Source organism: Astatotilapia calliptera, chromosome 1 (genome assembly GCF_900246225.1).
Source record: "Astatotilapia calliptera chromosome 1, fAstCal1.2, whole genome shotgun sequence".
Classification (NCBI taxonomy): domain Eukaryota; kingdom Metazoa; phylum Chordata; class Actinopteri; order Cichliformes; family Cichlidae; genus Astatotilapia; species Astatotilapia calliptera.
Genome location: NC_039302.1, coordinates 118015 through 262193, shown reverse-complemented (window position 1 = coordinate 262193; position 144179 = coordinate 118015). Strand labels below are relative to the sequence as shown.

Below are 144179 nucleotides of genomic sequence, written 5' to 3'. Positions count from 1 at the left end.
AACATATTAAAACACTTGAGCTAACAATACCAAATGCTATCACATAACGATTTAGCATTAGCATGCTTTGACTGAAAATCACAGAGCTAAACATACAGCATGGCATCACAGCACATAACGCGGTAAGCTGCGCTAATTAGCAAGTCGCTAGTTAGCATCACTATAACGAATAGTTACAGTACAAATGTCAAGGCACACAGTCTCATTTACCTCTTGCAGATCACAAATAAGTAATATCAGGACCACGGGTAGTCGACCTCAATGATACACTTAGATGCAAAATCCACACCACGTTTGCCTTACGACATCTCTCTCTTCGGACTTAGCTTCTGTGTCCGCTCCCACAGATTCACACAAACTGTTACCACTCGTCCCGCCCCCATAACAGAGAAGAGTGACATTGACTGGCTCGTCAGCACAACAACCAATGACAATACAATATTGAGATAACTGACATTAGATGGGTAAATAAGCTTAGGTTACACCCCAACATATTTAGTGTGCACAGAAAATGAACTCTAAATCATGAAACCCTTTTATTTATTGGACTCTTAACTGTAAATGAAATACATTTGTACTTGCATTTGATTTTTAAACCTTTTATCAACTATTTATATTTTAACCACTTTTTATAACAGTAGACTTTTTCTTTATACTGCAAGCCCGAATAATTGCAGACAGGGCTACATAAATAAGGTGAAAGAAGTCTCTTTTAAAATTCTACATAAATGTTATCCAGCCAGTCACTACATGGTCAAATTTAAAAGGGACATAAATACTAATTGTACTTTCTGTGGGGATCATCCAGAAACTGTGACACATCTTTTTTGGTACTGTTCTTTTACACAGAGATTTGTTATTGTCCATATTTTAAGGGAGTTTTCTTTACGATGGGAAAATGTTTTATTCTGTTTCTTTAAGTTTTTCTAGCAATACAAAGTCCTGTGTCACCCCTAAGGTTCAAACATGTAAAGTGAAACACACACGTTTCATAGCACATGAAAATAAAAACTAACTAACTATTAAATCATGATACATCCTAAGTGCAGAGCCAGCACTGGATAGTTCAGGTGTACTATAATCAAGCGGTAATGACAAGAACTGCTAAGATACCAAGAACATACCCACAGAAACAAACAATGCTGTTACCAATATTTTTATCTGTACGATATCAATGGAACTGATAATATGAAATATTAGTCAGATATTGCTTTTTTTTCTAGTATGAATATAAAAAGAAATAAATTAAATAATTACTGAAGTGTATGCAGTGACTTTTAAGATGACTTTATTGACCAAATCATGGTCAAATCATAGCACTGGGTTACTTAAAAAAAAAACCAGCATGAGAACAGATTTTGTTATCACGAACACTTTTCTGCCCACCGTTTCAGCAAATTATTCTTTAAAGCATGAACCCCAGGCAGAGCACTGAGTACCAAGACCCACGAACACCTTTTGAATTACTTCAAAAGTGTACCTTAAGTCCTTTAGATAGTCCAGGTTAAGTGCATAGATGAGTCCAAGAAAAAGTGCAACTGCATTAGGGAAATCACAGACGTCATTGAGGACAATCTGATCCTCAATCACCAGGGCAATGCTTGTTATTGTTGGGCTTGAGCAGATGGTCCGAAATTGTGTCAAACATTGATATTTGACATCACAACAGAGAGATGAATCTGGCAGGTCTACCAGAACGAGTAAGAGCTGACCTAGAAAAGAACCCAGACTTTGTGGTCGCAAATTCTACAAAATGGGAGAGACACGTGATACATAGACTTCAGCTTGATATTTGACATCACAACAGAGAAGCAAGTCTGGCATTGATATTTAACATCACAACAGAGAAGCAAGTCTGGCATTGATATTTGACATCACAGCAGAGAGACTGGATGTGATGTCAGAAAGATGACTGTGATGTCAGAACCCTCTAAATGTTGTAATTTACAGATGGTAAATGGCCTGTATTTGTATAGCGCTTTACTAGTCCCTAAGGACCCCAAAGCACCTTACACATCCAGTCATCCACCCATTCACACACCGGTGACGGCAAGCTACATTGTAGCCACTGCCACCCTGGGGCGCACTGACAGAGATATTTAATTCCAAATGATTTGACTGCATCATTGCGTCTTTGAGTTACAAACTCTCTATCAACTTTGTGAATAAATTCACGTCCCCCTGTGACCTCATAATTACACCACAGTTCAGATAGCATGAATGAGTCATGAGGTCACACCAACAGTGACATCAGCAGTGACATCACTAAAGTTGCCAGGTGAGTCCATAAATAGAACCCGTGACGTGGAGCAGGTACCGCCATTTTGCACCTTGTGAGCAGCCTGAAAGTGTTGGCCCAACTGGTCTTAAACTAAGAAACACTAAAGTTAAATTTGAAAACCATTTAAAACAAAACATCCCCATTCTAAAATGTCATGTGACAATCTGATTGGCTTACGGAGTGATGATGTCACAAGGACTATGTTGCCTTTGATCTGAAGTCTATAAATAGGGGTCAGAAGCAGCAATTAATCAGTTTGTTCACAGCCTTCAAACGTTCGACCAGAGATCCATTTGGAAATATTTCTAAGCCTTTTCAGAGTCACTGTGCACGGGCTCCAACATGCCTCCACGAAAAGGCCAACAAAGACAAAAAGATTATGCTGCCTGTCCTTTGTGTTCTGGCCGGCCAATCTCTCCAGGAGAAATTGTGCGGCCAATCTCTCCAGGAGAAATTGTGCGGCCAATCTCTTCAGGAGAAATTACCACGGATGGTGTCTTATCAGTCCTAAGAGCATTACAGGAAAGTCAGAAGGAAAAATCTGACCTACATTACAAAATTAAACAAATTGAAGAAGAGAAGCTTCAACTAGTGGAAAAGTGCAGACAACTGGAAGCACGAAATAAAGACCTGGAAGAAAAACAGCAACGCCAGCCTGATATAAAAATGATCAACGAGGGCTCGGGAGTGAAGTTTGGTGAAGGACGAGAGAAGATTTTTTCTCGTTTTCTTTCATCAGGAACACAGAGTGCTGAATTAAAAGAAACATCTGCCCAGCTTCAAGGAAAGAAAGCTACTATTGAGGAGATACAGTGGGATCTCCAAAACATTGAGAAACAGAATCAGGTGCTTCGAGGAAAGCTCAATGCAGCGGAGAAAACAATTGAAAAAATCCACCAACAGAAGACTGAACAGGAAATACAAATGCAGGACGAACTCAAAGCCATGCAGAAATTGTACAACGATCTGAAAGTCAAGTGTGGTGAAACAAAGCGCAAAAATAAAGAGCTTCTTGAAGAGAAAAAGCAACAGGAAGAAGAAAAACGTATTATCCAGGACTTTGAGAGAAGGAATCTAGCATTGCTAGAACTTTGTGATGAAACTCCTGAACTGCAAAGAGAAAAGGAAATACTGGAAAAACGATGTTCAGAGATGCAGTGTAGGATTGATGGAATGAAGAGAAAACACTCAAAGGTCATTAATGAGATGTTGTTGAAGTCCAATGACTTGAAGAGCCAAATAATTGAAATGCAGGCACAAAAGCAACAACAGGAGAAAATACATGAAGACCTGCAGCGTACGAGTCAAGAAATCCAGAGAAAAAACGAGCTGTTAGAAGAGATGCACAACAAAAAGCAAGAAAAGCTTAGAAAAAAACAAGCAACCTTAAAAGAAATGAAGCAAAGATGCCAGCAACTCGAGCAGCAGAATGCAGAAACAAACGATCAGCTGAGAACCCTTATCCTGGAGAACGAGCTCGTGGAAAAATACCTGAAAAAGAAGAAAAAAGGCTGGTTCTGCCGCTTATTCAGATGATTTAGCCTCGTCCTCCTCCACCTGTGCCCCATCTTACTTTGCACCTCTCCTGTCCCCCCCAACACATATTCTCCACCTTCTTCATCTTTTTTCACCCTCCCCCCCCCAACCAGTCCCAGCAGTTGACTGTCCCCTCCTGAGCCTGGTTCTGCTGGAGGTTTCTGCCCGTCAAAAGGCAGTTTTTCCTCACCACTGGCTGAAAAGGTGGCGCACGAAGAGAAACTGCACTCCACAAAAAAGCAACGGGAAAGATTTATATCCAAAGTGAATTGGCTGGAGAAGAAAGAGCGCCACTTCCAAGAGGAATTGTACCAGTGAATCCTCCTGTAGAGTCTCCATCAACACCACCTTTCCTCAATTCTGATGATGGATTACCACCAGTTGATTGTTAAAAATTAACTGCTAAAATAGGCCATTAGAAGTATACTTCATCTTGTCTCCCTATATCATGGCTGGGCATTCTCAGTCCTCGAGGGCCGGGGAGGACTGAGATTGCCCAGCCACCCCCAACCGGTCGCAGCAGATGGCCGTCCCTTCTTGAGCCTGGTTCTGCCGGAGGTTTCTTCCTAAAGGGAGTTTTTCCTCTCCACTGTCGCCCAGTGCTTGCTCAAAAGGGGATCATTGGATTGTTGGGGTTTTCTGGCTTTTACTGTAGTGTTTTCACCTTACAGTATAAAGCAGCTTGAGGAGACTGTTGTTTTGCCATGATGCAAATTGATGCACATCTATTATAGCATCAAAGTAAAACAAAAAAACTAAAGTATACTTCAATGAAACGAATCACAATGTCTAATCTGGCAAAAAGAAAAGAAAAAAAGCTTCCACCTTTAAATAAAAATCCAAATCACAAACACATTCTGATTTTTGTTGTGTTTTTTTTGTGTGTTGTCACATATAAAATCTTTGCACTCCGTCACGGTCTCGGTGTCTGCCCGGCCGGCTCCGCAAGGCTACATATGTTTATTGTGTTGCTGCTTTCTTCCACTCGTCATTCTGCCGGGGCGGAGCTCAGGCCCACGCACCTGTCTGCAATTACGCTGCAACGTGTCCTGTCTGTATGGAGACTGAGCTGCCAGAGTAATAATGTAGATACAGGCCTCTTTCTCCTTCTGCTGCTGTTCATGGTTTTATTCCATTGATGTTGCTATCATTTGTAAATATATTTATTTGCTGTTATTTTATCAATTTTCTACTACTGTCGTTCATGTATTTAATTTTTGTATTTAAATATGATTTTTTTAAGTAATGCTGCGAGATGGACAGTTAAATAAAGGTTTCATTGAATAAAAAAAGATTTAAAGATGACTGGTGGCGGAAGCAGAGCACAGACTGTGTCTATCGCTATCGTGTGGTGCAGAGATATATTGCCATTGAATTTAGACAACGAAAGCTTGGCTCACAGAGCAGCTGCAACACGAACAAAAAACATTAAATAGCAACATGATGTATTATATTATATTATAGTGCAAACAGATATCAAGTGGAAGACAGTCTGGATGGTCCCCCATAAATATTTGATTGTAAATGTAACCCAGGTCCCACGTAGCTATGGTAAAGCTAGAGTATGTAGTACAATGAGACTGGGCCTGGGTTCGTAGTGCTACTAGTAATGATACCTGATACCCTCTAATTTAACTAATAAGGACCACCACAACTGTATTTTACACAAATTTATCCCTCACCGGGTATTTGTTTAGACAAAAAGAAATGAATAAAATAAACAGTTACTTTTATAAAATGAATTGAATTCAAATGAACAAACAAAAATACTGTAAATGTGACTACATGGATTTTCAATAAAAGATTATCAACACAAAATACCTCTTTCTTTAGTGCCAACTGTTATTTCAGTTACAACAGCTCACACCTTTAAAAGGGATGAATTTCAACCTTTGATAATAACTTTGATTAAAACTACAACACTTACTCAATTTAAACTAAATTTGTAACAGTGGGCCCCCACACACAAACACACACACACTTTAACCTGTCCACACTACACCGGTAGCACAGTGCTTGTTGCAGGCCTGATTCGAAGTTCGGGTGCGGTGAGGCCTAAAACTGATGGCCGCTTCACTCAAACTGAGCAATAAACAAAATACGTGCACTTTAGTTCCAGTTAGTACTCACAAGTCCAATGAGTTTGTTAGTGGGGCAATCAGAAACGGGCAGTTAGCAGTTAGTTCACCAGTAGTGAAGACATTCAGGGGTAAGAAAACAGTCAGGGGCGAGGAAATAGCAGGGTCCATCCGGGCAGAAACCTCTCTCTCCCTCTCCTTTCAGAGCGTCCCTCGGCTTCTAAACATATTAAAACACTTGAGCTAACAATACCAAATGCTATCACATAACGATTTAGCATTAGCATGCTTTGACTGAAAATCACAGAGCTAAACATACAGCATGGCATCACAGCACATAACGCGGTAAGCTGCGCTAATTAGCAAGTCGCTAGTTAGCATCACTATAACGAATAGTTACAGTACAAATGTCAAGGCACACAGTCTCATTTACCTCTTGCAGATCACAAATAAGTAATATCAGGACCACGGGTAGTCGACCTCAATGATACACTTAGATGCAAAATCCACACCACGTTTGCCTTACGACATCTCTCTCTTCGGACTTAGCTTCTGTGTCCGCTCCCACAGATTCACACAAACTGTTACCACTCGTCCCGCCCCCATAACAGAGAAGAGTGACATTGACTGGCTCGTCAGCACAACAACCAATGACAATACAATATTGAGATAACTGACATTAGATGGGTAAATAAGCTTAGGTTACACCCCAACATATTTAGTGTGCACAGAAAATGAACTCTAAATCATGAAACCCTTTTATTTATTGGACTCTTAACTGTAAATGAAATACATTTGTACTTGCATTTGATTTTTAAACCTTTTATCAACTATTTATATTTTAACCACTTTTTATAACAGTAGACTTTTTCTTTATACTGCAAGCCCGAATAATTGCAGACAGGGCTACATAAATAAGGTGAAAGAAGTCTCTTTTAAAATTCTACATAAATGTTATCCAGCCAGTCACTACATGGTCAAATTTAAAAGGGACATAAATACTAATTGTACTTTCTGTGGGGATCATCCAGAAACTGTGACACATCTTTTTTGGTACTGTTCTTTTACACAGAGATTTGTTATTGTCCATATTTTAAGGGAGTTTTCTTTACGATGGGAAAATGTTTTATTCTGTTTCTTTAAGTTTTTCTAGCAATACAAAGTCCTGTGTCACCCCTAAGGTTCAAACATGTAAAGTGAAACACACACGTTTCATAGCACATGAAAATAAAAACTAACTAACTATTAAATCATGATACATCCTAAGTGCAGAGCCAGCACTGGATAGTTCAGGTGTACTATAATCAAGCGGTAATGACAAGAACTGCTAAGATACCAAGAACATACCCACAGAAACAAACAATGCTGTTACCAATATTTTTATCTGTACGATATCAATGGAACTGATAATATGAAATATTAGTCAGATATTGCTTTTTTTTCTAGTATGAATATAAAAAGAAATAAATTAAATAATTACTGAAGTGTATGCAGTGACTTTTAAGATGACTTTATTGACCAAATCATGGTCAAATCATAGCACTGGGTTACTTAAAAAAAAAACCAGCATGAGAACAGATTTTGTTATCACGAACACTTTTCTGCCCACCGTTTCAGCAAATTATTCTTTAAAGCATGAACCCCAGGCAGAGCACTGAGTACCAAGACCCACGAACACCTTTTGAATTACTTCAAAAGTGTACCTTAAGTCCTTTAGATAGTCCAGGTTAAGTGCATAGATGAGTCCAAGAAAAAGTGCAACTGCATTAGGGAAATCACAGACGTCATTGAGGACAATCTGATCCTCAATCACCAGGGCAATGCTTGTTATTGTTGGGCTTGAGCAGATGGTCCGAAATTGTGTCAAACATTGATATTTGACATCACAACAGAGAGATGAATCTGGCAGGTCTACCAGAACGAGTAAGAGCTGACCTAGAAAAGAACCCAGACTTTGTGGTCGCAAATTCTACAAAATGGGAGAGACACGTGATACATAGACTTCAGCTTGATATTTGACATCACAACAGAGAAGCAAGTCTGGCATTGATATTTAACATCACAACAGAGAAGCAAGTCTGGCATTGATATTTGACATCACAGCAGAGAGACTGGATGTGATGTCAGAAAGATGACTGTGATGTCAGAACCCTCTAAATGTTGTAATTTACAGATGGTAAATGGCCTGTATTTGTATAGCGCTTTACTAGTCCCTAAGGACCCCAAAGCACCTTACACATCCAGTCATCCACCCATTCACACACCGGTGACGGCAAGCTACATTGTAGCCACTGCCACCCTGGGGCGCACTGACAGAGATATTTAATTCCAAATGATTTGACTGCATCATTGCGTCTTTGAGTTACAAACTCTCTATCAACTTTGTGAATAAATTCACGTCCCCCTGTGACCTCATAATTACACCACAGTTCAGATAGCATGAATGAGTCATGAGGTCACACCAACAGTGACATCAGCAGTGACATCACTAAAGTTGCCAGGTGAGTCCATAAATAGAACCCGTGACGTGGAGCAGGTACCGCCATTTTGCACCTTGTGAGCAGCCTGAAAGTGTTGGCCCAACTGGTCTTAAACTAAGAAACACTAAAGTTAAATTTGAAAACCATTTAAAACAAAACATCCCCATTCTAAAATGTCATGTGACAATCTGATTGGCTTACGGAGTGATGATGTCACAAGGACTATGTTGCCTTTGATCTGAAGTCTATAAATAGGGGTCAGAAGCAGCAATTAATCAGTTTGTTCACAGCCTTCAAACGTTCGACCAGAGATCCATTTGGAAATATTTCTAAGCCTTTTCAGAGTCACTGTGCACAGGCTCCAACATGCCTCCACGAAAAGGCCAACAAAGACAAAAAGATTATGCTGCCTGTCCTTTGTGTTCTGGCCGGCCAATCTCTCCAGGAGAAATTGTGCGGCCAATCTCTCCAGGAGAAATTGTGCGGCCAATCTCTTCAGGAGAAATTACCACGGATGGTGTCTTATCAGTCCTAAGAGCATTACAGGAAAGTCAGAAGGAAAAATCTGACCTACATTACAAAATTAAACAAATTGAAGAAGAGAAGCTTCAACTAGTGGAAAAGTGCAGACAACTGGAAGCACGAAATAAAGACCTGGAAGAAAAACAGCAACGCCAGCCTGATATAAAAATGATCAACGAGGGCTCGGGAGTGAAGTTTGGTGAAGGACGAGAGAAGATTTTTTCTCGTTTTCTTTCATCAGGAACACAGAGTGCTGAATTAAAAGAAACATCTGCCCAGCTTCAAGGAAAGAAAGCTACTATTGAGGAGATACAGTGGGATCTCCAAAACATTGAGAAACAGAATCAGGTGCTTCGAGGAAAGCTCAATGCAGCGGAGAAAACAATTGAAAAAATCCACCAACAGAAGACTGAACAGGAAATACAAATGCAGGACGAACTCAAAGCCATGCAGAAATTGTACAACGATCTGAAAGTCAAGTGTGGTGAAACAAAGCGCAAAAATAAAGAGCTTCTTGAAGAGAAAAAGCAACAGGAAGAAGAAAAACGTATTATCCAGGACTTTGAGAGAAGGCATCTAGAATTGCAAGAATTTTATAATAAAGAATATGAGGAAACACTTCAACTGAAAAGAGAAAAGGAAATACAAATGAAGGACAAACTCAAAGCCACACGGAAATTGTACAACAATCTGATAGTCAGGTTTGGTCAAATAAAGCGCAAAAATAAAGAGCTTCTTGAAGAAAAAAAGCAACAGGAAGAAGAAAAACGTATTATCCAGGACTTTGAGAGAAGGAATCTAGCATTGCTAGAACTTTGTGATGAAACTCCTGAACTGCAAAGAGAAAAGGAAATACTGGAAAAACGATGTTCAGAGATGCAGTGTAGGATTGATGGAATGAAGAGAAAACACTCAAAGGTCATTAATGAGATGTTGTTGAAGTCCAATGACTTGAAGAGCCAAATAATTGAAATGCAGGCACAAAAGCAACAACAAGAGAAAATACATGAAGACCTGCAGCGTACGAGTCAAGAAATCCAGAGAAAAAACGAGCTGTTAGAAGAGATGCACAACAAAAAGCAAGAAAAGCTTAGAAAAAAACAAGCAACCTTAAAAGAAATGAAGCAAAGATGCCAGCAACTCGAGCAGCAGAATGCAGAAACAAACGATCAGCTGAGAACCCTTATCCTGGAGAAGGAGCTCATGGAAAAATACCTGAAAAAGAAGAAAAAAGGCTGGTTCTGCCGCTTATTCAAATGATTTAGCCTCGTCCTCCTCCACCTGTGCCCCATCTTACTTTGCACCTCTCCTGTCCCCCCTAACACATATTCTCCACCTTCTTCATCTTTTTTCACCCTCCCCCCCCCAACCAGTCCCAGCAGTTGACTGTCCCCTCCTGAGCCTGGTTCTGCTGGAGGTTTCTGCCCGTCAAAAGGCAGTTTTTCCTCACCACTGTCGCCTCGTGCTTGCTCAGAGGGGATTGTTGGGGTTTTCTCCCCTCCTCCTTTCCCCCCTTCATTTACTTGTTTAACTTTTCTTTTGTTGTTTCTGTAGTTACTTGTTTTACTTTTTTCAACTTATGTAACAAAATAATAAACCAATTGAATTTATCCTTTGAGTATTTTTCATCTAATCTTTACAGATTTAAGCTCTGTCTTTTATTTGCTTGTTAAAACCCCATCAATGGTGAAGTAAAAACCCTGGGATATGGTTTAAAACGTTGAAATAGACTAACCAACTAGTCTGAAACTAAGAAACACTTAAATATTACGTTAAATTGAAAACAGTTCAAAAGAAATATCCCCATTCAAAAATGTCATGTGATAATCTCATTGTCATAGGACATCATCACTCCAGCAGTTCAATAAGGCTGATCGAAGGGTACAAAGAAAGGGGCAAGGCAAACTGATGCAAAACTAAACTTTAACCTAAACTGGGTGAACTAAAACACAACATGAAGAACCCTGACATGAACATGAACAAACCTGGACATGAATACATGAAAAAAAGCACATTCCTGTGTTTGTGACCCCCTCCCCAGCCTGTTGAATGGTGGGGGGAGGCTGTAGTCTTTTATTATAGGCACAGCCTATGTGAGGGTTCTGTTTTCTTCTTTAGTAAACGTCCTGCCTTTATGACCCTTTTGGTGAGCAGGAGGTCACACAAATGCATCCCCAAAAACACACACACATGGACACGCATACACACACACACAGACACATGCACACACATGCACACACTCACATGCACACACATACCTAGAAACTAGAATTCTGTGATCTGTTGTGTACACGTAGCCTGGGTTTTGGAGTAAGTCGCGTTTCCTGCCGCAAACGTAAAAGAAGTCCAAGGGTGAAATACACTGCAAAGTATTTATTGGGCAGTACGTGGTGTGTGGATGGTTGACGAATGAAGTGAAATTGTGCGCTAAGCAGAAGTGAGTGTGTCTGACGTCACGGTGTGTGTGAAAAGGTATCCAGCTGGGGCAGACATGATTCTGCAGGTCACCTGCCCAGTGGACAAAAAGAAATAAAATATTTGTGTGGATGAAATATGAATGATAACATGAAGAGTGTTTGGTGTTTCTCAGTTATGACCTGCAGTCTATCTGGGTCAGATATAAACCAAGTTTAGCTGGAGTTTATTTTCGTTGTGCTGACTTTTTACAGTCAGTTACAATAACTCGTACTGCGTGAGCTAGCATGACGGAGTTTCTATACAGCTGGGTGGTGCTATGATGTTACTGATAGTCAGTGTTGGTCAAGTTACTTGAAAAAAGTAATCAGTAACTAATTACTGATTACTTCCCCAAAAAAGTAATCCCGTTACTTTACTGATTACTTATTTTCAAAAGTAATTAATTACTTAGTTACTTAGTTACTTTTTAAAAACACGATTTACAACCTGAGTAGGTGATAAAGCGATAGATTTTTCAGCCCATGTCACGGACCCAGTTCCAGGGATTCGGGGTCCGTGAGCAGTGTGGACTACTATTGTAGTTATTATTATTATTATTATTATTATTATTATTATTATCATTATTGTGGTTGTTGTTATTATGGTTGTGTCTGCTGTCCTGTTTTTCCGTGTTGGTGTACTGTCAGGTGTTTAGGGGTGTGTGCTTGTGTATGTGAGGGTGCGGTCGTGGCAGGCACTTTTAGGCCTGGTGGGTGTGGCCCTGCCAGCTGACCGGTCCCACCCAGGAATCCACACACACCTGGCGCCGATCAAGCCTCGTCAGAGGAGCTTCAAAACAGTGTGGCTGAGAGCTCCTCGACGCTGGATCGTTGAGTGACTTCCCGTCAGTCTTAAGTGTATTGTGCAAGGTTAGTGCAAGTCTACTGTTAGGTTTTGTACTCACGGCTGCCTTTGGTATGCGTGTTTCCTCAGGAGGAATTGTGGCGACCAGGAGGCAGCACACGGAGAGTACACAGGGAACGGAGACAGAGCACGGGATAAAGGAGAAGACACGGAACGGGAGTTGGGATCGCACGGGGGGATTTATTGTTGTTCGGATTGTCACCACTGTAAATAAACACTGTTGCACTGTAGAGTCCTGCATTTTGGGTCCTCCTTTCCCCACATCCCCACGGTCTGCCAGCGAGACCGTGACAGCCCAATTCTACTTTTTCTGCATAATCCATCATACAAAATGTAATCAAATGGAAAAGTCTCCTTTTTTAACTTGTTTTATTAGTTTTAATCTTTTAACTTCATGCATCAAGCAAACATTTAATTATATGCAACATTCTCTGACTTGAATAAATTAGTTTAACATTTAAACCTATTTTCTGCACATTCCAGCTCATAAAATAAAATATTTTTTGTGTTTACACTCAGTCTTTCAAATAGATGCAAGTAAAACACAGCAGAAAATAAATAAAGTCAAAGACTCAGCGGTCCTGTTGCTCTATTTTCACCTGTAAAGCAGGAGTGGGGTAGGCGGAGGCTTTCTGTGAGTTTCCCAGTACGTCGTTGCACAATGTATTAGAGCATTCATTAATGCGGTATAGCTAATAGTCTGCAAGGTTTAATTCTTCTGTTTGTGTGGTCTACAGATAAAGGAGGAGTTCAAGAGAATAACCACTGCAAGTCTCGAATGGCTACACTTGACCATTGCACTCCAAAACTGATGGATGTCATTTTATCAAGCGGAGGAGCTAAGGGAGTGAGAATCGTCGTCGTTATCGTTCCTCTCCTACGTTTTATTTCTCCGGTTTCAGCGTTTTTGCTTCACAACTAAAGCGAGCAGTTTACTTTGTGCTCTAACATGGACTCGAATCAACCAGCGCCACCTCTGGCCAAGTGCCACAGCCTACAGCCAGATCAGCCTGTGACACACATCTGCACCACGTTTGAATTCGTTTCATGCACAACACATTTGTACCTTTCAAACTTGTCAGTTTGTGCGTCATGCAAATAAACCTTTGAAAAGAATGAAATGACACTAATATTTCACTAGTGTTGTAACATCACATGTCGTTAGCGTAGTCTGCCTGCGGCGACCAGCTGTGAGATGGGCGCTGCTCTTGTGGCGACCTGCAGCAGGTGTTTATTGGCATTTACTTTCTCTTTTTGTTTTTAACCTTTGTTTTTAACTCTGTTCTTAACCGTGGTTTTAACTTTTTGCCGAGATGGAGATCTTCTACACCTTAGTTTTATTGTTGTTGGCGATATTCACCTGGAGTCATTCACTCTCACTGACAATCACTTATACACGCGAGGAACTCCTTGGATTACGGTGGTCCTGTTTGTCTATGCACGACTCCTCTAATGCTCGGACAGATGTGATTCTTGGTGAGGATTTATTTCCCCGGTCAAAGACTAATTTTGGAAAGCCCCGCCGCTTGAGAAAACGCGGAAAGAAAGGCGGTGTGCGTCAGCGTGTAAGAAAACTTCGGAGGAGGAATCGTGTTCCTCTGCCTTCTATGATTCTGGCCAATGTCCAATCTCTTAGGAACAAAACGGATGAATTACAAGGGAATGTGCTTCATCTACGGGAATACAGGGAGGCTTGTCTGATGGCGCTTACCGAGACATGGCTGACCGATATGGACAGTGACACTTCACTGCGAATCAGCGGCTTTGGGACCCCTGTCAGGCTGGATCGGAACTGTGGAGTAACACGCAAATCTCACGGAGGAGGGGTTTGTTTATATATCAACCAGGGCTGGTGTAATAATTTTACTGTGCGGGAGCGGTTGTGTCTTTCTGACATCGAGCTCCTTTCAGTATCTGTCAGGCCTTTTTACTTACCGAGGGAGTTCCCTCAAATTTTTGTCACTGTTGTTTACATTCATCCTAAGGCTGACGTTAAAGTTGCTGCCGATGCCATTTTTAAAGTGGTACACAATCTGCAGACTCTCTCACCGGATGCTCCAAATTTTATTCTCGGTGATTTTAACAATTGTAATCTTAAGAAATCACTGAACAATTTCTTTCAATATGTCACTTGTCCTACAAGGAATAACAAAACGCTGGATTTGTGTTATGGACCAATTAAGGGGGCATACAAGTCTGTGGCCGGACCTGCGCTAGGTTCTTCGGATCACAATGTTATTCACCTCCTCCCTGTCTACAGATCTGTGGTTAGGAGGGAGAAGGCCTGTGTGAAGCGGAGTAATGTCTGGACAGAAGACAGTTGTGTTGCCCTTCAGGGGTGTTTTGATTGCACTGACTGCTCCTTGTTTCAAGAGAGCACTTCTGATTTGGATGAACTCACCGATGTGGTGTGTAGCTACATCTCTTTTTGCAAAGACTCTGTGGTTCCAGTCAGAGAATTTAAGACTTTCCCCAATAACAAACCGTGGCTCTCTAAAGATATTAAGGATCTGATTCTTAAAAGGAAAATTGCTTTTAACGAGGGAGACGCTCCCACTGTGAGAATATTGAGGAAGGAGGTGAGGGCTGCAATAAAGATTGCCAAGATGAGGTATAGAAATAAGATTGAGGCAGAACTCAGTAGTAACAACCTCAAAAGAGCTTGGCTTGGTATGAAAACAATGGCAGGGTTACAGACGAAAGGTAAAAGCAGCATTACCTTAGAGGGGTTTACCTCTGACAAACATCTGGCAGACAGTCTTAACAGTTTTTACCTTCGTTTTGAGAACTATGACTGCTCTAGGCAGACCAGCACACTGAGGGAAAGGACTATCACTCCCCCATCTATTTGTATTGATGAGACAGGGGTAGCTAATCTTTTCAGACACACCAAAAGCAAGAGTCCTGGACCTGATAACATCTGTGGACAGGTACTGAGAACTTGTGCTGATCAGCTGAGTGGGATTTTTCACTATATCTTCTCACTTTCTTTAGAGCTACAGATGGTACCTAAGATTTGGAAACATGCTGTCATTGTTCCTGTTGCTAAGGGCAGTTCTCCTAAGGCACTGAATGATTTTAGGCCTGTGGCTCTGACTTCTTTAGTGATGAAGACATTTGAGAAGATAATTAAGAAGGAGATTTTAATGCATGTTGAACACCATCTTGACCCCTTCCAGTTTGCCTATAGAGCAGGGAGAGGTGTGGAGGATGCTGCTGTCACACTCCTGCATCTCTTGTATAAGCATCTTGAGGCCCCCCACACCCATGCAAGATTATTATTTGCTGACTTTTCATCTGCATTTAATACAATTCAACCCTCTTACTTGCTGACAGGCTCTACAATCATTTCAAGCTTGACACTAGTCTGGTCGGCTGGGTGACAGACTTTCTGACTAATAGGTCACAATGTGTGAGGGTAAATCATGTCTTTTCTGATGTGCTCTCCTCCTCTTCTGGATCACCCCAGGGTTGCTGCCTCTCTCCCCTTCTGTTCATTCTGTACACAAATGAGTGTCGCAGCAATTTCACAAACAGACACATCCTGAAGTTTGCTGACGACACAGTGATCGTCAGTCTTCTAGTGGGGGACGAGTCAGGCCATGGACAGGTTGTAGATGATTTTGTGAATTGGTGTGATGAGTCCTTCCTTTCACTTAACGTGTCAAAAACTAAAGACATGATTATTGATTTTAGGAAGTCCTCTTATAGCTCATCACCCACTATCATTAAAACTGCCGATGTTGGGATCGTTGAGAGTTATAAATATCTAGGTGTGGTACTTGACCATAAACTGTGTTTTGAATCTCATGCTGATGCCACTACTAAAAAAGTTCAACAAAGGCTGTTCTTTTTAAGGAAAATGAGATCTTTTAATGTCTCATCTGAGATGTTGTCTTTGTTTTATAGAAGTTTTATTGAATCTGTGATGTCTTTTTGTATCGCTGCCTGGTTTGGTAACCTGACGGTGAAGAACAAGAATCGGTTGGGATTTCTGGTAAAAACTGCTAGCAAAATTTCAGGGTGCTGGCAAGATGGACGTTTGGCCATTTACAATAGAAACGTGCTTAGAAAGGCTCAGTCTATTATTAACTGTGTGAACCACCCACTTCACAGTGAGTTTGAGTTGTTGCCTTCCAGCCGCCGTTTTAGAGTACCTCCGAGGAGGACTAAAAGACTCCAGGTCTCTTTTATCCCTACTGCGTCTTGTCTCCTTAATGGCAAATAATTGTCCTTGAATTTTCTATCATTATTATTGTTATTATTATTTTATAGTATTGTTCTGTTGTTCTTATCCTCCTGCTGCTAAACTAATTTCCCCTTGTGGGACAATAAAGAAAAAAATTGAATTGAATTGAAAAATTGTGTCTTTTCTCTGCAAACAAACATTTTAGAGTTGGTAGTTATATACAGTCTGTTTAAGTGTGGTTAATCTAACGAACATTTATAAGGAGATGGCAGTTACTGTGAATGTACAGCAGGTGATTAGTAATAAACAGTCAGACAATGACCCTGACAATCTCATTCAGTCTTGCAGATTGCACCTTCTGTGGAAAGTGGTACCACACGGTGTGTGTGGACTTCCCCTGTGCAGAAGACGACTACAAATGTTGTGGGTGCTAAATAAACAGACAAAATTGATCCCTGTTGTCTTTGCTTACTGATTGTTTTCAGTGTTGACAATCCACATTGCTGGGTTTGCATCTTTCAACATGTGTGTGGGTAGATGTGGATGTACCAGGGGTAAGTGCAGCCACTCAGCCTCTACTCAATGTGATCATAGCAGCAGGTGCAGATGTGTCACAAGTTAATCTAGTAGTAGGCTATGGTACTTGGCCACAGGTGGCAGCATTGGACTGACCTCCATTTGAAACTGCTCCAGCTGCTGTGTAATAGTGGATCTGCTACAAATTGAAGATCATATGCAAGTTTTGGAAATGAACCCTTGTATTATGTTGAAAAACAAAAAAGTGACATTGATTTTGTTGCGGGTCATTGTGACCCGTACTGTGTAAATCCACTCAGAATTGTCAAAAAACTGCAATAAAACAATAGCAACTTTATTTCCCATCAGATAAACATGTAGAACACAGACATACAACAGTTAGACTTTCCATAACTATTGTAGGTACCATTTGGTTTTTCGTTCTTACAAACACATTTCTTTTGAACTTGCCCAACGTTCTCAGTTTTTCAATGCTCAACATTTTCAATTTTGTCCACATGATGGACAGAATGTAACTGTGTGCTTTCTGCAGATGTACTTCTTGCATTTCTCACAAAAAGTGCTTGTTTTCAAACAGGAATCTTCCTAACTACGATTTAAAACAAAAGATTTCTACGTCTCCTCCAGTCTCAAAAACAGATGACAAACCAAATCAAATTTTCAAATTCAAATTCAAATTTTATTTGTCACACACACACAACCATACACAGTATGACATGGGGGTGAAATGCTTGTAGCTGTACAATGCCCGACCATTAAATGACAGAAGAAAAGTTTTACAATATTTACAATTTACAGGTTACTACAAAATTTACAAATGAACTTAGGAATTTACAGTAAAGAATGTGCAAATAGCAGAAGAGATTATAAAGATTATAAATTATAGGAATTATAGGATTATAGGAAATGTGTGGTGGTGCGTGTGGTGATGTGTGTGAGAGTCCAGTCTTATAGTGACGTGTGTGGGAGAGTCCAGTCCTACACCTGGTTCAGGGCCCGAATAGCCTGGGGGAAGAAGCTCCTCCTCATTCTCTCTGTTTTGGCCTTAAGGGAGTGGAAGCGCTTCCCAGACCTCAACAGTGAGAAGAGTCCATTGTTGGGATGGGAGAGGTCCATCATAGTCTTCCTAGCTTTGGACTTGCACCGCTTGGTGTAGATGGACAGCAGGTCAGGGAGCTCTGATTGAATGATGCGTTCTGCCGAGCGCACCACCCTTTGCAGATCTCGCCTGTCCTGCTTGGTGCTGTTCCCAAACCAGGTGCAGATGTTTGCCGTCAGGACGCTCTCGATAGTGCAGGAGTAGAAGTGGGTGGCTGTAGCTCAGGTGGCAGAGCAGGTCAGCCACTAATCACAAGGTTGGTGGTTCGATCCCAGGCTACCTCCTGGCTGCATGCCAAATATCCTTGGGCAAGATACTATGTCTGCCTACTGGTGGTGGTCAGAGGGCCCGGTGGCGCCAGTGTCCGGCAGCCTCGCCTCTGTCAGTGCGCCCCAGGGCAGCTGTGGCTACAATGTAGCTGCCGTCGCCAATGTATGTGTGAATGGGAATGACTGGATGTTGTAGAATGTTTAGCCTATTTTAGAGTTTAGAAATGTGTTAACATAGAATGTAGAACTATTGTAGAGACACTGACACTGCCCTCAATATAATAAAGGCTTCACTGTGTCGTGAACTTAGGAGTAGATTGTAGGAGACCCCTCCCCCACTTGAACTGTGAAAGTAAAACAGAGAGGAGTTAATGCTGAGTGGAAATTCACGCACACACATCCACACGCGCACTCACACATACACACAGGTATGCGTACACGGTCACACACGAGCACTCACATAGACACGCGGGAACGCGCACATGTAGGCATTCATGTGCTCGTGCACACAGACACAGAGTTTGCAGCACACCGTGGGGGGTTTATGATAGGGCCGCCCCTACAAAACTGTGTTTCACAGACAAAGGAGTGTAGATTTTGCTGAGGGGCACCGGCCTGGCAAGTCTTCCCTTGCCAGTCTTCCCTTAAATGAAGATGAGTAAAGATGAATAAAGTTTTGTGAAAATGACTACTGAGTCCGGTGCCATCTCTGGATGCTCGAGGAATAAAAAGAACCAGGGTAAAACTGATTTCGTAACAATGTGTAAAGTGCTTTGGGGTCCTTAGGGACTAGAAAAGCGCTATGCAAATGCAGGCCATTTACCATTTAGAAGTTCTTGAGCACCTTCAGTGGCAGATGGAAGTCTCTAAGTCTTCTGAGGAAGAACAGACGCTGACGGGCTTTCTTAACCAGGGTGTTGATGTGACAGGACCATGACAGGTCCTGAGTGATGTGGACACCCAGGTATAGGAAACTGTCCACTCTCTCCACTGGCGTGCCACTGATGATGAGGGGTTTGTAATTCCTCGCCTGCTTTGTAGTGAAGTCCACGATCAGCTCCTTAGTCTTGCTGATGTTTAGGAGGAGGTTATTCTCCCTGCACCAGGTCTCCAGGTTCCTAATCTCCTCCAGGTTGGCCGTCTCGATGTTGTCGGAGATCAGGCCCACAACAGCAGTGTCGTCAGCAAATTTGACAATGGAGGTGGTGTCTGATGTGGCTACACAGTGTGGAGATACAGAAATTATTTTATTGCTGCCATATAATCTGCATCATTATACCTGCATTAATAACATTCTTTACAGCATTATTTCATCTAATAATATTTCTCACAGTATTGATACTGCATTACAGCTGTTTATTGAAGATGTCCATTTGAGGATCCTTCCATTATGTTAACTTTTATTACAAGTACGGTTAGAAATATTTTATACACATTGCATATCTGTGCTTATTTTGAGTTGATGTTCGGTTCATTAAGGGTCTTAAGCTTCACTGGCGTGACTTTCCAGGTGATACATGCTGAGGGAGACTAGAAGATAGAAGGATAACTGCAATGTGTATAGTGAGTACAGCAGGGGGCTTAAAACACAGCCCTGAGGCAACCAATCTCCACACCTGAGTCACTGACTTTCTTAAATCCACTCACTCTGTTTATTACTAATCACTGTGTAACTGCTGTGAATTCACAGTAACTGCCATCTCCTTACAAATGTTTATTAGATTAACCACACTTATACAGACTGTATATAACTACCAACTCTAAAATGTTTGTTCGCAGAGAAAAGAAACAGGCAGACTACTCTAACGACATGTGATGTTACAACACTAGTGAAATATTAGTGTCATTTCATTCATTTCAAAGGTTTATTTGCATGCTGGTTTGTCGGTAGCAACTCCTGAAACGCAAGATTGCCACACATCTGTTCGACCAACAGCAGTTGATCTAAACGGCAGTAGATCTGGAACACCGGGATGCACAGTCAGCGAGAAACTCCGAAAACTCAGATAAAAACTCCTTGTTATATTTAGGAGGCCGATAAACTATTGCACACAGCAATGAAGGCGAGTGGCCAAGTTCACACAGGCAAAGTTCAAAGCTTGTGTGGCGTGTCCATGAGGATAGTTGCTTAAACTCAAAGTGTGCTTTAAAAACAACAGCTAACCCCCCGCCACGACCAGTAGCTCTCGGAGTGCTAAAATAAGCACAGCCAGCAGTTCAGAAAAGACGCTTAACTCACAGGGTGTTTCAGTCAAACAGAGGAAATCCAATGCATGGGAAGAAAAGAAATCCTTCAGGATGAAGGTCTTATTCGCCACCGATCTGGCATTTATTAAACCCAACCTGAGGGGAGCTGGTTCGGAGACCTCCACGGCAGTGACATCCAGATCCACCGATCGAAGCATTTGATCATTGTGTACCCTCAGGTACCGGTAGTCCTCAACTACCTCCACGTCAGCCCCTCTGATGGTGACAGATAGGAGGAGGAGCATGCTTCCTAAAGTCCAGGTTCCTTTGTCTTTGTGATGTTAAGTTGTAAATGGTTTAGCTCCCACCACTCAACAAAGCTGTCCACCACACTCCTGTATTCCTCTTCCTGTCCATCCCTGATACAGCCCACAATGGCAGAGTCATCAGAGAATTTCTGCAGATGACATGACTGAGACTTGTACCTGAAGTCAGACATGTAGAGGGTGAAGAGGAAGGGTGATAGGACCGTCCCCTGTGGCGTCCCTGTGCTGGATGTTGTCCGAGTGGCACCTCTTCAGACAGACATGCTGTGGTCGACTGGAACACACGTTTCTGTCTGAAGTGTTGGAGGTAGCTTTTAAGATATTACAGGATGACCCCCACCTCAGCAACAGGACCACTCTCAGCACCGACCAAGTGTGTTTGCTTTTAGAACTGTGTCTTAATTCCACCTATTTGACATACAAGGGTCAGTACTATATGGGTGTGCCATGGGTTCCCCAGTTTCACCCACTGTGGCCAACTTGTTCATGGAAGAAGTGGAAATCATCCACTGGAGCACAAACTGAGTGTCATCAGGACGCTACAACACAGAGCAAACACCTTCCCCACAGGCACAGCAGCCAGGGAAGCAGAAGAACAGCACATCAAGGAGGCCCTGAGTTTTTGTCATTTGTCAAAGCTGAGAAGGCACACAAAGAAAGCTCCAGCTGATCCAGGAGAGATGGACAACTGCTGCCCAAGTAAAAACAGTTAGAGATCCTGTATGTGTCAGGAATATTGGAACAGTTGAGACACATTTTTTCTAAACACCATGTCCCTGTGGCTTTGAAACCTCAAAACACACTTTGCCAAAAGCGTGTCAGGGGACCCCAAGGATCGGGTCTCCTGACACAAACAGAGTTATATAGTGTAGACTGTTAAGTGCCAGGAGGATTGCCAGGATTTATACATCGGCGAAACGGATGGCACAACATAGAAGAGCTAACTCGTCAGGCCAGGACTCCTCAGTCTACCTCTACAGGCTGGTGGACACTCTTTCAATGATGAGGATGTAACATTCTGGACAGGGAGGAACGCTGGTTTGAGCAGAGAGTCAAGGAGGCCACTTATATGAAAAGGGAAAGACCATCTCTGAATCGAGGAGGGGGCCTAAGGGTACATCTGTCAACATCTTACAATGCTGTGATTGCAGCCATTCCCCAACACTCTGTGAGTGGGACTCATGGCCTTTGATCAGTGATCAACGGTCTTTGATCAGTGCTTGTTGATCAATGGTAATGACAATTTGCAGATTAATGATCAGTGAACTCACCTCACGGCCCGTTGTTCAATGTACTGTTTATAAGGTTGGGGAAACCTGCAGTCAGCTGAGACACTTGGGTGAGTGACCAAACATTTCTCCCACTGAAAACGCCATGTCCAGATGAACAGATTAAACTGTTTGGGATCTGCCACAACTGTTTTGGGGTGAGGGAAGGAACATAGGACTAAGAGAACTAGAGATTAATAATAACTAATGACTAAATGCAGAGAGCTGAATAAACATATGGTGAGTAAAAAGGGGTGAGAGAAGGAGAAAGACACAGTCCATCATAGGAATCCCCAACAGCCCACACTTATTGCAGCATAACTAAGGTAGGATTTAGGGTCACCTGATCCAGCACTAACTATATGCTTTATCAAAAGGAAATGTTTTAAGCCTGATCTTAAAAGTACAGAGGGTGTCTGTCTTCTGAAATCAAACTGGGAGTTGGTTTCACAGAAGAGGGGCCTGAAAACTGAAGACTCTGCCTCACCTTCTACTTTTAAATACTCTAGGAAAGAGTGAAGTACTCTATTGGGGTGATAAGGAACTATAAGGTCATTAAGATAGGATGGGGTGTGATTATTCAATACCTGGACTGCAAAAACTGGCCGTCTAACCAACTCTTACAATCTTATATCCAGCCAAAAAGTCTTTTTGATCTTGTTTGTAAAGTGATATACCAAGCAAGAGCAGGAAGTATAAGATTATGAATCTTGTTTTGGGATCTTTTATTTCTTACTTAGTTTCTAACTCCTAAAATTGGTTACTTTAAATACATACTAGCAGGGCTCTAGAGTGCGACCAAATTTTTCAGTGGTGCGACTAAAAAAAAAATTTGGTTGCACCTGTGCGACCAACTGTTCGGGTAGCAAAAAAAAAAAAAAAAATCTGCAACCTTCCCTGTGGTCAACAACAGACACACATTTTGCCCCTATCGTGGACTAAACCAATCAGAGATAGTAAGGGGTGGGACCTCTCTGATTGGCCGTGGTCCAGTTGAAAGTGCAGGTGGAAGTGGGAGGTGAGTAGCTTGAATAAAGCGATATCAATTCATTAAATCCTGAATCGACTTTTAAATATAACTGTGTTTTGCCAGAAACGCCAGATTCTCAGATTAAAGCTCACAAAACCATTTCAACAACAACCAAACAGCAAATGAGAGCAGGTACACGGACTCCACACAAAGACGTAAACACAGACCCGACGCATCAGAATCAGCTTCGTCTTTCTCGGCTTTCTCACCCGACGGCCCGTAGACGGACACGCTGTCGGAGCTTAGCGAATCCGATGCGTCCGGTTCGCGCTGTGTTTACGTCTTTTTGTGCTGATTCTGAGCTGCAGGTTTTGTCTCTCCAACCAAAATCCACCGAGCCAGCAGCAAAAGAAGCAGCAAACTGCGCTTCACATTTGATCAACGTCGTCATGAATTTTGCTGTTTTGCTTCCACGACTATTAAAATCACATCCATGCACAGCTCTCTCTCTCTCTGTACTTCAAGAACAGTTTCCCGTCTCCAATCTCTGTTTTCTGTATTATTCATTCGCTTATTACCCACCAGTCTACCGTTGTTTATAGCGCTGTGGCTGCTGTCTTTTTCTTTTCTTTTTCTTTTTTTCACTTAAATGACCTTAAATGATTTCGACTGTGTAATTATTGTTGGGGATTTTAACATCCATGTGGACAACCCTCAGGACAAAGGGACTAAAGACCTGAGTAACACTCTGGGGAACTTTGGGCTGACTCAGCATGTAACAGAGGCCACACATAATAGAGGACACACTCTGTACCTGCTGATCTCCAAAGGCCTGAGCATTTCAAAGGCTACTGTGTCTGATGTGGGCCTGTCTGATCATTACTGTGTTTTCTTTGAAAGTAAAATCTCAGCCCACACAAATATATCAACAACAGTGATCACAAAACGGTGTATAACTGAAGACAGTAGTGAGATCTTTAACCAGGTCTTCCCATTAACACCTGACCTGTCCAGAGGGTCAGTCAATGAGCTCGTCAATAGCTTCAATGCTAACATGTTAAATGTAATGGACACTATTGCTCCCATTAAGGTGAAGGTTATCTCTGGAAGGAAAAAGTCTCCATGGAGAAACTCCACACTGGTGAAAAATGAAAAAAGAGAGTGTAGGAAAGCTGAGCGCAGATGGAGAAAAACAAACCTCCAGGTTCATTATGACATTTATAAAGAGAAACTTCACAATTATAATTTACAACTGAGGAGTGCAAGGAGGTCCTACTTCTCTGACATCATCACTAAAAACAGCCATAATGCTCGGGTCTTATTTTCTACAGTTGACAGGCTAACAAACCCTCCTGTGTCAGTGGCAGCTGAACTTCATTCGACCATGGCCTGCAATGACTTTGCCAAATTCTTCACAGAAAAAATCCAAAAAATTAGACAAGCAATTGGTACATCAACAGCAGATCCAGGATATGTACTGTGTCCACCAAAAAACTGTTTAAACACCATGAAACAGTTTCAACCTATTAACAGCAAAGACCTGGAGGACATCTTAGGTCAACTGAACTCCTCCTCCTGCTGTTTAGATGTCCTGCCAACAAGTTTTTTCAAAAAGGTCTCAAAGACTTTAGAGTCAGACCTGTTACAGATCGTCAACTTTTCTTTATTATCAGGTGTGTTTCCAGAATCACTAAAAACTGCTGTAATCAAACCTATACTGAAAAAGGACAATCTTGACAAGACACAAATGAACAACTACAGGCCGATCTCAAATCTCCCGTTTTTAAGTAAGATCATTGAAAAAGCAGTTTCTCAACAGCTCAGTTACTTCTTAAAACAGAATAATTGCTACGATGCCTTCCAGTCAGGTTTTAGACAGAACCACAGCACTGAAACCGCTCTGACCAAAGTGTTTAATGACATATGTCTGAATACAGACAGTGGAAAAATGTCAGTCCTAGTTTTACTGGATCTCAGTGCAGCATTTGATACAGTTGACCACAACATATTACTCAAACGACTGGAGAACTGGGCAGGTCTTTCAGGAACTGTACTAAACTGGTTCAAAACATACTTAGAAAACAGGAAATACTTTGTATCAATAGGTAACTTCACATCTGAGCAGACAAGTATCACATGTGGAGTTCCCCAAGGTTCCATCTTGGGACCCCTTCTGTTTAACATCTACATGCTCCCACTGGCACAGATTATAAACAACAACAAAATAAACTACCACAGCTATGCAGATGACACACAAATATATATCACAATGTCACCAGGAGACCGAGGCCCTGTACAGGCTCTTGGTAAATGCATTGAGGAAATCAATGACTGGTTGTGCCACAATTTTCTCCAACTAAACAAAAACAAAACTGAGGTAATAGTCTTTGGCGCCAAAGAAAAACGATTACAGGTCACCAGAGAACTTCAATCTATACACCTAAAAACCACAAACCAGGCGAGAAATTTGGGTGTAGTGATGGATGCAGACCTAAACTTAGAAAAACACATTAAGACAATAACAAAATCAGCTTACTATCACCTCAAGAATATATCAAGGATAAAAGATCTGATGTCTCAACAGGACCTGGAAAAACTAGTCCATGCATTCATCTTTAGTAGGCTTGATTACTGTAACAGCATCTTTACAGGTCTACCTAAAAAATCAGTCAGACAACTACAGCTCATTCAGAACTCTGCTGCTCGAGTCCTCACTAAGACCAAAAAAGTGGACCACATCAGTCCAGCTCTGAGGTCCTTACACTGGCTGCCTGTCCGTCAGAGGATAGACTTTAAAGTTCTGATGCTGGCCTATAAAGCTCTGAATGGTTTAGGACCAAAATACATCAATGACCTCCTGACCCAGTATGAACCTTCCAGATCCCTCAGGTCATCTGGATCCGGTCTTTTATCAGTTCCCAGAGTCAGAACCAGACACGGAGAAGCTGCATTCAGCTTTTATGCTCCTTATATCTGGAACAAACTCCCAGAAAGCCTCAGATCAGCTGAAACACTCAGTTTATTTAAATCCAGGTTGAAGACTCACCTGTTCTCAGCTGCATTTGAATAAAGCACCAAATCCACACTTTAAGCTTAAATTTCAAAACTTACATTTAACTACTGATTTTATCTACTGTTTTTTTTTATCTATTTTAAATCATGCTTTTTATTGCTTTTGTTTTTTAATGTCTCTGTAAAGCACTTTGAATCACCTTGTTGTTGAATTGTGCTACACAAATAAACTTGCCTTGCCTTGCCTTACTCTTCATTTTATCAGAAACAGTTATCACAGCTCGTAAATTGAATTTTTACACATATATGTATGGATTGACATGTCAACATATTAAAAGAACAATATTTGTCTCTTATATATAACACACCTATATACACACTGTAACAGATACTTGTCTTTGAGTGAAGATTTAAGGTGATAGGAAATATAAATAACTGAAACTTGAATCTTTACTGAAGCTCAGTAGCTGACACAGAGTTCAGGTTCACTGCTGTAATAACTAATAATGATTAATATATGGTATATAATATATAAGTGGTAAATGGACGGGTTCTTTTATAGCGGTTTTCTACTTTGTCTGAGCACTCAAAGCACTTTACTCGCTGCAACAGCATTTTGCAGATGTGCTCTCCCTGCTGCCCGGCTGTGCAAATGGAGCACCATTTTAAAACACAGCCTGGCATGACAATGTGTTTACGGCCCTACAGGGTACCTGAGCATAAGAGACAAATTGTTCAGATTGAATTGGCCAAAATGCTAAAAGTGGGAAAAATAGAAAAGTCACACAGCACTTGGTGTAGCCCCACGGCTCCTGTGGTGAAGAAAGATGGTTGTATACGGTTCTGTGTTGATTATCGCAAGGTGAATGAAGTGTCACAGTTTGATGCTTATCCCATGCCCCAGGTCAACGAGCTCCTGGACCAGTTATGCACTGCTCGCTTTTTCATGGTTCTCGATTTAACCAAGGGCTACTGGCAGATTCCCTTGTCTGGGTGCGGAGTCCAAGGAAAAGATGGCCTTTTCCAGTACATACAGTTTGTACCAATTTGTCACACTTCCGTTCGACTTGTTCAGAGCCCCTGTCACATTCCAGCGCCTGATGGACCGGGTGCTGCAGTTGCATGCTGCATATGCTACTGCCTTTTTGGATGACATCATCACAAGCCTATGAAATACTGGGAACATATAGTCTGGTCAGATAAGACCAAAATTGAACTCTCTGGATGCCATAATACACACCATATTTAGAGGTCAAAAGACATATCACCTCAAAAATACCATACCAACAGTGAAGTTTGGAGGAAAGGACAGAGATATTCTTCATAAAGATCTGCTGCCATCTACTGGGACGATGAAGATGAGATGAGGATCAATGTTTGAGCAAGACAGTGATACCAAACAAAGCCAAGAACAACCTCAATTAGTTTCAGAGGAAGAAATAAAGCTGCTAGAATGGCCAAGCCAACCACCTGACCTGCATCTAATTAAAAGTCTATGGAAAAAACGTAAGAGCCCATGAAACCTTCAGGATTTGAAGACTGTGTGGAAGAATGAACCAAAATCACACCTGAGAAATGCATGCAACTAGTTTCTCCATACAACAGGTGTCTTGAAGCTGTCATCACCAACACAGGCTTTTTTAGGAAGTATTAAATACATTTGAGTAAGCATGTTAAGTACTTTTTCCCTGTGTCATTATTACAGATAACGTAATTTATCCATCGTCTTTGTTGTGTGACACTTTGGTAATGAGACGCCTTTTCATAGGCCATTTTCTCGTATTATTAATGTAATTTATGGATATCTATGGTATGATTTCTTTGCATGTGTGAATTGGATGGGTTGCTAGTAGGGCTGGACTGGAATAAAAGAATCCTCCCTGACATTTTTGGTCCAGGCGGTCCATCCCTCAAAAAAAAAAAAGAAAAAAAGAAGCATCCATATATTATGTACACATTTCATATTGTTTCATTATTGATATTGAAAGATTTTCTTGTTAATCAGGTTTGAATAGTTGTTATTGGGTTAGTTATTAGTTGCACTGCTAATAGCTAAAGCTACACTTTAGCTATTAGCAGTGCCTCGTGGTCAAAGCGGCCATTCCTTTTACCATCTCCACGGGACAAGACTCATCTGTCCATCCGCATCTAAAGGTCAAAGGTCACTCTTTGAGGATGCCAATGTTCACATTTTGGACAGAGAGGACAGATGGTTTGAAAGAGGAGTGAAAGAAGCATCTATGTCCACTGTGAGCGACCATCTTTGAACAGAGGCGGGGTTTACGACACCAACTCTCTGCCATCTATAATCCAGTTTTGAGATCCTTCCCAGACACCTTAATGCCCACTCACATCCTAGACCATTTGACGTCAGGAAATCACATGACAGGGTGGGGCCAGGTTTCACAATCAGCTCACCCGAAACCTTGGCTGATTGTGACACACACCCGTTTTCACACCTTGGCTTGTGTGATTAAGTAGAGGATCATCAGGGGGTCCATTGTCCCTCTCGGGGGGATACTCCACAGGGCTTAAATCTGGGACCCTCCACCATTTGACCCTAGAACTGAAAAAACTGTTCGGATGAGAAGTGAAAGATCTTCAAGCAACTTAAAGAAGTCCAGACGCTTTTCTTTCCAAGCCCCTTAGAATATTCATTTTACCCGAATCCATGAATCTAAGTATGTCTGTTCATCTATTTTCTCACCACCTTAATTTCACCTCTTCCTCACTCTGTTGTTATGACTGCGGTCTCGCCTCCTGTAGTTCTCCTGTGACTATGTGACCTGGTTACTGGTTCTTTCTGGTACAGCAGCAGGGCCTCCCACAGCTAAAGTGGTTAATTTGACACATTTTTCTGCATTTATTTTTAGTTGATTTGCCATGTGTAAGTGATACATGCAGGTTTTAGAATGTGAAACAAAACATAGCAACAAACTGATTTTCTATTACTTTGAAACATTTCTAAATGATCAAGGTGTACTTTCTTGGTATCTATCATACAGCACATGGTATGTCTGGTGTTAAATACATATAAATATATATGGTATTATTAATACTGTATGCTGTTCATTAACATTAATTATTAACTGATATTTATGCAAATGCTGGTTGTTGCTGTGGTTTCTCTGCTGTATCATTTCTTTTTTTTCAGCAGGTGTTGAAGCAGATTCTCACTGTTTCTTTTCTCTCTTCCTCTCCTTTTGTTAAATTCAGCTGTTAAAGTAAGACCGGCATATTTTTACATCAGGGGACGAGCGAAATACTCAGTTCTCCTCCGCCATTGCTGCGTTTGAGTTTTGGACGAAGTGCATTCTGGGATACGTATGGAGAGACATTTGGCCATATTTGTGTACTTGCGTTCTCATGAGATTCTGATACCCAAAGTAAAGCATGCATCATGTCAAGTACGCTCAAAATGCGTCCTCGATAGAACCAGAGGATGCCACGGACTTGGTGCAGCCAATATCCCAAAATGCATTTCGTCCATAACTCAAACGCAGCAATGGCGGAAGACAGCGGGTAAAACTACAAGTAAAGTTTGAGGGGGTGTCCAAATTCATGGGCTGCATCCTCCTGAGGCCGCATTTGTAAACCGATTGCGTCACAGCGACGCGCCGAAGGCTGTCCAAATTCGTAGACTCCTCCGAATGCAGCCGACAAATGCGTCCTCCTTTTCCCCGAATTTGAAGGATGGGTCGGGTGTGTCCTTCGTAGCCCACCATATCCCAGAATTCATAGCGCGGCCCAGCCAAACTCCAGTTTCCGGCAATGGCGGCCGCTACTAAGTTTTAAAATTACTCTTATTAATCTTCCTGGGTCGATAGCTAGCCGGGAGCTCGAGGGTCATTAGAGCCGCAGAGAACGGCAAACTCCCGGCACATCATGTTCAGATCACCGCGGACTTTTGCTACTCAGGTTAAATGTAATATATAAGTCACTTAGACAACCTAAAAATGTTATGGTTTGGCTTATTTCAGTGTTTTGTTTGTTCGTGAGTAAATCGGTTTGGCTGAGATTAAAGTTATTAGATAAGATTAGATAAAATAAAACTTTATTAATCCCCCGGGTGGGTTCCTCCTTGGTTTTCACACAGCTGAATAAACGTCAGACAGAAAACTGATTAAACAGACGTGTGAGATGGTGGAGAGTTTACTCCAGTGTCCTGTTATATTTTAGATAGCAAGGAGCAGACGGCTGAGTTTATTAAACTCCACCGAGACAGCGGTGACGCTAATCTGAAGGCTGGACCGTCCAATTTCACAGCCGTTTACTTCCGGCCTACCCGACCTTCTGAGGACCCGGCCCACGTAGACCGCGAAGGCCGGGTCCTCAGGAGGATGCAGCCCATGAATTTGGAGACATTACTTTGTCTGTGACACAAAAAAAACTTTTAAGATATTTTCTTAAGAATGTAGATGTGTAAACTTCAGATGTCTGCTAGCTTTACCAATACATCACATATTTGCAAAAGTGCTCCAACGTTTTGGCAGATGTCTGTTACCCCACCAGCTCGGTAGTTGACCGCGAGATGAAGAGAGCCGGTGAGGACGACTTGACTCCCGGCACATTCTTTCTAGCTAAATAAAGCCTTAAATCTAAAGCTTTACTTTAAAATTAAATAAATATTCAGCTCAAAATATACTGACAGCTGTCATTATATTTTGAGCTGAACCTGATGTAAAATGTTCTGTTCTTACTTTAACAGATGACTCTGAATAAAATCTAACATATTTTAATCCAGGAGGAAACATTTTCACCAGCATGTTGATACATGGCGATCCTGAAGACTGTTCCATTGATGATGAAATTATGTTTTTAGTATTTTTTCAGCAGCTGTCTAGGGTAAGTTCTGAGTGTTTAATAAAATAAAAATAAAAGCATTCTATTATCCAATTTGTTTTTATTCAATAAGCAACTCACTTTGACTTTTGACAGTTTGGAGGCGGAGTCTAAAGGAGACCAGCGTCCTAATGTGATTGGTCACTTTTTTTGGACACCTCAGGTTACCTCGTTAAACTGAGTTACACTGAGGCAGCGACAGAAATGCTTTTTTAAACTGTATTTGTTTACAATTTGAGAAATAAAGTTTGCTGAATTAATTATCAACCGTTGATATTTGCTGTGCAGCAGTGGAAATGCAGACAGCTGTCACTGGATTACGTCAATGTTTTGGAAATATTTAAATCAGAGGATTCTGAGGCACATTCTGAAATACTGCCGTCTCATTAATCTTTTGTACAGTATTACATTGCTTCTATGATTTAAAAACTAAAAAAAGAAACATCCCCAAAATCTCTTAACGGGAATCAGGAATGGAAGTATTTATCAGAATCTGGCCAAAATACTGCCAAAGTTGCTCAATCTGCAGCAAACACATGTAACTGCACATACATGACTGGACGCCAAACGTTTTTTAAGAAGTTTTTCAGTATTAAAGTGACGCTTAGTGATAAATCAATACATCCACTGCAGCACATTAGAAATAACAGCTGTAGTTACACCAGCAAACTTTTCAAAAAGTCAAAACCTCAAGACTGATGTGTAGCACCGATTAATGCTTACATTAGAGATGTGCAAAGCAGCCGGCATTTGTATCGCTAATTGTATTTGTTGGGGGGCGGGTTCACTGAAAAGAAAATAACATAACAGCCAGTACCTCATCCGCATTTAATCTGAGCTTTTGTTCACTGTTCATTAAGACATTGAACAATAACCTTACTAATAACCACAGATCTAAGTAAGAGCAGAAACAGCTCTTTACTATTGTTCTTGCTAGTCTCTTCATGAACTCAATTAAGATTTTTAATAAACAAATATTAAACTTATCAAACAAAGATGAAAAGAACTTGAAAAGAAATTGATCATTGACAACAGGCGGCAGATAGATGTGTGGTGTACCCTGTGGTCTTCAAGTCCAGGACCGGAGTGACAGGCGGCCAGTGAGTGAGGATAAAGCGGGAGTAATATGCTCCCTTCTCCTTGTAGCAGTTTAAAGCCGTGTGGCAGCCACGAGCTGAAGATGTGACAATGATACCAAGGTACAATGAGTTATAGAAATCCAGCCGAGTTGTCTGGAACCAGCAGCTGAGCGCCTCTGAGGCAGAGTTTATCTAAGTCTGATGTAAGAGAACTGAAAACTGCGCTGCAGTGGCTGTGACAATGCCATGCAGGAGCGTGGTTCTTAATGCACCTCATGGACAATACAATGTCAAAGAACACAGGCTTATGATCTGTAGACATTGCATCTAAAATCATCAAGTTGTCAAGTTAGAAAGGGGCAGGCCATAGGCTGAAACAAGGTCCAATGTATGTCCACGTACTTGTGTGGGTCCGTCCAGCCACCCACTGTGTAAGATTAAAAGAATCTCTTTGTTTATCAGGACAACACACATGGATCTCCAACAATAAAGACGTGACCATATTTAGGCATGACTTCAGCTAAGAAATCAGAAAGTCACAATCACCACAAAGCATGAAGCACATATAGCACGCAGCAGCTATGGTGCGTAATACAGTTATTTACACAGCATAATGATGCGTGCTTCTTAGAATGATGACTTGTTTAAATCATAGAAGCTATGTGATACTGTGCACAGATTATTGGGACAACAATACTTCAGAACCTGCCAAAGAATCCTCTGATTTAAATATTTCTTCAACATTAAGGTAACGCGTGTGGCTGCTGAGTTCTGCGTGTGGGCGTTGTTGATTTTATGCACAAGTAAATTTAAATGCAATGAAATGATTTGCTGGAATTATGTTTTTTCTTGCCCTGGACTTATAATATTATCCATACAGTTCCTAAAGAGTCAATGTAATACAGTTAATACTGGAGGAAATTGCAAAACTGACATTGTCCACATACTTAGCTAGCTGTGTCACCATGTGGACAGCTGGCTGGTAAAAGCAAGATGAACTTGGATTTCAAGCAAAGTGAACTTTCTTTCTTTTTCTTTTTCTATTCTGTCCTGTCTTGCAGTAGCTCTCACTTGGAGAGCTCTCAGTATATTTGAAAATGAATCTTTTGCTCGTTTTTCAGTTTGAGTTTCAGTCGTGTAGTAACTGTTGGTGCTTGTGTTCTTATTAGGCACGATGAAACACATCATATGAAAAAAAGCGCTTAAAATACTTAAAATTCTATTTTTTGTTACTTCAAAATGTGTAATATGTGTAATTTCCATTGCAAATAACAATCATATTTAAATTGGGAGGATGCCACTAAAAAACTGGGCTGAGCTGAACTGTGATGTTCCCCAGGTAGACTGAAACTATGTGCCTTCTTCTTGTGTCGTCTCACTCATCTCTAGCCCTGTCAGTACTCTTGCTGCAGCTTTTGAATTACAGTAGTCGAGCCTGGAACTAATAAATGCAGCTTGATGATTTGTTTTATGTCTTAACAAATTACACAGTGTGAGTAAAGATTTTCAACCTGAACATTTCTCAGGTACAGTGAGGACAGGCTTTCTTTGTGCTAATTAATTTGTTGAAAAATTGGATGGAATTGGCCTTTCCCACTATAGAATCTGCTGAGTTAACATACTGCTGTCAATATGATGCCTGGCCTTGTTCACTGTGACAAGGTCAGGCTGTATTGACAGCAATATGTTGAATATCTCACGCTGATAAGAACAGCGGATGTTTTTTTTCTCAGACAGACTAACAGATGATCAAACTCCAGCGACGTCTCAACACATTTATATGCAGGGTGATTCTTACTTTTGCTTTTTAGAAATGTCAGTGAATTATCTGCCTGTATTACTTTAGGTCTAACCATGCTGTAGAAGAATAGTCAAAAATATCCCATCACTTACAAAAACACCTAAATACATGTGCTTGACAATAATAATAGATGGAAATGGATTTATACTATAGGCAACATTTTACCCTATGAGTACTCTATCTCCTCGCATCCGCAGACAAATTAGAATCATCAGTTAACCTAAAGAGCACATCTTTTGAGGAAGGTCAAGGACCTGCACAGGTATGTTGAAAACATGCAAACTCCACACGTAAACCCTAGCCTACTGGGAGAGATCAATCCAGAACATTCTTCCTGTGCAGTGACACCACTATGATAGCATCTGTCATAGGATGGAGAAGAGGTGGAGTGGACAGGCCATCACATTAACAACACAGAGAATGAAGCGAAAACACTCATTAATACCAGCAAAGAATTTAGAGTCATCACTAAATTGTGCTACCTGTCTAATGCAGTTGGGTACCATGCTGCGTCAAGCTATAAAGTACTGTTTACTAAAAGTGGTCCAAACATTTACAAACCAATTAAATTCAATTTTATAAATGTTTTAATGTAACAACAGTTGCCTGAAGGAGCTTTATATTGTAACAGTAAAGATCCTATAATAATACAGAGAAACCCCAACAGTCAGACGACCCCCTGTTAGCAGGCACTTGGGTGACAGTGGAAAGAAAAAACTCCAGTTAAATAGGAAGAAACCTTCAGCACAATCAGGCTTAGGGAGGGCAGGCCATCTGCGGATGGTTGGGGATGAGGGGAAGAAAACAGGACAAAAGAGAAACTGTGGATAATTAATGTGGATGATTAATAACAACTAATAATTAAATACAGAGAGGTATATTAACACATAGTGAGTGAGAAAGGTGTGAGAGAAGAAAAACCACTCAATGCATCACGGGAATCCCTCATCAGTCTAGACCAGGGGTGCCCAATCCCGGTCCTCGAGAGCTACCGTCCTGCAGCTTTTAGATGCATCCCTACTCCAACACAGCTGAATCAAATGAATGGCTTGTTATCAGGCCTTTGCCAAACACGATGGCATGCTGAAGAGGTAATCAAACCATTTGATTCAGCTGTGTTGGAGTAGGGATGCATCTAAAAGCTGCAGGACGGTAGCTCTCGAGGACCGGGATTGGGCACCCCTGGTCTAGACCTATTGCAGCATAACTAAGGGAGGATTCAGGGTCACCTGATCCAGCCCTGACTACATGCTTTAGCAAAAAGGAAAGATTTAAGATTAATGTTGAAAAAGAAGAGAGGCTATTCTGTCCCCTGAATCCAACCTGGAAGCTGCTTCCACAGAAGAGGGGCCTGAATGATGAAGGCTCTGCCTCCCATTCTACTTTTAAATAGTCCAGGAACCGCAAGTAAGATAAGATTTGGTCTGATTATTCAAAAAACTTGTAAGTAGTGAGAAACATTTTAAATTCAAATCTGTATTTAACAGGAAGCCGATGAAGAGAAGCTAATATGGGAGAAATCTGCTCTCTGTACCACAAAAAGATAAATAAATACAAAGTTGAATTATGAGTGATTTCTATGTGGAAATACTTGTGTCTGCAGTACCTTCAACGGTATTACATGCATGTAAGCTGAGAAAATAGTATTTCTTTGCAGCATTTTTGTCATACACACTGGAAGTATTTTGTGCAGGTTTGTAGGGGTGGTGATGGCATCCTTGGTAAACCATGTTTTTCACCTGTAAGTTCAACATTCCAACTACCAGTTAAGCCTCTCATGGTGTCCACTTTTCTGCTTGTTTTTTAAATTTATTTTCCTGAATTGACTCACATTCAGCCGTTTTATACAAACAGTCACAGCACAGAATACAAACTGAGCTGACAGCTTTTGGCACGAGGAATGGGCTAGAATTAAAAAATTCTGCAGACATCAGAAGTTGAGAAAATGCTATAAGGATTTATTAAAGCTTGTCAGGTTCAATGAATATTGTTAATTGAGGTCCTTAATATTAACATTAATAAATGGCCTGCATTTGTATAGTGCTTTGCTAGTCCCTAAGGACCCCAAAGCACTACACTACATTCAGTCATTCACACACTGGTGATGGCAGCTACATTGTAGCCACAGCCACCCTGGGGCGCACTGACAGAGCCGAGGCTGCCGGACACTGGCGCCATCGGGCCCTCTGACCACCACCAGTAGGCAAACACGGGGTTAGTATCTTGCCCAAGGACGGAACCAGCGACCTTCTGATTAGTGGCTGACCTGCTCTGCCACCTGAGCTACAGCACCCCTGTAAATACAGACTGTGGGTTATTAGACTTTTGAAGAAAATGTATCTTTAGGAATATTAGCATGCTCCACAACGTTTTCTCAAATGTTCTTTTTTTCTAGTTAGTACAGTAACTTACATTATGACATAAAATGAAAAACACTACATACATATGTGTGTGTGTGTATGATGTATATATATGTATCTGAATACTTCATGCTCTTATGACACGCGTGTACACTAAACCTGTGACAGATGCAAAGTTTCACACCAGTTGCAATGACTCACAGTTTTCCATCTGCAGTGATAACACTTTCTCTTGTGTTTGCACCTTTCGACACATCCTGTTATCGTTGGCGAGCCAGGGAACAGTATAAAACTTGACAGAAAGACGCTCACTCATCAGCGTTTCAGGTAAGACAGGTCTTCTGTCATCACCGCAAACTCCATCGTTCACATGCAAATTTTCTGATTTCCTCGAAATTTTGCATTTTACGTACTTTAATGTGCATGAGCTATGCTGCTTGATAACATACAATAATGTGGTCTATATCACAAATCTTTTGCAGCCATGTTGGTTTTCCGTTGGTGTCTTGTCACTCTGCTGCTGCTATCCTCTTCCTGGGCTCAGGTAGAAACTTCCAGAGACAACCATGCGTGTTAAATTAAATTGTGTGTAGGCCAAATTCCCCCTGATGCAAAAAAGTATTACATTTGAAATAAAAAATGCTATTAAAGAAACAATTGGTACAAAGAGTTGTATCAGTTTTATAATGAGAGTTTTGTTAGTCGTGTTTATTTCATTATGAAATGCATATTTCAGTTGTTTTAATTTTCCGTTGTCCCTTTGCTTTTCAGTTACAGTTACAAACTAATGTCTCTTTTGTCTGTTCTTTGTAATGTTGCTGTGGCTGAGTACAGGAAGGTAAGAAACAAATAATTGCTTTTTATGATATAATTCAAAAGTCACCAGTAAGGGAAGATTTATTACAGGTTTTAAAATTCTACTTTTTGTGCTATTGGATATCAATTAAAAGAAAGTTAAGCAACAGTCAGTCCATTTGAAGTAAAAGCTATCCAGCTGTAACTGAGCTGGCGTTCAAAATGATCATGTCTACTGTGAATATATTATCTTATGCAGAGATTCCTAGCACTGACGAGGACATACCCAGAGAGCTCTCTGTAGGTCAGCTGCTGGAGAGAGCCAATAGAAACTACAGTAAGTTGGTTACCTGTTTTAGAACTTACTTGCACATATTTGTTGCAGCAGCATTGGTGGTACAGAAGTGGGGATGTTAGCAACGTGGATTTAACGTAGTTTGATAGTCTTTTCCTGTTTAACTGGTAATTCACTCCACACTGAATTATCGGTCAAGCAAATATTAAACTGTGTACTATATATAGCTATAACTTATGTTGTCATCACAATAGGCACAGGAAGACATACTCCTGAACAAGAAATTTAAGGCGCATCCAGCTACAGCTCATTTTCATACAAACAAAAACTGAACCAATAACAACGGAGAACTAGATCCAAATCTAACTCAGCTATGCCACCGAGTGCATAATCTTTCCTCATACAAAGCAAATTACAGCCACTAAACTTTCCATGCAAAATGTGTAGCTATTCTGGGAAACAACACTGACCAAAATTTGTACTTTTTATGTTACATGACTTTTAAAGGAAAAAGCTTTTTTTAGCAGCTTCAGGTCTACACATGATCCAGATCACAAGTGCTAATAATAGACAAGCAAAATGGCTCTGGACTGGCTATTTTAATTACACCCTAGACTGGGGCCACGTACAATGTTGTGATTTTTCCAGTAAAAATGCATTTTATCGGTTTTTCTAAACATTTGCATTTGAATCTGGTCTTTGTCATTTGTCATGAGAGGTGGCCTAGTTCTGCTAATATGAACTTTCATCAGTTGTTATGACTGATGTATGAATTGCATAACTGATGACGGCAGTGCCACCTATAATAAACCACTGCTATTCTGCATGTTGAAGACAAGGAGCTGACTCTGTTTTTCTTACAGCACCTGACATTGATGAGCCGACATTAATCGGAGGTGACGTTGCTATCAAGTCTGAAGCTGACAGAAATGCTGACCCCTGCACCTCCAGAGGCTGTATGTGGGGAAAGTGGACTGATGGGAAAGTCTATGTCCCATACTACATTGCCAATCACTACTGTAAGTATTGTTTTCTTAATCATGGAACAGGCCAATGCCAAGTTATGTACAGTGTTTATGCCTGGTGGACAACAATTCATCTTTACACTGACTTGTTATTATAACATCTCTATTTGTATTAAATCTAATGACTTTCAGACTCTGCCCTTTGATACCAACTAATCTTCATTTTAAGAATTAATACATGAATATACCACAAGCACTTTCCTGAATCAATAACCTGACATATGCACCAGTTAAAAGGTTGGACACACCTTCTCATTTAACGTTTTTTCTTCATTTTTACTACATTCTACATTGTACATACATACTGAAGACATCAAATATATGAAGCAAGACATACGAAATTATGTAGCAAAGAAAAAGTTGATAAATAACTAAATATTTATTATATCTTAGATTGCTGAAAGTAGCCACCCTTTGCTTTGTTGACAGCGCTGCAAACCCTTGGCCATATCTCGATGAGCTTTATGATGTAGTCACCTGAAACGGTTTTCCCTTCACAGGTGAGCCTGTCAGGGTTCATTTGTGGAATTTCTTGCCTTCTTAATGGGGTTGGGACCATCAGATGTGTTGTGCTAAACTGCTAGAATTCATATTATGGTAAGAACCAATCAGCTAAGGAAAGAGAAACCACAGTCCATCATTACTTTAAGAACTAAGGTCAGTCAGTCTGGAAAATTGCTAAAAGATTGAATGTGTCCCCAAGTGCAGTAGCAAAAACCATCAAATGGTACGATGAAACTGGCTCACACGAGGACCACCCCAGGAAAGGAAGACCAAGAGTCATCAGCCTCAGAAATCACAAGTTAACAGCACCTCTAGTTAGAGTTAATCAGCTGTTCAAAGGAGACTGCACGAATCAGGCCATTATGGTCAAATAGCTGCTAAGAAAGCACGACTAAGGAAAAGCAACAAGCAGAAGAGATTTGTTTGGGTCAACAGATGGTCTCTACATGCATGGTTCCCACCGTGAAGCATGGATGAGGTGGTGTGATGGTGTGGGGGTACTTTGCTGGTGACACTGTTGGGAACCAGCATGGCTACCACAGCACCCTGCAGCAACATTCCATCCCATCTGGTTTGCATTTAGTTAGACCATCATTTATTTTTCAACAGGACAATGACCCCAAACACACTTCCAGGCTGTGTGAGGGCTATTTGACCAAGAAGGAGAGTGATGGAGTGCTGCGTCAGATGGCCGGGCTTCCACAGTCACCTGAGCTAAACCCAATGGAGATGTTTGGGGATGAGGACCACAAAGTGAAGGCAAAAGGGTCAACAAGTGCTCAGCATCTCTGGGAACTCTTTCAAGACTGTTGGAAAATCATTTTATGTGACTACCTCTCTCATCGAGAGAATGCCAAGAGTGTGCAAAGCAGTAATCAAAACAAAGGGTGGCTATTTCTTCAAAACAGCCACCCTTTGTTTTTAGTTATTTCACATTTTTTGTTTACTACATAATTCCATGTTTTACCAGCTTCCCGTGAGATTGCCATCATCACTCGTGGACTAGAGTCCTTCTCTTCAGTTTCCTGCATTCGTTTCAGACCCTACCAGGATGGCGATCATGAGTGGCTGAGCATCGAGTCCAGAAATGGGTAAAGCTCCGAGTCTGACCATTTTTTTTATTCTTACCACCTTCGGTGAGCCACATGCAGTTAGTAGGATTAAAAATTTACCTGGAGATTGTAAGTTTTCTGTTTTAATTTAAAAGTATCACAACACAAGAAAACCCACTCTTTAATCACTGTATTACAAAGGAAGTGATTACAAATGGGGCAGCACGGTGGCACGGTGGTTAGCACTGTTGCCGCACAGCAAGAAGATCCTGAGTTCAATTCCACCATCAGGCCGGGGTCTTTCTGTGTGGAGTTTGCATGTTCTCCCCGTGTTTGCGTGGGTTCCCTCCGGGTACTCCGGCTTCCTCCCACCGTCCAAAGACATGCAGCTTGTGGGGATAGGTTAATTGGATAATCCAAATTGCCACTAGGTGTGAATGGTTGTCTGTCCCTGTGTGTTGGCCCTGCGACAGACTGGCGACCTGTCCAGGGTGTACCCCGCCTCTCGCCCTATGACAGCTGGGATAGGCTCCAGCGCCCCCCGCAGCCCTGAAAAGGAGAAGCGGAAGTGAATGGATGGATGGATGATTACAAATGTTTTAGGGACCACTAATATTTTAAGTAGCCAATGAGTGACTACTGGCCAGTTTAAACAATAAGGATTCAACATAATTCATCATATGTTCAAATACATTATTGTTGTCCTATGAGGTGTGTAAAGCAGCACTTGCCTTACAGATATACAAAAGGCTTTTGTGATTTCTAAATATTGCTGGACTTTTCTGTTTTAACAGCTGCTACTCCTATGTGGGTCGCCAGGGCGGTGGTCAAACTGTGTCTCTAAGCCGTCAGGGCTGTCTTTACCACAGCACTGTCCAGCATGAATTACTCCATGCCCTAGGCTTCAATCACGAACAGACCCGCTCTGACAGGGACAACTACATCAGGGTGTACTGGGAAAACATCCTCGATGGTCAGTCACCATTTTCTGTGCTAATTTGGATTTTGTGTTAAAGTAGTTCAAAGCACAAAGCAGTTCTAGAGAAAGAAATAGTCTAATTAAGGTTGAGATTAAGGTTTTATTGCACTGAGCTAAAGTTCAGTAAATAAAATTTAAAAAAAAAACTAAAGATGACAGCATAATCTGTCAACAAAGATGAATACAACTTTAGAATAAAGCTGTTTATGAATGTGTGTGTAAATGGCCTGTATTTATATAGCGCTTTACTAGTCCCTAAGGACCCCAAAGCGTTTTACATATCCAGTCATCCACCCATCCACACACACATTCACACACTGGTGATGGAGCTACATTGTAGCCACAGCCACCCTGGGGCGCACTGACAGAGGCGAGGCTGCCGGACACTGGCGCCACCGGGCCCTCTGACCACCACCAGTAGGCAAACACGGGGTTAGTATCTTGCCCAAGGACGGAACCAGCGACCTTCTGATTAGTGGCTGACCTGCTCTGCCACCTGAGCTACAGCCACCCCACCGTGGCTGTAGCCCACCGTAAATGGGCTAATGAGGCTCATAGTAAAAGGCACTTTGAGCATTTAATTAAATCAGACAAGTGCTATATAGTTACTGATCAATTTACCGCTTAGAGCCTCTTAGTTATCTCCAGAGTGGGTGCAGCCCTTTCAACCATGTTTTTATTACTTTAAATCTTTAGTTATTTTTTATTGTTAGTGGAGTTCATTTTTTATTGATTTGATTTACTTTTTAAGACATAATTTTAGTTTTTAGCTTAAAATTAGTTCATGACAACAACCCTAAATGGGATGAGGTTCAACGGCTGCTTTATTAGAATGATAATATAAAAATGTGCATTTGTTAGATATTTGAGTTCCCACACATCATGAACATATCTCCTTATTCTCACAGACATGGTGTACAATTTCTATAAGATTGATACTCTAAACCAGGGAACTCCTTATGACTACAACTCTGTCATGCAATATGAGAGGTAAGAATAAATTCATACTTTTATTTACATATGTTACTTTTATACTTTTTTTACACATAAGTCCAAGTAAACTATGTATCAAGTTAGGAATTTGGGTGTTCCTATTATTTTCACATGAAGAAACCATCAACTGTCCCTGCAGCATACTGCTAGCAGAGCAGAGCCTGTGCACAATCATAACTTGTCTGTGCATACCGTCCTATACAAGTGTGTTGAGTAAAACCAGTGCAAATATGCTTTCAAAGATTAGAACATGATGTACTGAGGAGCTAAATCACCAGAAAAATGAACTTAACTTGTTTTCAGGTACGCCTTCTCCAAGAACAACCAACCCACTATGGTGCCCATTCCTAATAGCAATGTAATGTTGGGCGGGGCCACTCAGATGAGCAAAAATGATATCGATAGGTTGAACAGACTCTACCAGTGCTGTAAGTATACTGCAACAACAAACACACAAAGTGATACTGTACTGCAAAGTCAGCTAACTTTAAAATGAGAAACTGTGTCTGAAAAGACAAAGTCTGGAGGTCTTTAAAGCTCCTTTCTTGCATGGAAATCCCTTCCTCTTACACTTTCAGCTCTAGTTTTTGGGGGTGAACCTGGGTCTTCATTCTGTGTAAGAAATATATCCCAACATTAAAGTGAAATTAAAAAAAGCTTTAGCAGACCAAGTCAAGTAGATATCATGTAAAATGAAAATAAGTCTCATGCATGGATTTTTTGAACTGCCCTGCAGCAGGTTTGCCCCGAATTTCCTCAAAAGAGGAAAATGCAGATTTCTGCAAGTGACCCAAACTAGCATCAGTTCATGTTCATATGCTAGCACCATCTGTAGCTACACAGAGAGCCACACAGAAAGGAGATCAGGGTGAACCATCCAATCAAAGGTTCGTTGTTTTTAAGCATGAAATTGTTTCTATCCCACACAATATGCGACACCATTTAGTTATTATTATTAATTATCCTGGCATTGTTAAACTGCAGTCACAAAGAAATATCCTGTCTGACCAGATATTTGCGTTAGATGGCGTCAACAGTAACACTGTGAGATCATATTCGACCAGGATTTGTCCTTCAATGTGTAAATTAAACAGATATGTAGGACTGCTTTCCATTTGTGCAATATCTCTAAAATAAAAAAAAGCTGAAAAACTAGTTCCTGCATTTATTACTTCTAGACTGGACGACTGTAATTCATTATTATCAGGATTTCCTAAAAACTCCCTGAAAAGCTGAAAAGTTGGACGCTTCTGCTTAATTTTGTGCAACATCTCTAACTTTACAAACATTCCTTTGCAGATTCGGTTTAAAATGCTACTTGCATAATCGGGGCCCATCCTATCTTAAAGACTTCATAGTACTGTAATCAGAAAAGAGTGAGAAAAGACTGCGGGCTTACTTTTGGTTCCTAGGATATTTAAAAGTAGAATGGGAGGCAGAGCCTCTCCTCTGTGGAAACGGCTCCCAGGTTGGATTTGGGAGACAGACACCCTCTGGTTTCTTTAGACTAGGCTTGAAACTTTCTTTTTTGCTGAAGCATATAGTTAGGGCGTTGTTTCTTCTTTCTCATTTCACTCTCTATTGAATTATTATTCGTTCCTTTTAAACGCTGGCTCTCATGCCTTTTATTTTGTGTGCTTCTGCTTTTCTCTTTCCCCTCACTCCCAACAGGTAAGTCCCCGAGCCTTCCTCCTGCTAAAGGGAATATTTCCTTCCCACCGTGTCACAGTTATCATCTGTCAGTCCCATTTTGGTTCTTACAGAAAGGTTCCCTTAATGAGATTCATTTTTGTCTGCAGAAACTGCACCCTGGGCAGAGGACCTGCCACCTTGATGACATCAAAGCCTACGAGGGAAAAGAGTTGGATTCGGGGTATATTTTGGGTTAGACGAGCAAAAGCATTGAAATACAAAGCTGTCTGTTGACAAAGAATAAAAAGAACAACAACACAAATCTCATTTTACTTTCCAAAATCAGCTTCTTTTCCTAATTATTTCCCTTTTCGTCTAAATTGTGAATCAAGAGCAAAATCTTGGATGAATAGTGTGACATAAAAAATATCTTTCATAATTTTGGAACGCTTGATGAGAAGATCCTGTACCTCAATACAGTTGAACACTTTTATATATGAGCCATATTAACAAATACCACGAGCAATTTAGTCACCTTGAAAGACTGAGAGCAACATTGCTTTCACAAAGCAGGAGACCCAAACAGCAAACTAATAATAACGATAACAGGACAGACAAATTACTTTCATGACTTTTAACCTTTTTGTTTGCCATTTCCTTGAGCAACAATTTTCAATTTAAGAGTGTATTCTAGGTTGCTAGAGTCTTTCCTCTACTTTATCAGCAGTCATATTCAACTGGCAAGCTCTCAAAGCATCTATCAGCATCTTTGTTTGGGCTTCAGCTCCTTGACTCTTCCTCCACTCCTTGAGCAGCTCCACTGCCGTCTCCTCGAGATCTGTTGGACGCCTGTTAGAGATGGACTCCAGCTTGGTTTCACTCAAACCTAATTTGCGGCCTAGTTTTCGCCAACTCTTTCCAAGATTTTCGGCAATTACCTCTGTGGCAATTTTCAGTTTTGCTGCAAAGGAGAAAAACATATTAACAGGTTAAATATAAAACATTTTTCTGATATGGGTAAAGATTCAACTTTAAGATACTTTCTGGAAACCAGGGCAGCCATCTAAACACCCTACCAGGAAACAATGAAACGTGGCCCCAAACAGGGACAACTAGAAACAAGCCTATCTAAAACTCCCTGCGTAAAGACCTACTTATAATTCCACTTATCTAGTCAATGACTGTTGCAGACGGCATAAGTCTGCAGACAATACAATACATTCTTGATGTATTTATGGTTATACATACAACAGTGCAAATCTGCTTTGTTGTATGTAGAGATAAAACCCTACCTCACAACTCTCTAAGAGAAAGCACGTGACGACAGTGGGAAGGAAAAACTCCCCCCAGCAGGTTTTTAACCCTCTCCAGGCAGACGCTGCAGATTTGCAACCGTTAAGAACTAACAACCTGATCACCCCACAGACATATTTTATGAGTTGCTTTACTCAGAAGTACCACTGCAGGACTTGGTTGTGCATTAGCAACAAAAAACTTAATTGGGCCTGAGAGGGTTAAAACTCTGGCTCTCTCCCATGAGCATCTTTTAAGCGGTGTGTCTGTGCTCTCTTCTCTCTCCACTCACCCCCAACTGTTCATGGCAGATGGCCCCGCCCCTCCCTGAGCCTGGTTCTGCTCCAGATTTTTTCCTTCCCACTGTCGTTACATGCTTTCGCTTAGAGGGTCGTGAGGTAGGGTTTTCTTTCTCTCTACAACCTGAGGTAGTAGTGTCATAAACGTCTTTAGCACAAGTGCATCCTTACCAATTTCATAAAAATTAAGAGGGCATGTGGCAGACAGGTGCTGCTCATCACATGTGATTAATTGATTATCAGCAGATGTGACAAACGCTGTAAAACCAAAACTTTTTTGATCATTTATGTGTGTTCTAGCCCAAAATCACAGACACCATAACCCACTCTACAGGCCTGAAAAATGTTACATTTCAAGTCAGTGTAGTTAGAAAAACACTGAAAAAGTCAAAGTCCAGACCTCGACCTAACTAACTAACACTGTGGTGTGACGTTAGGACAGCTAAGAGTAAATTAATGCCTCCATAACCTTTGTTAAGAAGAGTGGGGAAGACTTCCTCTACAATTATGTGAAACACTGAAAGTCAAACAGAAAACCATTCGTTCACGTTATTGCTGCTGAACACGGTTCCACAAGTCCCTGAATCGTGAGTCTGCAGTCTTGTGATAAACATTGTCCTGGTACATCCAGGGCCTTTTTTACTAATAAGAACACAAGATTTTGGCACGTCTTAATTAAAAAATAAAGATTAATTACACCATAAACGTAGTTAAATACGTCAAAAAGCTAAAGTTACTGTACATTACAACAATTACTTGATTTTGAGGTCAGCTGGAAACTATTGTGGCATTTGGGTGATTTTATACTGAACGACACAAAAACAGTGTCTCAGGCTTCTGAAAACATTTTTGGTCGAAAGATTTCAGGATTGAGAACTTTTCATTTTCTCTTTTTTCTCTTTGCAATCGGTGGCAGGAGTAAGTGTGTGACTGCTAAACAAAGCAGCTTTCATCCTGCACTGTGACAGACAATGACCAGATGACTTCACAGATGTGGTCAGCTGTGTTAAGTATGGGTGGAAGCTCAGACAGAATAAATGGCTAACTCTGCCCAGTCACAGGAACCCAGCGCATCCTTTGGCACTCTTTGTATAAACCTCAAATGAAGCTTGTGAGACGACATGTTTTATTGCCTAAAAAGAATATTTGAATGTTTGGCACTAAATGAGGAAGGCTCCAGCCGTGTTTCTCGAGTCTGCGGTTGATACAATCAAACATGCTGGTGTCTAAAGTGAAAGTCACTCGTTTTCTGTGTAAATCAGCGCCCATACTTTGGAGCACGATACTCTGCTCCAAAGTGCATTATTATTACTGTTCTTATCGTTGCTCTTGTCTCCCCACACTGTGACTGTGCTCACACGAACACGTTCATGTCGTACCTTTCTCCTCCTCACTCAGGCCATCGTCAGCTTCAGGCTGAATACTGAAGTTGTCTATCTTGTCCGAGAGATCTTGTCGCTTAATTTCTCTGAGAAGCTTTGAAAGAAAGGCCGTGTTATCTTCTGACAGTTTGCCTCTTTCCCTGAAAAGCTGAAAGAGTTCCCGGCCGCTGCCGATCTTTTCCAGATTTCTTTTCCCGATCTCTTGTAGAACCAGGAACTTCATTTCATTCAGCTGATCAGCAGACATGGCGTTAGAGATCTCCAACAAAACGCTGTTAAACTGTAAGGCGCTCATGTCGACAGGATCGAGCACAAACACAGCACAGCCTCTGGGCGGCTGACTTTCACTTTCATTTCGGTGAGTTACGTCTATCCGGCGTGTCTGTTGTTAAACTTCCGCTTACCGATAACCAATGGAAACACGGCACACGTACAACACCGAGCAGTGTGTTTGCGGGGATGGGGGAGGTTTGCCGTAAGCATGCCCGTCTGCTGAGCGGTGTTACGGTTATGCTAGATCCGAGGGCGCACAGGAGCTGGTCCGCTGATCCCAGCGGCTCAGACCGCCAAAGACTTTTCTTTGAATTAAACAGTTGTGATAGAATCACGTGTTGTTACAGTTATTATTTAATAATGCCATGGTAACGTTGTGCTGTGGCAGACAGTGCTCCCAAGATTGACCCCAAAAAGCATATCTTAGCTACTTCACCCATATGTAAAGTAAGCGCACACAGTGTAGCATGTAAACAGGATTTTAAGTTGGAAAATAAAATAATATACTAGTAGTTAGTCAATATTCATGGGTTTAACTAAAGAAGTTGGAACGAACTGTGTTTTGTAAAAGGCTGCTATAGTAACAAAGTACCTACAGATACAATTCAGTCACACACACACAAATTATTTATATATTTATCATAAAGCTATTAAACATACCTTTATTAGTGATACACATTATTGTACTTTATTGAGCCCCGTGGGGAAATTGCTCTCTGCATTTAACCCATTCACTCAGTGAAGCAGTGGGCAGCCATTGGGCTCCCGGGGAGCAGTGTGTAGGGACGGTACCTAGCTCAGGGGTACCTCAGGGTAGCTGTTAAGGGGAATCGAACCCCCGACCTTCCGATCATGGGGCAACCACTCTACCTACTGAGCTATCCCTGCCCTAAAAACCTCACTAAAAACAAATAAAACTATTATCTAACACAAACTGTCTCTGCTGACTCGTGCAGTCACAACTTGAGCAAATAATACAAACTCCAAATCTACCCTGACTCCAACTGTGCAAAAGATGTGAAATTACTCAACACATAAAACAACTTGAGGACATTCACCCTTTATTTTGCAGTAAATATAAATAATAAACAGACAAGTTATCAAAGACAGCCATGAATGTGCACTGACACACATTAGTTTAAATACTAGGATGTTACATTTGTTGTTTCATTAGTGTTGAAAACAGGAGAATATGATCTCATCAGGGCAATCCAAAGAGGGTGTTCATGTACGACATCAGGTTTTACAAAGTTATAAAAGGCTGTGATGGAAAGAAATTAAGCTAACAAAGGCACTACTACCCCGTACATGTGCTCTATTAATGACTATGACTACTAACCAACTAAGCCAGAGATTACTATGGGAAAATTATTTGGTAAATTAAAATGTGCAGTTTTTGTCACAGCTCAGAAAGAAGTTACACCGTTAGTGATAAGAATAGTTATAATTTCTTGTTTACAAAACTATGAATTCAAATTGGGACAACAATAAAACATTTTTAGAAAGTAGCTAAAGTTAGTAGATCCCTGGTCACCTACGGATTCATGAAACTAATTCATTGAATAAATATAAAAGACAACGTTATTCATGCTTTGTGCTTAAAAAGCTGGAATTGCAGCTTTAAAAATTGTTGCAAGGTAATGTTTTTAAATACAAATATATGAAAAATGGTGAATGATCATTGTCGACAGAAAGATGATCATCTCATGCTGGAAATCTGTTGAGGAGTTGAGTGATTTAAGGCAGACAACTTCGTAACGCTTTGACCGGGTTCAAACCTGTTCCTGTGGTGACTTTATGTGATACACTGGTCCTACTTTTCAGAGACATCAACAACTTAAAAAAATGCAAAGTTCTTGTCTCGTTGACACTCCACATTTTAAAAACACAATAACACGCACACCGCAAACACTTACTACTATATTTCCTTTCCCTTATTAGCACACAAACTCTACACTAGTAATTAAGAAAATGCACCGGACATTTACTTACTCATAGTTGATAGCTAGCTATGCAAAATAATAGCTTGAATTGCAAAGTGTGAGCGGCTGTAGTGGAAAATGTTTTTCTTTGGCAAAATCTTCAAATAAATAAAATGGCACCTGAAATGCTGTAAATTGTTTTAGAGTTTGAATCACTTCTTCTGGGCTCTGTAAAGCCGACAGGTTCCATTTGCTGAGTAGAGAATGGGTTAAAGAGAGAGGCTGAAGGCTGAATGGCTTTTTCTTTCCTTGTTTACATCCAATAAAGAAGAAGTTGGTAAAATAAGTTGAGGATTTATGGTTAGTGGTCTAAGATGGAAAATGTCACATGCAAGTGCAGCAAAACCTTTGCTGATATTACAAAACTGACTGCTAATGTGGACTTTACACAGTTAGCTTGTACCTCAACCAGACCGCTCTAACAGCTCAGTAAGAATTTGTTTTGCTTATTGCCATTTGTGATTCTTTTCCCACCAACCAACAGGTTAGGAGCAGTTTGCCTGTGAAACAGGGCGTGAGCGTGGCTGTGGTGGCCTCTGATTAGCTGACAGAGGAACTGTGCAGTTGTCTTGGTTGTCTCTTGCTGCAAACCTTTTCCCCTGCTCCTCTTTCATAAAGAGCTCCACCATTAGGATCTTCTCCTTGTGGATCTGGAGGCTGATGTCCTTAGGAATGTCTGGGATAAGCCAGTCCACAAAGTCACTCATAAGCATCACCACATTCTGCAAAGGGCAGAGTCAACAGAGAACACAGATCATTAGAAAACAATTCTCATTAGTGATTGAACCTTTCTTCTTCTTCTCTTACATTAAGAATAAAATGTGCAATAAATAAACCATTAATCCAAGTCAGCTGCAACAGAAGTAGCAAAGAGTGCTAAATCAACTAATAGTTATATCATTTACCTCCTTTTAGATAGAGGAGGAAGACAGCATATGAGTGGAGCTCTACAGAAATCTCAAATCTACAGAAGCATAAGTTCAACAAGTTCAGAGAAGATCGCTGAAAATGGCAGGAACATAATAATTCATATGGCTCTGTGTAGACTCAACATTAGTTTTAACCTCCTAGGACCTGCGTCCACATATGTGGACATCACATTTTGGGTTATTTAGACCAAAATACTCAATTTTGCTCTACAGGGGCCTGATATCCACCTACGAGGACATTATGCTGCTACAGTTCTATCAAAATTTAAATGAATATCCTCATACGTGGCTCTCATTTTTCTTAGAAACAAAAATCAGGTAAAAAACAAACAAAAATCAGGTAATTCTTTTTACATTCATCGGGCCCCAATCAGCCCAAATATCAAAGAGAAATTAAAAATGCTGCCGTGGAAGAGTTCGGGTTTTAGGAGGTTAAAGGAATAAATGGACTGGTTCTTATCCAGTCCTTTAAGTCTGACGTCATCAGACGTTTCCGGGTCCAAATATTCGCTTCAGGTCCCAAAGTCAAACGACTACTGCAGCATCACTGAGTTAAAAACTGTAAATTCTTTCATCTTTAATAAAATGATCAGTGTCGCTGCTCCACCAGGTGTAACTATGAAGTTTAACATGCAGGCATCCATGAAAACAGGTTAAAAACGCCGTAATAAATGCAGAGTGGTTCGGACCTGGAAGCAGGTTCATCACCTAATAAGACCTGATATAGTGCTTTTCTACACTACTGAGGACTCAACGTGCTTTATACAACATGTCTCATTCCCCCATTCACACTTACTCATATAGGTTTGCATACACCCTTTTCTATGCTTAATGGCTTTCTATCTAACATTCACACATTTCAGACTGATGGACACGTTGGAGAGGAACTTGTCTGATGCCATGTCTTGGCATGCAGACTGGAGCAGCCAGGGATTGACCTTCTGATTAGCAGATAATATGCTCTAACTCCTGAATTACAGCTACCTCAATAAGTCAACTGTAGAACTCAACTTCCTGTTTTTATACTAATGTTTTATGACTGACGAGTACTCTGCACTTAAGGCTGTGAAACAGCAGGTTAGGAAAATGAGTACCTTCAAATGAGATGTCACAGGCTATGTTCAGACGATTTCTATCAACGACTTATTTCATGAAATAAACGAAATCATAAATGGTTTGTTTGCTTTGTGCGATCTTATCTGTGCATTGTTCCGAACCTGAAAAACAATAACGAAGGCGAGACGAGCTGCTAGAATGGCCCAGAATTCCTTGGAAAGTTCATATTTCGTACTGGACCAGGGAGGATCTCTGTAGTCCTTGTATCTAGCAGTAAAAAACACAAAAGCTTTTTTACATAAAGTTTATTCAAACTGTTGTTGTGCTTTTATAATAGATAAATGAGAAATTTGAATATGTTTGGATATATTGAGTCTTCATTATATGAATATCGTCTGATGACTTCAGCAGCCTCAGTTTCCAGACCCTAGGAAAGCAAAAGCTTACCTGCATACTGATACCTTGTAGCCCAGGTGCATTGGCTGCAGAGGTTCTGTGCCTGGATCGAAGTCAGTGACATTGAAGTATGACAGAGTGTGGTTGACAAAGCCATGCAAGGTGCCGTCAGGACTGTACATGTATTGGTAGACAAGCCGAGGGATGAAGTCAGAGGTGAAAGCGATGACAAAGGCCTGGAAGACAAAAAGTTCAATTCAATTTCTTTATATAGCACCAACTCAAAACAACAGCAACAATCATATGAACCCTCATAAGAAAACATTTTGGTGACAGTGGGACGTAAGAACTTTCTTTTAACAAAAAAAAACAAGCTCAGGCAGGAGGAGCCATGACCGGTCGGGGTGAGGGGAGGAAGACAAGACAAAGACATGCTGTGGAAGAGAGCCAGAGATGAATAATAATGTGTATAAACACAGAGTGAGTGAGAAAGGTGACTGTAGAAGAAACACCCAGTGCATCATGGGAATCTCTCAGCAGCCTAGACCCACTGCAGCATAACTAAGGGAGGATTCAGGGTCACCTGGTCCAGCCCTAACTATATGCTTTAGCAAAAAGGAAAGTTTGAAGCCTAATCTTGAAAGTAGAGATAGTGTCTGTCTGGCCAAGGTAATGCTGTCCAGACTAAGAATCTGGTTAGACACCATATTTCTAAGATTTTTAGGGCCGAGTACAATAACCTCAGTTGGATCTGAATTTAGAAGCAGAAAATTAGAGGTCATCCAGGTCTTCATATCTTTATGGGTATATGAAGTTGTCATCTGCATAGCAGTGTAAATGTATGCTATGTCTTCTAATGATGCTGCCTAAGGGAAGCATGTATAATGTAAACAGAATTGGTCCTAGCACTGAACCCTGTGGAACTCCATAATTAACCTCAGTGTGTGAAGAGGACTCTCCATTTACATGCACAAACTGGAGTCTATTAGATAGATATGATACAAACCACTGCAGCGCAGTACCTGTAATACCTACAGCATGTTCTAACGCTCTAATAGGATATTATGGTCGACAGTATCGAACGCTGCACTGAGGTCTAGCAGGACAAGCACAGAGATGAGTCCACTGTCAGAGGCCATAAGAAGATCATTTGTAACCTTCACTAAAGCTGTTTCTGTGCTGTGATGAGCTCTGAAACCTGACTGAAACTCTTCAAATAAGCCTCTGCAGATGATCTGTTAGCTGTTTGACAACTACTCTTTCAAGGATGTTTGATATGAAAGGAAGGTTGGAGATTGGCCTATAATTAGCTAAGACTGCTGGGTCTAGAGATGCTTTTTGAGTAAAGGTTTAACTACAGCCAGCTTGAAGGCCTGTGGTACATAGCCGATTATTAGAGATAGGTTGATCATATTTAAGATCGAAGCATTAATTAATGGCAGGACTTCTTTGAGCAGTTTTGTAGGAATGGGGTCTAAAAGACACGTTGATGGTTTGGAGGAAGTAATTATTGAAGTTAACTCAGAAAGATCAATTGGAGAAAAAGAGTCTAACTTAACATCAATGGTACTAAGAGGACCAAGACAATGTACTAGTGTAGTCCTAACTGAGTGAAAATCGTTTTCCAGGACAGCCTTGGCATTGTTTTTATATTGGCATTGTATAACCATACAGATTGCTGATAAGACTTACGTTGACAATGACCGCTACCTTGCTGAGGCCCCTCAAGAGGTTGTACCAGATCCCTGCAGAAAGACAGAAGAGCCGTTATTCATGAGAAAACAGCAGCTCCGACATGCACACGACTAGAGTTTGCACAGGGTGATTTAGTACAACTGCAACTCACTGGTGCTGAGTGTTCTCTGCATATTGGAAATGCCACTGCAGACGGGTTCTGAGATTAAGCTACTTAATCGAGTCACTTAACTTCTCTACGTGAAGAAAACCAGCTTTCAGAGATTTCAGTCTTGCAACATATAACTCTACACAATGTTAGCTTCATAATAGGTTTGCTGTAGTGTAATTCAGCTGTAAGCAGAGTCTTTTTCCTTACAGCAGCCTACTAGAATGGCATATGTAGCAGTCCTTATTTTTATGTGTTCTGCCTAGTGTGAGAGTCATAAATTTAATTTGAAATCAATTGAAATGTATTTTATTCATATAGCCTCAAACCACGAGGACAGTCACCTTCAGGCTTTTCATATTGTAAGCTATAGACCTTACAATAACAGAGAAGAAACCTCAACAATGAGATGATCCCGTTTGAGTGCACAACAATGGGAAGGGAAACTCCCTTTAACAGGAAGAAACCACTGACAGAAACAAGTTCATGGGATGGGGGCCACCTCCAAAGACAGATGGGTGAGGATACATGTATTTAGTTTCAGTTTGTCGGGACACTGTACTGCAAATTCACCTCTTTTTTCACCCAAATGAAAGAAATGCTGTTGAAGACATCTTAGGGCATATTTTCTTGAAGTCTGAATAACAGAGTGCTAATTTAGTTCATTGATTAAACTGACTAAAGGCTGCAAAAGAAAAATACACAAACGAGCACTATTAGCAATTGCAATGTGCTACTTTTGTGTGCTGTTTTCAGTCTGTGTGGATTTTTTGTACTGGGTTTATATTTTTGTAACATTAGTAAAACACATTTCTTAACAGCAGATGTTACTGCAATTTTAAGAGGGTTTAATCTCACATAGAGATAAAAGAAACGAACCAATGTCTTTGGCTTTAGCTGCAATAGGCCTGCGAAGCTCGGTAACAAACTTCTTAGCATCCAGACGAATTTCAATTATGTTATTCAGAAGAGCAAAGAGCGGCGCCAGAGGGAAGGAGGCCACGAACAGAGTCACCATCCCAAACTGGATTACTAAAGGAAAAGGGAAAAAACAGACAAATAGAACAGTATTTAGCAATGACTCATCCTCGATTGGGTGAAAGAAAATTAATACAGAAAACTATTTTTAACATCTATAAATAAGCATGAAAAAAAAATTCCTTCAGAATTTCTTTAAAAATGAAAAGAAAGCCAATTTTGATAGCGGTGGACAGTTGTGAAAACCTATTTCTGTTTAAGCATGCCATGTTTAAAGTCACGAGATTCTGGCTGCCTCCTAATGTTACAATTATTACTGAGTTTCTTGTAACTGTAGTTTGATCTTAATCAGGTATGTCAGAAACAAACTTTATTTGCTCTGCTCGTCTTTGTCCACCACTACTCTTTAAATGCATTTAGTGCAAACCAGGTAATTTATTTATTTGCTAACAACATGATTAACAAAAGTGATGAAACTTATTTACTCATTTCCATGTACTCTGGATTGAGGCCAACAAATGGACCCAGGAGCTGGTCCTTCTCATAGCGTTTCAGAGTTTTATGCGGCACTGGCTCTTGAATGGAAACCATTTCTGACTTCCTCCTGCGGAGCATTTTTTTCAGCTTCCTGCAAATCCCAACAATCCATTAAGAAATTACACAATGAGATTTGTAAAAGCATCACTCAGTTTCTAAAGTGTTATTGTGCAAATGCATGCGCATCTTTGATTTTTGTTGTTGTTGTAGATTTCTCCTTAACTTAATGGATTATGTATCCTAAAATTTGGGAGATTATTAACCACATTTGGACAAATACAGGAACTCTATTCTGAATACTACGACTACGATAAGTGGTAAATTCTTCAAAGTCTTGAGTTCTTAATTGTTAGGGATGATAATTTGGATGTCTAACACTGCTGGAAGAGCCAAACATGTGGCATAAACCTCGGTCACAGTGTATGTGCACAGAGAGGCTGAGCAGACTACAGGCTTACAGTTCAGCAAGGTGCTGTCTGGTTTCCAGGGAAATGTAGATGAAAACTAGACGAGCAGTATTCTCAGACATACACATAACTGAGTGGGTGTGCATTATGTGATCTGTGACTTACTGAACCCACACAGTGGGATCTGTGCACACCACTGTTGCTTGTGAAGCTTGCACACAAGAATTTCCCTCATGTGTGCTGTACCAGTGTATCAGCACATGTAACGTGTCAATAAAACTGATTTGATTTGATGCCGATCCCTCATTCAATCTGTGTTCAAGTGTGTTTTTGAGCTTGCTGCAGTCTCTGTTTTGCACTCACGGTAAGCCAATCTCAAACAAGTTGTTCTGGATGAGCTGTTTGCCTAGCATAGTGATGCACAACTGAATGCACAGCTCCATGAGGCAACCTGCATGGGCACACTGTAGGAGAGACAGTGAACAAGTGTAGAAACAGACAATAGTGAAACATTCGAAACAGACCATTTGAGAAAAGAAATGTAAAATTTAACTTACTATTAGTTACTAGGATTTTTTCCCCTTAATCTTTATATGAGAATGTTAAACTAAAAATAAAGGTGACTGTGTGCTCTTAGTCATAAAGCACCATCTAATCTAGCTGTTAATTGTTATCTAGAGACAACTGGCTCCATTCCCTCCCTCTCTTCTCTTGAGCATATTTAAAGTGGATTACCTCTTCCATCCTGTAAGACCCAACAACATACAAGTAGTTTCCAGGCCTCCCAACAAGCCTATAAAAACAAAACCACAGTCACAAAGTCTGACAAAGAAAGCATTGACTTTACAGAATCATCATGTTTCCTTCTTCCAGCAAAACATCTGCAGACAACAGTGAGTTGGATAAAGCTGTGTGTGCATTGTCAGTAACACATTATAGTGCTTGATTTCCCTACAGTCCAGTTTAGTTTGACTAAAATGATCTGAAACTAAATTATGTGAGAAACTGTTGTTTTACCTGCCCCTGAAAAAGGCCAAGTAGACAATGGGTGTGAAGGCATTGACGAACTTCAAGATAAAAGTCTTGAAGATGAGGCGTTCCTCAAAGCTCTTGTCCGTCTTTGGAACCTCTGAAAAAGCGCACAGTCGATGTAGTGTTAGACTCTCCTAAGATGCCATTCTCGTCCTATGTCGGGGACATTAGTCTGAGATTGCTACGTCAAGCACCATTTATGCAATCTATAGGACTAATGCTGTACTGTCGATGAGACATCCTCGGCTTTCTATGGTTTCCACATTTGTGGGGGCTGTTGCAGCCCCAAGCAAATTTAAAGATGTCTAAACAAACAATGAGAAGGTGGAATGACATCTGCACTAATGCAGCTGTTGTTCTAGACTGTTGAGCTGAAGATATTCTAGCGCTCACATTTGGCCACAAGCTCAAGGTAATGTCTGAAAGAAAGATATCATTAAGGTGGCGCTCGGGCTTAGAGAACTTTTAAGGCAGCTCAGAGTAATTGTTGCATGTCCATAATGGCTAGATTTGGGCACGTCAAGCTTACCATGCACACCAAACTAAGAGAAGACCCATAATTCTCTTTATTATCTCTCATGTGGTCTGGAAGGGGATTGGTGTTTCTGCCCAGGATGAATGGAGAAAAGGGTACCAGGAACACCCTCCTGCCACCACAACTTACTTCAGATAATCAAATTAAAAAGGACTGATAAAAAGAAAGGCTTTGTGTCATGGCTCTTGCTCATTTTGACCCAGCATTTCCTGTTTCTTATATTTTGGTGTTTTTTCTGTATTAGGATTTATGTTCTGATTCTTTAGTTGTGCTGTTTTGATTATTATTGTTCTAGATTTAGTTCAGTGTCACGTCTGCGTCTTTGTTATTTGTTTCTTGTTTCCTGTTTTACTTTGAAGGTCCATGTCTTATGTCAGTGTATTCGGTTTTACTTCCCCCTGTCTCGTTAGGCCTAATTTCTCCCAGCTGTGTCTCCTGTTTCCCATTCCCTGATTATCCCTCTGTGTACATAAGCCCTGTGTTTCTCTTTGCTCTCTGTCACGTCGTTAATGTTGCTACCCTCTGTGTGCTGTGTGTTTTGGCTTGTACTCCGGTTTAGTGGCTCAGTTCCTATGTGCAGAGTTTTGTTTTGTTTCAGTTTTATTCATGAGGAGTTTTTCCAGCAACAGATGCTGCGTTTTGAGTTAAGTCCTGTCTTTGAGAGTGCTGCGATTGGGTCCTTTCCTGCACACAGCCTATTATGACACTTTGTGTTCTAAAGTCCTTTTGTGTGGCATACAAATACTACTACAAACAGTAGGAAGAAAATAATATTTGGTAAGAACATCAATCCAACAAAATGTGCCTCACCCAGTCTAGTGAGCCAGCGGGCAATGGCTCCATAGATTTCATCCAAGATGATGATGATGATGAGGTTGATGATGGCAGCAGTGGTTTTGACTGTGGCTCGGATATTATACCGAACTACAGGGTGGCTGCTCATGTGCAGCGCTGCCCTAATGCTAATCCGGTACAGGATGACTCCAAAGACTATAACAAACGTCACAATTATCTAAAATACAAGAGAGGCAGAATTAATAAGTGTGTTGGTTAAATGCGTCCACACGGAAAAAGCTTGGTTTTCAGCTACTGAACCTGCGGCACACAGTGAGCACCGTGAGACCAAAACAAACCCAACTTCCCAGAGAATGATCTTCGCTCTGCGTTCTAGGGGATCAAGTCCCTTTCCAAGGACCCTTACAACTTAATGGACAGGCCTTTTTGAGAGCCCTTTTCTAGTCTTACAGCTCTCTCAAGCTCTGCCTCCTGACATCTGACCCACATTAAACTCATGGACTGAACACACACACAACCACCTATAACTGAACACACACAAAATGGACAAAAACAAACAAATGGACAACTGTACCCTCATACACACAATAACAACATGGACTGAACCACCACTCACAACCACCAGCACTTTATATACCTCTGTGGAAATTATCCACATATTTCTTAACTGCACTACTGTAAATGCTGTATAGACAATCATTCTGTTTATAACTTGCATAGTTCATATTTCTGTATAGCTTTATATTTATATCCTGTTCATAGCCTGTACATATAGTTATAGCATATTCATAACATACCTTAATACCGTGTACATTGTAACATACCTATAATAGACCCATTCTGTAATATATCTATATTATGTCTAAAGCACTTTCTGGATGGATGCAAACCGTTTTTCGTTGCCTTGTACTTGTGACATGTGCAATAAGTTGAATTCTATTCTTTTCTATTCTATTCTATTCTAAGCACATAGTGGATTATTCTGCATGCTTTATCTAACACATATTGAGGGGCAAATTAAAATCACCAGTTAACCTAACCACCATATTGAAGCATTTAGATTGGTCTTGATGACATTTCAGTAGCAGCTTAAGTTCAGTATTTTGATTCCAGTTTTTTGTAGAAGACACATTTATTTAGGGCGATCGTGGCTCAAGAGTTGGGTGTTTGTCTTGTAATCAGAAGGTCGTTGTGTCCTTGGGCGAGACACTTCACCTGCCGCCTACTGGTGGTGGTCAGAGGGGCCAATGGTGCGATATGGCAGCCTCGCTTCTGTCAGTCTGCCCCAGGGCAGCTGTGGCTACAACTGTAGCTGCCTCCACCAGTGTGTGAATGTGAGAGTGAATGAATAGTGGCATTGTTAAGCGCTTTGAGGGTCTCGAAAAGCGCTATATAAATGCAATGAATTATTATTATTAAATACCCACATTTTCATACAACAGCATATTCAATCGCAGCCTTCATTTCATTCCACATAATCACATAATAAATACCCTATAAAGTGCTTTGCAAAGGTAATGTATGCTCCATAGCCAAGTTGTTTGATGACCTTGTAATTCTAAGGACCTTGTTATGGGAATGTACTTGCATTTGTTAAGTGGTATAAAAAAAACAACTTTTAAGACACTGGTATGAGGAGGAGTTCATATTGTCTTTAAGGATTAATGACTGAAAGTGGTGCTAAAGGTAAAATGTCTACAATTTCTTTGAGATTGGCAAAAGAGAATGCTAACACACTACTAGACAGAGCAGGTCATCTACTAATCATAAGGTTGGTGGTTAGATCCCTGGCTGCTCCAGTCTGCATGCCATGTATGGCGTTATTTTTGTGCCACTATTCTGAGCGCACGTAAAAAACTATTTGCAGGTGCAAGTGTTGTATTTTGAGGAGAAATTTATTTTGAGCGAAGAAAAGCTGAATTTGAGTGAACAAACTTCATTGCTGCATGCAAAAAATGTATATCCGTGTTTGCTATTATCCATATACACACGCACAATAGCAGCCCCTCTCGCTCAGTTTTTGTATTTGCGCTCGCAATGTGTCGCTCACGCTCTCAACATTTCTGCCCGTGCGCGCTCAACTCTTTCTGTACACCGTTATATTTGTGCCACAAAACCAGCCAATCACAGACTTGGATGCAAAAAAATCTGATTGGCTGTTTTTGTCTCCAATCAGCTCGAAAGGACGAAATGCAGCATCCCAGAATCCATTTCGTCCAAAGCTCAAACGAGGCAGTGGCGGAGGAACACAGAGTGGCGGAGTTTGAAATATTACTCTTTCTGGGACACAAAATAAACTTTTAAGATATTTTCATGTTAGAATGTAGCTGTGTGAACTTCAAATATCTGCTCGATTTATCAAGACATCACATATTTGCATAAGTGCTCCAACGTTTTCGGAGATGCCTGTTACCCACCAGCTGACCGGGTGGGAACTCGGGTTAAACATAATATATAAGGCTGAACTGACAAAAAAATCACCGACTACACCACCAGGTATTATTGGAAAAACCATAAAGCCTTTGAACGAAAACAAACGCTGTTGTGACAGTGATGTACTGTTTTGTTGGTATATATGTATGATTTGTATCACCTTCATGTTTCCAGCTTTACAGCTGTGGCTCCAGCAAACATCAGCTGATACTAGAAATTAATTTTAAATAAATTCTAACAACAGCTGATCAATTTTGAACGTGCTGCTGTTGTTTAGCGCAACATCCGCTGGTTTCCTGTTTCTGGCGCAAAGTGGGAGATAAACAAACGAGAGACGATCAGCTGATCATTGATCAGTTTCATGATTGAAGTAGCAACAGGAGAGGGAGGGAGAATGAGGAGAGAAGAGGCAGCTAAGACACAGAATAACTCCAGCTTTGTGTCTTTTTTATTCTCGCTGAAGTCTTTTCCCCTCAATACGGATGTATTGTAATTGGTCCAGCCCAGAGTTGATTATTACCAGCTGGCTAATCCACCACCTTTCATTGTTTATACCATTACAAAAACAAACAAACTAACATAAAAATGAAAAATCACCATTGGCCCACCGGGCAAATGCCGGGTAAATGCCCAATGGCCAGTCCAGGTATTCGGTCAGCTGGTGGGTAACAGGCATCTCCGAAAACGTTGGAGCACTTATGCAAATATGTGATGTCTTGATAAATCGAGCAGATATTTGAAGTTCACACAGCTACATTCTAACATGAAAATATCTTAAAAGTTTATTTTGTGACCCACAAAGAGTAATATTTCAAACTCCGCCACTCTGTGTTCCTCCGCCACTGCCTCGTTTGAGTTTTGGACGAAATGGATTCTGGGATGCTGCATTTCGTCCTTTTGAGCTGATTGGAGACAAAAACAGCCAATCAGATTTTTTTGCATCCAAGTCTGTGATTGGCTGGTTTTGTGGCACAAATATAACGGTGTAGAGAAAGAGTTGAGCGTGCACGGGCAGAAATGTTGAGAGCGTGAGCGACACATTGCGAGCGCAAATACAAAAACTGAGCGAGAGGGGCTGCTATTGTGCGTGTGTATATGGATAATAGCAAACACGGATATACATTTTTTGCATGCAGCAATGAATTTTGTTCACTCAAATTCAGCTTTTCTTCGCTCAAAATAAATTTCTCCTCAAAATGCAACACTTGCACCTGCAAATTTTTTTTACGTGCGCTCAGAATAGTGGCACAAAAATAACGCCATAGCCATGCTGTATAAAGTGCTATATAAAAATCACGCCATTAACCATGTAAGTAGTGTATAACTTCATGCATTTTACAATAATAACATTTTAAGTTTCCGTAGTTCAGTAGTATAATCCCCTCAGCTCTTTTCACCAACTAGGACCACTGTCAGTGGATCCTCACCAGTCAGTGAGGGTGGGAAACATGTAAGACTGGGCTCTCGACACGTTCCATGCACTTAATAACAAAATAATGACCAATAACTGTTTTTGTTCACTGTCAATCTGATTGCAAAACAATAAGCATTTCCCTGTATGTCATACTGTGTATGATTGTGTATGTGACAAATAAAACTTTCAAACTGAAAGTACGCGTTTCAGGTCATGTTTTGAACCTTGCCTAAGGTCCAGGTATTTTAAAGGACAGGAAACACTTTTGAAAGTTATGTTTGAACAGTGAAATGTATTTAAAAAAAGTTAGACTTGGCTTTATTGTTATAAGGTCACATCAGCCAGGACATTTTTATGGTATTCATTTTTCTTGTAAGTTGGTAGGGTAGAACAGCATTTATCACATTTACGTTGATAAAATGAGGAGTTAATAAAACATCCATCAAGCATATAAACACTGACTATTAAAGATGTAAAGGCATGAACAATGAATCGCCTCCATAATATAGTTCCTGCCCAGAAACTACTGCATATTTATGATGTGAGATGAGGAAATACTTGTTTTTCTGCTAAATTACAGTTTTCACAGTTGTTTTCTGTAAAAACTGACTTGTCACTGTCATGTAATTAATATATTCTTAGTGCTTATTTTCTGATTATATTGTTTTTATGTACTTTAATAATGAAGGTTTGTAAAGCAAGGCCACTTTTGATAAACCAAGTGCTTAGCCAGACTGAAAAACAGGTAGTCTAGGGTAGAGCTGCAGAGGTATAGGAATACATGAAACCAGACAGAAAAGCGGAACTAGTACATACAAGGACCAAAATAACACCTATATGAGACACATGTTTGGCTGCTAATGTCAGAGATTCTGCAGCTGGCTTTGGGCTGTGCAGGGCTCTCTCTTCTGATGATTGAATAAACAATTATAAATGTTTTGACCACTGAGTCGGGTTTTCTCTGTCCTATCATGGGGACCAAAGAAGCAGGTTTAATATCACCCATGTATTGAAGTGTGCCTATCTTCAAGTATTTGTAGGCAAATATAAATACATTGTCAATACTTCAATTAATAAGAGCCTGAATTCATTTTGTGATTAAGCACATTATTGTCGTCCAAATCCTAAAACTTATGCAGTAACATTATATTCTCGCCTTTCTCATTTACAAAAACCTTTCAACGTAGTATTGCCAGAAACAGAAATAATATGGGACAATGACATCATCACTCATGCTTCAGAAACACATGTTGGTGAACACAGTGGGAGACTACTGGTACTCACCATAAAACCCATCATGACCACAGTAGTCAGGTAAGCAGGCAGCCTATCTGTACATGTCAGCTTCACCTTTTCATCCTACACACACACACACACACACACACACACACACACACACACACACACACACACACACACACACACACACACACACACACACACAATGGAGGGCATTAAGACCTGATGCAGATGTGCAATTCCCCTTCCACTGCCTTATTTCTGTCTTTCAGTAGCAGCCCTTTATACACTGGTCATGGAGTTGCACAAAGCACATATAACAAGCATAGACACAAATCAGTGGCTCCAGTGGAGCAGAGTTAATTCTGCCCTCAGCTGTAGTGTCACATTTGAGTGACTTAAAATTGGGTCAAGATGCTGAGATGACTCCATGTTTATAGGATGAAAAAGGTGTGTCCTTGATATAACGCAAGGATTTTTGGGGGGGCTCAGGATATCTTACACTTTGAGCCTTATCTTTATTCAAAAGCAACATCATTAACAACCAATTAGATTAAATCAGGCTGTACTCAGAAAACCAGTTAAACCAAGCAAGTTATCACTATGTAGTGACCTCTGTGGCTTGCAGGTCATTACATAGCAGAACACAACATATTACATAGTGATTTACATTAAACCCACATTAACCATTTCGCACACAGTGCTTTATCATATGTGCTTATATCTACATCCAATGGCAATTTAGAATAACCAGTTAACCTAACATGCATCAATTTGAACTTTGGGAAAAGGTGACGTGACAGCAACCACTGAACCAACACTATTTTAAATCAGCAACTGTCTATGTAAATAAAATTGTGATGTATCCAATATCCATATTTTCATAAAGCACTGGAAACATGAAAAGATTTTGTCAGAAAAAAATTGACTTAATTTTACCATCAAGTCCGAATGTTCCAGTTTCACTTTCTTTTGCATGACCCGGAACTCGTACTCAGCTCGATTGTGGTCCTGGAAGAGAACGTTTGCTTGTTACTTTTATTGATGGTGCTTTTTGTTGATTAGTACTAAATGTGCAAGACGTTAAACTTGCAAGAGAAGATCCCATTTGGAATTCAGAATGGAGACAGGAATAAGTTAAACAGCCTTGTGGCAAAAAGTTTTGCAAAATAAGCACTTGGTGTTTAGGTTTCTGTACAACTCTGCACAAGAAAAGGAAGATATGTATCAACTCACCATGAAAGAAATACACCAGCTACACCAGTAGTTTATCCTATTTTGGCATTTACAGAATTTTAAGGTGGAAAGCATCAATCCATCATATTTCTAGCTCATTTAGAAATTTACTGCCTTTTTAATAAAGGCAGTATTTTGGGGATTTCTTATATTTCTGGGACCCCCCCCAAAAAAAACAAAAATCCCCAAAGATACGAACAAACAAGTATTACATAAAGTTTAAAACAATGACACATGATGATGATTAATGATGCATATAATTTTTCCTTTAGGATTAATACCGTTATTTTTCTTCTCTGTATTCTTAAACATTAGATTGGTTCCCAATTTTTATTCTTTCCTTCCAAATTTTAACTCTTAACCATTTAATTTACAAATGAAATTAAATGGTTGTGTAATAGTGACGTGTGTAGCTGATGGTGAAATGTTCCTTTAATGGTGAGAAATACATGTTTATATCTTAAGGAATGTGATATGCAGCCAGAATTGAATGGATGTGTACCCAGCGGAGGAGGAGCTGTGTGTAAAGAGAAACTGCATCACTAGAAAACAAAGCTGACAGTTAGACAGTGGCCTAAAGGTACATGTGTCAGACTAATGTACAGACACACAGGCTCAGTGAAACACACATGAGCAAGCTTCCAAATAGGAAAAATGACAATGTTGTCCAGTACAGCTGAGTAAGCAGAAGAACTGGTCTGTGCTGAACACGGCTATTTTTCATGTGGACCGATCAAGTAGAAATAGCTTGAACTTTTTCAAGTAACCATTTTTTATACCATCTCATCTAGATGTTTAACAAGACATTAATTCAGAACTTGCTTTACATTATCACAGTGTCGATTTCAACACTGACGTATGAACTACAGAAAGTAGACGACATGAAGAATGTATTTGCTTCCATATTTCCACTGAGATTTTTTATTTGATCCATTTTGGAGAAAATACATGTATTTGACATAAGATTATTCTACCAGCCTACATGTCCACTGAGGTACCACCGGAGCTAAAAGTGATCTAAAAGCATTTTGAAGTTCATAATTCTGTATTATGTGGACCTACCTAAGCCTGTGCTTTAACTGAACCCCATAACCTGCAGACCTGGATCAGTAGGACCACTTACACAGATGATGCCATTTGCATTGCAACGTTCCTGAACCTTGCACGACCTATCCTACAAGTCAATCCTCCTCAGCATGTTTCACAAGGTCGTGCTGAACCCCCACCATTTACTCTGCATCTGCCTTACTGTACGTGGACATTTCTGCCCTAATAATTCTGTTTCAGTAACTAACTCAGTTTTTTATGCAAGCCATCACAACCTTCAGCTGTATTTATCACCGATTCTAGTTTTTCTACTAGGTTTTGTTTTTTCTTTGTTTTGTTGACTTAATGAGGTCCCAAAGATGTATTTTATTCACAACATTGATTTTTCTTCATCACTGAGTCCTGCCAAAGGATGGGATACCACATCCCGCTGACAAAGAGAGGCCATCCTAACTACTCATGCCTAGCAACTCAAATATGGGGGTGGGATGGCTATCGTTTGTAATAACAACCACACATAATTACCTTTGCTCTCTTTCTTCTTTTTCTAGCTTTACTGCTCGTTTTAATCACCATGTTCGAGACATTTAATCTTGAAAAGTCAGTCAAAAGCCAACTACACTGGACCTTGTGCTGGGCTACAGCATCTCATGAATAACACTGAATTACTTTACCTTAATTCATCTGCTTACAAGCTTTTTATGTTTCATAGCTTGGCTCCATTTCCTTCTCAGAGACTTCTACCTGCATTTGCTCTCTCTGAACTCAAAGGTCAGCTAGCAGCTTCTCTAGAACATTCTTAGTTGCTCCTTCATCTAAGGCGTGTCTCAGTCAATGAATTGTTAAACCATTTTAAATACACATCAAACATGGCGCCAAAATATCCTGCCTGTATTGAATCCTCATTGCATTTGAGATTTTTATTTCAAGAAGATTAAAAGTCAAGAATTGGTAGCACTTGCTATTACAGCTCAGTAATAAAGGGGTAATAGTAGGTAACAAGAGTAATAATATGGTAATTTCTAACTCGTTACTATGCAATTACTAAAGTAATAACCACTTAATATGCAGGTAATATAATGGTAGCAACAGTAGTTACAGTTGAGTATTATTACCATGAAATTACCGTAATAGGATAATAAGAGCGCCAAAACTGGGGGTAATAATATGGAAATACAGCTCCGTAATAACACTGTAATAGCAGGGTGACAAGGAAGAAACCAGAATGTCATAATGTGGTCATTTCTAAGTTATTCCCACCAAAAATAAAAAAATGGATAAAAAAGATAAAAGTCAGACAACTTCAGAGCTGTGAGTCCTAGAAATGCCAAGACTGCTGTATTGATCAACTAATTAACTAGACCACATCTTCAGAACAAACCTCAAAAGATAGTCAAGCCAGATGTGCAACACAACTGAACCACAGAGACAAAGTCAGGTAAAAAGACCACATGGAGACTGTTAGACACCTTAAAAGAGAAGAAAAGTCAGAACAGATCTGTAACAGTTAGTGAAAAAGAAGTCAAACCTTGTGTTCCCCCTGTGAAGTAAACCAAACACATAAGAACATAAAAGCGATATCAGTTTACGTGTCAAGTTAAAAACATTTCATGTTTTTAAGAGTAATATAATGACGATATGATATTGTATTGAATTGTACTGTGTACATTATGATTTAAAAGACATTCACTCCTAAAGGTTTGTGTGGGAACCTTATCTTATCTCAACCATTATGTTACTTATTACTGTAGGAATGTGTTTTTAAGATAGCTGCATTCCTGTATCCTTTATATCCACATTTGTCTCTGTTTGAAGAAGAGTGTTGTTAAACCTTAACATCGGCTTTCATGTTTGACCAAAGCACTTTGTAAAACGAGCAAAGATCAACTGGAACATATGGCACTGCAACAACAAACTTCAAGTTTCTATTTCATTTGTGTTTCTAGCATCTTGCACCACACGTTTATACTACAAACTGTGCAGGTTTTGTAGTTATTGTGGTCCTAAAAATATAATTAGCACATTAACATTAAAAAGATGGACAGTAATATTTGCACAGAAAAAGAACTTGTGCAAAAAGTGCAAACTTATTATTCATTATCACTATTTACTAATTAACACTAGGTAACAATTATGCTCTGTGCATTAAAACACATGTGGGGTTATCTCACCTCCTCCTCCTCTCCAAACCCTGTGAGGTCCCAGACATAGTTGAGTCTCATCTGCCGCCTCTTCCAGTGCTCCATAAAGAGAACAGCTACATAATAAGACACACAAACTCAACGCATGCTCGGACACCAGCTGCAACATGTTTCTTGCTATTTTCCGTATATATAAATGGCAACCATAGAGAGTGTGAACATTTTATACTTTTATTGTACCTGTTCATATAAGGTTATGCAAGTTTTGTTACATAATGTTCATAATCAACAGCAAGCAGTGCCTTTATTTAAAAAGTACGGATTTATAAAAGGATTTGGAAATCATGTACATTTTACAATCCTCCAAATGCTTTTTGTTAATTCATATAAGGGGTTCATAATAAGATGTGCTGATGTTACATTGCTCACAGTTGATGACTCCACTTGTATGATTGCACCTTTCATATTTCTTAATATAAAATATGAAATATAAAGTCTGGCAGTATTTGGCACTAAAAATACACTGAAACAAAGGTGCTGGTTCCATAGATCAAAGCTTTAAAATAATACAGTCTTCTGTTCCGAGCTCCTTAGACTACGATGACCTGGATGACTGAGAACCTTTACAGACAATGCAGTCTTGAATTTGGTACAGTTTTAGCGATGCTTTGCTGCACGAGCTTTATTTGTTGGTGGTCTGCATATTTTCTGGTTGTTGCCTATATATTTGGACAGCAATTTGTACTCACCCCATAGAGCCATGAAGACAGAGAAGAACACAGTGGCTGCATTGTCAAACAGATGGCTGGCTCGGGCTGTGCCACATGCTGTAACCAGCTTCCAGTAGCTGCAGGCTTGGTCGCATAGTGGACACATGGTAATATTGTTTCTGGGATCACAAATTTCCATGCTAACAAAAAAGAATAGATTTCAGATATGAATCAGTCTAAGCCAAAAGCCGGAGACACCTTCCCGTCTGTTACTGAGACCAACTTGCTATACTTCCTATGCACTCTTCATCCCACTCTCACTTCTTCCTTACTAATCCTCTCCACCTCCTGATTTACCAACAGTCCTCTAGTACTTCGCTCATCTTCTCAACACATTTCCGTCATTTCTTAGCACATTTCCATTTTTGTCAAACCTAAAATCTGTTGCACACCCTTTCTGGCTTGGTACAAGTCCCTTTCTCGTTTCTTAGCTTCTAGCTCCACATACAACTCACTCTAAGCCTTTTCCATTGCCACCTCTCTCTTTACTGTAGACCTACGCTTTCTTGTACTCCTGGCTACGTTCTTCTTGTTATTAAGACATGAAAATGAGAAATTTGTTCACTCCATTTGTGATGCAAATGTCAACAGGTCACAAATAAAATAAAATAAAATAAAATCACAAAAATGTTACCTACCTGCGGTGAGTTTTAGACAAAATTGGAATCATAGCAAGCTGACACTTGCAATAAAGGCAATAAAAAATAAATAAATATGTCCAGCGTACCTAGGTATGTTATCATCGACAGTAGCACAGCCATAGAGAAATACAATTACTCCAATGATGGCAGCAGGGATCAGCATCTGTGTGTAGACTCCCAACCAGGCAAAATACAGTCCAATCTTTTCCCCAAAATATTTCCTGGGTGAGAGGAGATACAGAGGTCACATCACTGTCAAATCCATCACTGCAAAATTAACTGTGATTCCTTAATAGTTGAGCTTAATTCCATGTAAATAGGTCATGTATGCCACTATTAAAGTCATAATTACAAGACCTATCTGATTAAAATTAATTTCCTCAATTTAAAGTCAGAGGACAAATAAATTGTGGTTTTGCAAACTGCATTTCCTGTCAGCAATTTCATGCCAGATATGGATCTCACCTGATAAGTCCAATGGGCTGGTACTTGTAGAAGACACTGTAGCTTGCCCACTGTTCGTACAGGAGCTGTGAACAGAAGCACGACTCAATAAATATATCACATGCTACAAATATATATATATTATTTATATCCATCCATCCATCCATCCATTCGCTTCCGCTTATCCTGTTCAGGGTCGCGGGGGGCGCTGGAGCCTATCCCAGCTGTCATAGGGCGAGAGGCGGGGTACACCCTGGACAGGTCGCCAGTCTGTCGCAGGGCCAACACACAGGGACAGACAACCATTTGCACTCACATTCACTCACACATTCACACCTATGGGCAATTTGGATTATCCAATTAACCTATCCCCACAAGCTGCATGTCTTTGGACGGTGGGAGGAAGCCGGAGTACCCGGAGGGAACCCACGCAAACACGGGGAAAACATGCAAACTCCACACAGAAAGACCCCGGCCTGATGTTGGAACTGAACTCAGGACCTTCTTGCTGTGCGGCAACAGTGCTAACCACCGTGCCACCATGCCGCCTATTATTTATATATATATTTTTTTTCTTTTTTTTTTTTTTTTAAAGAATTAGAGGCTATTTTTTTGCAGATTTATCAATTTTTATCTATGAAGCGCCTTGAGGCCACTTTTGTTGTGATTTGGCGCTATATAAATAAAACTGCAATAACATTTATTGTGCCAAAAGAAATGTTTCCAGATTTTAATTTCATAATCATCCATCCATTCATTATTGGGGGTTCGGGGATCAGCAGTCTATTACATGGCTGACACAGAAACAGACAACCATTCACATATATAGTCATGCCCACACCCAACTGCTATATGATGCAGTTATAAAGCAGTTGACTGCATTAGCTCTGCACATTCTCATTTCCTAATTCTAGCAGGGGGACAGCACATGACAGTTAGCCCAAAAGGTTGATTCTGTTCATCTGGACGTTTTCAGGGGGAGAAACGTTTCGTCACTCATCCAAATGACTTCTTCAGCCTCAGCTGACTGCAGGTTTCCCCAACCTTATAAACAGTACATTTGCACAACGACTGAAACCAGCCCACTACATGAACAATGGCTGTGAGATCAGTTTTTGATCACTAATATAACCAGAGGGAAGCTACACCAAGTCTGAAAGGTTTACCAAAGTTACATAAACAGGGTGCACCTTTAAGACCAATAGTCTGTATGATCCACTCGGTCACCTGTAACATCTCCAAGTTTCTGGCTTCAGTCCTCAACCCGCTGGTGGGCAGCTCTGAGCACCACATCCACAACATTTCAGATTTTGAGAGATGTCATTATGGAGGTAGATGAAACCATGGTGTTGTATGATGTTACGTCTCTCTTACTTGTGTTCGAGTCACTGAAGCAGTCGACGTAGTGCGTAAGAGATTACAGGATGACCCCGATCTCAGCACCGATCAAGTGTGTTTGAACTGCGTCTTCATTCCACCTATTTCACATACAAGGGTCGGTGCTACAGACAGAAACGCAGGTGTGCCGTGGGCTCCCAGTTTCACCCATCGTGGCCAACTTGTACATAGAAGAAGTAGAAAAGAGGGCCATGTTATCCTATCCAGGAACACGACCAAGTCACTGATTCAGGTATGTGGGTGACACCTACAGGCCAGTGGACACTCTTTCAATGAGAATGTACACATCCTGTACAGCGAGGAACGCTGGTTTAAGGGTGAGTCAAGGAGGCCATTTACGTGAAAAGAGAGAGACCATCTCTGAATCGAGCAGGGGGTCTAACTGTCCATCTGTCACCATCTCACAATGCTGTGATTGGAGCCATTCCCCAACTCTCTGTGAGTGGGACTCATGGCCATCAGAGGAAGAGGAAACCTGCAGTCAGCTGAGACTGAAGAAGTCACCTGGATGAGTGACAACACGTTTCTCCCACTGAAAACGTCCAGATGAACAGAATCAACCTTTTGTGATTTCCTTACCTGGAAGATTGAGCGTGCATCCAGATACATGATAGTTAATTCAGTATCTGTAATGCTAAATGGACTCGTTATTAGTTATTACGTAGTGCTTTTCTACTTCACTTGAGCTTCCACGATAGCTTCCAAACTCCATTGTCAGTTAAAAACAGGGTGTAAGGTCACAGTTTTGTCATCAGTCAGTTTAGGTTGAATATAAGTGAGATTTTTTTTAATAGACTATGTTTTGGTGTAATACTGTTACAAAGAAGTATTTGTATTCTCTACTTACCTTCCTGTCATTAGGTTCTGCACTCACCCCTTCAATGTCTCCCTGTAACACACAGGTTTCATATTCAGTATTATACACATTTCCACTGTATAACAGCCTCCCTAGTTGACTTTAGGTTAACATTTAGAAAAGGAATATTGGTAAAAATAACAACAATAATACATTTTATTTGCATTTTACAAGCAACTAAACAACAAAATCACAGCAGATATAAGATAAAACAGTAGAAAGACACCATGGAAATAAAAGTCAATACACCATGAACTAAAAACACACACACAGCACTTTACACAACTTGTACATTCACGAGTCACACAGCAGACTGGGATCAAACCACCAACCTTTGGTTATTAGGTGACCTGCTCTACCACCTGAGCTACAGCCGCCCCAATTACAGCATCACAATTAAAAAATATTACTGTCTTAAACTGAGCTACATAAAAATACATAAAATCACAGAGAGAGCTGAGAGTAAATGTAAACAATGTTTTGGTTTTTTTGTTTCTTTTTAAATAATAGTGTACAAGCAGCTGAGTAATTGTAGATTTTAGGAAACCCACTGAACTATAATCATTATCGTGGTGTATAAACATCAGCCTTCTCAGTCAAACATGGGGGAGCCCAAAAGTGTGATACTCACATCATGGAGAGGATAAGCAGATGTGTACACACCATTGGCTAGCAGACTGGTGAGCCCTGCATGAAGGCACATTTAACAGAATTATAATTCAGAAACACACACACACACACACACACACACACACACACACACACACACACACACACACACACACACACACGCACACACACACACACGTTGTATAATTAAATGCAGAAAAGAGTGCATGATCAACCATTAGTTCGTTATCTGAAGCCCTTCAGTTGCTTTTGAGCATAATGTCACAGTCGGCTCTGATCATCAACATATTCAGTAAATCGCTCATAAATAAAAGCTAGTGCAAAGCTGCTGTCCCACAGAGTTTCTGTATTTTGTACAGTTGTGCAGATCACTGCCACTTTTGCTGATAATAACAGTGCTGGTGGTCACAATTTTATTATCATTTGTTGTGCAAATCTGACCTTCGTCTGAGTTATGTGACTGTCAGCTACATTTTATATTCTTAATTTAATTTAATATTTTTCTTCAGGTGCTGTTAAAACCTAGAAGTGGACTTTAAAAATTGTTTCACTGTGTTAGGCTGTTTTTTCGTGTTAGAATAAAGGAGTTTTTTCAGTACAATTCTGTTTCTCACACAGTCAAAAATCCTCTGTGGGATTATTGACGTTCATTATCTAATATTTCAGCTATTGTACTGATATATAAAATGGACATGATGGGGAATTCTACATGTGTCAAGACCGCTCTCGGCCTGTGGACCTAATCAAAGAGAGACTAGGATTAATTGCACATTGATTCATTCCTAGTATCAGAAAGGCAGATTTCTTACCCAAGGGATATTTGGGTTTGATGCATTTTGTCCTCTTCAGTACCTCATAGACCTGACCGTTAAACAACAAAAAAGAAAACTGTAGCAATAATGCAGTTTGTCTCTTTGAGGATGAGGAGCTGAACATTTAACAGAAAACAAAGCAGGGAACTCCGATTCATGAAGTGTTTTGGTTCAATTCCAGCCACTCTCTTGTTGTACAGAATTAGAACCTTATAATCATAAGCCAAACAATTATTTCTTTATTTTGACATGTATCAATATATACAGGATTAACTCTTCAACCATCCATCTACTAAAACAAATACTTACTATGGAGCTCCGAGTCTTGCTGTCAAAGAACTTGTTCTTGTCAGAGAGATCAAATCTGATAAGAAAGAAAAAAGAAAACAACACAGATGAGTTACAGATGCAAAGAAACACTTGTGGCATGTTTGTGAAATGTGCTCTTTTTCACTATGTAGTCTATATAATAGATACAGGAAAAGAAAAACATACAGAAAGTCTGAACTGAGTGAATCCGTTATAATTCCAATATCAGACAGGAATTCCACAAAGCTATTCCCCATGTTACCTCGATAACCCTCAACTTAAATAAAGCTTTTGGCTTTTTTTTCATTTATTAATTATTATTTATTAATCATTTCATTATGAACTGTTTCTTTTCAGATCAGGCACTCCCACCCATCTCATGTTCTTCTTTCCAGTTCTGTGACGTTTATTAGCCTCTCGGTGATATTCTGTTGGTCATTTTGAATCATTCCAGTCAATCAGCAATTGTGTTTTTCATAGTAGTTGTTTGGCCTTGTTTATAAGTTCCATCAGCTCTGTCAGCCAGCATTAATATGTTACAGCTGCAGTTTTATTGGTTGAATGGTGTTCTTGTTTCATACCAAGAAACGTAACATTTCTTTGGAAATTACATCATTTAGTTCAAGACAACTGTGGAGATATGTAGGAATCAAAAGCATTTCTAATGAAGCCAGAAATGCTTTGTAAGATACATTTTGTAATCTAGAACTAGGAAAGTTGCTTAGGTTAGAGTGATTTCAGAGCCGAACATTAAGTAACAGAGAAAATGTGGAGGGATATCTCTTGCAAGCTGTTAGTCAGAGCTCCAAATATAGCTGCTCACTGCCCACTCTCTCCTCCATACATCCCAGCAGGATGACTGTAAGACATTAGTGTTCTCTTATTACTGCCTTTAAAAGCAAATTCACTTATAGAGAGAACATAAAGCCTGCGCAGCCTATATTTAGTCAAGTTATTCTAAATCTTTTATTCTGGGATTTCTCTTTCATTGTGCTGATAAAATAAATGTTTGCTGTAGACTAGCTTTATTTGATCACTATGCGAACCTGATCATGATGAAAGCTTCAGCTTTCCTGTTATAAAGTTGTAAAGTTGCCAGTTCCAACTTCAGTTCAGTTTAGAAAAACAATATGAAATATCAAAGTCTATCCTGTGAATGTATTTTTCTCTGATTCCAGATTTGCAGTAATCTTCTCTCTGGTTTTTAATTCTAAAACTGATAGTAATGTTCTTGTTTCCCTCGGAGAACACTCTCTGTCAGCTAACATTGCTCATTTATTCAACTATTTAATGTTTTTGAATGGATACATCGAGCTTCCTTTCTTTATTATCCACATTTTAAAGGTGTTTAAAATTAACACACAACTGACATCAAACACAATTAGCATATTTTTAAATTAGTTTTTGGTCACTTGATAAATCTAAAACCTATATTTTCATTTTGTATCGCCTCTGTTTCAATGTACAGCAGGCACTGAAAATTGTTATTTAAGACTTGTTCAGAAACAGCCTTATAGCTTCTTATCTTACTGCTATTTGCTACTGAGTATAAAGTGGGTTTCTAGGCTCTTTCTAGAAAGCCACGAAGATACTTGAATGTATTCACTTGGGGCAGAAATTCATTCCCAACCTGGAGGTGGCACTGCAACCTTTTCCAACTGAGAACCATGGCCTCAGACTCAGAAGTTCCAATCCACATCTTAGTAGCTCTACTTTTGGCTGCAGAAACCCCAGAGTAACCTAAATGCTTCATAAAGCCAACAGAATCACACCAACTGGAAAAAGCTAGGATTAGATGCAGAGAAAATTGAATCCAACATCCTCAACCTCTTAGCTGTGCCTAGAAATTTGATCCATAAATTATGACTAAAACTGGTGACAGAGACTGGAGTCCAGTACACTCAGCGAAGTCTTACTCTTTGCCAGCAGTACAAAACCAAGTTTCCACAATGGTTGCACAGGGTCCAAATAGCCAAAACCATTAAGCCCAGAACCCCATATTACCAAAGCTCCCTGTAGTGTACATCTCAAAGGATGCATTTGAATACATTCTTGAAGTGCAAAACTCAGATGAAGACTGGCTGGACAACCTTCCATGTATCCTTGAATAGCCTTGAGTGTCCCACTACTGGGATAAAAGCTACATTTTAACTTCTGAATTCAAGATTTGACTAACGGGGAGACGTTCTTCTCTAGTATCCTCAAATAGAGCTCCTCAGGGAATCTGAGAATTGTTAAAGCACACTATTTGTTCCCCCTTTTTAATAGGTGGACCACCACAGCAATTCAGACAATAACTAGGATAACCCCCAACATTTAAAGCATGTTTTTAACCATCCCAGGGATCTCAGCTGACCCTGTGTTTCCAGACTACCTTCTCTACAGCAGACATGTCAGTACTGTTTAGGAAAACTCAAATTGCTGCTACTGCCTGAATGCATCCTAAGTTGAAGTCAATAGCAATCCAGTAAACAGTGGGTAGGGAAAATTTTCCCTTTCCAAAATTTTCTGATGGTCTGCCCGAATGACTTTGAACCAAACAAAAGCCTTTCAGAAATCACCAAGGTTTTGTTTCAGTTGGTACCTAACAGGTGTATCCAGGATCCCAAAAGCCAACAAAGCTCAACAGGACTGCTTTCACCTGACAGCATTTTTCATCTCTGGTGTCCACCATGTAGATCATGTACTGGTGCTACAACAAGTAGCAGCTACCAAATAATGAAAGGTCTGTGCTGCCTCCTCAGCAAAAAGGCTGTGAAATGAGGTTGAGGTTTCTCAACCATAAGCTCAGGCTCCTTCCACACCAGAGAGGTGGCACTCCATATGCCTAAAGGAGCTGTATATTAGATCACCAAGACCTTCAACTGTACACTAATCCACAAAATACGGGATCTGTAGGTCTTTACCTATATAAGCTGAGCCCAGCCAGGCCCTATGGGTTAAGGCCTACATGCTTTCAAATGAATTGGCTCTAGGGTGGTGCCCTGGGTAAGGTTTGAATCCCTGTTGAATATATCGTCACTGAATTTTTGGAAACTCAAACCAGTAAGCAAGCTTACTTGCAAATTTCACATAGGGTCAACTACTTTGTTGTCTTCATTTTAATTTTGTTTTAAATAATAGATTGAAGATGGCGCCGGATGTCATGGCACGCCGTCTCTCGGTTCTGCAATGTTTACGTTTTATGTTCTTAGTGGTGTCCCTGCTAGTTTTAAAAACTCACTCCCTGTTGGTATATGAGCGACAGACGCTGCTTTACATCCGTGACTCACTACTGAAGCTCTCCAGCGTTAGCGAGCGATGTGGAGGACTCGCTCTGGCGTCGGTACCGGGGGAACTACATCGCCGTGATCCCCCCTGGAATCCTTTGAAACGGCAGTGCGAATGCGCGGCACACGCTCTGGGAAGCGTGTTCGGGTCAGAACTCGGATGCGGCGGGTCCTTACCATCGGTGACCCTGGCTGTTTAGGACTTTATTTTGGCCTCAAACAGCGCTGCCTTCTTCCTATTTACCCGACGTCATCGGAGCACGCTCACCCGAGGCTGCTTCATTGGTCGCCATGCCGACGGGATACGAGGAGCGGTGGAGCAAATATGAACAACCTACAAATACTGCCTGCTGCCACGGATGGACAGAGAGTTAAATTAGCTCTCTTAAACGCAAGATCCGTATCAAATAGAACTCATGTTCTTCGGGACTTCTTTGGTACTCATAAGCTGGATGCCATGCTCCTAACTGAGACATGGCTGCGCGTTGGTAAGTGGCACCCTTGCTGGAACTCTGCCCCACCGATGCCAGCTTCTTCAGCTCCCCCAGGTTGTGTGGGAGGGGAGGCGGGGTAGCCTCTATCATCAAAGACTGTATCTGTTTGCATTTAAAACAAAGTCCTGGTGTTTTTACCTCATTTGAGTCCCAACTTCTGACTTTAGGCTGTCCTGTGGTTCTAATTATAGTCATCTATCGTCCACCTAAATATAATGACTTGTTTACTTCGTAATTTTCAGACTTCTTGACATGTTTTATCACTCACTATGAAAGGATTCTTATAGTGGGGGACTTTAATATTCATCTGTGTTGTGAGGATAAACCCCTGGGTCAAAGATTTCTTGAATGTACTTGATTCCTTAAACTTCACACAATTTGTGTCTGGGCCAACACGCAAGGGCCACACTCTAGACCTTGTCTTGGGCTTGACCGAGTTAATCATACAGACAATCGGTCTTAAAGGTGCGTCCTGTTTATGTATCTTTGGTAAACCATACAGACTTGGTGTAGACCCCCCTGGGTACAGCCTGTGGTATGAGGTCCGGTCAACAACATTGTCTTGTTCTAACTGCTTCAGACGGTCTATCACCCTCTTCCTATAACCACTACCTGGGTCTCGTTTCAGGGGCTCATAAGTATTTTCATGATTGAGCAGTGACAGTTGTCTGCCGGAAGGATGATGATGTTGTTGTCATTACTAAGTGATGTGAGTGCCTTCCTCTCCTCCATGGTGATGTTGGACGCTGGGGGCTTTGCATTGCTGAGACAGGCTAAAACTTTCGTCCGTAGTTGCTCTGCTTCCACTTCTGCAATATTGTTGTTTCAAATTGCTGTTTCTGTGGCTGTGATCAGGTCCACTAGCGGGATTTGTCTCGGCATGACAGCAAAATTCAACCCTTTAGCAAGGATGTTTTTCTCTGTTTGGGTGATCTGTCTGTCAGACAAATTCTTCACCCACTTGTCCACATCGGTGTTGCATCCTTCTCTCTTCTGGCTGTTGAGGACACTCTCCGTATTTTGCCATGGTTTCCGACATACAACAAGTAAGTCAAAATTCCTTTGTTGCCTGGTCTGAGACTTCGTGTGCTGTGCTAGACGAGCCTTCTCAGTGTAGTCAAACACCTTTTTAAGAGTATTCTCATCTAGAAGCATTGTCAGTCTCTGTCGCATCCGCTCTTCTTGAGATTTTAGCACGTCGATGGTAAAATTTGTTTGCCTCACCCGTTCATTAAGCAGCTGATGCTGTGCCTTCTGGAGGATTTTTGTTGCCCGGAAGCCTTTAACTGAAGAGCTCATTTGCAGACTTTTAGGAGTAATCCTGTTTTGTCGGCATCTGAGGCTGAATCTCAGGTGGTTCCTGTTATCCGCCATCTTACGTGCTGTTTGCTCATACTGACGTCCAAGCTCTAGGCAGTCCTGGATGAGTGACGAAACGTTTCTCCCACTGAAAATGCTACGTCCAGATGAACAGAATAAACCTTTGGAGATTTACTTACCTGGATATCATCAGTTGGTATGTAATTAAAGATGCAAGCAATTTCTGTTTAACTTTATGGAAGTAGGCTCCAGCATATTTGATTCTCTTTTTAGATATTTTTATGCACAGCCCTTTGAATGTCAAGGTATATGTCAAACACACATTCATTTTTCAAGTTAATAAATGTAATTAATAATTAATTGGACAGTTCCTTTTACGACAATTAAATTAAGTGATGATTTGTTAACCTTGTTTTTGGGCAAATACATCATGTATGGGATAATTGTGTGTTTGTCCCACAAAGATAAAGAAATGCTGCCAATGAAAGAAAAGCAGCTCTTAAAATACAGGGAGTGCAGAATTATTAAGCAAATAAGTATTTTGTCCACATCATCCTCTTCATGCATGTTGTCTTACTCCAAGCTGTATAGGCTCGAAAGCCTACTACCAATTAAGCATATTAGGTGATGTGCATCTCTGTAATGAGAAGGGGTGTGGTCTAATGACATCAACACCCTATATCAGGTGTGCATAATTATTAGGCAACGTCCTTTCCTTTGGCAAAATGGGTCAAAAGAAGGACTTGACAGGCTCAGAAAAGTCAAAAATAGTGAGATATCTTGCAGAGGGATGCAGCAGTCTCAAAATTGCAAAGCTTCTGAAGCGTGATCATCGAACAATCAAGCGTTTCATTCAAAATAGTCAACAGGGTCGCAAGAAGCGTGTGGAAAAACCAAGGCGCAAAATAACTGCCCATGAACTGAGAAAAGTCAAGCGTGCAGCTGCCAAGATGCCACTTGCCACCAGTTTGGCCATATTTCAGAGCTGCAACATCACTGGAGTGCCCAAAAGCACAAGGTGTGCAATACTCAGAGACATGGCCAAGGTAAGAAAGGCTGAAAGACGACCACCACTGAACAAGACACACAAGCTGAAACGTCAAGACTGGGCCAAGAAATATCTCAAGACTGGTTTTTCTAAGGTTTTATGGACTGATGAAATGAGAGTGAGTCTTGATGGGCCAGATGGATGGGCCCGTGGCTGGATTGGTAAAGGGCAGAGAGCTCCAGTCCCACTCAGACGCCAGCAAGGTGGAGGTGGAGTACTGGTTTGGGCTGGTATCATCAAAGATGAGCTTGTGGGGCCTTTTCGGGTTGAGGATGGAGTCAAGCTCAACTCCCAGTCCTACTGCCAGTTTCTGGAAGACACCTTCTTCAAGCAGTGGTACAGGAAGAAGTCTGCATCCTTCAAGAAAAACATGATTTTCATGCAGGACAATGCTCCATCACACGCGTCCAAGTACTCCACAGCGTGGCTGCAAGAAAGGGTCTAAAAGAAGAAAAACTAATGACATGGCCTCCTTGTTCACCTGATCTGAACCCCATTGAGAACCTGTGGTCCATCATCAAATGTGAGATTTACAAGGAGGGAAAACAGTACACCTCTCTGAACAGTGTCTGGGAGGCTGTGGTTGCTGCTGCACGCAATGTTGATGGTGAACAGATCAAAACACTGACAGAATCCATGGATGGCAGGCTTTTGAGTGTCCTTGCAAAGAAAGGTGGCTATATTGGTCGCTGATTTGTTTTTGTTTTGTTTTTGAATGTCAGAAATGTATATTTGTGAATGTGGAGATGTTATATTGGTTTCACTGGTAAAAATAAATCATTGAAATGGGTATATATTTGTTTTTTGTTAAGTTGCCTAATAATTATGCACAGTAATAGTCACCTGCACACACAGATATCCCCCTAAAATAGCTAAAACTAAAAACAAACTACAAACTACTTCCAAAAACATTCAGCTTTGATATTAATGAGTTTTTTGGGTTCATTGAGAACATGGTTGTTGTTCAATAATAAAATTATTCCTCAAAGATACAACTTGCCTAATAATTCTGCACTCCCTGTAGTTTAAGACCAAAGCATAAAATGCAGTTAAAAGTAAAAAGTGACTTCTTCAGTCTCAGCTGACTGCAGGTTTCCCCAATCTTATAAACAGGACATTTACTGTACTGTTTATAAGAAGTATGTACTGAAGAAGTCACCTGGATGAGTGACGAAATGTTTCTCCCACTGAAAACGTCCAGATGAACAGAATCAACTTTTGGAGTTGAAATTGGAAATTAGTAACAAGCTACAAATTTGTGGTTGTCAACAAACTGGACAACTCAGACACAACACACACGGGTTCTATAGTGTATGCCTAAGAACATGTGTAAAAGCCTAAGTTTGAGATATACTATTTTTCAATTGTCTTTATAATTATAACCAGATATTTTACTTACAGGTGCTGTTTTTCTCTGGAGAAGGGGTGAGAGAGGGGTTTCTGACACTGTGCTCGGCTGGTATCGACTTTAGGGTGGAGAGGAGCTGTAACTTTGTGAATGAACATCCTGATCTTCTCCACCACACTACTGCCTTGTTTCACTTCATAAACCTGCAGAGGAGATCCAAATAATAAAAGAAAAGAAAAGAAATAAAAAAAACCCAAAACCAAACAATCCAAAAACTACCCAAAAGTAGCAATTTGATTGAATAATGATTTCATTCCAAGAGCTAAAATGTAATATATACTTTTTCCATTTTGTGTTTACCAGCCATTCACTTCAAGAGCCTTGAAAGGTTGAGGTGTAGAGAGCTGTAGTTCTTTCTGTTGCTGTGTTCTTTCACATACATTTTGCTGTCAGTTTATTAAAAACAGGCTGATGGTCAATAAATTTAAAAATAATTTACTTGGGTACTACAGCGATCATAAACTGGACTACATTATTGGAGATACTTTCAAAACACTTTAAGAAAAGCACAAACTAATACAAATAGGGGACTGTATGATATGATATGATATTTTTGGACTGAGTCAGCTGATATTTTGTATTTTGTGCAAAGGATTGTGCTACAGGACAGCATCTGAACACTTCTGAAGTCAAAGCACAGCAGCAACACTGAGTTCATATTTTAGAAATGGGAAATAATTGGTGGAGTACCTTCTTTGTTGGCATTTTGAGTTTCATGAATTCAGCCTCTCGACACAAAACATTCCAAGGAGCATGGATCTTTAAGAAGCCAACTCCAGGGATAGTACTCTGAAATACAACAGAGGTTTGGATATTAAAAAAAAAAAAAAAAAACATCATTAAAAATTCTAACGGATTAATTCCAAAAAAAGAGCACATCCTAAATTGCAAAGTGCACAAACATAATATATACACATTCTACTGTTTTCTTAGCAGGAATCAAGTTAAAAACATGCTTATGTGTTTCTGCAGAGAGCCTTTTTCATCATTTAAAGTAAAACTTAATTCAGTTATATCCATAAGGGCAGAGTTAAAATCACTTTTATACATACCATTACTTATGCACAGTGAAGAATAACAAGTACAGATATAAGCAATTATAAAAGGATGCAAATACCCCTATGCAATTCTGAGCCAGTTTGACCTTTAGGCATCAAGATCTAAGCCTAGCATCTCAACAAAATTCACAAACCATTTACACAGACTGAGGTGAAGCATCCTGGAGTATTTTTTTTAAAATATTTTTTTCATCAGCTACAAAAGTCAGGAAACAGAGTGTTCAGAGGACGCTTTGATTTTGATCATTATCATGATAGCCCATACCCCTATAAAACTGTTCATTTATGTCTTTAAGGAATTTTCCACGTTTTAACTAACTGGTGTGGTATATGGCTTTATGAACAGATAAAGCAGAGTATTACCTGCATAGCAGTGAAAATGTATGCTATGTCCTCTAATGACACAATTTTACAAAAATGGATGGAAGCAAAATCACAAAAGAACACCTTTGTGATTTTGTTTTTAAAAAAACAAAAACAAAATTAATAAATAACTTTGAGAGGCTCTTATCCAGAGCCTATCCTTATCAGGATCGCAGGGGGCTGGAGCCAGCTACCATACAGCAAGAGGCGGGGTACACCCTGGACAGGTCGCCAGTCTGTCGCAGGGCTCCCACCCAGAGACAGACAACCATTTGGACTCACACTTAGGGGATATTTGGATTCACCAGTTAAGTGCATGTCTTTTAGCTGTGGGAGGAAGCTGGTGTACCCGGAGTAACACAGGGAGCATGGAGGACCACAAGAGTCGCACATATCGAGATTCTGTGCTTGAATAATGAATTATGCAATAAGATATGTATTTGTAAATTCATTATTAATTATTTTATGTACTGAAACATTAGTAATTTATTACTTAGCAATTTAATTAAAAATAAAAACACTATTTATAAATCAATATTTCAAAATGAATTATTAGTCCATTAATAAATACTTGATATTCGACAGAACATCACTTCATATTCTATACTGTTCACTGGTTTCACCATACTTAAACTATTGTGCAGAGGTCTGGGGCAATAACTATAAAACCACATTACATTCACTTTTTACTCTTCAAAAAAAAGCAATTCGAATCATCCACATTGCAGGTTACAGGGAACATACAAACTCACTATTTTGCAGTCGATCTAGTAAAATTCCAGACAGCACAAATTCTATTCAAAGCAAAAAATAAAGAACTGCCAGGTAATATTCAGAGTATGTTTTTTTGAAAGAAGTTATAATTTAAGGGGTTTTTGTAACTTCAAAACAGGGAAGGTACGTACTACAAGAAAAAGGTTTTGTGTTTCTGTTCATGGAGTGAAACTGTGGAACAGTCTGAATATGGAATTAAAGCAACGTCCAAACATAAAACTGTTCAAAAAGAGTTATAAAAATATAATCTTCTCCAACTATCACATTAAAAATGGTGATTCCACTCCTCATTTGAAAATGCCTTTCCTTTTCCTTTTCCTGTTAGCTCACAGATTTGCTAATATAATAGCAAGTCTGTGAATTAACTTTTTAACTAATAACTATTGGATTAGCTATCCGGTCTTTAAGTCTGACGCCATTAGCCGTGCCTGGGCCCAAACTCAGCTGCAGGTCCCCAAGTCACATGATCACTGCGGCATCACTGAGAGTTAAAAACAGTTTAAATTCTTTCATCTTTAATAAAATGATCAGCGTTGCTGCTTTACCAGGTGTAACAATTAAGTTTAACATCCAGGCATCCATGAAAACCGAATTTATGAAATTTAACGGAGTTAGAAGTTAGCAGGAAGTTAGCTCGCTAGTTTCCACGTAAACATGATATACCGTGTTCTGACAGAGAGATTTCTGAAACAAATTAAGACGTACAGCTCTACTATCACTTCCAACATAAATGCAGACAGAAAACTAAACGGCTGTGACATAGGTAGGGTTACTGAAGTTTGGCTAACATAGCTGTGTCGCTACGTGATTGCTAGCAACACAGCTATGTTAGCATAATATAAACAGTGAAGCTGGTGAATGAACAATAACTTTTTTCCACTCAAAAGTTAACGTGAGGGTTCCCGAAGGTTCGGGCAGGATGCTGTAAATGGGCCAAACTTCAATCAGGAGAACAACTGAGATAATCCATCCACAGTACGAGGTTAGTTATTAATATAGTGCTGCATGGGCTGGGCTGTAGTTACGTCATAAGGTTTTAAAAACTGAGCTTTAAAATGATTAGCGGTAATAAAACCAGAGAGAGGCCGACAGTGATCACTGACTGTTTTTAGGAACTTGTTGAGATTAAATAGAACAAGATACAAAGCATTAAAACATGTAAAAAAACATAAAAGGCTCATTAAACACAGAGTAGTTTGGGCCCGGAAGCAGAATTCATCACGTTATCACTTAAAGACTGGATCTCATTTCAGAAATCCCGGAGCAATGCAAATTAGCCACACAGTGTGATGTAAGGAGGTCTCTGATTGGTTAGACAGACAGGCTTGTTGCCTGCCTTTTTTACACTCCTGTTTGTGCACATAGTTTTGCACAGCGAAGCTAAGAAGTGTGTGTGCTTGTGCAAAGGTCTTTCAGCTTCGGCATTTAGACTCTGTCCAACACGGATATATGAAGAATGAAGCGTCTTTGCAGTGAAATGAGAACTGTGCGCTTGTTGAAGTCAAGGTGCTAACATGACTAATGTTAGTTAGCATCACAAATATTACGTATTCATATTTTAGTACAAGCCGTTTTTGTAAGCTAATGGGCTTTCCACGAATAAAGGCTTGAACCAACACTGAGCCCAGTTACATTAAAAGAGTTAAAAGAACTGAGACATGGTGATTAAAATAATCCGGTCATTAAGTGATGACATGACGAATCCTGCTTCCGGGCCTAAAGTCGTCTGCGTTTAATATGGCTTTTGTGTTGTTAACATGTTTAATGTTATGTATTTTCTTCTATTTAATCTCAAAAAGCTCCTAAAACAGTCAGTGATCACTGTTGACCTCCCTCGGCTTTTATTACCGCTAATCATTTATTTAAGCTCAGTTTTTAAAACCTTAGGATGTAACTACAGCCCAGCCCATGCTGCAGTATATGAATGACTAACCTCGTATTGTGGATGGACAGTGTTGGGAAGGTTACTTTTAAAATGTATTCCATTACAGAATACAGAATACATGCCCCAAAATGTATTCTGTAACGTATTACGTTACGTTACTCAATGACAGTAACGTATTCTGAATACTTTGGATTACTTAATATATTATCATGCTTTTTACAACAACGTGAATGTACTATTGCTGTGTGATTTATTACTGTTACTGAAGGTCCACGACTCCGAACTGTAGTAAAGGGACCTCTGACTAATATGGCGGGGTCCCTGTCGGCTCGTAGCCGAAAACTAGCTTTACTTTGTTGTGTGGGTCAACTTTTCTTGCGAAAGAGAGAGAGAGACGTTGAAAGGCTGCTCCAACGGAACTTATTGTTTTCGGAGGAAAACACGAACACGGTGTACAGTCGAGTCTTAATAGCTTACTTACAACTGGGCTCGTCAGGCTCTCTTCTTGGCTGCAGTGGTTATTATTATATTTACATGCTTCCAGCTCCCGTTTTTCCTCGATGACAACTCGTACCTTTCCACTCCCCTTTTTCTCCCTCCTCGCGCTCACAGACCCATAATGTGTATGGCAGCCCATTCTCCCTGCAACACGGACTACACTGCCCATGATGCTACATTCTTTAGAGCTATGCTTGTAGCATTCTGCCTGTTAGCTTAGCACAACAACAACGAAAAGGCGCTCTCTCACCCAGGAAACACACAGTCGCAGAGAGAGAGAGAGAGAGCGTCGCCCTGTAACCATGGCAACCGTAACGCTGCCGCCTGGAACAACAGAACGTAGCTGTCAAACAAAACCCAAACAGTCCTGACCCGCGACAAAATGAAACAGGAAAGTACCGCAGTGTAATCCATTTATTTCAACAAAGTAACTGTATTCTGAATACCACCTTTTTAAACGGTAACTGTAACGGAATACAGTTACTCATATTTTGTATTTTAAATACGTAACGGCGGTACATGTATTCCGTTACTCCCCAACACTGTGGATGGATTATCTCAGTTGTTCTCCTGGCTGAAAGTTTGGTCCTTTTACAGCATCCTGCCATGCGATTACATTTGTTCCTGACCACCGAGAACACTCACGTTAACTTTTATCGAGTGGAAAAAAAGTTAGCGTGTTTATATTATGCTAACATAGCTGTGTCGCTAGCGGTCACGTAGCACATCATTATATACCAGCTAGCCAAACTTCAGTAACCCTACAAACGTCATGCTGTTTAGTTTTCTGTCTTCATTTATGCTGGAAGTGATAGCTGAGCTGTACGTTTTAATTTGTTTCCAAAACCCCGCAGTCAGGACATGCTATATTGTATTTAGATAGAAGCTAGCGAGCTAACTTCCTGCTAACTTCTAACTCCATTAAATGTCATAAATTCCATTTTCATGGATGCCTGGATGTTAAACTCAATTGTTACACCTGGTAGAGCAGAACGCTGATCATTTTATTAAAGATGAAAGACTTTAGACAGTTTTTCAACTCTCAGTAATGCCATAGTGATCGTTTGATGTATGGACCTGCAGCGGAGTTTAGGCCCAGACACGGCTAGTGACGTCAGACTGAACGACCGGATAGCTGTCAGTTCTCTCGTGTCTGCTAAGACTGGAGATGGCACTATTTAAGTTAATTTATTTGAATACGTGAGTGCACACATTCATTCTGCAGATAAATGATGATCGAGGATAATGTGCAGTTTTATTTTTTACATGATGCCTGTCTTTATTAATGCAATTTGAAAATTAATACATAAAAGTTGGATGTTTTATGAATTTATCCAATCCCAGCCCCGAACACGGTATGCTGAATCTTAGCATTGAATGTCCAGTATATTTCAATCAGTAGAATTTGTACAGTACCTAAAGCTAGTCAAACGTGTGGTAAAGGTACAGAAGATAAGATACAAAGGCCCTGAATGCTGTATTATATACAGTAAATGATGTGGAAATTATTTTCGCAGAGGTCATAAAGTTATTAAATCACTGCTGATACTTTAGAAAATGTAAACATCAACCAATTATTTTTGTGTCTTTGTTTGTGTGTTGACTAGTGGTGTGCGGATCGATATTGAAATATCGATTCTTCAGATACCAGTTATTTATGTTCTAGAATTGATTCTCATATTAAAATATCGATATTTTAGTACTCTGGGGTAATTTTGTAGTTTTTCCCCATTAAAAGGAACGCAGTGGAAAGAAACTATATCATTTGGATCATCTAAATTGGAAGGAACTACTTCCTCTTCCGCCTTTCATAGTCATATGCAAAACACAGTTGTGTAAATGTGTCCAGCCCCTGGCGTGCGCACTCACAACAATGGCTGAGCGTAAACGGAGTCCTGTGTGGACGTATTTTACCTCCGCAAACAGCCCAGACGCGGTTTGCGATACATGTGTCAAGACAGTGAGGTGTTGTGGCAACACCACTGACCTCATCAAACACGTCAGAGTAAATCATATCACAGAATATGATGAGCTTATGTTGAGGAGGAGGACGGGGAAGGTGCTGCTGGGGCGAGACAGACGTCTCTCGCAGAGTCCTTTAGTGCTGCAGGCAGGCAACATGCTCAATTAGCGCACAACTTCAGATTTTTTTTTATTTCTATATGATTATTCTGCATTATTAAGCAATGAGAACAAGTAGTCTGATGTCGTGTAATCACTATGAAGCTATATTATTACTACAATTAAATAATGCAATCTGTTCCCTACCATACTCATGGAGGATTTTACAGCTCCGAGTCAGCTTTGTAGCATCAAACACCCACCCATCTGGACTTAATGCAGGAGAGACTGTGTAACCCAGTAGAAAAAACATCTTTTTAATTTTATTTTCCTTTCATTTTCCTTCTTTCTTTCTTCCTTTTATTTTTATAAATGCATTTGCACTCTTTTACCTTGAAAAATATTTATTTTGAAATATTTTGCTGTTTTACAGTTTAGGACCTCATGCCTTTAAAAGGCCAAATCTGTAAATCTGTGCAAAAAAAATCTGGATTCACTGTCATTTTCTGTCAGGTAAAGAAACCTTCCCCTCTTGAACGTTGTTCAGCTGCACAAGCAGGGTTTCTTGCAACACGCCATCACTGTTGGGATGGTGGGTTGCAGGAAGACAGTCATTTGGAATTTCTTAAATGATCCTGAGGGTTATGGAACGAAAAAGTCAAGTGGAAAATGTCACCAGTCCTGAGCCGGAGGATCCAATTGGCTGTCCGCCAAGACACTGGACAATCCTCGACTCAGATTAAGGCAGTTACTGTAGCTGCAGCCCCATAACCATCAGATGGCATCTGAGACTGAAGGGCTTCAAAAACAAAGTCCTCGTCTTCTTGAACGCCACAGGAATGACAATTTGGAGTGTCTTCATCTGTAGGGATACTCGCGTTCTAAATATCTGGGGTTCCTACTAGACAATAAACTGGACTGTGAGCCAAACACCAACTAGGGCTGGGTATCATCACTGATTTCTACACAGCAAATCCAGCATGTCCAAATTAACACTGTCGGATTTGATTTCAACACTATTAAAGTGTCTATATGGGTCCACACCAGAGAGTGTTAATTTAACTCTTTTTGGAGAGTTGGTACGTTAACTCTGATTTAGTGTTAAACACCAAATCTGTCTGGAGTTGATAATTTAACACTTGGTGTTAAGAGTTTATATATTAACTCTCAAAGAGCATTTTAGTTTAACTACGTAAGAGTTATCTTCTAATTCATTCTAAAAAGCGGGAATTTTACTGTTCTGAACTTCTAGAAATTTCTTTTGGAAATAAACATTTACTAAAAAGATGCAATGGTTTTTGAAAAACATTTATTCTGAACTGTGCACCACAATTTCAAAACATTTTCTGAAAGATGTAACAGTGTACATGTTCTCACTTTCATTAGAATTTTGTTTATCAAAAGGTCTGACATGGTAAATGCAAATAACAGCATCTCATCACTTATTTCTTCAATACAATATGCATGTCCTTCATTCATCCCTTTGTGGAACTTCAACGCACTTCTGCTCTCCCCCATATTCCATCTTCACAAGCATATCCTGTGCGGAGATCGAATAAAAATTAGTTGACACTAATTAATGGCACAAATAATCCAGTAAACAATTGCAGCACAGTAAAAAAAAAAAAAGGAATCCTCTTTGAGCCATTACTGGTGTAAAGTATTTTCCCAAAAGACAAGGACACAGGCAACAGGTAATACTGAACTAAATGTAAAACCTCAACCTTTTTAATTTTTACCTAAACCGTGTGCACAAAACTCTGGAGGGATCTATGCTAACGTAGAACCCAGTCAGGACGTCAGCTACTGCTGTTTGCTCGTGTTTTTTATGGGCGATCGTTTTCAGGCTTCAAGTAGCACCATTATACCAACATTTCACATTCTAGACATTGTTTTAGGTGTATTTGACCAAAGGTTTGACTGAAAATTCACATGCAAGCTTTTTTTCAAGGCTGTGGTATTTGCCCGCAAACAATACCTTTCAGCTAGCTAAAACAGAATATTATGCTATCAGCGAGCAACATGGCTAATGCCTTTCACACAGCTTTGTCTCAACTCCAAAGAGCCACAGAAGTAAAAGCTCATAATAATAATTGAAACAATCTTTGAAAAAATGACTTACCAAGCATGGCAAACAACTCAAATATGTAGAGCAAAATGTTCTGAAACGGCTTCACTTCAGCTTCGATTGGAGCCGTGCTGGGGGCGGAGTCTGTGAATTTACTCTGTTGGTGTCATAGCCCCTCTAGGAGTTCAGAGTTAAGAGGTCAAGAGTTAATGTTTCCATTGTAACACCTCCAGATTTGACAGAGAAACACTCATTTTTAACACTCTATTTTAACTACTATCATTTTACACCTCAGAGTTACATTAAAAGAATGTGACTCTGCTTAGAGTAAAATTAACTCTACTTTTGCAAGAAGACTATTAACACCAAAACATTTAACACTTTTGAATTTGCTGTGTAGAATCGATTCAATTCCAATTCACAAGGTCCCGAATCGATTCGATCCACAATTCGATTCAATTCGAATCGGGGAATTTTTGCCTCAGACAGTCAGAAATATTATAATTCAGATAATTTTATATCTACAAAAAGAAAGCTGACACTTGTGGGACTTTGTCAAAGGTGTGAGCATCAGAGCCGATGTCTGAGCATAAAACACAGAAAAACATGAAGGTGATTTCCTGGCCTGGGATTTTATAAAAACATTCTGCAGTAGATCAAAAACAAAAGAAAACCATTAATCAACATATGAACGTTACCTGATGCTGCTGACGTGAAGCAGAGCAAAGTTACAGGTTTTATTAGAGACACAGCGTTTTGCAATTTTGCATAATTTTAAAGTTTAAATTTGTTCAGTATTGAACAGCAGAAATGAGGCTTTCTTTTTGGAAGTAAGTAAAAGGGAAAAAACAGCGGCCAACAGCCTGTAAACAACGGTAGACTTGTGCGTAACAAGCAAGCGAATAATGCAGAAAACAGATTTTTAGACAGGAAACTGTTCTTGAAGAGAGAGAGCGAGCGAGAGAGAGAGAGAGAGAGAGCGAGAGAGAGAGCGAGCGAGAGAGAGCGAGCGCGAGAGAGAGAGAGAGAGAGAGCTGTGCATGAAGTGTGATTTTATCCTGGTGGAAGCAAAACAGTAAAAGTCAGACTGAATCCATAACGATGTTTATGTGAAGCCCAGTTTGGATCTTCTTTTGCTGCTGGTTCAGTCAATGTTGTTTGGAGAGAGATCAAACTAACAGCTTTAGAATCGGCGCAAAAAGCGGCGTGAACACAAAGCGCCGACCCGCCGAAACATCAGAATCAGCGAGCTGTCGGCTTTCAGCCCCGACCGTGAGAAAGTCACATCTCACTGATTCTGATCTGTCGGCGGGTCGGCGCTTTGTGTTTACGTCTTTGTGCAGAATCCGTGTTCCTGCTCTCATTACTGTCTTAGCGGTTGTTGAAATTTTGTGAGATTCTGGCATTTTGGCTAAAATACATTTATATTAAAAATCATTTCAGGATTGTAATCGATTGATATCACCTTATCCAAGCCAGAATCGATTTTAATCGATAAACCGATAATCAAAACCCACCCCTAACACCAACCTTCTCTACAGGAAGGACCTCCCTATGGAGGCTTGTATCTTAACATCTGCTGGAGTGAGTTTAACAGTCGATGGTTCCCAGTATGCTTCTCTATGTGGTGCTGGGGGTGCTGTTTCAAAAAGAACATTCACAGACTAAATAAAATAATCAAAAAGGCTCAATTGTTGGTGAACTTGGACCCTCAGGAGGAAGTGTGTTCTTATTTTGAATTATTGTTAATGAATATATTTTGTATTCGTTATTGGATCAACTCATTATAGAGTGACTGTTGCCTTTTATTGAGTGCGGGAGCAGCTGACCACATGTATGAATTTCCTTAGGGATTAATAGTTTTCTGAAGTGCAAAAGAAATGAAACATCACCATTAGCTGATGATCAAGAATCAGCACATACTGCTTAGTGCAGTGGTCCCCAACCCCCGAGCCACGGACCGCTATCGGTCCATGAGTCGTTTAGTACCGGGCCGCGAAAGTTGAGGCTCGGGTGTGAAATTTATGGTTTTCAGGGTTTTTATTGTTAACTCGGTTTCCCTGGGTCTTTTCCCACGTGTTATGAATAAATCTTCTCTTTTGTTACCGGTACTGGTTTTATTTTGTTGTATTTGTCTCTGACACCTTAAAGGCCAGTCTGTGAAAATACTGTCGGACATGAACCAGTCCGTGGTGGGTTGGGGACCACCGGCTTAGAGGACTTTTTGTTAGCAAATCAGTCCTGTTATTAACTGAGAGCAGGGATAAACCTGAGCAAAAACGAACAGGATTATGTTAAAATCAAAATGTCATCATTACATTACCCTAATCAAACAATTTCCCTCACCCCAGCCCTCTCCCTTCTCACCCCTTCATCCTTTTCCAGTTCTAGCCCTGTCTTCTGGAGGTTTTCCTCAAACTCATCCCGTTTAAAGCGCTTGTCATCCTCATGATAGTCAGTCTGATGCTCCTGTGCGGCAACCTCTGGGTCTTCTTTTGGTTGTAGCGGAGCTCGGCTGCTTCTCTTGCTCAGGCTGCGCCGAAGTCGTCGTATGAAGCTGTTATCCCCAAACTTCGATGACTGTCTTCGTGTGCTGCCAGACTTTTGGATATGGTAAGTCAGAACATAGTCCACACGTCGCTTCCCATCAGAGAAGTACAGGCCAAGCACTTTGTCTGAGCATAGATCCTTCATTGGCTGGAAGCAAGACAGAGATTCAAAACATTTCCATTAAATTGTATTTATATAGCATTATATAGGACCAAAGCATTTTATACTGTAAGGTGAAGCCCCTAAAATAATACAAAAAAAATCCCCAACAATTACACCCCCCTTCCTCCCTTGAGCAAGTGGTTTAGTGACAGTGGGAGAGAAAACCTCCCTTTTAACAGGAAACCTGCAGCAGAACAGGAAGGGCCATAGAGCTGTAACTGGCTGAGGGGAGGAAGACAAATCGCCCACTGTGGAAGGGAACCAGAGAATAATAACAACTGATGATTAAATGCAAAGTCTTGTTTAAACTACTTTACACTTACAGGGAGTATCATTGATCGTCACTGATTATGTATGCAATAAAATCAGAGGAAAAATATACGACATTCTTGATAAGATTTTTCTTCTCTTCTGTATTTTTAATGCAAGTCAGGCACATTGAGCAGTTTTAACCTTCAATGTTGAAAACCTCACTGATATTATTATTTAAACAGGACCAATGTTGATATACTAAACAGTACAGGTAGCTGTTGGGAGTCATGTTTACACACGAGCTACATGAGCTTTGAAGAGGCCTTGTGTGAAGTTAAGCTTTTTTACATGTAGCACACAACAGATGATTCTTTGTCAAAGGCAATGTCACTGAAATAATTCATTTGGTTTCAAGAATGGATGGCATCTGCACATTTGTTTTTCTGACACTAGCTCAATATACGGTAATATAAAACTGATACAATGCAGCTTCAATTATGCTGCAAAAAGCACCTGGATATCCTGAATGGACAGACCAAATTAATCTTTTAAAATGCTTCATATTAACAATAACTATAGTATTCTACAAAAGTGTTGAGCCACCCTAATTTATTTATAACATCTTCCACCCAAATTGAATTTAGGTGTTCACCATGCATGCAGACTGCATCTACAAACATTTGTGAATGAATGGGTCACTCAGCTGGTACTCCGTTAATTCCAGCTTGGTACAGTGACAGAATGCCACTTGTGCAGCAAGTCTAGTCATGGAGTTTCCTCGCTACAAAACTTTACACAGTCAACTGTTAATGGTATTATAACAAAGTGTAAGCAATTAGGAACGACATCAACTCAGTCACAAAATAGTAGGCCAAGTAAAATCACAGAGCGGAGGCGCATAGTGCACAGAGGTCGCCAACTTCCTGTAGAGTCATGGAGTTATTCACTAAAGACTCCAAACTTCGCTGTAACGCGGTTCACCTTTCGCGGCCTCGTTGTTTTGCAGATTTGTTTGTGCAATTTTGCACGCTTTTCTTTTTCTTTTTCTTTAAACAGCGCATTGTGTTCTGCATCCTGATTGGCTGGAGACCATTGTCGATCAGTATTGTGCCGTGCCGTACAGAATGCATTCAGCTTGTTGAATTGACATAAATCTTCGATCGCTAGCAGTGTGACTCTGAAATGCTGTACTTTATGTTTGTACGTTTTCTCCCCAACAAACAACAATGTCGACGAAACGTTTTGCACCGTCAAACCCAAATGGAAAAGATATTTATAAATCTTATAAAGCTTGTATCTGTCTTGTGTGAAACTTGTATGAAAAGCATACAAGAGTAAAAACAGATATAATATCCCTTGAAAAATTATATAAATGAAACTTGTATGTTTTGGATTCTTACTAAATATATGAAAGTAATGAGAAAGTGGCCACTTTCATGAGTAAATCATGTAAGTTTTTACTATTTCTTTTCCATATGGGAAGGCACCTGCAGTAGCACCCAAAAGGCAGAGGAAGATGCTAACCATCGCACAAAAAGTTGGACTTTGGACATAAATGAAGTAAATGAAGGTAGAAGATACTGTATTTTTTGGGCCATAAGACACACCAGATTATAAGGCGCATTAAGCAGACACAGCAGCAAGTTGAGGAGAAATTTTGAATGGTGCTTCTTCCCTGTGATTGTCTTTATGCCACGGCCACATTAAAATTTGAATTTTGATGTAATGCAGTCCAGCAGAGACAGACCAGAGAGAACTCCATTTGAATCCACCAATTAGAAGCATTTTATTCCTGATTTAATATGTTCTCAATGAAGGACCCTGGAATAACTTTGCCCGGTAAGGACATCCAGTCAAAAACTTGATAAAAAGGGCTAAAGCAGTAAGTTTGTGTGCGCGTGTCTAACACTAAAAATAACAATGAAATTAGTTCCTTCACTTCTGTTTTAACTCGAGAAGAGTGAAATCAACAATGGAGTGAACAGGAGAGGTGGAAGGAACTTTTGATAGTTATAGCCTCCCATTTTAAATTCTGTAAGTCACTATGTTTTAGAAAGGTCATTGTGTGGAAGCACAGAAAAATGTATGGGCAGAAATCTGTGCCATCAGAAACTGAAGTTGAATAAGTTAAATTTGAATTGCTCGGATCGAATCTGAATTGTAACTTGAATAAATGTTTTTAAAAACTGAATTTGAATTAGCCCAATTTGAAATTCAATTTATTGGTTTGAAAATGATCACTAAATCGATCACTAAATTGAAATTGAATTTTATATTTTGAAATTGAATTCATTTGCTTTGAAACTGCATTTTATCCTTTAAAAATTCAGCTCTCGAATAATTTCAGATTCACTTCTCACCATTCAGTTTCAGTTCTACAGTTCAGCTTTTTGGGACTTAAATCCGGTTAGAGTGTGATTAGTGCAGATTAATAGAACTACGTTTTACTAGCGGACCGAAAGTGTTACTGACGGGAATCTACAGCGTCTTGAGCTGAATTAAGACTTCAGAAGTCATTCGTCATGTCGAATGACCAGCGGATAAACTCTCAGGTTGGTAATAAATGTATTACATGTATAAGAACAAGCGTCATGTTAACAAATGATAGCCGTACAGTAACTGTTATGCTTATTGTAGCTGTTAGCTCAAAACGCTAATTTAGCGTAGTTTGCTCTGGATTCAGTTTCGACAAACAAATATGATCGACTGTTTCTAGTAGAATTCCAAAGTTGTCATCTTGGACCCTCTCAGAGTGCCCCCTCTGTATGCTTGCAGAGACTACAGTAGGGAAACATGCAAAACAGTGTCCAAACCTTTGTATTTTAGCTTTATTTATGCCTTACACAGCATCCCAACTCTTTAGCTAACTTAATAACTTTAGCTAAAGTGAATAGTGACGATAACACATGCACTGTGGGGGGAGGAGGAGGAAATGCAAACAAAGATGGAGACTGATAGATGTGGTGAGTACTGAGAAGGGAGGGTAAAGTAGATAACAGACAGTCCTGTTGGAAAATTATTCAAGCATACTTAAAGTCTTAAATCTTACAATATAAAGCACCCTGAGCTAACTGTTGTTGTGGTTTGGTACTATATAAATAAAAATACAATTTCATGAAAATCTGTCTGAGAACTTTTAATTTTTCAGCAAGACAATGATCACAAACACACCATTAAATCAAATATGGTCAGCAAAAAAAAAAAAAAAAAAAAAGACGAAGTCTGGGACCCGCCTGACAGAGAATAGAACCAAAGGCAGAAACACCCAAAGAAGTCCTTCAAGACGGCTGTCCTATTCCCAAAGACTGCTTAAAGAGATCAGAAGAAAACTGCCTCAGAGTTCAGGCTGCGTTGAAGAATAAATGTAGTCATACCTGATTTTAATTCAAGCTTGTTAAAATCTGTGTTGCCTTATATACTATATTTACATGTATATTTTCACATTTTTCGATAAATCTGTGCATCTATTTCCAATTTTTCTATCAACGTATAAAGAGAGTGGTGGCTCAAGACTTTTGCATATTACTAGATAAAACAGTGTAGAATAGAACTAGGTTACACAGATTAGTCAAATGTCGAAATCCAGGTGAATACATGTGAATTCTCTTCATAACTGTAGGTCAACAATGAATCATAAAACTCACAATGATTTAGCTTTTGTGAGCATTTTTTTTTTGAGCACAGTGGAGTGTGCAGCCACTCCACTGTGCAGCAATCGTGTGTGTGTGTCTGCGATAGGAAGCATTACAGGAGCACACACACTCTGGTTCACCCCCTCTTAAAAGGAAGTAGTCATAGCTGCATAGGTCAGAGGTTGCTTCTCTGAGGGCCCATGAGGATGTAGTAGTCCATGCATCACAGACCAAAAGGATCTCTTTTCTCACCAAGCCACCAGGAAATGTGGTTCTCCTCTCCTCCAGGGCTTCAGCATACTCAAAGGTGGAAGAGGAGAATAGAAGTGCAGCTGTTAAACAGCACTGCATTACGCTGAATCCTTCCTTTTTATTCTGCTGACTTGTGCACACAGACACTGACAGACTCTTCTGCATATAGGTTAGCAATAACTGGCTGTTGGTCATCTGAAATGTAACATATGTTGCGAGCCTACTGTTGACTTAAAGAAGCCCAGTTGCCATCTGTTTTCTTTAGACCGTTGAGGTAATCACTGGCTGCTCTAAGTTTGTGAAAACATTTCATGTCTCAGCCAAGAGGCTTCTTCAGTTCTAAAAACAAAAGCTGGATAGTCACAGGTGTGGAGAGGTGGTGCGAGTCGTCACATTAGCCATGGGTTGTTACCATCACCTATCATGTGACCTACTGAGGTCACCTGAAGCACTTCAGGAGGGATCTCAAGATTATTGTAGAGTCACCTAAGTGCGCATGCGCCAACCAGCGTGCAGCCTGTTACAGTCGCTCCTGATTCTGATTCTGATTCTGATTTACCTTACAGTAGAGGACCCAATTTCAGGCAAGCTTTAGCTGTCAGACCGATGCTTCATATTTGACTCTAGAATACTTTTAGATGTATTTTATGAATACGTGTACAGGATTCAACTTAAAACTAGAGCTGGGCGATAGAACGATAACGATATGTATCGCGATATAATTTTTTCTCGATAGAAAAATTAAACTATCGCGATAGACCTCGCCGATCTTGTCCTCTTTAAAAAAAAAAAAAAAAAAAAAAAAAAAAAAAAGGTCAGCCAATCCAAATTACGTAGCGCAGAGCCGAACCAATCACAGCCGCAGCGTCACGTCACGTGACTTGTTACGTACAGCACAAGTGCCAAGCCGCACATGTGTATTTGTTTGGGAAGCAGCCAGCCACCGTACCGCCCGGGTAATGGAGGAAATGAGTGTGCCGACTAGAAAAATCAACCGAGCGTGACCGAAGAGAAAACAGATGATGGTTCCAATGCCGGAGAGATTGTCGAACGGAAGAGCCATAGAAGCTCCGTAGTGTGAAGATATTTCGGCTATTTCAAGTCTGACAAATAACAGAGTAGCGTGCACTGTAAATTGTGCCGAAAGCAAGTCTGGAAATACAATAAACTGGTGCATGCGCTACGTCCACACGTACCCGGGCATTCTTGAAAACGCAGATTTTTCTATGCATTTGCACCTTTCGTCCACACGTAAACGGCGTTTTTGGTCACTGAAAACGAAGATTTTTGAAAACTCAGTTTTTGCATTTACGTGTGGACTAGAAAAACGGAGAAAACGCAGCGTCAAAGGTGTGCGCACTTTTTGACGTCACACTGTGCGCCACGTTATTGTTTCGGTGAAATGAATTTCTACAATACTGTTAATTCTACTCTCTGCAGTGTTTAAATGCTTACATATACACAGTTACTGTCCCTCCACACATACCACTTGCTTCTGCTTCTATGCCCCAGCTTTGTTTACTTTTTCCCACCGAGGCTTCTAGACTTCTGATTGGCCAACATTTCTGCACGGTTAGGAATCTAGCGCCACCTGCTGCTTTGGCATGTTCATAGCAGCGTTTTCCTTCATTTCTGCCTTTATGTGTGGACGGGATTATTTTTTAAAACGGAAACGGAAAATCTCCGTTTTCAAAAATACCCGTGTACGTGTGGACGTAGCCTCAGTCTCTGACTGGAAGCGCTAATTCGTCATTCGGCTTTTGTCAGACTAAAGTAACTGTTAAAACTGTTTGAAAAGCTCAGCTATACAACAAGGAGAGATTGAGAATTTCCTTTTAGTTCTCAGTTTATTTGATATTGACAAAAGTTAGTCAGTTTTGTCTGTTCTTCTGTAAAACAAACTAAGATTTATTTTTAGAATTAATATTTTGTTTCTAAGTGGAATTGACAGTTTAGTCTGTTTCGTTTGTTCTATTTTGAAACTTAAACGCTTTAGCGGCTGCCTTTTGTGTAGTTTGTAATATTTGCCTTTATTTATCTGAAAAAGTCTCATGTTCCTTAAGTACATCTACCCTGTTGAACTTATTATGGGAAATAAATATTTAAATAAAAACAAGCTGCTGATTATTTCACATTTTACTTGTGAGCAACGGCACATTTAAATCTTACAAATATAGTTATTTGGCTTATATCGTGATAGATATCGTTATCGCCTGAAATGAAAAAAACATATCGTGATATGAAAAAATCTTATATCGCCCAGCTCTACTTAAAACTCGGAGAATCTTGACAATAGGGCCGCCACAAACAATTATTTTGATAGTCGACTAGTCACCGATTATTTTTGCGATTAGTCGACTAATCAGATCATCATCCACTGGATGTAAAACGTACAGCTTATTGCACCAGCAGCATCTGCTCTTATATAACTATCACTAGCTTACAGCTTTAAGTGTTTAAGGTCTGTGCTAACTAACAATAAAGACAAGATGATAGTTTATTAAATTTTAATGAAATTTGCAGATTGTTTTGGTGAAGTTTAATAGTAAATTCAGTAAATTCTGGAGCATCTCACACTTCTGATAATCAGCTGTCTGCTTGATGTTTATTCAGCTGTGTAAAAACTATAACTTTAATCTCAGCCAAACCGATTTACTCAGGAACAAATAAAATACTAAAAAAAGCCAAACAATAACATTTTTAAGTTATCTAAGTGACTTATATATGTTTAACCTGAGTAGCGAAAGACGGCGGTGGGTTTGAAAATGATTTGCCGGGAGTCCGGTGTTCTCACGGCTCTAGTGACCTAGCCCCCGGCTAGCTATCGAGCTAGTGGGTAACAGACGTCTCCGAAAACGTCGGAGCGCTTTTGAAAATATGTGGTGTCCTGATAAACTGAGCAGATATTTGAGGTTTACACAGCTACATTCTCGCCTGAAAATATGTAAAACGTTTATTTTGTGACCCAGAAAGAATAATAAGAGTAATATTAAAACCAACTAGCTGCCGCCATTGTTGGAAACTGAGCTGCGCTATGAATTCTGGGACACAGCTACTTCTTCTTCTTCGGGGTTTAACGGCAGCTGGCATCCTTGTACATGCAATGCTGCCATCTTCTGTTTCAGTCCGTTATTACACTCTTAAATCCTGCCACTTATTCCTGCGTCTTTTGGGATCTTGCAAAGCTTCAAACGATGCGTCGACTATCAGTCGTCGACGATTTTGATAGTCGACGTAATCGTGACTAGTCGACTAATCGTGGCAGCCCTACTCGACAGTGAGAAATAATAATCAAGCTCCAAGACATCTTATTTTAGTGCATAATAATACTGACTACATTTTTCGATTCTTTTATTGTGAAGAGTGTCTGTGTAGCATTAATTGGTAACACTGGGTGGAGTAAAAAAAAAGCTCGACTGATTTCATGGACATGAATTAAGAAAAAGATATTGACTCTAGTAACTGTCGAGCCTGGGATGCTACGATTGCATTAAAATTTGAGTTCCAGGCCTTTTTAAATTTTTGTTCTTGTGTCTACTTGTTCCGTTTTAGTTTCATCTGATTTTTTTAATTTGTTTTTTTCTATTTCATTTGTTTTCTGTTCTTTGGAAATTTTTGATGATTGATTTTTTTTCTTTATCAATTTACTGCAAACATCAGTCATCCCTTCATTATTATTATTGCAAATGATGCATCAGGTCAAACATCTACATCCAAACGACTCCAATCAGTCTTTGGCACAGTTAATTCAAGCTTTTGCTGCTGACAACCTGAGTGTGTGATTTGGCCTTGTCTTGCTGAAAGGAGAAGTCCCATCTTATCTCAAAGACCTCATAGTCTGAGAGCGCTTCACTCCTGGTTCCTAGAATATTTAGAAGTACAATGGGAGGCAGAGCCTTCAGCTTTCAGGGCCCTTTCTGTGGAGAGACAGACACTAGCTCTCCTTGTAAGATTAGGCTTCAAACTTTCGTTTTTACTACAGCATATAGTTAGGACTGGATCAGGTGACCCTGAATCCTCCCTTAGTTATGCTGCAATAGCTCCAGGCTGCCGGGGATTCCCGTGATGCACTGAGTATTTCTTCTTCAGTCACCTCTTTTCACTCACTGCGTGTTACACCTCCCTGCATTTACGGGATAGGGTGCTATAAATTTGCAATTGCATAGCAGTTGCAAACACATTCCTGCAGCCACCCCCTTCACATCATACAGTTTCTATGTATTTCTGAGACCTGTGGAAACCTTTATAGCAGATACCTACTATAGACTCATTGTTCTTTGCCCTGGTGACAAAATCCACGTCCAGGTTCTTCTCCTCACTACAGACCGGCTCATAATCAGCACTCATAATTGTAGGATGCGTCTGCTGCAGGCTGCTTGAGTGCTCACAAGATGATAGGGGGCTAGAATCTGAGGAGGAAATCAGAAATGCATTTAGAGCTTTTTAAAATACAAATCATGTTTCTGCTGAACATTTCACTTTTGATGAATCCTGAAAAAGAAAGTCCTGTTAAATCTGCCTCAGTAAACAATAAGAATACAATGGCGCAGCTCTATTAGTACCACTAATTCAAGTTACTGAATTTTGTAGATTTTTCAAACTGTCTCAGGAAATCTTGCCTTTGTTGTCTCACCGCAGGTTGTGGTATTGCACACCGCTGATTTTGACCTCTATTCTCTGATATTTCACTAAAACTGTTGAAAATGAACATAATGTGATAATCAGCAGCGTTGACACCATCTTTTGAAATGAAACCACTTTCCCAAGAAACTGCTCATATCATTTACACTGAGAAGCATTCAAATAATCCAACCTGTCACGGTGGCTCATCAGCAGACCCTGACATCTGCTTGGTTGCCTTGCTATATCCCTGATAACGGAACGAAGCATCCTGGAGTGCATTTAGAATCAATTGTCTCAATTGTGTAAAGCTTTGAAAGTTACTGTGCTATAAAATACACTTAAGATTTTTTTTAAGGTGCAATCTTCGAATATTTGGTATTGAGGATTCATCAAAGCTAAAGCCCTGAAACCCCCCTACAGACAGACACGTCTCACTGAGTTATATCCTCTGTTTATCCCCCATTTAGGTGATATCTAATGGTAAGTGGACTGATTCTAATATAGCGGTTTTCTACTCTCCCGGAGCACTCAAAGCACTCAATCCAACATGCCACATTCACCCAAGCACTTTCTTATAAATTTCTTAGTGCTTCCTAGCTAACATTCATACACATTTACACTCCGATAGATGCATCAGAGAGCAACTTGGGGTTAGTATCTTGCCATACAGCCTCGAGGAGCCAGGGTCGAACCACTGACCTTCCAATCAGTAGATGACTTGCTTTACCTCCTGAGCAACAGCCACTCCCATGGGTGATGCTGACACTGTCTTTGGATATCCAAAACAGCGATACCAGGCCTATTCCAGAAAAGGTTCTTAATATTTATTCAACAGTATTCTACACACCAGCCGTCTCTTATAAATTCTCTGAGTCTACTAGAACAAAAAGATGATAAGAAAAATATGTTTTTCTCTTTAATGAGCAATGGTAATTATGAATACATGTATAATGTTTTTAAATATGATATGCAGAGCAGTCTGTTGATCAATAAGTAATATTCAGTTGAATATACTAGTGTTCAGGTCTTTACCACGTTCATAAAGGGCTCTCTGTAGCCCACCAACGTGCTTATACAAATCTATATACATTTCAAAAGAACACCGGTAATTCGATCGATGTTTTTAATCTATGATGTATTTTTATTTCATTATTATGAGCACATCACAGATATATGCACCCCATGTTTGGCTTTTTGAAGAAAGAACTTGAAATTCAAGAAGAGGGTTGCCACTCTCACAGTGCTGTGTTAAACATGGAGCTGGAGTCAAAGTTTTCGGAAACCAGAGACTATTTATGGCTATGTCCACAATAATGCGTTTTCATTTGGAAACGCATCTTTTTCTCTCCGTTTTGGCCTCCCGTCCATGCTGCGTTTTCACTGATGGAAAACGCAGCATTTTGAAAACGGTGCTTTCGCGTCGCAGTGTGGACAGCGAAAGTGCAAACTTTCCAAAACGATGACACATGTTAGTCATATGATGCAGTCATGTGACCAATCAAACTAAGATAGCGGAGGGCATTATACAGCAGTTGTTTTGTTTGCTCTCAGTTTTGACAGCCCTATTAAAGATTAATATCAGTCTGCACGTGCTCCAGAGAGCTTTTCTTCAAATTCTTTAACTCTCACTGGCTTTTGCAACTTTGTACTTTTGTGTTACTCGCAGCAACAACTCCAGCTCATTGTTGGTCCATTTAAAAAAAAAAAAACTCGGTGCTTTTCCTTGACATTTTGCCGCGACGTTTCAAAGAGCCGGAAAGTAAATTAACGGCAGACAGAAATGAGGCAGGCCGAATCTTCTTGGTTTCACGCATGCGCAGGACTGGAACGTGAGCATTTTCAGACGTTTCAATGTGGACGCACAACTCTGAAAATGACTGAAAACCCTAGTGATGTACCTCATCTAAAAGTATTCTGAAGTACTCTCTCTGACAGAAATATAAAGAACCTCGTGTCTTAAGAGGTTGTGTCCATTTACGGCAAAGAGCGAGGACATACTCTTTGCTATGGACGTACGTATTAGGGAGTTTTCCCTCTTTGTCAGTTTCTATTAGCGAAAATTTACTAATACTGATACAATAAGATATAAGTGGCAGAATGCCGAGCCATTTCAAAATGACCACCTTTCTACAATTCTGTATAAAACACGCGTACTTCAAAACCCAGTTAGTTCAAAATTTGTTTGTTTTATTAAGGATTTAACTTTTTTTTTTTTTTTTTACTTTCCTTGACCTTACCTGGCCTGCCCACACAGACACACCTCGAGTAATGTGTGCAGTAACCATAAGAGAACAAATATTGCCTGTTTATACTCAGGAGCCTGAAATGCCAGAGGTGAAACTGGTGTTGCTTGTATGGCATGGTGGATTGGTCATTGTGTGCTACATCAGGAATTCCTGAGCAGTGTATACCACACGCGTGCAGCTTCACATCAACAGCTTTCTTTGGAAATTTCTATAATTAAAATGTTAAAATTAAATGCATATTTTTATGTTAATATTTGGAAATACATTTGTTACATTACATCCATTTACTGCACAAAACAGTGTTGAAATCTACATTTTTGAGAACATCTCATTCAGTGAGGATGAAAACAATGTGCTCCTCGAGATTGACATTAAACTTTTTGATGCGGTCTGTTCTGGTTCACAGATTTCACACAACCTTATTGAACCTACCAATAAGCTGTGACATGCCACAGCACTCTACCCGACCTCACAGACAAAAGGAAAGATCAACAGGTGAGCCCAGTGCAGCCTTCAGTAGCTGAAGATCCAGGCAGTTTTCTCAGGAGCTAACAGGGACCAAGACAAAGTAGGACACTGTGTCAACGCAACGTTGTGTATGTGGTCACGCTCTGGTCCGTAGAAACATGCAAAGCAAGTATTCAGTATTCTGTGATTTAGCCCCAGAGGACCTGCGGGCTAAATCAGAGAAGCCATTCAAATGAAAATGGCACGTTGTTTATTAGCTCTACTACAAAATCTGAACTAGCCGTTTAAAGGTCAAGGCTGGTAAAGTAATAGGAGTTCACTTCGGTACTAGCAGGCCTGCGTGCAAGTTAAATGGGCATCAAGTCTACGGCACTCAAAGCCATCAGCATCTTAATGTAGCAACATGATTAGAGACTATGGCGCAGCACTACAGCCCCATCGACTCTGCATCAGTGCGCCTATGTGCCCAGCTACAGCCACAATACAGCGAAAGCTACTGAAATGGCTTAAAGGTCTTCCCCGGATGACAAAAATAGAGCTTTATTTCATCATCATCATCAAACTCATTCCAGCGAAAATGTTAAACCTCTTACCGAGCTCCAATGCGCTATCATTTTGGTCCAAGCTATCCGCCCGCTTCCTCTGACGGTCCATCGGAAATATGAAGGCGCTCAGGGTTCCACAGATACCCTACCAAATCTACAGAAACATGGCCCTCTGCTGCATCATCTATTCCTCACAGCCGCCCGCGCTGTTGCATGGAAACGCTGGACGGAGAGCTGCCACCTACCGATCCTTTGGACAGCTCGGAGACTAAAAGCAACTGTTTCCAAAGAAACTGCACCAGAGACGCGACTGTGTGACTGCGATGAAAAGTTGAGGTCCTTCAGAATTTAATTAGCCCCGTCTACATGAAATGTGTCAAAATGACCATGCCCGTGTGTGCGAACACGTCTTTTGGATACAAACAGCACAGCATTAACGCGCGGGCGCTCAGCGAAAGATCGTGCTGAAAAAAAGCCCCACAAGCATGTTGCATTCATTTCCATGATAAAAACAGGGAAACGTTTCACTCGCGGTTGGGAATCGTAAATATCTCCGAAAAGGAAAAGCTTCATTAACATACATTATTAGTAGCAGTAATATATATAATAATCAACAATCATATGACCCCCTATGAGCAAGCTGTTTGGCAACAGTGGGAAGGATAAACTCCCTTTTAAGAGGACGAAACCTCGGGCAGAACCAGTCTCAAGGAGGGGAGAGGAGGAGGACATTTACATGTCATTTACAAGCTGAGAGGGCGTGTACAAGACATGACTGTTCATTTAAAAGCACAAGACAAGTACTAATTAAATATGAACGTTGATTTATGGCAGTGAGACGGTCATTTATAAGACAGCTAAGCAGGTGAGATTCAAGATTTCTATTTGCATTTTGCGCACAGGACCAACAGTCCATGCACATTGGAATTCTTGTGCAGAGGTCAAGTTACATCCATGCTGTCATTACATTAAAAGACAGCATGTGGACATAGAAACCCGACCTTGTCCCACAGCCCTCCATTTTGGTGGATGTAAGATTAGAGATCTGCTGTACAAACAGCTGTGATGACAAATATTTAAAATGTGCACTAGCAAATTAGTAAAGGAATGCAATGGGAGCTCAGGAATTGCTTCAACTGTAGAGCTTATGATTTCCTGTCAGATGTGAATGCCGCATTTTTGTCGAGCCTGAGCATCACTGAGTCAACTGGTGCCGCCTACTCGAGCTGGGGTCTTTTCCAGTGGGTGCGAGGTGAGCGTAAAGTGGCAATCAGGAACAGACTGATCCAAGCCCGCAGAAAGCAGCTATGGACGTCTATAAACGCCGCCGCAGTCTGAGATATCGGTCTGCTCTAAAGAACTCTGTCAGTTTAGGACATTTTCTACCCAGACCAGAAAGAAATGCTTCTTCTCTCCATGTTAGACTGCAGTGTGTCTGCTCTCCGTGCCCACAGGGGGAATGCTCGCCAGCCTTCAGTGTGACTGTCACACTGTGACACCTTCTGGAGAGTTAATCGCGAATATTGAGGTCTAAACTCTCGGAGACTGGAAACGACGCGAATGAACCGCGACCGATCCATTTTGTAATTCATGAAGCAAACAACTGTAAGCGCGTCTCCTTCCGCGGGCCAGCACAAACACGACTCTCGAAGATTTAAATGAACGCGCATAGGCAAACGCGTATCACGTCGTTTGACGCAAAACAGACAATAAATGCATGTTTTTAAAGTCAATCAAAGAGAGAGAGATCAGCTATCACACACCATATAGACAAATGACATAAAAACAAACAGGCTGAGCTGCATTCTGCAAAAAGCATAAAGAAAGCAGGAGACAGCAAGTGCAACTTTCCTACCAGTTTAAAGGAAAACTGTCTCGTTGATAGTAATGAATATTTACCTGTTTTTCCGGAGTTGCAGAGCAAAGTTTAGTAGAAGGTAAACGCAAGTACTGACAAGCTAATACTTCCCTCTCACCTGTACAGAGAGGGTGGAGGAGGAAGTGCCTCTGGTCTTCTCAGGTAAAGACTCTCCTCCCACAACAATTAAGTAATTGGTGGGTTGTGTGATGTGGCACTGTACAAGCATGGGACTGAATGGTGCGAAGCCCACAGAGTACATATCCAAAAGCAAATAAAACATGCATGCTGTGACTGTCAGGCTGATAGATGTGATAGCATGAATTTCTTTATTAAGGATGGATGGACAGAGGCAAGGCAATATCACAAATGCAGACAGGGAGGCAACTCAGAAACAGTCATTCCCATACAGGCATGTTCAGACTTGCAGTAGACTCCTGGTAGTTTTCCAGTTCCGAAACACACACACACATCCTCTGAAGTCATGTTTAAGGACAGAGCAACTTTTTTAAAGAACAGACAAACTGCATATATGTAGGAAACTGTCTTGTTTTGTTGACAGCAACCAGGCAATGTACAATGCGTTGCAGAGAAAAACGAACAACAATCGGGAACCCTTCTTAAATGTTTTCCTACCAAATGTTTCAGCAGCATGTGTATTTCCCTATTCAAAGTGCAACTTTGTGTGCAGAGGTTTCCTGTTTAGAAAAGGAAGAGCTAGTAGTAAAAAATCCACTAAAAAATGAATGCATGTCTTGTGCATTGCTGGTCTAGAACAAGTGATCTAGATCCTTTTCTGTGGGTCCAAACCATGCAAAGATAGTGTCCTGTTACTCCATCCTGATCGTAATACCTCATACTGACTATAGAACGGGTGTGGTGCATCACCAAAGATAGCTTTGTCTTGAGCAGTGTGGACAAGCATTATCATATTATTTGCCATTCTAAACCATGCACTTTATCCTGTCGTATTTCCATCTATTCTACGTTTAGTCCTTTGACCTCCTGCTTCCTTTAATGGGAACAACAACAAATGCAGTTGTAGTAGCAGTATTAGCAGCAAAAGTAGAAAAAGCAGCAGCAGTAACAGCAGTTGCAATAATTACAGAAACACCTTATGAATGGTTGAACTGTAAACTTTTGCCCCTACAAAATAAAAGCACATTCAGTTTACTATTTGCAAAGAGCTGCAGTGGGAGGAGCAGATGTGGTGGTGTGGAATTTTACATCTACTCGCTGTCAAGAGGAAGCTCTTTCATCTGTAGAGCAGAACTGGGTGCCGCTGCTTACGTGCATACATCAGGACTAAATGCACATATGCATGCAAATTCATGTATACACTGTTGGTGAATGCACAGTTCCTTAATGCAACAGTGAAAGCAATCAAACCTGACCTGTGTGGGGTATAGCCTGATGTCAGACTATAGCATCTGTGCTTTTAACCCTACAACAGCTGCTTCAAATCAAACCAGGGACTGCTGTTTGCAAAGAATTTGCCACATTTTCATCATGACTGTCAGTATGGACACTGGTGCTGAAACTCAAGCCTTCACAGTGGTAATTTCAGAACAGGCTATGCTAGAAGGGAAAAGAGGTGTGCATTTTAATGAGCTTAGTCTACCTACTGTTTCTCTCAATAATAAAAAGACTTTCGTTGCCCTGGGTGTTGCTTTAAAGAGCCCACACCCAAGTTTTTCTTAAGACTTCTCTGGGGAGACATCACTGCAGTCATGGTGGATGGTTGCTGAGTTTCTTCATTCAACCATCCCCCAGTGTGTAGTCCATGTATGTTAAATATGTCTGTTTTTGTTGGCTTATTTTGGGGTTTCTGGTTATTATTGTCCCTGTCCCTGTGTGTTAGCCCTGTAACAGACTGGCGACCTGTCCAGGGTGTACCCCGCCTCTCGCCCTATGACAGCTGGGATAGGCTCCAGCGACCCTGAAAAAGGATAAGCGGAAGCGAATGGATGGATGGATGGTTATTATTGACCATTCGAAATTAGTTTTGTTGCTATGACAATTAGTTCTCGTTATTATTGTAAATGGAGTTTTGTTATTGTTTTCATGATTATTTTAGCATTTCTGGGTTCTGTTAGAACTGTCATTTTGTTTTCAGTTTACTCATGCTGGTATTGGGCTAGTTTCTACAGTGCGTTGATGCCAAGTCCCTATTATTTTTAGTTGCTTTCTGTTTTATTTTGGTACTTCCTTTTGTCTTGTCATGTGTGAAATTGGTCCCAAAATCAGGACTCATAACACAAAGGGATAAACAAAAAGAAGGAGCTTTATTGCTATGAAAAATTCAAACAGTACAAACAAAACGAAACCTAAACTAGAACCTAGGAACAGTAAACTAAGAAACTGGGAACTAGAAACTAGGAGCAGGGAGTAGCAATAAGGGACACACAGCAATAAGGGACAACACGACAGAGGACTTCAACAGAGGATCACGAGAGAACAGGAAACAGGAGGGAAAACATCTTGAAATCTAAGGAGCGTGAAAAGAAAAGTGTCTGGGCTTCTTTAGTTTCCTTGAAGACGTTTCAGTTCTTCAGAACTGAAAAAGCTTCTCAGATGAGAGGGGAAATATCTTTAACCGCCTAACACCCAAACTCTTCCATGACATTCATCTAAATTTCTCTTTGATATTTGGACTGATTGGCACCTGATGAATGTAAAAACAAAGAATTACCAGATTTTTTTTTTTTTTACATAATTTTTGTTTCTGAGAAAAATGAGATCCACATATGAGGATATTTGTTTAAAATTTCAATAGAACAGTGGCAGTTTAATGTCCTCGTAAGTGGATATCAGGCCCTTGTAGAGCAAAACGTAATACAGCGTGTTAGGAAGGAAGGAAGGCTCAGGGCTTAAGTAATCAGCATCATGAGCTCATCCGATTAGAATAAGAATAAGCAGTCATCTAATCATTCACAGGGTTCTCCTTTTATTCTCCAAATCAATAAAGCAAAGAAGGAAGGAAAGACACACATGGACTGCCAATGCTGAAAGAAAACAGATTTAAGTTACTCATTACCTTAAACAATACATAAAATAAAAACCCCCAAACAGAACCTCACCTCTGCTGGGGCCCCGTGTGGGAGTGAAGAAAGAGTGAGCCAAAAGTGAATGCAGTCCTTATATAATGTGTGACAGGTGAGTGCAATTAAGGACAAGCACCACACCCAATCAAAGGGGAGAGAAGTAAACAAGGTGCATCTGGTGAAGTGAGTGGGTGTGCTGGGATGTGCTAAAACGTGGGTCTTTACAACACAGTGGAACCCCGGCTTACGAAGACCCCGTTTAACGAAAAATTAAAGTTACGAAGGCACTTAAAAGCAATATGTCTGCCCGAGGTACGGCAAAATGCCCGCGTAACGAAATAGAAAAAATAGAAAATTAGAAAAAATGAAATGAAATTCCATGTTATGTACATGCACATGTACGTATGTATGCATGCATACGTATGCTTTCTTCAACCTCCGCCACCTCCACCAAGAACTTCGTCTTCAGCCAGCATCGCCTCACTCAAAAGGCGATGGAAAAAGGTGCTTCGACTTACGAAAATTTTGACTTACGACAGACCGTCTTGAACGAATTAATTTCGTAAGTCGGGGTTCCACTGTATTTTGGTGTAGACAACCCAAAATCTGATGTCCACATATGTGGACATCAGGTCCTAGGAGGTTAAGGAAACTAGAGATGGCACGATACCACTTTTTTATGTCCGATACTGATACCGATATCATAAATTTGGATATCTGCCGATACCGATATGAATCCGATATAGTGTTTTTTAATCAATAAAACTGTTTTTTAAATATCTTGCTGCATTTTGTATAAGTTCATACTCAAGTTTAAAACAACAACAACACTAAAGCTGTTCTGTTATACCTGTATGCAAAAAAAAATATTTCATAGTTCAGCAATACTGATCAATCTAATAAACTTAAACCTGCTCCATCCTCCCTATTCTGGTATTTTAAAGAGTACTTAGCATAAATATTAAGCAACCTAACTAATAGGGTTCCAACTCCCAGCAACAACAAAAATAAATAAATAAAAAATAGGGAACCACCCCTCACGCTCCACCTCATGATGCTTAATCGACGTAATCAACCTTAATTTGATGCAGTGTGAAAATTTTTTTCAAGAAATATTAAATAGATTCAACATCTTTCTTCAACAAAATTGCAGACTGCACAGATGGTACCTTCCCAAAGGAAAAAGTACTATAGCTTACTAGGGTATATTAGACTTAATAGTTACTATATGCAGTAATTGACTTCTATTCATTTTACATCAAATTAAAACTTTGGGTGTCAGATAATTATTTATTAAAAGCTCGACATTTTAAATGAGAATAAGAAAGAAAAGTATGTCTTTGTGCCCCTTTTCCCTGTTCATGCCCTATCGGCCCCCCTGGCTAAACTTTGCTAGATCCGCCCCTGCACAGTTACCAGCGTCAGCTACGTAGAAAAAGATCCTGGTGTAGAAAGTAATATTAAATACATTCTAACAACAGCTTATCAAGCTTAAACGTGCTGCTGTTGTTCAGCCGCTGGTTTCCTCTTTCTGGTGCAAAGTGGGCCAAAAACAAACTAGAGACACGGACTCGCGACAGAAAAGCTGATCGTTAAGCAGTTTCATGATTGAAGTAGCAGCAAGAAGAGGCAGTCGCTCCATATATCGCTTGTTAAGCTTAACGCAGGAATGCTTTACATTCAGAGATGGACTTACACACTTGCTTTACTTCTCTCGGGATCACTTTGTCGGAGATGAAATGCCAGGTTGCTAGCGAAGCTCCAAATGCTATCCAGACCACCGACAGGTCCCGCATGCCACAGCCGCTCTATCACGTGATGCATACTGCTCCGACGTGCTAACGTTCTGAGGTGAGTTACGCCGTGTTGCAAGTTTTGTGAGGTGCTTTCGTGATATTTAATGGATCGGATTACATTTTTTATTTTTCTCCGATATCCGATCCAGTAATTTAGGTCAGTATCAGACCGATACCGATACGTAATATCGGATCGGTCCATCTCTAAAGGAAACTTAAAGAAATTCAGACACTTTTCTTTCCAAGCTTCTTAGACAATGACCTGGATGACTGGGAACCTTCACAGACACATCTTGAAGTAATCAGACACAATTGGGCAGGGAGGAAGCAAAACTGAACACAGGACGAGAGGCTTTCAAAATAAAACAAGAAACACACTGAGATGTAGACTAAAAGATAAAATCTTGACACTGGGACTTGGGGGAGAGAGACATGGGAACAATCAGACTGAGGAGACGGAGAGGGCGAGAGACACGACAGGCTGGGAGAACACAGACCAAGAGAGCCAGAATATGTGTTAATCTGTGTTATACAGATTACATGAACAAGAACCTAAGAGCTAGAAATATAACACAAATTCAACTCATTTTAATTAAACTAGAAAACACACACTGGGCCACAGACCCAGGGCTAAGCCCATTTACGGTTACTTTCCCCTTGTCTTTTTAGCTGGATTCTGATCAGCTGTGGCTCACTTTCAGAGCTGATCCCAAAAGCTTCATCTGGACGTAACGTTTTCAGTGGGAGAAACATTTCGTCACTCATCCAGAGTCGGCTGACTGCAGGTTTCCCCAACCTTATAAACCTGGGGTATCAAGCATAAATGAGCTGTTGGCCACTGTTGCCACTGTCACCTCAGTGGAGAGCCACTTTAGTGTTGTTCAAGTAGTACAAAAAAAATCAAACAAACAAGAAAACACCCAGAAATATATCCAAAAATGTAACGTTTTGTTTGTTTTTTAGACAAAACTGCAAATGTGAGTGCAGATCTTTTGTGTTTTCCTCACTCTTAACTGACTGAAGCCTTTCATTGAACTACCAGAACCACTACCACATTAGCACAACTTCACAACTTCAAGGGCCAAATTGCATTATATTTATTTTAGTGCTGTCAGCGTTAATCTGAAAAAAATGTTGTTAACGTGGCAAATCTCCGTTAGCGAGTTAACGCGGATCATCCCATGGTTGGGGCTGGACGGTGCTAAGGTGCTAACGTGTTGACGCCGTGCCCCACGCGCAGGGCGATCCGTGTTAACTCGCTAACAGAGATTTGCTGCGTTAATGCGATTATGGCGTTAACGTCATTTTAATGAGATTAACACTGACAGCACTAATTTCTTTACGTAAATATACAGGCCGTAAGTAGGGGTGACGTGGGCCGCAAGTGGCCCCCAGGCCGCAAGTTTGAACCCCTGTGTTATAAACAGTACATTTGTATAACGACTGAAACGACCACCACTGGTGAAGAATGGGCTGTGATGGGAGTTTTTTGATCATTAATATGCAAATTGTCATGACCACTGATCAGCAACCACTGACCAATGGCCATGAGTCCCATTCACAGAGAGTTGGGGAATGGCTGCAATCACAGCATTGTAAGATGGTGACAGATGTACCCTTAGGCCCCTCCTCCATTCAGAGATGGTCTTTCCCTTTTCACGTAAATGGCCTCCTTGACTCCGCCCTCAAACCAGCGTTCCTGCTTGTCCAGGATGTTACATCCTCATCATTGAAAGAGTCTAAGTATTTCAGAGGCTTAGTAAATATCACTATAAATATAAGTTAGACGAGCCTGATAAAATCTATCTTATCCCTTTAGTAATTATTTGAGTTTGATAAGTTGAAATAAATGTCTAAAATGTTAACATATATGTTTGTGTTAAATTAAGGTTGTTATCTCAGACAAAAAATTCAGTATGTGCTTCACAGAATACCTTCTTTGCATGTGCTTAATATTTTTGTTTAAAATTGAATCAAAATATTTGAGAAATAGGTATCTATACTCATCAGTATCTTGGACTAAAATCATAAACAAGTAAAACACGATAACGTAGAGTAATTGAGTACCATGAGCCTTTTTCCTTGTTTTGTTCATTTTGTTTTTTAAATACTCTGAGCGTTTGTGTTTGCTCTCCTGGTTTGACATTCATCCTGCAAGTATGTGAGGCTTTGAGCTAAAAGGGGAGAGGCTCTTGTCTTTTTAGTGCTTGTTTATTTCAAGTTATCGCCATGTTTATGAGAATAAAATTTTTATTTGGAAAAATGTTTAAGATGTGGTCGTTTTTCATGCATGTATTATGAAACACACAACTACATATTAGTTTGGTTTTTTAGCCTTAAACTACCAGTGAAATACAATAACATTCATGTTTGAATGTCAGGGGGCGATCGTGGCTCAGGAGTTGGCAGGTACTCTTGTAATCGGAAGGTTGCCGGTTCGAGCCCCGGCACAGTCTCAGTCGCCTGGCCTGCTCTGTCAGTGCCCCCCAGGGCAGCTGTGGCTGCAACGTAGCTGCCGTCACCAGTGTGTGTGAGTGGGTGGATGACTGGATGTAGTGTAAAGCACTTTGGGGTCCATAGGGACTGAGTAAAGCGACATACAAATACTATTTATTAGTACAATTTTGATCACGTTCAGTTTACAATATTAAGCAAATGGAACAAAAGTTTGGATTAACTGACATCTATATTTCAGTTACATGACCAAGCATGTCAGTGTTATTTACTCAATTTTTTCATGTTTCTGTAACAACTACAATTATTCATTCAACTTAATATGTTCAAGCTTTAGTTCAAGCTTTAGTTATGCAATTGATCAAGTATATTGAACAGATTTGACTGGTTTCCAATCTACTCAATATTTTTAAGTGTAAAGGCGTTGCCTCAAAAATGTTAAGTAAATATCAGTTTTTGTTTTTAGAGCGCACTGGTCTGTAGGTGTCCATCTGCGCTTGCGCTTGGTGATTTAAAAAATGTTTTTATGCTTCATTTAAATTTGCTGCTAAGTCTATTTTCATTGTTTCTGTCCATACAGGGCGCTGCTCTTGTGGCCAGCAGGTTGTCTGTCAGTGTCAGTTTGTTTCATTGACCATTTTACACTGTTGCAATGGCAGCTACCAGAACACACCAAGAATGCCTGTTCAATCTGTCACATTAAAAATACTTTTTTCTGTGACAAACAGAAGTGATTTTAATGTCTCCTTTACTAGGCTGTGGAACAGTAAGCTTTAACGTTGTGTTGACAAGCCATTATATTAGGTACGCCTGTTAAGCATTCAGCTGCCATTAACAAAAATATATACAGCAACTGTAGAGTTAGGCATGCAGACCTGGATAAGACAATGTGCTGAAGTTGAAAACGAGCATTAGAGTGGGGAAAAGTGATTTAAATGACTCTAAATGTCATGAAACATACCGGGCAGAACGCACGGAGGCACAGAGTTGCAGTGAAACAATTTATTTACAGTGAAGGGGACAGTGTATATACAATAAAATGTGAACGCGGAGCCGGGACATGCGGGTGAGGAGATGCACACTGGCACTCGATCTGAGGAGAGAGGAACAGGAGAATTAGGAGGGTCTTGCCCGAAACCGAGAAAACTATAAAAGAGACTTTACCGAGAGTTGGAGAACTTACTTAGTACTGTTTGCCAAAAACCTCCGAAAGGGAAACAAACCAAACGAGGCGATCCGGAGAAAAAGGGAGACAAAAATCCTGGTGAGGAAACAAAACTTCGTACAGTCACCAGCGAAAATAATCCACAGGTTCCAGTAGTGGTGTGCGGATCGATATTGAAATCTCAGTTCCTCCGATACCAGCAATTTATGTTCTAGAATATATTCTCACATTAAAATATCGATATTTTAGTACTCTGGGGTAAATTTGTAGTTTTTCATTAACGGGAACACAGTGGAAAGAAACTACATCATTGGGATCGTCTAAATTTGAAGGAACTACTTCCTCTTACGCCTTTCATAGACATAAATGTGTCGCAGCCCCTGGCGTGGGCACTCACAACAATGGCTGAGCGTAAACAGAGTCATGTGCGGTCATATTTTACCTCCACAAACAGCCCAGACGCGGTTTGTGATACATGTGGAAAGACAGTGAGGTGTTGTGGCAACACCACTGACCTCGTCAAACACCTCAGAGTAAATCATATCACAGAGTATGATGAGCTTATGTTGAGACGAACTGAAGAGGAGGAGAGGGACGGGTGCTGCTGGGGCGAGACAGACGTCTCTCGTCCTTTAGTGCTGCAGGTCTCGATGCATTCTCAATCATCCAGGAAAGTAAATCTGGAAAGTGCTGCAGGCAGGCAACATGCTCAGATAGTGCACAACTTCAGGTTTTTTATTTCTATATGATTATACTGTGTTATTAAGCAATGGGAACAAGTAGTCTGATGTCCTGTAATGATTATGAAGCTATATTATTATTACAATTACATAATACAATTGTATATTGTATTATGAAATACAATGAAATATAAGTTTTTGTACAAAGCATCGGTATCGGATCAGTATTGTTGATAGGCAGAGCATAATTGTGATTATGACACTTTATCTTTATCATACAAAAATGTTTGCAATTTAAAGAAAAAGAGAAAGGGAGGCTATTACATGTGTGTCTACACTGTATGTGTTCTTCCTGCTGTGGAAAATACATGAACGGACAACTCCAGGCTTCCTTTTTTGTTGTCACCGATATCAGACAACATTGACTGCAGATGACATGTGGCACGCACTAGTTGATATTAGAACTGTACAATTTCCTCTCTGACTTTAATCACACTGTGTGGAACTAAACACACAAAAGAAAAGAAGAGTTCGGACACTTCCCCTGTATGGTGGTGGTTCCCTACGGGATTTATTTAAGTTATGAGATGCTTGTCAGAGAATTATGTGTGACGTCAGTGTAACGGACATCTAGCTTAAATTTTTGTCTTCTTTGTGTCTTGATCTTGCATTTTTCTTTTTGCAATAACATGCAGTCACAACTTATATTAATTCTTTGCTGCCATATTTAGCATCAGTGTGAACAGGACTAAGGTCAAGAAGCCCTCCTCACACCACCATCCTCTGCAGAAATAGCTCTATTAACTATTTCCCATCATCATTCTCTCCACCGCTGTTCCCCAGACTCCTCCAAACACACTCTCTATTTCTTTCTCTCTCCCCCCTCACTCTGTCACTCTCTCTCACACACACACACATACAAACACACAGATAAACTTCCTGTCATGACAAGGCTGAAATTAAAATGGCCTGTTAGTTTAAACCCGTTCACAGCACACGCTGATGTTGGGATATTTTCTCAGTCTTATGCAGATAGAGGCAGTCAGTAGTGCTGGGGTACAACTTGCAAACATTCTGTATGTAGGTTTGTGTGTGTGTGTAAATGGTAAATGAAATTGTCCTCGTGTAGAGCTTTTCTACTGTGCTTTCTACAGCTCGTCTCATCCACACTTTCATACAGGCCTAAGTGTGTGCCTTTCAATCTAACAAACAAAACAAGCTGTTTTTATTGGAGAGCATTAACTTTCATTCATTTCAGATATTTTGTCTTCAGTCATCTTAATAAGATATTGGAACTTGTTACTGTGATTTTATTACTGACTCAGAGTAATGCACAGTGAAAGTGAAATTAGCACATCTAAAAGCTGTTTGCTCAACAATGACAAGCACAAAACAGCTCTGTTAGCTCTCAGGGGGATAGCAGGCAGTGTAACAGAAACTAGCAATGATCCCGTTGAGTCACTTTGTGCTTCATGTTACTTCGGTCAGTTTTTAGTGCTGGAGTATTTCAAGTATAGCTGAAATAACATATAAAACATTATTCTGAAGACACTAAGTTTAAGACCAAATCTTATATCCAGTCTGTGGCCTATGATCTGCTCCATTAGAGGGGCTTTTTTATTGGTAGTGCTGTACACTCAATTCTTTGGAATTTCAGGTTGACACAACCACCAGCACTTTATACAGCCTCTGTAGAATTATCCACATATCTCACTTATCTTAACTGCACTACTGTATAGTTCTGTGTAAATAATCATTCTGTACATACGATAATTTTTAATCCTACAACTGTTTACAACCTGCATAGTTCACATTTCTGTATAGCTGTATATCTCAGATTCTGTATAGTTTTTCATATTTATATCCTGTTCATAGCCTGTACATAGCTTGTACTCACTACAGCCTGTACATACTTATAGTTATAGAATATTCACAACATACTTCATACCGTGTACATTATAACATACCATAATAGACCCATTTCTGTAATATACTCACATATCTATATTATTGCTAATCCATCCATCCATCCATTTTCATCCGCTTTGTCCGGGGCCGGGTCGCGGGGGCAGCAGCCTAAGCAAAGAGGCCCAGACCTCCCTCTCCCCAGCCACCTCCTCCAGCTTATCCGGGGGAATACCAAGGCGTTCCCAGGCCAGCCGAGAGATATAATCTCTCCAGCGTGTCCTGGGTCTGCCCCGGGGCCTCCTCCCGGTGGGACATGCCTGGAACACCTCACCCAGAAGGCGCCCAGGGGGCATCCTTGTCAGATGCCCGAACCACCTCAGCTGGCTCCTTTCGATGTGGAGCAGCAGCTGCTCTACTCTGAGCCCCTCCCGGATGGCCGAACTTCTCACCCTATCTCTAAGGGAGAGGCCAGCCACCCTTCGGAGGAAGCTCATTTCTGCCGCTTGTATCCGCGATCTCGTTCTTTCGGTCACTACCCACAGCTCGTGGCCATAGGTGAGGGTAGGGACGTAGATCGACCGGTAAATTGAGAGCTTCGCTTTTACACTCAGCTCCCTCTTCACCACGACGGACCGGTGCAGTGTCCGCATTACTGCAGCTGCAGCCCCAATCCGTCTGTCGATCTCCGGCTCCCTTCTCCCATCACTCGCGAACAAGACCCCAAGATACTTGAACTCCTCCACTTGGGGCAGGAACTCATCCCCGACCCGGAGTGGGCACTCCACCCTTTTTCGGCTGAGAACCATGGCCTCAGATTTGGAGGTGCTGATCCTCATTCCCGCTGCTTCACACTCGGCTGCGAACTGCTCCAGTGCGAGCTGGAGGCCCTCACCCGATGAAGCCAACAGAACCACATCATCTGCAAAAATCAGAGATGAGATTCTGAGGCCACCAAAGCGAAAGCCCTCCGCCACTTGGCTGCGCCTAGAAATCCTGTCCATAAAAATTATGAACAGAACCGGAGACAAAGGGCAGCCCTGGCGGAGCCCATCACCCACCGGGAACGAGTCCGACTTATTGCCAGCAATGCGAACCAAACTCTTGCAACGGTTGTATAGGGATCGAATGGCCCGTAGCAATGGGCCAGACACCCCATATTCCCGCAACACCTCCCACAGGACACCCCGAGGGACACGGTCGAATGCCTTCTCCAAGTCCACAAAACACATGTAGACTGGTTGGGCAAACTCCCATGCACCCTCAAGTATCCTGGAGAGGATAAAGAGCTGGTCCAGTGTTCCGCGACCAGGACGAAAACCGCATTGTTCCTCCTGTATCCGAGGTTCGACTAACGGACGAACTCTCCTTTCCAGCACCCTGGCATAGACTTTCCCAGGGAGGCTGAGGAGTGTGATCCCCCTGTAGTTGGAACACACCCTCCGGTCCCCTTTCTTGAAGATGGGGACCACCACCCCGGTCTGCCAGTCCACAGGTACTGCCCCTGATCTCCACGCAACATTGCAGAGGCGTGTCAACCAGGACAGCCCTACAACGTCCAGAGCCTTAAGGAACTCGGGGCGGACCTCATCAACACCAGGGGCTCTGCCACCAAGGAGTTGTTTAACTGCCTCAGTGACCTCGCCCCCGGAAATTGGCGGGTCATTCCCCTCATCCCCAGACTCTGCTTCCTCCTCGGAAGACGTGTCAGTGGGATTAAGGAGGTCCTCGAAGTATTCCTTCCACCGCCCGACAATTTTCTCAGTCGACGTCAGCAGCGCTCCACCAGCACTATACACAGTGCAGGTAGAGCACCGCTTTCCCCTCCTGAGACGTCTGACGGTTTGCCAGAATCTCTTCGAGGCAGCCCGAAAGTCTTTTTCCATGGCCTCTCCGAACTCCTCCCACACCCGAGTTTTTGCTTCAGCCACTGCCCGAGCCGCATTCCGCTTGGCCTGTCGATACCTGTCGGCTGCCTCCGGAGTCCCACAGGCTAACCAAGCCCGATAGGACTCCTTCTTCAGCCTGGTGGCTCCCTTCACCTCTGGTGTCCACCATTTGGTTCGAGGATTACCACCACGGCAGGCACCAACCACCTTGCGGCCGCAGCTCAATGCAGCAGCTTCGGCAATGGAGACGCTGAACATGGTCCATTTGGACTCAATGTCCCCAGTCTCCCTCGGAATGCTGTTGAAGCTCTGCCGGAGGTGTGCGTTGAAGATCTCGCGGACTGGGGCCTCTGCTAGACGTTCCCAGCACACCCTCACTACGCGTTTAGGTGTACCAGGTCTGTCCAGCGTCCTCCCCCGCCACCTGATCCAACTCACCACCGGGTAGTGATCAGTTGACAGCTCAGCCCCTCTCTTTACCCGAGTGTCCAGAACATATGGTCGCAGGTCTGCTGATACGATTACAAAATCGATCATCGACCTGCGGCCTAGAGCATCCTGGTGCCACGTGCACTTATGGACACTCTTATGTTCGAACAGGGTGTTCGTTATGGCCAAACTGTGATTAGCACAGAAGTCCAATAACAGAGCACCGCTCAGGTTCAGATCAGGGAGGCCGTTCCTCCCAATCACGCCCCTCCAGGTCTCGCTGTCGTTACCCACGTGAGCATTGAAGTCTCCCAGCAGGACAACAGAGTCTCCAGGTGGAGCACCCTCCAGCACCCCCCCCCCCCCCCCCCCCCAGGGACTCTAAGAAGGCTGGGTACTCTGAACTGCCACTCGGCGCATAAGCGCAGATGACAGTCAGGACCCGTTCCCCGACCCTAAGGCGCAGGGAAGAAACCCTCTCGTCCACCGGGAAAAACCCCAACGTACCGGCAGCAAGCCGAGGGGATATTAGCATACCCACCCCAGCCCGCCGCCTCTCACCAGCCCAAGCCATGCATAGAGGTGAGCCCGACTATATCTAGCCGGTATCTCTCAACCTCACGCACTAACTCAGGCCCCTTCCCCACCAGAGAGGTGACATTCCATGTCCCTATTGCCAGTCTTGGCAGCCGGGGGTCAGTCCGCCAGGGCCTCCGCTCCTGGCCGCCACCCGGCACACAATACACCCGACCCCTATGGCGCCTCCTGCGGGTGGTGGGCCTGCGGGAGGATGGGCCCATGTCTCCTCTTCGGGCTGTGCCCAGCCGGGCCCCATGGACTAAGGCCCGGCCACCAGACGCTCGCCCTCGGGCACCCTCCCCGGGCCTGGCTCCAGGGCGGGGCCCCAGTAACCCTATCCCGGGCAGGGTAAACTGTTCCCTCGATGTCCTTTTCATAAGGGTCTTATGAATCGCTCTTTGTCTGGTCCCTCACCCAGGGCCAATTTGCCATGGGAGACCCTACCAGGGGGCAAAAGTCCCCAGACAACATAGCTCCTGGGATCCCTGTGACACACAAACCCCTCCACCACGATAAGGTAGCGATTCAATATATATTGCTAATATATATTGTAATATATCTATATTACTAAAGCACTTCTGGATGGATGCAAACTGCATTTCGTTGCCCTGTACCTGTGCATGTGCAATGACAATAAAGTTGAATTCTATTCTATTCTATTCAAAGTAATTTGTTTGCAACCTCTCAGAACCACCATATTACGGAGAAAATGTTTTCTACATTTTCTGCGGGATTAATTATGCTTTAGAATAGAATAGAATAGAATAGAATAGAATAGAATAGAATAGAATAGAATAGAAGGCACAGAAGAGTGCCTTTCATTTTCTTTATTCCTTCGTCGGCCTCATTTTCTCGGGAGAGCACGCGCTTAAGGACGCAGACAATAGGGATGACATCAGATGCAGATGAGGATGATGCGCTTACCTCCTTTGTTAACTCCTCAAAGGGAGCTAAAGCTCTCAGGACCTTTTCCAGTAACCCCCACTGCTGTGCACTAAGTGGGGCAGGCAGATCATACTCTGCAGAATATGCACACAAGGCTCGCTTCTGTTCTGTGAGCGTCTTGATCATATAATATGTGCTATTCCATCTTGTTCGCACATCTTGTATCAGACGTTTGGGTGACATGTTCAGCTCCATTTGAATGTCCTCCAAATGCGAATATGCCTGTGGTGAGTGTTTGAAGTGACCCACTATTTTTCTGCCCACTGTCACAGCATCACATACACCACGTTGTGCAAGCAGTACCTCATTCACCACAAGTTGCAAAGTGTGCGCGAAGCATCCCAAACTTGCAACACCTAGCCGGTCCAGTGTTTTGAAAATGACAGTCTTCACTACAAAGCTTTCTTCGTTATGAATTAGCATACACGTTTTTATTGAACATTTGAAGAACTAGCAAAGAACACAGAAACTCTTGTAGAGGACATAAAGTCAGAGATAGAAACGACAAGGGGCAGGTGCATCTAGTGCAGGTAGAGCTGCTGCAAAACCCCACAGAGCCCAGCAGCCAGCAACAAATTCTGGATCCTTTGCTTTTAGTTAGCAGTTAGCATTAGCAGCACATCCTGTGTCCAGACTTTTATGCTGCGCACTGTGACTCACAGCAATGGTCCCGGGTCAGCCGTGACTTTGTATTAAACTAATCCTAAAGTAATAATGGTATTTCTAACTGAAACTGTATGACCCTTCAAGGACCTGCAGTTCAAAAAAGCTCCCCTCCGACAGCCAAACCCATCTGTTCTCTGATTGGATTGTTACATTTGTGATTAACATGATGAAAGGAAGAAAAATAGGGTCAAAATTCGTACTTGTAACTTGCAGAGATTCACGTTTTTTTTTGGCTAAGTCCACACACAAATCTTTTTTACGCACACACAAATTATTTTTACACATACAAATCCTGATTTACAAGTACAAACTATTTATGACCACATTTTGAGCCCATACCAGCAGAGTGAAACTGAAAAATGGTTTGAAACCGAAAAATGGATTGAAACTGAAAAAAGAAATTGTAAGCGAAAACAAAAAAATTACAGTTTCAATTAATTTTTTTTCACTAACCATTTTTTTTACAGTGTCAATACAAGATTTTTCAGTACATTTATTTTAGTTACAATAATTTTCTTTCGGTTTCATTTCAAGGTGGCATCGTCCTGATCCCATAGTTCCCAAGATTTTTTTGCTAGGCCCCCCTTCCCCTTTGTTTTACAAGAAAAATGTTCGCAGCCCCCCCCCCCCCCCCCCCCCCCCCCCACGCGCACACACCCTCCAACCACACGCGCCCATATTTTGCTCCATTGTGGTTTATTTCACACCTCAAACATTTAGTAAACAGTTAAGCAAATACAAGTAAACTGCAATAAATTACAGGTAGTAATAAAATAAACTACTAACTCTTTTACGCTGCGTCCGCACCTACACGGGTGATTTTGAACACGCAGCTGTTTCGTCCACGTAAACAATGTTTCGAATCTCCGAAAACGGAGATTTTTTAAAACTCCTTTTTTGCGTTTCCGTGTGGACGAGGAATACAGAGTTGGTTACGCAGCGTCAAAGGTATGTGCCTTTTTCACGTCACGCTGTGGCCACGTTATTGTTTACATGAGATGAATTGCAGAATGATAGAGACGAAATACTGTTAATCTGACTGTCTGCAGGTTTTACACACAGTTACTGTCCCTCTGTTTACAAAGGCAGAGGCGTCACGGTGTCATTATTTTATGTGTTGTTGTTTTTTTCCTGTGTAATAATGTTCAACATTGCATCAATACATTTTTCAAAAAATGCCTCTCTGTGCAAAATGGGTTCAAAAACATAAACAGCTGTGGGATCCTGTTTGTCTGTGATTTAAACAGCCCAGCGCTGCTCCTGATGCAGGGAAAACCAACCCTGCAAGGAGACCTACCTCAGCACCTGTGCAGGTGAAGCCAAAGGGCAGATTTGCTTCACCATATTTTCTAGTCTTTGGCTTAGAATGAAGTTGGTTTGGAAACATATTCAGCGACGCTTCATCTCCTGCTTTGCGTTTGTGTGGGCGCCCCGTGCTAGCAGTGTCCAAGCATTTTTTCCCTTTTCATACCGCGCCCCCCCTGCAATGGCCTTGCCCCACACTTTGGGAAGGTCTGTTTTGGGGGAAGCAATAGCTGCAGAGGTGACGAGGGCTGTATCCCAATTCAGGGTCTGCAGCCTTAAAGGCTGCATTTTAAGGCCGATTACATCAATTTGAAGCCCTCAAATGCGTCCTTCATTCCCCTGAATTTTAAGGATGTGGCGGTGTAGACTTTGTGGCCCAACATATCCCAGAATGCATAGCGCGGCGGTGGGTGTGGATAATTTAGCCGGGCAGAAGGGGAGCGGCGGAAGAGTGAACTGTCAAAAGTAAGTACTGAATATTATGTCACTTATTTATCTGCAAATGTTTAATAATGAAGAACATTAAAACATTCCTGTTGGCCACATGTTGGCAAAGTTATGTGACATTAGTGACGTTTGTACTAACTTGGTTTTAAAGCCTTTACTTCAAAATATACGCCGTTCAATAGCTGAGCTTAATCTGACAGAGAATGTGATGATTTTGTGGATAATTAAAGTCAGTCATATATCCACAAACACAACAAGCTGAAAGTCAGTGATGCTGCTCGGTTTGCAGTCCTGAACATCACGGCACAAGCAGGATTCACTGCACTGTTAATGTTAGCTGTGTTATATTGCTGCCTCTGTTCGGTGGTGTCGAGCCAAACGGACTTTAACGTGTGTTTGAACGAGCTGACGGTTCACTCGTTAAGCTGAAAGAAAGATGCTTTAATCACAGCAGTCACACATGTGTCCACTGCACCATCTGGAACTCTTCTTGTTTACACTCGTAATAACACAAACACTAAATCCTGCTTCTCTGGTGCTGTTGTGTAGCAGTGTGTACACCTGAGACTGTCACCTGTCTGTCTGTCCTGCACTCTCTCTCTGTTTCTTTCTCTCTGATTGTGGAATAAAAGTATGAACATGTGTTTATAAGTTACACTTGTGTTTGAATCCTGCAGCTTATCACACATTTGATGTCCATGTGTGACGACTGCAAGTGTCCAGAGTGAGGACAGACTGAGGGACCCACTGCTGCACATCATCTGTGAGGCTTTGCAGCCCTGATGATCCACCAGGACAAACTCAGCAGTGTGTGAGGAAGAGGAGGAGGAAGAGCCAGCAGCAGCTGACAGATGGAGAGAATAGACAGACTGTTCCCTGTTTGTGAAGGACTGCTAGGAAAGTTTAACATAACTGTCTGTGCTGAATCAGTCTTATTGGGTAATGTTCAAATAATGTGATCATCCCAGTGTTTCCAGTGTGGGAGAAAGTACTCAGAGTACTCAGGGCCTTCAAGTTACACACTATGAAAGGCAGCAACAAGTTTAATGTTCAGAAACCTAAAGTCTGTATCAGCAGCAGAATGGAGCTAAAATAAATGTTGGTTTCAGTTCTATGAAGCTTTGAGTATTTTGGATCAGTAGCTGCTGTGTTTGTTGCATCATATTGCTGTAACTGTTTATATGCTTTATATATTCTGAGCTAAGTTGATCTATAGTGTTACATCATATTCTATAAGGATGTTATGTGTTTGTAGACTTTCTGCCCAGTTTGACCCATTTAGCAGACGTCAGCCTGTTTAAGGCTCTGATATCTATTCTGTGTGACTTACAGCAGTTATGACATGGTCTGATTTTCTCACCCAATAAAGGAATATTTCATATATCAGTCTACTCTTCATTCTATCAGACACAGTTACCACAGCTCCTACATTTGCTTTTTACACATATATGTAAGCATTGAGCCACATTTAGCAATGCCAGCATATTAAAAGAACAATATTTGTCTCTTATATGTAATGCATCTATAGATACACTGTCAAAGATACTCGTCTTTGAGTGAAGATTTAAGGTGATAGGAAATATAAATAAATGCAACTTGAACCTTTGACACAGAGTTCAAGCTCACTGCTGTAATATATCCTGTAATGTACAGGGTGGGGCATTTATATGGATAAACCGTAATAACATGGGAATGGTTGGTGATATTAAAGTCCTGTTTGTGGCACATTAGTATATGTGAGGGGGCAAACTCCTCAAGATGGGTGGTGACCATGGTGGCCATTTAGAAGTCGGCCATCTTGGATACAACTTTTGTTTTTTCAGTAGGAAGAGGGCCATGTGACACATCAAACTTATTGGTAATGTCACAAGAAAAACAATGGTGTGCTTGGTTTCAACATAACTTTATTCTTTCATGAGTTATTTACAAGTTTCTCTTTGTTCACAGCCATTGACATGTCGAATAGGACTTTAATATCACCAACCATTCCCATTTTATTACGGTGTATCCATATAAATGGCCCACCCTGTATATATATCATAATAATCTGACAATAACTATAATATTGGCCATATTATATTTACATTACCAGAGTGAGATGATTTTAGTCTCATGAACAACATGAGCTAATTGTTATTTCCTAACTAATCTTAAATGAGTGTTCAGCACAGAAATGAAGCCCAACAATCATGTTTACAGTCCTGTGGTCTCAGCCTCAGATACTCAAGTAATCAAAGTGATGTCATAAAAAAATGAATGACCAAAAAACCATTTTCTCCTTCATTTCTGTCACACAAAGCTGTATGTAACATTTCTCGCGGTTAGTATCATGGTTGCTAGGCAACCTGAGCAGCGCGACGAAGGCTACCCATATGGAAAAGATATATATAAATCTTATAAAGTTTGTATCTGTCTTGTGTGAAACTTGTATGAAAAGCATACAAGAGTGAAAACAGATATAAGATCCCTTGAAAAATTCTATAATGAAACTTGTATGTTTTGGATACTTACTAAATATATGAAAGTAATGAGAAAGTGGCCACTTTCATGACTAAATCACATAAGTTTTTACTATTTCTTTTCCATATGGGTAGACCGTCCCATTTCACAAGCCTCTCACTTCCGCGTACTCAGTGCGCGTACTGCACGTACTCCGAAGCATGCGGTCGCTGGATTGGGACACAGCCCAGCTCTTGTGGTTTGTGTGCTTTTGCTGCATTATCCTAAGTTGCACTACATTTGAACTTTTAGGGCCACCGAACAATAAGGTTAAATGTTAAAGTTAAACATTTAGTGCAGCACTAGAGTAAGCATGATTTTTGGGGGGAATAATATACATAAAATTGAATTTGATGCATAGTGCTGAAGTTTACAAACAAATGAAATGCACACTTTGTTGATATGCCATACAGGACATACATCAGCTACATCAAGAGTCATTGCCCATAGCTCAGAGCTAAATCTGGCCAATACCAATCATCATCTTAGAAAATATAGCCATGGTTAAGTTTGTGGAAAATATTAACTCTGATGTCTACAAGAGTGCACACTAGTATAATGACTGCTTTCTGTGTAACTACTTTGTACATTTTCATTACTGACAGTAGGGAGATCTTTTCACAAATTCTAGATGTATGCATATTCTTGCAACTGAAAGACTACTGAAAAGAACCATTAGAGTGCCCAGATTAGAGTTTTAAGTTTGAAATGTCAAATGAAGCTAAACATTTAGTACTTTTAGTCATGTAATCAACTCTATTCATTAAACTCCAGATCTATTTTCAAAATAGAAAAAAGAAAATGTTTCTACTGCTATCTTTTCAGCTTGATGTGGTTCCAATGCCTCATTCATATATACACACCTTTACTCTTTACATTTGTTCTGTCCCTCTGTGAGTCTTTTTTTTTCCATCTTTTTAGTGCAGAAAGTTTTGAAAAGAGGACTTTTGTGTTTGCAGTAGACTCACGTTATACATGAACTGTTGTCACATTTGCAGGGGCCTGTTTTATCTTGCAAGTATGTTTTTTACTGTGACGCTAATAGCTTATAGAATGGGAAACTACCAGCTCCTCAGGATACACACTGTTTTACTCAGGCCGTTCACTCGGATGTGGCTGATAAAAAACCTGACTGACTGGTTTTAGTTTTGTAGTACACGGTAGTGCTGGGTGTGGTGATGAGTGAGGGCTCAACACTTCATTACACAACTCCACATGTTACTCGCTGACTCGCTGTTCCATCCCTCTGAATAAATATGAGTGCTAGAAAACGTTTCAACATCGCCATCATGTGGAGCTTGCAGGCAGTGTTGGGAAGGTTACTTTTAAAATGTATTCCACTACAGATTACAGATTACATGCCCCAAAATACATTTTGTAATGTATTCCGATACGTTACTCAATGAGAGTAACGTATTCTGAATACTTTGGATTACTTAATATATTATCATGCTTTTTACAACTACATGAATGTAGTATTCATGTGATTTGTTACTATTATTGTAACAAAATACTAAAAATGTTACTATTATTGGTACTATTATTGTCTTTTCCAGGTCTTTAGGCTACTGTCATGGTCCTGGGTGTTTTGGATTAACCCGGGTTCTCGCGGTTTGTCCTGCCCGTGGGTCTGTCTTACATTATAAGAGTGCCTGGGACTTGTAAAGAGTTATTCATCGTGCACTTTGTAAATAAATTCACTGTTCATTATAGGAGTCCTGCATTTGGGTCCTACTTCTCACCTGCAGCTCCACGGTCTGACAGACCTTCACAGAATAATCCAGCCACAAATGGGCCCAGGACTGTGACGTTTTTAGTGACTCACAAAGATGGACAAGTGCACAGTTTTGTGTTTAACTGTCTGTTAGCTTGCCTGAAAGCATTGTGCCCTGTTGAATGAACAACACTTTTGTTTTTAGTTATAAGGTAGAGTTTTCATATCAAACTGCTCAGAAATAGAATTAAATACATATTAAGATATTGAATTACATGTAAATAACTGTAGTGGCAAATTTCTGTCCCAAGCTTCGAAAAAATAATTCTTCCACTTCTTAATGTGAGCTGTTCAGATTTATTTCGGACTCGTACATACAAACAAAAGATGTCACGGTCAAAAAACTATTTGCTGCTACAGCGCACATTTCCATTGCCGTCCTGGCTCACTCTAACCTGCTACCCAGAGCGTTCTGCTACCACACATGCGCTGTAATGTTTTCTTACCCGACACAAATTAAACGCGCAGCATTTATTCTCTAACAACATATCATACAAAATTAAACATGTAACATAATAACTGAAACAGTATCAAAAATATTTCTCTATAGATTGGCTCTAACAATAACACAATGCTATCTGAGAAGGTATAGTCTTTAACCCTTTTTAAATATATTCTGTGGGTCAAATATATTTGATCCACATAGCATAAATTTGCCAAATGATAATTATAAATGATTTCAACAAGCTTGTGTGTATTTCAGCTAGATTTCAGCTCAAGTTTTTCTTATTTTGCGAAGCTTTAATTTACAAAGATTTACACTGTGACGTTATGCCTCGATGCATGCTCAATCATCCAGGCAGGGAAATCCCAAAAGGTTGATTCTGTTCATCTGGACGTAGCGTCTTCAATGGGAGAAACATTTTGTCACTTCAGCCTGAAGAATTCACTTGGATGAGTTTTGAAACTTTTCTCCCACTGAAAACACTGCGTCCAGATGAACTGAATCAACTTTTTGATACAGTCCATGCAATACAATAGTATTCAAATATTCATTAAAAATCATCCTTGATAGTTGATGTCAAACTTTCAAAATATTTCTCCTCTAGTCCACTTACTGTAGCTCTGGGCAACGTTTCATCTCTATTGACTGCAATATTCCAGAAAAAATAATATATGGCTTTTGCTCATGTTTGATGCAATACAATGGCATCGTATTCAAAAATTCATTAACAATCATCCTTGATAGTTGAGGTCATACTTTTAACACATTCCTCCTCTGGCCCACCGACTCTACGTCTGGGCCAAGTTTCATCTCAAACTACTTTCATACTCGCAAGAAATTAAAGGACAATTCTGCTCAAATTTACAAAACTTTAAAGGAATGTGATAACATCATGTTACAAATGTATTAAAATCATCTGTGATAGTTGACATGAATTTCTCAACAGATTCCTCTTCTTGGACACCCACACTGTATGTGTGCACAGAAATTAAAGGACTTTTCTGGTCAATTTTCAACATGCTCGATCGATTATATCATCACATAAAAAAATTAAAAATCATCTGAAATTGTTGACATGAAATTGTCAGATGTGCTGGAAAACATTATATTCAAATGATGAAACACCGCAGAACTAGAACGTGAATAACTACATAAAACCAAAGGAAATTATGAACCCACAAAACTCGAAACACTATTAATTCTCTACAGTACAAATACCTCTTACAGGTTACTCTGGCCTGTTAAAACTAACAGACCCTTAGGGCTGTTTTCCAAGCCACTAAATTTAGCCCAGTTAGTTACTGTAGCAGTCTCATGAGGTGCTATGATTCAGTGACAACTCCAGATATTATTCCACTGCGAACTTTAATCCATCCAAGCACATGTACACATAATGGCCAATGCCAAAAACGTAACCCCCCACGTACTGGATTAGCCAACACAGGTACGGTAGCTCATATGAGACAAATGGTGCAGAGTGATCATTTAACCAAATAATCTACAGTTACCAAGTGCACTGAGCTACAGGGAAGATGCTGCAAAACTACCTACATTTCAGTTTGCATCAGAGAGGGCAGCCCCAGAGAGCTTTTGAGGCAGGGAAGGGTTACAACTGGGCGAGTCCTCTCATACGTCGGCTTAATCTAAGCTCTGCACTGTTTGCCGGCTAAAACCAATCAGAGATTTGGACTCTTTAAACAGACAGCCAATCCATGTTATACTGGGGTACTCAACACCACTTTCCTGTCTGTCTTGACTTCACTATCCAGTAAAGGCAAAAAAGAGAAATATAGCAGTAGTTGGATCCAAAACTTTGCAGATATTTTGTGTGAGTGCAGAGATGATGCATTTGTGGAGACTTTCATGTCAACTATCAACTATGTCAAGATGACTTTTTTTGTAAGGTTTTGTTTATTAAAATAACCTTGTTGAATGTGAGTAGAAATGTCCTTTAATTTCTCTGGAATCATGCAGCATTTTGTGATGAAGGTTGACACGCATGCAGAAAAGGTAACGAAGAGGAGTCAAATGACATTTTCATGTCAACAATCACAGAGGATTTTTTTGTTATTATTCTTTATGTGATATAATCGATTGAGCATGTTGAATTTGACCATAAAAGACCTTTAATTTCCCCAGAATTATGCAGTGGATTGAGATGAAACTGTGCGTGAAAAACTGATGAAACTAGTGTGGGTGTCCAAGAAAAGGAATCTGTGAGGAATTCAGCTATCACAGATGATTTTTAATAGATTTCTCACAGGACATCATCACATTCCTCTGAAGCTTTTGAATTTGAGGAGACTTGTCCTTTGATTTCTTGGGAGCATGAAAGCAGTTTGGGACGAAGCTTGGCCCAGATAAGAGAAAAAATCTGTTAAAAGTTTAATGTCAACTATCAAGGGTGATTTGTAATGAATTTGTGAATATGATGCAACCAGGCTGTCCCAGTGCAACGCGTGCGCTGGCGTGTGAGTGTGAGCGTGCATTTGTGCGCGCGCGCGATCAGGAACGAACGAGAGCATGCGCTGACATAAAGGCTGGTGTTGAAGCGCAAGATAATTTATAGGGTGGATCAGAAGCGGCTGGCTTCATCGCGGCGCACAAATGACGGCTCACTTGACCGCGGTAGTAAAAAAAACAAAACGCCATCACTAACATCACTTCAAGCGGGCCTTGGGGCAAGTTTCCTGCTTTGACAATGATGGTTCGTACGGAGTATCTGAACTGTGGAAGAACACAAAGTAAAACAGATAAATACTCCTCTGTGGGCAGGTTTCTGGGCGAGTATCTCCATCTGTGGGATTTCTGTGAGGCGTGTCTACGGACTGCTGGTCCCGTCGCTACGATACTTCCGTATCACTTCCGTGTGCTTCTGTTGAAAGGCGGGTTTCCACAGACTAGGTAACCGTGACTTTCTTGGTTGTACGAGGTCAAGTTAGCGTTGAACATTCAAATATCTCAAATCTCGTCCATCTCCGCGCGGACACGAGGTTTGGCTCCATGGCTGACGGCCGAGGGGGGCAGAATCCGGAGCAGGAGCCGAGGGGCGCCGCGGGTGGAGACGGTAGGTGGAGACATTTTTGTTTCAGCCGCTGAAGTTAAAAGCTAAACGGAGGCAAAAGTATAACGAGTCCGAACCGGAATAAAAAGTTAGGATGAAAGAATTGCTTCGAACTACTTTTAGTAGTTAGAGGGGCTGGTGTGTTGGAGATCACCTTGGTTGCTGTCACTAAACCCGAGTCTGGTTCAGCTCAGCCCGGAGAACAGCGGCTGTACCGACTCCATGCGGGACTTGCCCCGACACAGTGTGTGCTTTACAGCCTCAACAGGCCGGTGTCGGCCTGCTAGTTTTCACCAGGAAGCCTGTGTGGACTATGCTACACCTCTGATAATTATGGCCACTCATGACGTCGTCGTGACGTCACACGAAGACAAAGTTTAACAGCCCAACTTTAATGTAGTTAACTGATAATGCGACTATTAGAGACTGTGGGCTGGTGGAGTGAACGTGAATAATGTTTTCTTTATATCTGCTTTAACCAGAATTCTGCGATTCTTCACTGCTTTGTCGCAAACAGCTGTTCCACAGGACACATTACAGCTGGAAACAGGGATCTTGGCGAAAGTGAAAGCAAGCTCAAAGTACCTCTTAAGAAACAAACCACCATGTTCTTTGATTCAGTCTTTGTCAAGTAATGATGACATAAGTTGGTTGGCAGTTTTTAAAAACTTCATTGTGTTTTGTACTGTTGGCATTGCTTTGCTACTGATTGTAAAGGTTTTGTTTTATGCCCCTTCCCCCCACCTTGAATAAAAATATGAGTAAATAGTCTATTAATTATCTGCTTGCTCTTCCAGATGTCGTTGATGATTCCATCCTCGAAGAAGGTGCGGTTGTCTTTAGAGGGTGAGTCTCAGCATTGCTGTTGGGTACGGTCATACCCATGTGTTTGACCATAAAAATCTTACATTTTAAACTGAGGATGGATACAGAAAGTTGATTCTGTTCATCTGGATGTAGTGTTTTCAGTGCGAGAAGCATTTCATCACTCTTCCAAGTGAAATGTTCACTCTCAGCTGACTGCAGGTTTGCCCAACGTGATAAACAGTGCATTTGAACAATGGCTGAAACTAGCACGACTGACTAACAGTGGGCCATGAGCTCAGTTTCAGGATAGCTATTAAGCAAACTGACATCTCCATTGATCAGTATCCATGAGTACTATTCACAGGCAGAAGGGGAATGGCTGCAATCACAGAGCTGTAGATGGTGAAAGATGTAGTCTTAAGTCTCCATCTATTAACTCTCTTGCAATTCAATTTAATTCAATGTCTTTATACAGCGCCAAATCACAACAACAGTTGCCTCAAGGTGCTTTATATTGTAAGGTAAAGACTCTACAATAACACAGAGATAACCACCTGTGAACTAGTGGTTTGGTGACAGTGGGAAGGTAAAACGGCCTTTTTAACCACGAAGAAACCTCTGGCAGATTAAGGCTCAGGGAGGGGCAGCCTTCTCCGGCAAACAGTTGGGGGTGATGGGAGAGGAAGACAGGTCAGGCACTGTGGAAGAGTGCCAGAGATTGCCTATTGTTGTCAGGGTTGCAGGGGGCTGGAGCCTAGAGCAGGGCGATATGACCAAAAATATTTATCATGATATACATTTGAAAATTTGTGATAATGATATAACTGACGATATAATTGACACTAGACAAAATACTTTACAACTCCACAACTTTATTAGTGCAAAAAAAAAAAATCAATGTATTTTCACTTAAACAAGCAGCTGTTTTTTATGTGCATTAAAGTTTATATAAACATGTAACAGTGCAAATGCAAATTCCTCGCTGACAGTTTAACCAAAAGGTAGGGCTGCTCAATTAATCGAATTTTAATCACGATTACGATCTGGGCTTTCAACGATCATTAAAAATGACCGAGCCGATTATTAGCCCCTCCCTCATTTATCCGCGACACCTTGAAGGCCGGTCCGTGAAAATATTGTCGGGCATAAACCGTCCGTGGCGCAAAAAAGGGTGGAGACCGCTGATTAAGAGGACCCGAGGGAAGCTCGGAAAGCTAAGCAGAAGTTATTTGGAGAGTGACTGCCGTTGGTTGAAAAGAGTTAAAAAAAAAAAAAACTTCAGTGGTGTTGCACACTATTTTATATTATTTTTTTAAAGTCATTGTTAACCCTTTAAAGCCGGTCAGAGCAGCACGCTCCGTTTTGCATAACTATTTTTAAATCCCTGTAGAATCTGAACCGTGTAAGCTAGCGCAATAATTTGTTTTGCATATGAAACCGGAGGAGTTGTACTTACATCTGATGCCATCAGCTTGTCCTCGGTCACGGTTTCGTTCCACATATAGCTTTGCAAAAATTGCATAAAAAGCGCTTGCAGGAACAAAAACATAATATTCCAGAAACACGCTTCGCCGATCCTATCAGCTGTTCGTAACACTTCCCACAGTGAAATGAGGCACCTGCTGTTTTCTTTGCAAATTTGCATCATAGGATTGTTTTTTGTTTTTCCTGCAGTATATAAAAATTGCTGTATCTCCAAAATAAAACTATGAAGACACTCAAAATAAATTTCCTGTGGTGGGAAACTATTTTTTGCAACTTTATTGTATTTAAAGTTTTGAGGGATAAACCTCTTAAATTTCTCCAAGTAGAAATATATGTAAACAAAACAAAAGCGATTTTCAAATTTTTTTGTAGTTTATTGCACTTTTTTGAATTTTATGTAATTACTATGGACTTAATGCATACATATTATTAAAATATGGGCTATAACAGTTGTATTGATGTATAGCAACTTGAAATGCTCCCACAAATGGCACTACAGCATGTAAAAAAAAAAAAATAAGCTCTGGTGGACTTGGTTCTATAGTAGGTCTTAAAGGGTTAAATAAATATCGTCAAATAATCGTGATCTCAATTTCAGTGAAAATAATCGTGATTATCATTTTTGCCATAATCGAGCAGCCCTACCAAAAGGTATTTCCAGTGGAAACTGGCCGACATATCCTCAGCATAACCAAGTATAACATCCACAAAACTTAAAAAGAGGTTATACACACAATACGGTAACATTATGTTGAAGCACAGTACGTATCACTCCGCAAGGCTCCGCCTACGATAGCCGTAATGCTCCAACAATCCATCAAGCGGTGCGGCTTCGTAGCTTAGCAGAGTCGTAGTAAAACATTTGACAGATTTTCGAGCGCCGTGCACATAAAATCGTTTCGAGGTCAGTAAACACAACCAGAGTTCATACATAAGGCACACGGGGTTATAAGGGGCTCTGTCGACTTTCAGAAAAATCAAAGGATTGATTTTAAGTGCGCCGTATTTTCCAAACAACACGGTAATAACGACGGCCCGCTAGCATGCGCTACCAAAAATAGTGCTTTGTTGTGTATCTGACGGACGAAAGCTAAACCAGTTCCACACCAGTGAAGTTGCAGCATTTTTACAAACCAGTTCTGGTTCATCTGTTTCATTCAACGATCCGCTTTCGCTCTTCTCGTTCTGCGTCGCCGCCGTGCTTTTTCCGCCATGTGCATATGAAAACAAAGGCACTGCACATGCGCGTTTTACCCATATTCTATCGCAATATTTGATTTTCTTATCGTTGCCCAACATTATACCGGTATTGCCGTGAACGATGTGATATGGCCGAGCCCTACTGGAGCCTATCCCAGCTACCATAAGATGAGAGGCAGGGTACACACTGGACAGGTTGCCAGTCTGTCTAACACCAATGCATAGAGAGAGACAACCATTTACACTCACATTTACATCTATGGGCAATTTAGAATTGCCAATTAACCCAGGGGTACACCTGAATAAAATGATTAGTTCATTACCAGACCTCTGGAGAACTTTAAGATAGTTTGAGGAGGTCATTTATCCATTTAAATCAGCTGTGTTGGATCAAGGACCCACCTAAAACCTGCAGGACACCGGCTTTCGAGGCCTGGAGTTCCCTACCCCTGAATTAACCCAATCCCATTAACTGCATGTCTTTGGACTGTGGGAGGAAGCCGGAGTACCTGGAGAGAACCCATGTAAAACAAATTTTGCATGAATAGAAGAAAGCAGTTCTTCGTACTTCTTAAAATATGTGCATTGAAGGACATGTGCTGGTCAAAAACAACTCCAAGATTCCTTACAGTGTTATTGGAGCCCAGAATAAGCATTTGGTTAGATACCATATTTCTATGATTTTTAGGGTCGAGTACAATAGCTTCAGTTTTATCTGAATTTAGAATCAGGAAATTACAGGTCATCCAGGTCTTTATGTCTTTAAGACATTCCTGCAGTTTAACTCATTGGTGTGTGTTATCTGGCTTCATGGACAGATAGAGCTGGGTGTCATCTGCATAGCAGTGTAAATGTATGCTATGTCTTCTAATGATGCTGCCTAAGGGAAGCATGTATAATGTAAACAGAATTGGTCCTAGCACTGAACCCTGTGGAACTCCATAATTAACCTCAGTGTGTGAAGAGGACTCTCCATTTACATGCACAAACTGGAGTCTATTAGGTTGCAAGACAGCTAGGGACCCAGTGGGCGAGCAGTCATTCCTGTTATACTCCTTTGAAGTCCGTGCGTCTTTGCCTGCTCAAATCAGCATTACCTTTTCAGGATGTGCACTGTACGTGTAAATAGACTGCAGAGTACTGGGTACTGGGCTGACAATGTAGCAGAGTTGTTTGGTCTGAACTAAAATCACAACACTGATCATAGGTAGGTTTTACATCGAGCTTGTAGTTTATTTTGCAGACAAAACTTAAAAAAAAAAATGATCATGGTACTTTCTCTATATAAATCTGCATGTCCAGCTGGTCACAGCAGATGCTAGATGACAAACGAATTGGCTTTTCTTTTCCACCTGAGCACTCAGTGATTCATACAAGCACTTTTTATAATGCTGACGTGCTTTCTAACAACAACTTGGGGTTAGGTGTCTTGCCCAAGGATATTTGTACGCAGAGTGGAACAGCCAAGGATTGAACCACCAACCATCTGATTAGTAAATGACTGAGGTCACATGATTTGGACTCGAGTCATTAATTTTATGACTTTAGACTTGACTTGAAAAAATGTTCTAAGACTTGTGACTTGACTTGGACTTTTACACCAATGACCTGGGACTTGAATTGGACTTGAACCGGTTTACTTGAAAAGACTTGATATCCATCCATCCATCCATTCGTGTCCGCTTATCCTTTTCAGGGTCGCGGGGGGCGCTGGAGCCTATCCCAGCTGTCATAGGGCGAGAGGCGGGGTACACCCTGGACAGGTCGCCAGTCTGTCGCAGGGCCAACACACAGGGACAGACAACCATTCGCGCTCACATTCACTCACACATTCACACCTATGGGCAATTTGGATTAACCAATTAACCTATCCCCACAAGCTGCATGTCTTTGGACAGTGGGAGGAAGCCGGAGTACCCGGAGAGAACCCACGCAAACACGGGGAGAACATGCAAACTCCCAAAAGACTTGATATTTCACCACAAATAGGGCTGCTCAATTAATCGAATTTTAATCACGATTACGATCTGGGCTTTCAACGATCATTAAAAATGACAGAGCTGATTATTAGCCCCTCCCTCGTGCTTTACTCTCGCGCTACTCCGTGTGGCAAATCGAGCGCACCTCTCTGCATTTCGAACATACGTCACAACAATTAAGACAGCGGTCTCCAACCTTTTTTGCGCCACGGACGGTTTATGCCCGACAATATTTTCACGGACCGGCCTTTAAGGTGTCGCGGATAAATACAACAAAATAAAACTAGTACCGGTACCGAAAAAAAGAAAATTTATTCATGACACACGTGAAAAGACCCAGGAAAACCGAGTAAACGATAACAAAATAACGCTGAAAACCGATAAAAACCCTGAAAACCATACATTTCACACCTGAGCCTCAACGCTCGCGGCCCGGTACCAAACGACTCATGGACCGATACCGGTCCGAGGCCCGGGGGTTGGGGACCGCTGATTAGAGGACCCGAGGGAAGCTCGGAAAGCTCAGCAGAAGTTATATGGAGAGGAGAGTGACTGCTGTTGGTTGAAAAGAGAGGTAAAAAACCTTCAGTGGTGTGGAAACATTATGGGTTCAGTCAGACGTGGATCAAGTAGACACAGTGGGTAAACTTTGCTACAGTGTAGCTGCACCACAGAGCAACACTGCGAAGTTCACTAAACACAGATGTTTACATTTTTCATTTATTTTTTATATTGCAAACATTTGCACTGTTATCAGTATTTACACACTATTTTATATTATTTTTTGACAAACTTTAAAGTCATTATTCAACACATTGTTATTGTTAAATAAATATCGTCAAATAATCGAGATCTCAACTTCAGTGAAAATAATCGTGATTATCATTTTTGCCATAATCGAGCAGCCCTAACCCCAAATATAAAATTTAACACGCATATTATATAGAAAGTGTGCACCGTTAATTCAATTCATTTATTCAAACCACACTCCGTACGTATGTGTGCGTGAGCTGTAGCACAGCCAATCAAATTAACCAGATTTTTTTTTAAAAAGAAAAGAAAAAAAAAATGCTGTAAGGAGTTATTTTTTTTTCAGGTACATAAACTATGAAGTAGTCAACAAAAAAACGAAATGCAATATGCAAAACATGCAAGAAGAGAATCACAGACAGAGATGGAACAACTTCCAACTTTGTCCGACAGTTGAAGTTGCATAAAGAACGGTAGGTTCTCTCTTGCTACGATGAGATCTTGGGCCCGTTCTTCGTACGTCGCTTACTACATCCAAGATCAAATGACACATCCAAGATCAAATCATCGCGCTAACCGTGAGCTCGCTAATCCGGTTCCCCGAACACACCTGCTGTTGACGATTACTACAGCTGGACGCAGGAATGTGACATCACTGGGTGTCGTAAAAGGGGCTACGCATCGATAGTAGAAACATTGATCGGCAACCCGCTGATTGGTCGGCGAAAATGTCCAAGGGGCGTGCTCGGTATTTTCCGGCAGCAGAGCAAGAACTCTTGAGTGAGGGATTTCAGGAGTTTCAGAGTTTAATTAAAACGCAAGAGAACACTGCAAAGGCTGCAAAAGCAAGGAGAGAGGGCTGGCAGAAAGTTGCTGACAAATCAAACTCGTAGGTAATTTAATAATAATAATAATAATGGATTGGATTTATATAGCGCTTTCCAAGGCACCCAAAGCGCTTTACGATACCACTATTCATTCACTCCCACATTCACACACTGGTGGAGGCAGCTACGGTTGTAGCCAGGCTGCCATATCGCGCCATCGGCCCCTCTGGCCAACACCAGTAGGCGGTAGGGTAGATCTATCATATGACACTATATTGTCCAATATCATATGGCATTATATTATATTATAATATGTTATATTATATCCCCTTTCACATTAGAGCCACAACAGGACCCACAAGAACATGGGAACAAGTAAAAGTGGAATACAGGAGTATTCTACAGAATGGTAATATTTATCTCTTAGATTGCTTTGCGTCTCTTGGCAAGGTAATACTGGCCTGTAATACTCTGTTAGTTTGTTCATAACAGCAACCAAGAAAAGGGCAGAGGAAAAAAAGACAGGTGGTGGTCCTGCACCCCCTCGTCAACAAGTTGGTTAAGTAAATAATACCCTCACGGGAATATCGATATCTCTCTATGAGCACACTGTCGCGCTGAGCTAAAGGATCCTGTCTGTCCCGCAATATACGCTGAATTCTGAGGACTCTCCTTATCAATCTTGCACCTTCCGCAATGGGTGGCTCGCGTATACGGACAGGACATGGCTGCGACAGGCTTCCCAAATCCACCTTCGCTTTTATAGCCGTGGTCTCTCATCTTGATTACACGAAGTAATTTACAATTACTACTCTGAAATATGAATTACATCTGTAATAATCACATACATGTAATAGAATGTTAATAGTACATTTCCCTTTTTTAGGAAATGACCTGTATGTATCTGTGTGACATCAATAAAAGGATCAAGTGCTGCATTATCTTTAGTTACATTGATAATATTTATTTATGGTGAAACAGTGGAAAAATGTCGCTGTTGCTTTCGTATAAATGAAGCGGACATACCTGCGTGGCCGCGATCTAATCCTGTTTACATAAAGTAAACCTGCTCGGGAGCAGGTTTACGCTTACGGCTCTGTTGCTATGACAGCAAGTCCCGGATGAGCTTCGGGGAACCGAACGATCCAGGATCACGCGAAATCGTCAACAATCTAATCCGGCTAACCTACTTAGCGAGGTACGAAGAACGGGCCCCTTGACTTCATCTAACTTTGTGATGTCAACTAACTTTAATGTGTATGATATTTTTGTCATGTGATTTTAAAGCCGGCCCTACAAGGGCATCCAAGAATAACATGCAGCTTATCTCAGAACTGTCGGTGAAAATTATTCTTGGAGCTAGGTTTAATTGAGCTGCATTTTAAAGAGGTGCAATTTCACAATTTGTGTATATTTTCTAAGTTCACTATTTCGACATGTGTTGAGAAAAACACAGAATTAAAAATCACATGGTCTAATATTTACATTTAGCATAACTGCAACATGCTTTTTTCTTTTTTTTTGTTTAAAGACTCAAAAGGACTTGAAATTCAAAGTTTCAGACTTGTGACTTGACTCGGACTTTTACACCAGTGACATGGGGCGATCGTGGCTCAAGAGTTGGGAGTTCGCCTCGTAATCGGAAGGTTGCCGGTTCGAGCCCCGGCTCGGACAGTCTCGGTCGTTGTGTCCTTGGGCAAGACACTTCACCCATTGCCTACTGGTGGTGGTCAGAGGGCCCGGTGGCGCCAGTGTCCGGCAGCCTCGCCTCTGTCAGTGCGCCCCAGGGTGGCTGTGGCTACAATGTAGCTGCCATCACCAGTGTGTGAATGTGTGAGTGAATGGGTGGATGACTGGATATGTAAAGCGCTTTGGGGTCCTTAGGGACTAGTAAAGCGCTATATAAATACAGGCCATTTACCATTTACTTGAGACTCGACTCTGACTACCATTACTTGAGACTTGACTTGTGACTTGAGGATAAAGACTTGAGACTTACTTGAGACTTGCAAAACAATGACTTGGTCACACCTCTGGTAAATGACCTGCTCTACTTCCTGTGATGCAGTCCCCCTAATAGATAGCTGCCCCTCCCTGAGCCTGGTTCTGCTGGAGGGTTCTCCATGTTAAAAGGGATTTTTTTTTTTTTTTTTTGCTTGCTCATAGTGGATCTTCTGATTGTTGGGGTTTTCTGTTTTTTCTGTATTATTGCAGGGTCCTACAATATAAAGCGCCTTGAGGTGACCGCTGCTGTGATTTGGTGTTGTTTGAAGTTTACTGAGGAGAATCTTTGTATAATAAAATTGTGGGTGTTTTTTTTTGTCTGCTACAGGTATGTGATTGCACATATAAACACAGAGGAGCCCAGTCGACACGTGACTTCTGAGGATTTGGGAGGAAGGCCAGATGAACAACAGGATCCACAAGTCAAAGAAGTGGTAGAACAGCTGCGCAAGATAGCCGACAGTTTAAACCGCAATGCTGAGCTTCAGAGGTGACTGCATCAGCTGTTTCAGCAGATTCTTTGAATACCAATTACCAATATGCTCTTTCCACATCATGCTGACACAACTATTGGCAGATTTACAATGCAAAACCTCACTTTCTTTTCATCTTTTCAAAGTTCAATGTGTTTAAAGCAATTGTTTACATATTATGTAAATATAAGGCAAACTTTTGAATGTGACTGGTGACATTAAAATGCAGGATTTCATCACCCATCTCCTAATATCCCGGTGCGATGTCCTAACTCATGTCAGTTAAAGTTCACTCTATACTTCCAGTGTAACGATGAAAATCTGGGAAAAACACAAACTGGAACGTGTCATTTCTTGAGCTTGACCATGGCTCTTTCCATGATGCTATCTCGTAGCACAGTGGTACTGACTGGAGAATTGGCTCCACCTACTGCTGCTCTCTAGCAGTGAATTAAAATATTGAGTCACTTTCTTTAACCCAGGGGTGGGGAACTCCAGGCCTCGAGGGCTGGTGTCCTGCAGGTTTTAGATGTGTCCTTAATCCATCACAGCTGATTTAAATGTCTTGAAGTTCTCCAGAGGCCTGGTAATGAACTAATCATGTGATTCAGGTGTGCTGACCCAGGGTTAGACCTAAAACCTGCAGGACACCGGCCCTCGAGGCCTGGAGTTCCCCACCCCTGCTTTAACTCCTCAGCTGTAAAAGGCCGATGTGGCATTGTGGTCACCGTGCTGGGTGAACGGACAGCATGGGTGCTCAAGTTTGTGAATGCGATAACTTAAGAATTTTGCCATTAATCTAATGGGTGCAGCTACTAAAAACCTCTGTCGAGTTCGGATCTCAGTGACCTCAACCTCGGGGTCAGAGGTCATGTCTTCTGAAAATCTTGTGGACACATTAAAGACAAAGAGGTCACCTGAGGTTTTCAAAATGATACCAGGAGGCTGAGGGGTAGCGCTTTTGTGGAAACTCAGATTATTTGTGTTGCACTTGCATGACAAGTCGGTATATGATTAAACTGCTGAGCGAGCAGATCTGAACTATGAACAGTACTAGCAAGAAGAATTTGGGTCAGTAAATCAGTTCAGCCAAATCATTCTCATATTTGAATGTGTCCATTTCCTCCCATCAGACTGATAAACCAGGTTCAGGGGAACTGCGTTCAAGATGTCTTCATGGCAGTTGCAAGAAACATCTTTGCTGATGGCATCAACTGGGGTCGAGTAGTGGCTCTCTTCCATCTGGCCTGTAAACTTATACACAAGGTACACCATCTGCCACAGCTGGTATTCTGTGATCCCTGCCTGTCAGAATCTTTCTCCTCATGCTGGATATAGGAAAGGAATTCCCCAGCGTGGCTTTTTCTCACACCCACCAAACGTACAAACATAATGGGTGTGAGAAAAAGGACCCACAAAAGGGCCGCAATTGCTGTGGCACAAACGTGTTGCAGCCACTGGGCTTAACAGCTCTTCTGGTGGAATCTCTGCACTGTAAGTAATGTTTCCTCACTGAGGTTCCAGTACGTTCAGCATTCTGTCAAAATTCCTCACATTAATTAAAGAAATACAGACTTGTAGTAAGTGTGCATACAGGGCTAACAATGCCTGCAGGAGGGTCTCATGCACATTTGACAGCAGGGTTCCTACGACTTATGTTAATGGCTTTGTTCCATATCTGTTTCTCCTTTAAAGGCTATTACCGCCAATCACTTAGAGAACATCCAAATGATCATCAGCTGGGTCCTCCAGGTCATCAGGGAGCAGGTCTACAGCTGGCTTGTGGCACAAGGGGGCTGGGTAAGTGAGTAAACGTTCATAAAGCTCATTGCGGTCTTCTGTTTGGACGCCTCAGGTACATCCACAGCTCCTAATATTGATCTGTTGATCTTGCAGGAGGGGGTGATCCGTGGTTTCTCTCGATGGAGGACAGCAGCCATGGTAGCATCAGTAGTATTGGTGGTAGCCTTTGTTTACTACCGGAAAGTACGATAAAAACATCGGACCTCACAACCAAGACTGCAGTGCCTTCATCTGGATACAGACGGCTTGTTAGGAAATCAGTCACTCCTCAGCCTCCATCTCATTAACAAGAGGAGGTAAAGTACTGTGCTTACAGGGACGGATCTTCTCTTTTCTCAGGTTTCAAAGAACAAAAGCGCTTTTGCTGCCAGATGTCCAGTGAGCATCTCAGCCTTTCTTCACTAGCAGGTGATCAGTGGCTGCCGTGGATTTCTGAGCTGCTGTATCTAACACTGGAGGCTCTCAGCTGTCAGCCGATGCTGCTGTTGCACCCGATCTTACCTGAACCACACCTGAGGGAGTTTACAACAACATAATTATCTTAATTAAGCCAACTGAATGTGCCATAGTTTCACCGTAGCTGGTGTCTGAAATTTGAATTATGTTGTATTCTGTCTCAGACAGTCTTGTCTCTTTAAAGTCTTTTTATATACTTGTTTAGGTTTCTAGTATCAAAGGACGTCAAATCACACTGTAAAAAAATGCAAATGTTCCTTTTATGGATTTTAAAAACTGGACAAGAATCCTCAAAGTGAGTTTTTCTGAAAGACTTCTTCACTGAACTGTTTCAACAAATAATTTGAAATTACAAAGGGGAAATGTGTTGGTTAAATAAGCTTTTATCAAGAAAACAATGTTTTAACAAAGTGCAATGGTTTGGAATAAATGTAAACCCTATTTAATTAAAACTGTAAAAAGAAATCATAAATATTTAGTGTTTGTTTGTTTTCTATGCAAATTTAAATAAAAAAGAAGGGCAACAAAAGACCTGAAATGTTGTTTACAAACATGTTGGGGGAAACGCAGAAATGCTGCTGCTCCTGAATTCACTAATAATGAAAAACCATCATCTCTAGTTGGACCAAAGAAAAAGTGAAACACAGACGTTCCATCCTCCAGGGCACAAAGAGGAGGCGAGACCGTGTAGCTTTATATCATCTCTGTCATGAGTATTTTACACACCTGTACAGCACCATTAATGATCAAAGATCTACAGGCACCAGCCACTAACACAGCTAATCATGTGGTAGCAGCTCCACGTAGACATGGTCAAGTTCAAAATGAGCATCACAAAAGACAAAGTATCCGGGTCGATTCTGTATCAGGGAGACTCAAGGACTCATCTTCTCGAGTTCCTGAAGTTTTTCTCAGACTGTTGTTTTTGAAAAAAATAATAAATAAAGACAACATCTTTTGAAATGCATTTCCAGCATTAAATCCAAAATGAACAATTAGTAATAACTCAGTCTGTGTGTGTTCTGTCATGTCTTGTTCATTCGACCCACTTAACAATTGGCAGCTCTATTTGAAAGTAAATAGGAAGAGGTTATCTTAAGTTTGGGGTCTGCAAATCTCATAAACCCATATTTAATTCACAAACGAACATAGAAAACGTTTAAACTGGGAACTATTTCAAGAAAAATATGAGCTCATTTTGAATTCGATGGCAGCAACATCTCTCAAAAGATTTGGGCCATGGATAAGTTTCCCACTGTGTAGCATCCTATTCTTTAATATCGGCAGGTAAGGTCTGGGAACTGAGGATGTTCTCCAGATGTTCTCAGCTGGGGAAAGGTCGAGTCGACTGCAGGCAGCCCAGTTCAGCACCCAAACTCTTCTGCTAAACACACATGCTGCTGGAATAGCTGCAGGTTATTATTATCCACTCCAGATGAGAAGAAAAGCTACATTTTCCAACATCTGTGGGATATTGCCCAAAAAAAATAGACTGTACGTGATGACCTCCAGCAAGATAATTTAGCCTCCCGAGAGACTGCAGATGCAAATTAGTTGTAAGCCATGTCTGGCAGCATTTCTATGAATCGTCTGAGCCGTTGTCTCTTTCTGGAGAAAATGACTCAAAATTCCTAAGACGACCTGGTGTGGACCTGTGTTCTGTGACAAAACATGCTTCTTCTAAGCTCAAAATAAAAATGAATTAACTGCTCCAATTACACTACACGTTGTCTCCATTTCAAACATTTTCTTTTTAAGCCTTTGGCAACGTTTGAGGGGAAAAACATAATATAAGAATTGTCTCAGAATTTTGTCACTAGGAATAAGTCATTGTACCATGAAACTTTGTGAATATGGGGTAAGATCTTTAAAAGTTCAATACAAGGACTGAAGCGGTGCACAGAAAGGGAACATTTAGCATCTGGAAACGCTTTGG

General features: G+C 40.8%; 4 protein-coding genes across 11 annotated transcripts; 2 read left to right on the top strand and 2 right to left on the bottom strand.

The window, feature by feature from the left end:
• The first annotated feature begins 36426 nt into the window (after positions 1–36426).
• On the top strand, positions 36427–43774 carry LOC113030035 (high choriolytic enzyme 1-like). 2 transcript variants are annotated; one of them, XM_026181201.1, is made up of 10 exons: positions 36430–36484; positions 36640–36701; positions 36992–36995; positions 37212–37289; positions 38111–38266; positions 39747–39867; positions 40623–40801; positions 41716–41797; positions 42104–42228; positions 43600–43774. In XM_026181201.1, coding segments are annotated over exons 2-10 (807 nt in total). In that variant the 5' UTR covers positions 36430–36484; positions 36640–36641; the 3' UTR covers positions 43602–43774. The 2 variants fall into 2 exon arrangements, with proteins under 2 accessions (XP_026036900.1, XP_026036986.1); XM_026181115.1 differs by lacking the exon at positions 43600–43774 and having other exon boundaries at positions 36427–36484; positions 42104–42940.
• Positions 43658–47076, bottom strand: fadd (Fas (tnfrsf6)-associated via death domain). Its single transcript, XM_026181326.1, has 2 exons — positions 46404–47076; positions 43658–44393 (listed from the first exon to the last, which is right to left on the bottom strand). The coding sequence occupies exons 1-2, from the start codon at positions 46699–46701 to the stop codon at positions 44131–44133; spliced, it is 561 nt and encodes a 186-aa protein (XP_026037111.1). The 5' UTR covers positions 46702–47076; the 3' UTR covers positions 43658–44130.
• Positions 47077–47723: 647 nt separating this feature from the next.
• On the bottom strand, positions 47724–105564 carry ano1a (anoctamin 1, calcium activated chloride channel a). Of its 5 annotated transcripts, none has more exons than XM_026180945.1 (26): positions 105415–105564; positions 99894–100042; positions 91153–91482; positions 80769–80867; positions 80070–80221; positions 72540–72594; positions 72228–72279; positions 71420–71475; positions 70780–70821; positions 68556–68620; positions 68177–68311; positions 67429–67589; positions 66710–66795; positions 66067–66078; positions 63195–63266; positions 62301–62375; positions 57185–57386; positions 55825–55936; positions 55543–55600; positions 55171–55271; positions 54349–54491; positions 53765–53917; positions 52735–52787; positions 51094–51278; positions 50808–50913; positions 47724–49383 (listed from the first exon to the last, which is right to left on the bottom strand). In XM_026180945.1, the coding sequence occupies exons 2-26, from the start codon at positions 99978–99980 to the stop codon at positions 49147–49149; spliced, it is 2829 nt and encodes a 942-aa protein (XP_026036730.1). In that variant the 5' UTR covers positions 99981–100042; positions 105415–105564; the 3' UTR covers positions 47724–49146. The 5 variants fall into 5 exon arrangements, with proteins under 5 accessions (XP_026036730.1, XP_026036772.1, XP_026036538.1 ...); XM_026180987.1 differs by lacking the exon at positions 105415–105564 and adding an exon at positions 105371–105392; XM_026180753.1 differs by lacking the exon at positions 105415–105564 and adding an exon at positions 103564–104116.
• A 24360-nt stretch (positions 105565–129924) lies between these two features.
• LOC113029596 (apoptosis regulator BAX) lies at positions 129925–142715 on the top strand. 3 transcript variants are annotated; one of them, XR_003273472.1, is made up of 8 exons: positions 129925–130299; positions 130389–130462; positions 131257–131305; positions 139840–140001; positions 141118–141250; positions 141680–141784; positions 141881–142083; positions 142196–142715. XR_003273472.1 is itself a non-coding variant. In XM_026180598.1 (7 exons), the coding sequence occupies exons 1-7, from the start codon at positions 130097–130099 to the stop codon at positions 141977–141979; spliced, it is 825 nt and encodes a 274-aa protein (XP_026036383.1). In that variant the 5' UTR covers positions 129925–130096; the 3' UTR covers positions 141980–142715. The 3 variants fall into 3 exon arrangements, 1 of the variants encoding a protein (XP_026036383.1); XR_003273469.1 differs by having other exon boundaries at positions 142193–142715; XM_026180598.1 differs by having other exon boundaries at positions 141881–142715.
• Positions 142716–144179: the final 1464 nt, after the last annotated feature.

What these genes read in the sequence shown, in the direction of transcription:
- LOC113030035 (XM_026181115.1), top strand. Translation starts at nt 36,642, where the DNA reads ATGTTGGTTTTCCGTTGGTGTCTTGTCACTCTGCTGCTGCTATCCTCT. An exon ending in CTACATTGCCAATCACTACT is followed by an intron (nt 38,267 to 39,746) that starts GTAAGTATTGTT and finishes ATGTTTTACCAG; the next exon opens with CTTCCCGTGAGATTGCCATC. An exon ending in CTGGGAAAACATCCTCGATG is followed by an intron (nt 40,802 to 41,715) that starts GTCAGTCACCAT and finishes TTATTCTCACAG; the next exon opens with ACATGGTGTACAATTTCTAT.
- fadd (XM_026181326.1), bottom strand. Translation starts at nt 46,701, where the DNA reads ATGAGCGCCTTACAGTTTAACAGCGTTTTGTTGGAGATCTCTAACGCC. An exon ending in CCTGAGTGAGGAGGAGAAAG is followed by an intron (nt 44,394 to 46,403) that starts GTACGACATGAA and finishes TCTCCTTTGCAG; the next exon opens with CAAAACTGAAAATTGCCACA.
- ano1a (XM_026180753.1), bottom strand. Translation starts at nt 103,624, where the DNA reads ATGGACCGTCAGAGGAAGCGGGCGGATAGCTTGGACCAAAATGATAGC. An exon ending in TGATAGCGCATTGGAGCTCG is followed by an intron (nt 100,043 to 103,563) that starts GTAAGAGGTTTA and finishes TTTCCTCCTCAG; the next exon opens with ATTCTAGCCCCCTATCATCT. An exon ending in CAAACCCAAATATCCCTTGG is followed by an intron (nt 71,476 to 72,227) that starts GTAAGAAATCTG and finishes GCCTTCATGCAG; the next exon opens with GGCTCACCAGTCTGCTAGCC.
- LOC113029596 (XM_026180598.1), top strand. Translation starts at nt 130,097, where the DNA reads ATGATGGTTCGTACGGAGTATCTGAACTGTGGAAGAACACAAAGTAAA. An exon ending in GGTGCGGTTGTCTTTAGAGG is followed by an intron (nt 131,306 to 139,839) that starts GTGAGTCTCAGC and finishes TGTCTGCTACAG; the next exon opens with GTATGTGATTGCACATATAA. An exon ending in CCTGTAAACTTATACACAAG is followed by an intron (nt 141,251 to 141,679) that starts GTACACCATCTG and finishes TCTCCTTTAAAG; the next exon opens with GCTATTACCGCCAATCACTT.